Source organism: Mus musculus, chromosome 1 (assembly GCF_000001635.26).
Source record: "Mus musculus strain C57BL/6J chromosome 1, GRCm38.p6 C57BL/6J".
In the NCBI taxonomy this organism is placed as follows: Eukaryota; Metazoa; Chordata; class Mammalia; order Rodentia; family Muridae; genus Mus; species Mus musculus.
The window spans coordinates 182533835-182678013 of record NC_000067.6 but is presented as its reverse complement, the minus strand read 5'-3'; the positions used below and the strand labels follow the sequence as shown (position 1 = coordinate 182678013).

General features: G+C 47.1%; 1 protein-coding gene, 1 long non-coding RNA gene and 2 pseudogenes across 9 annotated transcripts; 1 reads left to right on the top strand and 3 right to left on the bottom strand.

Moving 5' to 3' along the window:
• Positions 1–43557: 43557 nt before the first annotated feature.
• Capn8 (calpain 8) lies at positions 43558–113265 on the bottom strand. Of its 6 annotated transcripts, none has more exons than XM_006496686.2 (21): positions 112717–113263; positions 106012–106081; positions 80949–81067; positions 80306–80439; positions 79184–79352; positions 78389–78472; positions 75900–75985; positions 74293–74367; positions 73414–73574; positions 70245–70420; positions 66914–66925; positions 64477–64688; positions 63189–63225; positions 57796–57864; positions 55496–55553; positions 54031–54095; positions 50410–50478; positions 49958–50036; positions 49373–49415; positions 47854–47912; positions 43558–45930 (listed from the first exon to the last, which is right to left on the bottom strand). In XM_006496686.2, the coding sequence occupies exons 1-20, from the start codon at positions 113011–113013 to the stop codon at positions 47891–47893; spliced, it is 2037 nt and encodes a 678-aa protein (XP_006496749.1). In that variant the 5' UTR covers positions 113014–113263; the 3' UTR covers positions 43558–45930; positions 47854–47890. The 6 variants fall into 6 exon arrangements, 5 of the variants coding, with proteins under 5 accessions (XP_006496749.1, NP_570960.2, XP_017174541.1 ...); NM_130890.2 differs by having other exon boundaries at positions 45662–45930; positions 49299–49415; positions 112717–113007; XR_373596.3 differs by lacking the exon at positions 43558–45930 and having other exon boundaries at positions 47883–47912; positions 49373–49527; positions 112717–113265.
• Positions 113266–113532: 267 nt separating this feature from the next.
• Gm46248 lies at positions 113533–117088 on the bottom strand. Of its 3 annotated transcripts, none has more exons than XR_001779884.1 (4): positions 116549–117088; positions 115994–116227; positions 113961–114090; positions 113533–113866 (listed from the first exon to the last, which is right to left on the bottom strand). It is a non-coding gene; the product is annotated as a predicted gene, 46248 (long non-coding RNA). The 3 variants fall into 3 exon arrangements; XR_001779882.1 differs by having other exon boundaries at positions 113533–113768; XR_001779883.1 differs by lacking the exons at positions 115994–116227; positions 116549–117088 and adding an exon at positions 115052–115123 and having other exon boundaries at positions 113533–113768.
• An 8269-nt stretch (positions 117089–125357) lies between these two features.
• Gm46081 lies at positions 125358–131727 on the top strand (annotated as a pseudogene).
• Positions 130862–131802, bottom strand: Gm8197 (predicted gene 8197; annotated as a pseudogene).

Sequence of the window (144179 nt, the reverse complement as noted above, 5' to 3'; positions counted from 1 at the left end):
ATGCTTCCTGTCTAGGGACTTCCATCTGTGCACATTTCCACAGCCCTCAAGGACTGCTGGGGCAAAGTCCTACCTGAGACCCAGATGGGTGGCCAGTCTCCAGCTTCGGTCATTATGATGGTCATTCCCATAGAGGGGAAATTTCTCAGCCAACAAGTATTGTAGGTCAGGCCCCGGGGTGGCAGGCTTAGTGAAGAGGAGAAGTAACTGTTGCTTACTAGCAAGAGGGTTGCTGCACAGTGTTTTTGGACCCATCGCTGGCATGGGTCAGGAAAGAGCTTAGAGTAGGGTAGAGGGAGTGGCTGAGCTGTAACTGAGTCTCGGGGAAGAGACAGTTACAGAGCTCTGGGAAGTTGAAGGGCACCACCAGCTGGCAGCAGCTCCTTCTGACAAGGCCTCCCATGGACTGGAGGAGACCCTCCCACATGATGGAAAGGTATCCACCCATCCTGCATCTCTATGGTGGAATACCCAAGGTAGGGTAAGTTCGTAAAGAAGGGGGAAAGGAGCAGGTTTGACTCAGAGTTTGGAAGGTGCCAAGAGAATTGAAAAGAGGCCACCTAGCCACAGCAGCTGAAGGCTCCCACTAAAATCTATCCTAGGAGAATGAAGGTAGCCCAGACCAAAGTGTCATCAAACAAAGAAACGGGTGCCCTGGTCACAGTAAATATAACAGGAGAGAAGAAATAAATGCTTATTTTAGCATGTCCCAGCTTATACCTGGGTGACAGAGACCACTGTCATGGCCTGAGACCCTGGCAGGGTTTCACAAAAGGATAGATTCGACCTGTCTTTATTTTTATTTATTATTATTTTATTTTTAATTGGATATTTTCTTTATTTATATTTCAAATGTTTTCCCCTTTCCAGGTCTCCCCTTTGGAAACCCCCTATCCCACTGCCCCTCCTCCTGCCTCTGTGAGGGTGCTCACCCACCCACTGACTCCTGTCTTCCCTCCCTGACATTCCCCCTACACTGGGGCATCAAATACCCCCAGGTCCTAGGGCCTCTCCTCCCACTGATGTCCAACAAGGCCATCCTCTGCCACATATGTGACCAGTGCCATGGTTTCCTCCATGTGTATTCTTTGGTTGCTGTACTGGCTAATTTTGTGTCAACTTGACACAGGCTGGAGTTATCACAGAGAAAGGAGCTTCAGTTGGGGAAATGCCTCCACGGCGTCCAGCTGTAAGGCATTTTCTCAATTAGTGAACAAGGGGGGAGGTCCCCTTGTGGGTGGTGCCATCCCTGGGCTGGTAGTCTTGGTTCTGTAAGACAGCAGGCTGAGCAAGCCAGAGCAAGCAAGCCAGTAAGGAACATCCCTCCATGGCCTCTGCATCAGCTCCTGCTTCCTGACCTGCTTGAGTTCCAGTCCTGACTTCCTTTGGTGATGAACAGCAGTATGGAAGTGTAAGCCAAATAAACCCTTTCCTCCCCAACTTGCTTCTTGGTCATGATGTTTTGTCCAGGAATAGAAACCCTGACTAAGACAGTTGGTGATCCAGTCCCTGTGAGCTCCAGGAGGTCTGGCCTGTTGACACTGTTGCTCCCTCCATGGGGCTGCAAACCCCCTCAGCTCCTTCAGTCCTTTCTCCAACTCCTCCATTGGAGACTCCCACACTCAGTCCAATGGTTGGCTGTGAGCTTCCACCTCTGTAACTGGGATTTGACCCTTCTTGTCTTGCCTAAGCACTTGCCCTAGCTGGGCCTCAGCAGACACACTGGCTTTTCAATGGGTGTGTGAGTGAGTGTAGTGAGTGTAGCGAGGCCTGAGAAGCAGCAGCGAATTTGAAAACGATTATCGGCAGGAAAGACTCTATTTTCTGGACCCTGGTTCAATAGCTGCAGCTATGTGGCACACTGTTGTTGTCCTATCTCCCTCAGTCTTGGCCTGACCCTGAGAGAGGCAGGGACATGCTTGGAAGTTATCAGAGCATCTGCCTGCGCACACCTCCACAGTCAGGATTCTGAAATACCATAGCAGGAATGGAGGGCAAAGTTGGGTTTTAAAAAGAGCTTCCTATACAGTTCTGTTGAGAACTTGCCCCCTCAGTGTTCAGTGCTCTCTTTCCTCCGAGAAGGCAAAGAGACCCAAAGGCCTAGCAATTTCTATCACATTTAACCGTATCTAAGACTGCACCCAGAGAGTACATTAAGCCTTCCTGAGCAGTAAATGTCACACCAGGCACGTGCTTGCCTCTCCATGTGACACTGTGTCCATTCCTCACACACAGTCTCCTGTTCAGAGGCAGGCAGTCCATGCAGAGTTAACCTTGGCTAGAGAAACCTGTGGTGCAGAAAATGCTTCTAAAGGTCCTTTCCAGCCCCATGAGTTAATAAAGTTCTTCTTCCCCAAAGCTGTTCCGCACAGTGAGAGCAGTTTCAGGTAGGAGGTAAAGAGACTCCCTGGAAGCCATTAACCTTTCTGGATTGTGTGGGGCGTGAAGGAAGCAGCTTGGAAAGAGGCCAACGTCGAATCGGGAGCCCAGCGTGCTCTGGGTGAGCTGGGAGCTCACATTCCAAGACAGTTTACCTTCACTGAATGCAAGGCTGTGTCCAGCACTTTTCTCTGTGTAACAAGTGCCTCACGAAAGTAAATTAAGAAAGGGAGGGTTTGCTTTGGCTTACAGCTTAAGGATACAGTCCAACGTTGCCAGGAAGATAGGGTGCCAGGGCCACGAGGCAGCTGGTCATAGTCAGGAAGCAGAGAGATGGATGCTGGTGCTCAGCTCGATGTCTCCATCCTGTCAGTCCAGGCTCCTGCCTTTACAATGCAGTTTCCCTGTTAGGGTGGGTCTTCCCACCTCAAATGTAGTATAGAAAAATCCTTCACTGATACGCCCAGAGTGTCATCTCCTGGGTAATTCTAAATCCTGTCGCGTTGGCAGTCAGTATCAGCTACAACAAAGGCCATCCCTGGTACCTCGTATGGGGTTGAAAGCATGGTAGGGAAGACAGGAAGAGAAAGAGTGGCTGACACGCTAAACCACATCTAACCTCATCACCATGGTAGGAAACAGTCTCCCATTATACAGAGGAGGAAGCTAAAGATTAGAGGGGACAGGTTGTTGAGGTTGACTCCTAGCAAGTATCAGGGCTTACCCCTGTCAGTCAGTCAGGCCCATGTTATGCACTCAGAGAAAAGGCTGACTGGGGAGCGTTGTGGGGGAGGGGTGTGGGAGATGTGGTTCTGGGGATAAAACTTTAGTCACACAAGCTGTGTAAGTTGCTGTGGTGGTTTGAATACGTTTGGCCCATGGAAAGTGGGCACTCTTAGGAGGTGTGGCCTCACTGGAGGAGGTGTAGCCTTGTTAGAGGAAGTATGTCACTGTTAGTGTGGGTTTTGAGGTCTCCTCCTATGCTCAAGCTCCACCAAGTTGAAAGAGAGTCTCCTCTCTCCTTCAGAGTCTCCTTCAGGTCAAGATGTAGAACTCTCTGCTCCTCCTGCACACTGCCATGCTATCCGCCATGATGATAATGCACTAAACCTCTGAACCTGTAAGCCAGCCCCACGTAAATGTTTTCCTTAAAAGAGTTGCCTTGGTCATGGTGTCCCTTCAGCAACGAAACCCTAACTAAGACAGTTGCAGAGGTCTGCGGTGCCAGGTACCATCTACTCTTGACAGTAAGCTGTCTGTGCTCAATGTGTTGAGAAAGCCAGTTTCATGTGAAGTGTTCTTAACACACATGGAAAGGAAACCACAGAGAGACTTGAAGGTGCTGTGTGTACAGAAACTCGATCATGGTAATAACACGAGTCATCTGATTGCACACACACATTGTAGGTGATCTTTTGTATATCAATTATGCTTCCACATGAGACATTCAGAGTCCAGCCAATGTCACATGGAGAGAGTTGGGTTGATGGTGCCTGGCATCCAGATACCAGGCAGCCCTGTGGGTAATCCCTTGGGAGGTCCCACCTTGGAAAAGCCATAAGTGCTAAGTATGCAGGCAACGACTAGCAGAATCTATGGAGGGGCCTCTACAGAGAACAGCTGAGTGTGTTTAGCTCAGGGGAGCCAGGAGAACTAAGCAAACACCACTGAAGCTGGTGACACTGGAGACAAAACTTACCCTGAAGCAAGTGCTTCCCCAGGGAGTGACACCGCTGCTCAGACACTAGGTCCAAGAGTGATTTGTTATCACTGGTTACCAACAGATAACCAGGATGCTGGTTGAGTTACACAATACATTTCTGTGCATTTCACTGTGTGCACATTTTATCTTAATGAAAATAAGATTCTAAGGCAATGTTTTGAATTGGGTTTAAGGGTGTCTAACAGAAAACAAAATGTCACAAACAAACCCAGAAAAGCCTTCTATCAAGCCGAAGGACCAGCTGATCGACCGAGCAGACATTGCTGGGACAGGCCTTTGCTTGAGCCGTGGTGCATGCTGGGTCAGTGACATCACAAGTTCCAATAGGGAAGAAAAGACACATCTTCCCAGTAGGTAACTCTTCACATCAGACCAGACTTCCATTGAGTGGTAAATCCTCAGCAGGCCATCCCATCGTGGGTGGTCCAGTCTCCTCCCCTCTGGTGTGTTACACCCACTCACTTTCTTCCCCCAGTCCTGCTTTGCTAAGAATCCAGGAGTTAGATGATTCCTTGTGAGCACTTGGATGTCGGGGCTCTTCGGGTCTTCTGACCTGCTGTGTGAGGATAGCCAGGCCCTGCCATTCCTCCACTTACTGGCCTGCTTGAGGTAGGCAGCTTCTTTCCCCAACCATTTATGTTTCTTATAATAGCTGGCATTCCTGGGTGTTTACTCTTGTTGTTTTAAGACCTTTATTCCTTAAATATTTGCTTAATGTTTTTTTTTTTCTGTAGCCCAGAGGAAGAAACTCCATGGATCTATGCAAACAGACACTTCCCAAAGCGAGGAATAGTACAACTCAAGGGACTGTAAAGACGGAAAGTTTGCATCCCTAGGGCCTGGGATGAGCCTAGCATGGTTCTCTCTATAGTCAGAAACCACTAGTTCATGAACTGACAAGATGCTATGGCCCACAGAGTCCATAGGGCACTAGAGGGAAGATGGTGTCACCTCCTATCCATAAAGATCTTGTGAGACTAACCTGCAGCAGCAGTAACCAAATCATACACCTCTCGGTGAGGCCCCCACAGCTTACAAGGAGAGCACGGAGGACAGAGCTGATGGCTCAGAAGTTGCTCTGGTCTCTGGTTAGCTGAGCGGCTCCCTTATCCTTGAATTAATTCTCTCTGTTGGTAGATACCTACGATTTTCAAACACTCACACAGATCTCCTCTGATCTTCACATTTCTCTGGCAGCAGAAGGCAGGTGGCATCTTGCAGGGGAGCAAACAAAAAGCCCCAAAACTTTGTGCCTTACCTAAAAGCAGTTACTTAGCTAAAGGGAACCCCTGAGAGTGGAAGTCAGACCTGTCAGAGCACACAGGTAGCTTCCCAAAGCACTGTACACACCCAGAATCTAGGACCGTGCTTCTCTCTACAGAGGGCCCTATTCTCCAGCTTCCATCAGCCCAGAGCCCCATAGGACACTGACTCGAGCCCTAGGCAGCCGTCACTCTCACATAAGCAAAAGAGAGGATCCTATTGTGCCAGTTCTTGTAGATTTTAAGATATAAATATTCAGCATAGGAAGGTGGAGCCAGGCAGACAGAAGGATGCACACTCCCGGCCTCAAGGAAGAACTGGCCTTCAGCTCCCTCAGCCAGCACTTTGTGGAGGTGAGTGCTTCTTCATAGGCCTGAAGGAGCCAAAGCCTCCCCTAAAAAAGATGGCTCTGATGTCAATCACTCTGCTTCTGGGATGGGAAGTGTTCCCGTGAAACCCCAGCTACCTCATCTCTGCTCAGCCTCCTGCCCTGTCTTTCCCCAAGTCTCTAGGTGATGCTAAGGCTCCTGTTGGCTGCACCCCCTTAAGTTCCCTTAGCAGAACTGCCGACTCAAGTTTGCTTCACCTGAGATGCTGGTAAGACAGTCTCTGTCATAGTTTAGGCGTGCAGTTAATGCAAGCCAGACTGGTCACCATTCCTACAAGAGCCAGTACCTTACTGGACCTGCGGTAGATGTGCCAACTGGTCACACGGTCACTCATCACAGCCTGGTCCCAAGTGGTCCACTCAAGCAGGAAAGCCCACTGGTTAAAGCAGTCTATGAGACCTCCCCCACGATAGCTCTGCTATGGTTCTAAGGCACTAGAGTTTGTTTATGGTAAATGCTTGGCAAGAAGGAAAATAAAGGCCTGAAAGTGTGTGTCTGCAAACAAAATTGACTACATGAGTGAACAACCAAATATGACTGGGAGTGGGGGACCGGGGGGCCTCCCAAACTATCAACTCTCTCAACCCACAGTCTGCCTCCAATCTCTGTGAGAGTCCAGTCCGACGGGCAGGCCTGAACTCTGCTTTTGTTTCTACCACGCAGACCGGGAGAAGCATCTGTGGGTGGTTTGTTGCACCAAAGCAGAGGATAAGTCAGCAGTGGGAGCCTTGGGGTGCCCTGCTTTGCTTTCTGTTGCCTCTGCTGCCACCGAGATAGGTCACTTGGAGCACCTTGAAAAGGAAACAGAGTGTTTTGTTTACAGGTTACAGCCCCTAATCAGGGGAAGCCCGGACAGGGACCTGGAGGCAGGAAATGGAGCAGAGGCTGCAGAGGAGTGATTCTTACTGGTTTGCTCACCATGGCTTACTCAGATGGCTTCTCTTATGCAACCCAGGATCACCTACTCAGGGTTGGCATTGCCCACAGTAGACTAGACCCTCTCACATCCCTCCATGAATCAAGAAAACACTGCACAGACTCAAGAACAGGGGAAATAGATAGAGGCTTTTTTTTCAAGTGAAGTTCCGTTTTTTGTTTTGTTTTGTTTTGTTTTCCCAACCGACCCCAGTTTTTGGCAAGCTGACAAGAAAGCAGCCAGCAAGGAGTGGTACAAAGGTTCTGTGTGTACCCTGAGCTTGGCTCACATTGCACTTCGTGCCATTGAGATGATTAGCTGTAGACTCATAAAGACAGAAAGCAGGATGCTGGTGGTCGGGGGATGGTGTGTGTGTCTGGACAGACATGGTGATAATGGCTGGGCAGTAAGGAAAGCATCTTAATTTCGTGTCACTGTGTCCTTTCAAAGGGTTAACAGCCAATAAAAAGAGAGAAAGAAACAATAATAAGCCAAAGGCGAGTTGCTTTGATGTCATAGGACTGGCCAAGGGGTCAGACCTCCCCCCAGCATCCTGTTGCAGCAGCATTCCACAGCAGGGAAGGGGGGCTGTGGTGGGAAGGACCCACACCCCACATTCCAGAGGAAATGAAACTTCCCAAAGGAAGCAGTGTGGAGACGGAAAGGGAAAACTCTAGGGCTCAACTTCCTGCGTTCTCCTGCGAGCTTGGCCTGGATCTGCAGGCAGATGGCAAGCAGGCATTCGTACATGCCCAGCAGGTCCTAGGGATACAACGAGCCTTGCCCTGGATCCTAGCAGGAAGAATGACTGGAGATGTAGGGATGGGGTGGGGATTGTTGGAGGTGGGGTGGCAGAGTGTCCAGGGAAGGCTGCCTGAAGGAGGCAGCCTCCACTGAGTGTCCTGGCCGGAGTTGGAATGCATGGTGAGCAGGTTAGAAAGCAATGGGTGTTCGGGACATCAGGGAGTCTGCAAAAGCCCTCTCAGAGTCTGTTAAAAACTTCCCTTTCCCTCACTTTGCAGGAGTCCTGCTGACAGCTGGATATATTAGACCCACCCACTTGAGAATTAACCAACTCGGTGATTATAAGACTGACAGAGAAAATAAACCTTCTCCCGTGGGAGAACCAAGTCACCTATGAGGAGAACAAGGCGTTCTTGGCTCCCACCGTGAGTGGAGCCACTGAAGCAGGAACACACGGTGGCCATGAATGACAGCGGGTGCCATGAACGACGGCAGGCATCTTTGTTCCTCAGGCAAGTTGTTTCTGGGGAGACCAGAGTGTGCTGACTTCAGTAAATAGACCACCCATGTGTGTTCCGCCACAGACACCGCAACTCCAGGCAGTCACCACTGTTACACCCACAAGGGACACAAGTAGTACTGTTGCCAAGTCAACCAGGGTGTGGCCAGAGGGAGAGCTGTGTTCTAGGCCTGAAGCTGGCTTCTTGATGGAGGAGCTTGGGCAAGGAGGCCCACGCTGTCCACTCCTGCTCGTGGCAGCTCCCGCTCGTGGCTTTGTTTTGGTAATCCAGGAGCGGGCTTCACGGCCAGAAAGTTACCAACTCATAAAGGAACAGCTCAAAGGACACAGCCCCAAAAGTCAAACAAGAGAGTTCCAGAAATAGACTGAGGTATGCAGAGCAGACAGACAGACAGACACTCAGGGGCAAGGAGGGGGAACTGAGCAAAGGACAGGTGGTGCCAGACAGAGCTTCCCTCAGCAGTAATTAACAGGGAGATCCATAAGTTCCTTTCTTTTACATAGGAAGTCTACTGTGTGTGTGTCTGTGTGTGTGTCTGTGTGTATCTGGGTATGTGTATGTATCTCTCTCTCTGTGTCTCTGTGTGTGTATATCTCTGTGAGTGTGTGTGTGTGTCTCTGTGTGTGTATGTCTCTCTGTGTGTGTCTGTGTGTGTGTGTGTGTGTCTATGTGTGTGTGTGTGTGTGTGTGTGTATGTGTGTGTATGTCTTTCTGTGTGTGTGTGTGTGTGTGTGTGTGTGTGTGTGTGTTTGGTGGGAAGCCAGTTTCCCCCTCCTAGGGATCTCAGAGTGCTTACAAGATATCAGACCTGACAAGACGCTGTGGAATAAATAATCAACAAGACTTAGCCTCCTCCTCTCCTGTTCTCAGAAGAGGCAACCATCATGTCTGGCCTCCCAGCATCAAGGGCTGGGGAAGGCCTGATACACTGAGCAGAATGATAATGGTTCTAGTCGCCCTTGACTCAGGACCACATGAAAGGACTCTGCCCCGGGCTGGGGCTTCCTTGTTGACAGTGTAGCGGTCCTGATGCCTTCTGGAAAAGTCAAGTTGACAACAGAGGCAGAAACGACCTGTAAATTGAAGGACACACCCTAGACTGGGAGGATTTTAATCTTGATCTTGGCTGATGCGGGGCCTTGTCTGTGTGTAGAATGGAGAAGAGAATTCTACGGCTGCGTCATCGTCTGTCCTTTGTTCGGCGGGTAGACCCAGCGATAGGCGTCACCCTGCTTCCAGTCTGCCCTGACTGCAGGGCAGGTGCCTTGTCTTACATTTGTGTCCCTGAGATTTGCACACACATCTAATAAACTATTCTTACTGCTAGGCAGATGCTTCGCCTTAGGTGTCTCAGTTAGATTGTCCCAGAGCACTTGGGTGCTCCTCTACGGCTGACGGCTGAGGGAGAGCAGGTTCAATAAAGATGTATGGCACCGATCTCAGCCAGGCTGACTCTCACAGAGCACTGATTTGGAGCCAGGCACTGGCTAAGTGGTATAAATACACCTTCCCACTTAACCCCAGGATAACCCTAGGAGGTAGGATTGGTAGGACTCCCATTTTAAAGATGAGCAGATTGAGAAAGAGCTAAGCAATGCACCAGCTCAGCCCAGGGAGCAAATGAATGATAAAAAAGAACATTGAAGTCACTGGACGTGGGAAGTGGCTGGAGAGCCACCTTTGTGCGCTGATCCCTACAGCAGGGGACAATGGACAGGGTGGGCTCCCACCTTTCCTCCTGTCTCCTCCAAAGGGATTCCTGATTGTGTCCCATGCCGTGTCCCCTGCCTCAGGCACAGCCACCCTCCCAGGAAGAGCTGCAGCTCTCTAGATGATGAAGAGCTCCAGGAAGGAGGAGAATTAATTAGTTCCCAGCAAATAGAGCAGGGGCCTGATTACTCCCACGGCAGGGAGCTGGTGGCTTGTGGCAGAGACTATGCTGGCCCCAGAAAGTTCTATCCTCCATATCTACACAGACAGGGATCATGGGGGTCCCTCAAAGCTGCTTCTGGCCAACCCTATCCTCCAAGTCGCTGGATTACAAGGTGACCCATGCCTACTCATGAAGTTTCTGGGTTCACAGCTGCTAGAGTGTAGAGGGCAGAGGCCAGGTTATCAGCCAAGGGGCTGGGCTTCTCAGACCTGTTTCATTGACTCCACACCCAGAAAGATTTGTCTGGCATTTCTTGGGCTCAGGACCTGCTGTCAAGTTCAAGTTCAAATCTCTCTTTTTGTTTGACAACTGTGTGTGACCTTGACTGCACTTCTTAACCTCTCTAAGCACCTGTTTTCTTTCTTTTTAAAATTATTTATTTATTTATTTATTTATTTATTTATTTATTTATTTTCATCTATGTGTGCATTTGTATATGTGGGGGCAGGGGGCTGCACTATATGCCATAGTGTGCGCTCGAAATCATAGGACATTTGTGGGAGTTGTTTCTCTGTCATGTGGGTCCCACAATTGAACCCAAGGCAGGCTCCAGATGGTAGCATGATATGGGATCATGTAGACCTATGACAGACCCCTGGGTATGAAGACAGGGCCATGCTTAGAGCTATTGACAGGATAGGGGCTGGGAAGAAGGCCAGTTTCCAAGCACAAAGAGGAACCCAGGGCAGACTGCTGCCAATACAGCTCCCACAGTGTCTCTCAGACAGCCTGCACTACGACCTTGGGCAAAGGCATCCATCCATCCATCCCTGTGCCATCTCCTCATTAGAAAGCCTGAGAAAAATAGTAATTATCTGCTTCAGTCTCAGAAAGCCTTTAAATAATTAACATTTATAGGACAGCTTTGAATTCCTCAGATATGAGCCCTGGTAAAAATATTATTATTGTTTTTAAAAATAATATGTCTCTGATCCCAGGCTGCTGTGGAACGGTCTGTTATCTTCTCCCTGGGGGTGGCTGTTTGCGAGTTGATTAATTAAAACTTGGTTTTTCTGACTTTTTAATTTAGATGTTAATAAATTCAATAATTTGATCCATTTGTTGTTCTAGATAAGGTGCTTTGGGGCCAGCCTCCCATTTGTGACAGTGACCTGCTGAGGGATCTCTTAAACTGTATTATAAACGCTTCAGACACAAACTAGTGAGCATGACAGTATGGTGGCCCAAGGCACTCACAGGTCCCCAAGGATCCAGACCTTACCCAGCCCAAACGTCACCAGTGAGACGACGCCAGACTCCCATAAGGAATGCGATGCGTGTTTCGTCTGACTTCTCTGTTTAATTTCTCAACCCAACCATTCATATCTAATTGACTTTGCTTCAATCTATTCAAAGGAATGGAGATGCAGGAGGAAGCCACTTTAGTTCTGTCTGGTCCCCTTTCTCTGGGCTAGCTCTGCTTTCAGGAGCTATGAACCAGGAGGGGCCTGGGTATCAACACAGGCGACAGTCAAGTGTGACCGTTGCTTGCAGAGTGATGCCTGGGCACCAGGAGTGGACAGAGCCTTGGGGAAGGGGTGGGTTTCTGCTGTTGCTAGGATACCTATCTCTAGCTTCCAACATAACATCCATCTGAAGACTGGCTTAGTCTTGGGACTAGCCAGTAACTCAGGTCTCCACTGAACATTTATTATTGGACATAATTTTTCTCAAAGTCTTAAATGTCTAAGACCTTCAGAGAGGGCTCCAGCTCTCCTCTAGATGTGTCTTTGCAACAGTTTTTATCTTAAAATCTCCCCCAAAGTCCTTGTATCCCCTGCTTGGTGTTAATGGAAGGCTATTGAACCTTTAAGAGGCCCCAGTGGGAGGTCTTTCAATCACTGCACTTGTAGATGAATGGTGTCTTGTTCTTTCTCTGGTCTCAGCAGTGAGATAACTGGCTTAGTTCTCACCATAAAGGAACAGGCTGCTAATCTATAGGTCCAAAGTGTTGATGGTCCACAGGTAGCTCCCAAAATGAGGACCAAAATAAACCATCCTGTCCCCAGGTTGTTTACCTCAGGTGTCTGTCAGACTGGAGAGATCCCCAGTCAGCACAACTGCTCTCCTTCAGAACCTGTCAGGAAAACAGGAAGAGCTGTAGCTGCTCCCTCAGAGGACCCGAGTTAGAGCCCCAGCTCCCACATGGTGCTCACAGTCATCTGAAACTCCAGCTTCAAGGGACCTGGTGCCTTCTTCTAGCCTCTGAGGGCACCAGGCATGAATGTGGTGTGTAGATAAACATGCAGGAAAAACACCTATTCACATGTAAATTAATAATAACAATATTGATGATAATGATGATGATGAACCCTCTGTAGAGCACCTTGGTCTAGACCTTCATCCTCATGATTTAGTCTTCCTTCTTCCACACCAGCCTGCTCTTCCCATCTTCTTGCCACAACTTGGGTCTCTTTTTGTCCTTTAGCTCTCGCTAACCCGCCAGCTCTCCTCAACCCATCTACCTTCACATTTCTAGAAACCATGATTGCCTAACCAATACTCTGGGTTTGGTCTAGCTCCTTGCTACCTGCATAGAGATGCCAACAACTCATGATCTCCACCTTCAAAGGATGCTTCTGATGCCACACTACTAAAATGAGTGTCAATCTGCGATCACAGGGCGCCAGCCCGCATGAGATGGGCTGGGGACACACACTCCAGGCCCTCTGTCACGTGGCCCAGCACAGGTGGTCACAGAGCCTGCTCTCGCCGTTTGGACTTTCCCCCAGCTCTGGGTCTACAGGGCAGATTCAAACAGCATACCGAGAAAATCGGAACCTGGGTGAGTAGAGAGATTTGCCTTTGAAAATGAGCAGTATTGTCAGACAGTCTACTGAGGACAGAGGCGAGAGAGGCCCCTAAGAACTTGGCTCAAAAAGGACAGAACTGAGTTTTGAACAGCAGCTTCCCTCTGGCTGTATGTGCAGATCTGCCTGCTGAGGTAACAAAATGACCCTGACCTCTGAGTCCCTGCATCACCCGCACCTCAGGCTCCTCTTGACACCTCCGGGCCCCCTACTGCCACAGGATCACCTACCTCCTGTCTCTGGAGAGCCAGCTGTGCAAGGATGAGAGGATTGAGTTTCACTGGATACAATGTAAACTCTGTAACCAGGCAGGTGGGAGGTCTTCCCTGCTCTTGTCTTACTTAAGGCTTGCCAGAGATCCCCAGGAGCTGACTAGACGTCAGCTGAACATTCTCTAGGCCCTTCTTTCTGCTTGCTCTCCATGGCTAATTCCCATGGCTCTGGCCTTTCCCCTTCCCTGCCGTGGTCTCTCCAGGGCTCCCTAAAGCCCTGCATAGACCACTTTGTAGTTCTAAAGCTCTTCTTCTCTGTCTTGGCAACTCAGGTAAGAGGTGGAAAGAACACATGCTTGAATGCTTAGGCTCTAGAAACAGATGGCCCGGGTTCAAGGGCTGGCTCTATTGCCTTACAGCCACACAACTGTGGACAAGTTTCCCTCAGTCCTCCTCTCTCTTAAATGGGGCTAAAAACAGTTCCTACTATATGAATTAAAAGAACCTACCTATCTACCTACACACACACACACACACACACACACACACATGCATATCAATGAACATAAATATACATTACATGCACATATGTGTTGTATGCATAGATGTGTTGCTTAGAACAGCATCTGGTACACTGCTGATGCCATGCATGCATTTGCTATCAATGTCAACAGTACGTGCAATCCCTGCAAGCACTCCACATCCCCACATTGCCACAGGGCATCAGAACGAATCATCTCATTAGAAAGGTTTAGGAGGAAACAACGATGGACTCAAATCTGGTCTGTGTGATCAAGGATGAATTAACAATAAACTAACAATGAAGATCGGCCCTATTATCTAAAACTTTGACCCGAGGTTTGGAATATCTTCTTAGGGGTAAGGGATTTGCTTATAAAGTTCTCATCTGTGTAGTGTCCAGCCTCTGATAGACACTGGGCAAGCGACAGCTGCAACTTCATTGTTATTGATGAACAAGTGATCTGTGAGCAGTAGACCCTCCAGAGCTGGGATGGCATTGGTAAATCTTCAGGAAATTCACACAAACTTCAGGGCCCAGGGCAAGGAGAATGTGTGAATCCACAGCAGAGACTCATCCTCAGTTTCAGGACAGCAACAGTAGGCGGCTCCTGCACGCACCCGCACTCCTTGGCACACAGGTTCCTCCTGTGGGAAGTCACCGGGGCTGGTTCCAGACAGTAGTTCCCAGCCCGAGAATTCCAGTGCTTTGTCTCACTTTTCTTCTGGGTCACCGTGCAGAGCAAGAGCTCAGAACTCCTGCTGCCAAGTCTGGTGTCCCTGGCAACCACCAGTCCCCGAGACAGCCTGTACTTGCTCACTCTTGCTCTACCGAGAACACACACACAGGGAACAACTTGAGCCGTGTTTATCCTCCAGTTTTGTTGAGAACGGGCAAAAGAAACTTATTCTAAGCACTACCGTTTCATTTTCAGAATCCAGTTAATCATAGGGAGAAACTAAATTCAAGGTCCTAGATTCTAGAGGAGCTGGGGACTTCCATATAGCTTCTGTGGTGAACAGTTGTCTGAGTCCAGACATCTCACCGGCAACTTCTCCTTGGCAGGGTTAAACAAGTCCATGTTCCCAGGCCTAAGAACATCTCCAAATGTTTTCTTACTTGTCTGTTAACCAGTAAAGAATATAAAAGTTGCTGCTATCTAAACAAAGGTGCATAAGTTACAAAAATATATCACCAATTGCCTGATATGCCCTAACTAACTGCATGCAGCTGACCTCCTTTGTCCCCTCAGCTCTGGACCTAATGTCTAGGAGACTGCATTAAGGACCTTGAAGCTAGGTGTCCTGGATACATACAGCCCAGTCTCCAGCAGGCACTCTCTTCTTAACTCAGAAAGTCAAAATACAATTAGGTAACACTGCAGCCCCCCCAAGCGCCCCCTTGCTTCGTGTCCCCATTCATTTAGAAATGTTGCACAATCTCCCTTCAGTGATGGGATTCAGAGCCCTCACTGGCCCCTCCCTGAGTGCTCAGGAAAAAGAACTTCTGTATTTGAAGTGAGTTTTCCCAGCTTCCACCCTAAACCCAACATTTTGACTAAAGAGTACTGTGGTACCTGTAGTTGCCTGAACTCTCGGTCTCCTTTCTTCCTGTTCACTTTCACTGTTAGATTCCCCACCCTGGACTCTGACAGTGTTTACAGTACTTGTTTGGCAGGAGGAAATGCTTAGGTTTGCCCTCTTGGGTGCTTGCCTCTTGTCATAAGAGGAGCATGTCTTCTGTGCCCAGGATCTAAAGGAAGATGAGAGATGTGTGGGACAGAGATAGATGCCCCCAACAGCTGCAGTCACACGCAGCCTAAGTCAGCCAAGTTCTGCAGAACTCAGACTGGATGGAAATGCTACTACTTCTCAAGTCATTTGTCAAGGAGAATACCGTGACAGAAGCTGACTAGTGAAATATCTTGAACACACCCTTCACCGAGTGTATTACTTACTGAATGGCTACCCTAAATCAGACAGCTTTGAAACACAGGGTACACAGCTCCCCCCCCCCTTACACACACACACACACACATCTTTATTTTTGAGGCTCACAGTTCTTCTGGTCACTCTGGAGCAACACACTCAGTGCTGTGGGACTCACAGTCACAATCATGGTGTAGCACTGGAAATGCCAGCCTCAGGCTGAAACCAGATTCTATCTTGGCCCAAACCAGAGGCTTCTCTTTGCTACCCCCAGACCAGGCCTGCAGGGGCAAGAAGGCAGGATAGGAGTCCTGCAAGGAGGAGAAGCGTCCCCTCCATCACCCCTCAGATGATTTACATCCACTTCCTCTGGACTTAGGGGTACTGCTGTCTTGTAGACATTCTCACGGCTGCTCTAGGGACACCCCGAACCACAGGCTCCAGTGTCACTAGCTTCCTTGTGTACGAACCTCTCCATTTGGTTACACTTTCTCTTCCTGGCCTCCAGGTCATCAGTGGCTCCTTTCACTCCCATAAGCTGAGGTCAGTGTCCCAGCTAGATGGATTCCTTGACAGGATCCATACTGAGCTTCTACCACGCGTAGCCAGCGGGAGTTCATAGAACTCAGTTGCCTCGAAGCCTCTTGTCCCGGAAGACCCCAGGGTCACAGGCTATGATGATTACTCTTGGCTGCCAGCTTGACGACATCTGGAATAAACTAAAACTCAAAATTGGCTGGGCGTACCTGTGAGGAACATTTTCTTAATTAAATAATTTGGAGTGGGAAGATCTAGTTCTAATCCAACTCTTTGAGGTGGGAAGACCCACCTTTAGTCTGTCATACCTTCTGCTGGAAGCCTCTATAAAAGGCATGGGAGAAGAAAGTTGCTCTCAAAGAGCCTACTTCTCTGAGATTCTAGTGTATATGAAAGACCAGCTGAGACATCCAGCCTCGCGGACTGAACAGCTACTGGATTCTTGGGCCTTATGTTTACAGGCAACCATTGTTGGGTTAGCTGGACCACAGCCGGTAAGTCATTCTAATAAATCATATATATATATATATATATATATATATATATATATATATATATATTCACACACACACACACATATATATATGATATGTATGTAATAAATCATGTATATATGTGATATATATGACTATATGAGATATTTCATATATATTTCCATATATATAATCCCATATATATATAATCTCTATAAAGAGATTCCGATTCATTCTACAAGTTCTGTCACTCTAGAGACCTGACTAATCAGTTTGTCAGAACCTATGTTTCAGGACCTTGTCTGGTGTGCCCCACTGCCTTTAGTACATGGTGCCATATGACCTTTGATTATGGTCTATTTCACACCTTCTGTCTGGAAGTGGGATGGCAGAGGATCAACCTCCTTGCTCTGTATCGGGTACGGTTCAAACAGGAAACCAGAAGTCTTTGTTATTTTAATCAGAAAAGATAATGGAAGGAATGCTTTTGGCCAGCCCTGTGCGTATTACCACACCGATGCCAGAAAACATCTGTGTCCTGAGCTTGGGTGAGGAGACCGGAGCTCCATGCTATAATTCCCGGACTGATTTTAATCTGTTTCCACAGTAAATCACAGCCGTGACCGTAATAGCTATCAGTGCAAGGCCTTCTAGAAGCTTCTAGAACCCAACAACTGGGATTCTGAGACCTTTCTAAACCCCCAGCTAAAGCTGGAGAGAGGATATCAGAGCCTCTGTCCCTGTAGGTTTGCAGTTGACATGCTCACTTAGGCAACAGATGCTGGACCGATTCTTAGACAGGCCAGAGGATAATAGTCCAGTCTGACAGCCCTTGCCTACCCCAGAGGTTCATGCTTATTTCATAGTAATGGTATCAAAGATCACAGAGCCCTGCCACTGCCTCACCATAGGCAGTTGTAAGCCTTCGTGTCCTGAGCTTGGGTTGCCCAGAGATGACACTGGCCAGAGAACAGAATTCTGTGGAAAACTCCATGTTAGCCAGAGCTTCCCTGCTGTTACCACGATGAGGGGAAAAGAAGGAGTTAATCTGCACTGTGGCTTCCAAACTTAGTTCCAGGATATCTTATCGCCAGGGGTGAACCATAGTAGTCAGAGCTCTGTAAACAAGAGGGTCAGAAGCAGATTCTACGCTTCCTGAGAAGAGAGAACAGATGTCATGCGCCAATCCACAGATGCACCGTGAGGGTCAGTTCTCAAAATTCCACTTTCTAATCTTCAACTACCACATGCCTACTAGAGAGGAGGGTTTGGGACGTGAGGCTAGGTTTGGAGGCACTGTGTGGTAAATTCTGCACATGGTCCTTTTCCTCAGAGTAGCACAAACTTCTATATGAGTTTCAGCCTGGGGTGGTCTGAATGAGAACTGTTATTCCCTAGGCTTCAGTATTTGAACTCTTGGTTAGCCCTGTTTGGGAAGCTTTGGGTGGGTGGCATTGCCAGCGGAAGTACATCACTGGGAGTGATCTTTAGGTCCTCAGATTCCTGCTGTGACTGCCATATCTACTGTTTGCTGCCATGCCTTCCCCCATGATGGTCCTTAGTCCTCTGGAACCATAATCCAAAATAAATTCTTTCTCCCGTGAGTCCCCTTGGTCACAACATTTTATCACAACCGAAAAATACTAACGCAAGCCCCAAATACCTGTTTATATTGCATTAGATCTATGATAACCAGGGCAACAGCAAATACCTGGGATGACGAAGGGATGAGAGAATCCGAGTTCTGCCCCCAAGTTTGTCTTTGAGAATAATAGAGGTGATTGAAGACCCTGATATTCAGGCAGGACCACAGGCAAAAGGATTCAAAAGTCCTATTTACCGGGCTGGTGAGATGGCTCAGTGGGTAAGAGCACCCGACTGCTCTTCCGAAGGTCCAGAGTTCAAATCCCAGCAACCACATGGTGTCTCACAACCATCTGTAACGAGATCTGATGCCCTCTTCTGGAGTGTCTGAATATAGCTACAGTGTACTTACATGTAATAAATAAATAAATCTTTAAAAAAAAAGTTCTATTTACCAAATCTTAAATTACTAGAACAATCCAATGAATAGATAAATATTCATGTGGTTAAAAGATACCTGGCTCACACACTAAGTTAATGGTAGAAATCTCTAGATATTTACCACTTACCACTTGTCAAAACAGAAATTCCAACGTGTTAGGAACAATCGTTAGTTGAACACCAGTTATGAATGCCAGGAGACTACCTCAGAAATATTTGAGGAAAGCTCCAGAGAACTGTAATTTGCCTTACACACTGTTCTATGGGAGTCTCTTCTTGTACAATAAGACTGAGCTGTAAATCACAGGTATGCTGTTGCTTGGTGAATTCTCTTCAGGGCCTGACAGGAGCATTTCCTGTCTTCTTCGGATGCTAATCTCCCTGAAAGAGTCTGCTACCTGCATGCATTCCTTTTCTCTTAGTATGCGATATCCCAACTGAGTAGCCTTGAACAATAGAGATATTGATCCCCTGTCTCATCGAGAAGTCTGCAGACTGGAAGCGCTCAGCTTGCTTAATTCCATGTGATGAAGTCACCAAGGGCCAGTTGCTTTCTGCTCCTTGCTATCTGCAGTGTCAGCCTGGATCCCACAGAGTGGAAGATGGGTTCCAACCCCTAGGCCCGTCATAATCCTGTCAGAAGGAAAGACAACTCGTCTTGCCAGACAATCTTTCCCTGAAGGTCCATAGAAGGCTCTCCTTGTTCGTTCGTTATTCAAGACTGGATCACAAGTGCATTCAGTTGCAAGGAAGTCTGCTGCTGTGTTAGGCTACCACACACACACACACACACACACACACACACACACACACACACACACACACTCAACCAAACTGGAAGGAGATTGAGAGAGAATCTAGATTCAGCGGTATGTCTCCCATCACAGGCAACTGCTCCTTCCAGCAGCCTGCTCTGTACACAGTGGGGATTTAGCAAATGAAAAGCTAAGAAATAAGGCATCCGAGTACCAGCAGGGGCTGGTGCTGATTCGGCCTTGCCTCAGTTTCCTGTGGAGTGTGTCTGACTTTAGTGTGGAAGTCTTAGACCAAGAACCAGCCCGGATAGCTGGTGATGCTGAACCAGGAGAATTTCCAGGTCTGCCATGCTCTTGTTCTCAAGCCATTCAAGGACTGACTAGCCCAGGCAGGAGAAGCTCAGAAATCTGCAGAAGAGCTGTGGACACATCAAAGTTGACCCTGCAGAGATGGGAGCCTTGACCACAGATCTGGAAATAGAAGGGCTTTGGTGGCATTGCTGGGACATGGCGGGGAACACTCCGAAGTTAAAACACGTGCTTCACACAGGCCCTTCCTTCAGAAAAGCAAAATCCAAATGGCTTTCAAGAGAAGAGGACAGTAGTTCAGAGGCAAAGTCAGAGGGCCTTCTCCCCCACAGAGACACAAAGACAAGGGACATTGCCTTGCCGCTCAGGATGTCAGTAGGGGCTCACTAAAACAGCTCAGTCTCTCCAACTTGCAGTGGTTAAAAATCTGATTTAACTGAGGGGCCTCATGGCCTTTGGCAAACATTCTTCCCGTGTACTTCCACCATCTTCCAAGAAGCCAGAGAGAAGTTGAGACTTCACCAGGGACTTCATCAAACAAGGAGATCAAAAAGGAATTCTTGCCCTGCAGACTCCGGGGTAAATGCCCGAGGAAGAGTCACCCCTAGAGGGCAGCAGACCATTTGAGCTGAAGGGATTAAAATGATAGTTGCTTTAAACCCACAGAAACCAAAGCGGCAGAGAGACATGCACAGTCTGTGGCTCATTGGAGATGCGAATGAGCCGGGTTTTCACTCCTAATTAGCTACATAATCTTAGGCAGGTTGGTAAGCATTGGAATGCCAGCCTCTTCACCTGTAAAATGGAATTAATCTTGCTGACTGCACAGGGCTGCTGTGAGCATCAGATGAGAAGAGGTGTGTGGTACTTCCTGGAACAGGAAGTCTCTGTGTCTGCCCCACTTACATATGTTCCTGGGGCAGCAAGGAACTGGGAATGCCTGCTCTCTTTTCTTTCCCTAATATAAATGCAGCTCAGGATGAAGAGCTAGGCAGGGGTGGCCAGCAATGAATCCTGACCTTCAGAGAATGCCATTGGCCAAGGTCTGGAATATGGGGTATGGTGTTGTATGGAGCCCTTTGGAGACCCACAGCTGTTCCATTCCACCCAGTTTCTCCAACCTTCTCTCTTGGAACTATCCATTCTTTGACCCCACAAAGAGGCCCTGGCTTGAGAAGATGGTAGTAACTACAGCCAAGTCTGGGACTCTTCTTTCTAATCACACACTGGGCCTGGCCTGAAGAGGCTGTGTGACTGCTTCCAGGTTCCATCATTATGTGATCAGTTCTGGACTTGGAGGACAACGGCTGCCATCTCTACCTCCCTAAGAAGTATCTGAACAAGCCACACCATAACTCCAAAGACACTGTTCAATTTCTCTTTAGTTCCAAGTAGAACAGCGAGTGGGGCTCAGTGGTAAAGCACACTCCCAGCATATGTGAGAGCCTGGGTTTAATTCATAGCACTTCCAAAGACAAAAGGTAGGTGAATAAGGAACACAGTAACCCACACAGACCCTTCTGAAAGACTGTCCTTGGGAAATTCATTGTCCATAGGGAAGAATCCTTCCGTCCAGGACTCTTGAGTCCCCTCCGTGTACTGGTACCTCTATGGTCATTCTGCAAAATTTATGAAAATCTTCTCTTTGAATTGGAAATGTGTCCTGCAAAGGAAGCAAACTTCAAGCACAAATAGAGATATCCAGAGCCTGTGGGCAGCCCTGGGGTGGCAGCTTGAATTCCTTCTTGTCCCGTGGGACCTCGGTGAGCAGTATTTTGCCTCCGTATCCTCGGAGTTTGATGTGAAGATGATGTCATCCCCTCAGCAGTCATTTGGCATTTGGGAAGCACTACACAAATAACCCCACACATAAGAGAATGGCATGTATGTGAATGGCAGGGGCAAAGTCCATCGCTACACACGTCTCGTCTCCCTGCCGGGAAACAAAAGCCCTTGAGAATGGGATGCCTGCCTCAGGCTGAGAATTAAAAGTCAGCCAAGACTCTGCTGCTCCTCATTTTCTGCCATCACCAGATGCAGATAGCAAGAGATGGATGGATGTGTTCTGAAAGCCACCAGCAGTCAAATCCACCTAGAATACTCAAACAACCCTCCTGTGGAGCATCTACGGTGACTTCGATTCTCTTGGCAGCTACCTTTAAACACTGTGAAAGTGAGGAGGCGAAACTTATCTTGGGTTGTTAAGCCCTCAACATCGATGACCTACTGTCTTAGTTTGGGCTTTACTGCTGTGAAGAGATACCATGACCAAGACAACTCTTATAAAGGCAAACATTTAATTGGGGCTGGCTTACAGTTTCAGAGGTTCATTATCATCATGGTGGGAAACATGGCAGCATGCAGGCAAACATGATGCTGGAGGAGCTGAGAGTTCTACATCTTCATCTACAGGCAGCAGGAGACTATATCCTGCAGACAGCCAGAAGGATGCTCTGTCACAGTGGTCAAACTTGAGCATATATATGAGACCCCCAAAGCCCCACCTCCACAGTGACACACTTCTATCAAGGCCACACCTCCTCCAGTAAGGCCACACCTCCAAATAGTACCACCTCTCATGGGCCAAGCATATGCAAACCTGGAGAGACTTCTAAAGGAGGAACCTGCCTTTGCCTTACATGTCAGTGTTGAAGTTAACTAGATGTTATTTGCATCCAGGCATGAGGTACACACTTATATTTCCAGCACTTGAGAGGCCAAGGCAGGAGGATCTCTAGTTGAAGGCCAGCCTGGGTTATACAGTCAAAACAATCAAAAACTTCAAACAAACAAACAAAGAAAATCACACAAAGCAAAACAAAAAGAGGTCATTTATAAAGATGCTCAAAGCAGCCCCAACACACACACACACACACATACACTCGTGCGCGTGTGTGCCTTCCATTTTGATAGAATGGTCTTGAGACAGCTTTAGTCTAGATGGGGAAAATTCAGTAGAATATATGATTGTATAAAACCACACAGTCTTTTAGTGTGACAAGTTAAATGTACGACCTCTGAGCTGAAAGCAGGGCCACCATAAAGTGCCATTCTGGTGACCAGCCAAGCCTGTCCCAACATGGGACAGATGGAGAATACAGACAGGCCAAACCTTTGAAACCAGAGCACAATTTGGCAAAGGAAAAGTATAAATAAAATATAAGGGGAATGAAACCCAATAGAACTTCACATAAGTGTCATAAGAAGATAAATGGACAATTTTGTACCAATAAAGTAAAAACTTAGATGAATTAAATAATTTTCTACATGATTTAATTCACTCCCAGAAACAAAAAGTAGGCTGCTGGGTTAAGGCAGCACATGGGTAAGGCATATCTACTATTCTTCCTTCCATAACCATCATTAAAACTACCATCAACAATATTTTTAAATTTAAAAAAAAAAGAAGAAGAAAAGCTGGAAGTCAGATCTACTGGTCCCTATGTCACATCCACCAGGCATAGTTCTTTCCTGTCCTGTTTCCCAGATACCCTCCCTTTGGGGACCACTGCTGAAAGGCATTGAGGGTAGCAACTCCCTGTGCTCTTGGCCAGTTGGGCCTGTCATGCCGCAAGAGGAAGCTGGCCATCCACCCACCCTGTCTGCAGTGATCGCCACACGTAGAACCCCATACAGGCAAGAGTGGCAGCAGCATACATGTCCATTCTTACCAAGCCTCTGACCAGGAAGCCTTCTACTTCTCTCATTCCCCGTGACACTGGCACACTGTCCCCTTTTCTGGAAGAATGGGGTCAAAGTGGGTCACATGTGATTCTAGTACCTACCATCTTACCTTCGGTATAGCAGTGTCAAGCCTAGTGCCTCCTGTTCCTTTCTTCCTTGGCTAGTTTTGGGGAAATCTTGGGCAAACTGATGCTTGAAGCACCTACACATCTCTAACATCTCCCAACACACACACACACACACACACACACACACACACACACACAAAGATACACAAACACACTCTAATACACACAAACATACATATACACAAACACATAAGCACTAAAACACACATAAATACACACACACACACACACACACACACACACACACACCAGATTAAACCTCCCACTTGGTGCTTCAGATTCTACTGCTGGCCCTTGCTGTTCAGGCAAGTCCTGACTTTTAAATTTTCTTTAAAAACACACACACACACACACACACACACAAAAATACTCACAAAAAAATATCTAATTTGTTTGCATTTACAGTGATCACAATCAATAGCTTCAACATAAGTGTCTCCCTCCTCACACAACTTTTAAAAGTCTAACCGAACCTGCTCCAAACCTTTTCCATTTTATCTCAAGCAGAGCACTCAGCCACCGAATCCCCTAGCAGCCTAACACCGGCTGCTGCCACTGGGCTGTGAGAAAGGGAGCAAAAGGCCAAGCAGAAGTCACCTGCATTTACCTCAACAAAGAACATTGTCATCGTTGTGGTCTAGAATAAGTGCCTTCTGATGTCAAGAAGGCAGAGAGAGAATGTGGCTTTAGAGGATGAACACATTTCCAGACTCTCTGTGTACGAGTTTTACCTGTAATACCGAGAAGGGATATACTGACAGTACGTGTTCTGTGTCTATCCTGAACCCTGGACTGAATATTCACATATTCCTCCATCCAGTTCACAGAAACGCAAGCCAGCAGACACCAATGGTACCCATTTTACAGATGACAAAAATCCTTTCTGTTACCTAATATTTCATTTTCATCAGGCTTGAGAGAGCTAGACTTCTGCTTCTCCTGAGAAAGAGTTTTCTGTCCCTTCCCCTACACCTCCTCTTCATCCCTGGGCTCAGGATGCAGACTTCCAGAAGGTAGGTCCTCCGCCAACATGAGCCAGAATCCCAGGGACTGAGGCTCACTGCCCAAGGCTATCAGAACCAAAGAGCTAGTGGTACTCTGGCCACGTCAGCCACACCTTCCTGTCAAGCATATGCTAACATTACTGGTTTGGTTAAGGATACTGAAAAGAGCTTGCTGAACTTGATTGTGCTGATCCCTGAACTCTGAAAAAAGAGAGGCCACCACTCACCTACAGGGTATGGATTACCCTTTGTGATGGTTTGTATTTGCTTGGCCCAGGGAGTGGCACTATTTGGAAGTGTGGACTTGTTGGACTAGGCGTGACCTTGTTGGAAGGTATGTTACTGTCTTAACGAGTGGGCCTTAAGGCCTTCATCCTAGCTGCCTGGAAGCCAGTATTCTGCTAGCAGCCTTCAAATGAAGATGTAGAACTCTCAGCTCCTTCTGTACTGTTCCTGCCTGGATGCTGCCATGGTCTCGCCTCGATGATAATGGACTGAACCTCTGAACCTGTAAACCAGCCCTAATTAAATGCCCTTTTAAGAGTTGCCTTGGTCATGATGTCTGTTCACAGCACATGACCCTGACTAAGATACCCTTCTAGGTTTTGGTTATTAACTCAACCATGCCAAGACAGCCTTTTCTGATCCTTTTTGGGGTATGCAGCAACCTCTTAGATGTCTGTGTGCCATAGTTACAAATTCAGTCACAACTGACTCACTGACCTCTTTAGGGTACCCACATGCTCCATAAAAAGATATCTACACCATTAGTTCTACAGCTCAAGACCTGCTATAGGTTGTGTCTTACCCACATCTACCCATCTCATCCCTGAACTCACCAGCTCTAACCTGTATGCCAGGGCTCTGCTCTTTCTATCTGACTCCGCAGTGCCCTGCTTCTTGGGCCAGCTACCCTCTTCAACCCTTGACTGTTTCCTTTTTGATCATTGGCTATCATTCCTTTACCTCTCACATTATATTCCCCTACAGTTTCTCAGCCCTCCCTATGGACCTCCCAAACTGATAATGGGAAGAGGGCATGGTCTTCTAGGACCGAGAAAGGGAGGGAACATTAAAGGGTAGATATTTGGCAAGTGCCGGTCTTCACAACATGTGACTTATTAATCCCACATTTTATCCCAGGAATAGATTAAAGATCCCTATGAGACTGCATAATAACCAACTTACCATGAGTGAGGAGTAGAAGCTAAAAGAAGTAGATGTAACAAGACACAGAATCTAAAATTCAAGGGCAAAGTGTGCCATGTAAACTCTTCATTCGGTGTAGCCTGTCATGGCATCTCTAATGTCCCCTGTACACGGTAAGGAAGTAGAGTCTTGGGGCTTATAGGAGGCTACCACCACTGCCATTTTCAGCCCGGGGTAGGAAAATGACCAGAAATTGACCAGTTCATCCAAAGTACTGCTAAGAGGTGGCAGGAAAGAGTTGAAATTCAATGTTTCTTATTTAGACTCTTTGAACTCCCTCCAGTGTCAACTAGGGCCACAACCTCTTCCTGAATTCCTGGTCCATCAGTATCCATCAGTTGTCATGGTCACCGAGGCCAAATGGAAAGGACAGAGCTCTGTATTAAAACATAGGGTTGGTGAGTTTATGGTCAGTGGGTGCTTGTGGGTAAATGGATACAGCTGCAGCAGCTCTTGAGCTGAAGAGCTGACAATAACGTTGGCTTTTTATAGGGTGTGGGGGTGCTTTAAAGAGAAGTGATCTCACCCAAATGAAGCATGAAGAGAACAGCTGGCCGGTGTGGTCCTGTCTCTCCTGAGACTGAGGAACACACCTTCTAGCTGTCATTCTGTGGTAGAGGCAGAGACCAGTCCACCTCCCACCCAAGACAGAACCAACTGGCTGAGGAAGAGAAGCCCTCTAATATGCCTGTCCCCTGCTTCACCTCAAAGGCGGCATATACAACTAACAGGCTCATCATCTGGGGAGATAACATTAGCCTCACCGTCACTTCTTACTAAATAAGTCATTTTAAACTAATGACCATGCACGCTAGAAAGAATTAGCTCTGGTTGGCTCTTCTGTTCCTGCTGATTATCCAGTTGGCAGAATTCATTAGTCCTGTAGATAAACCAGTGGGTTTCTAAGCACTGAGTAGAGACGAGCTCTCGCTCCCTTTCGCTGTGGGTTGCTATGGGAAGCCTAAGTACACAGGAGCAAGCACATCTGGGAAAGCTCCAGTCTGCAGTTAGTATGACTGGGGAACCTGGCTGATCTCACACACCAGGTCCTCCTCAGCATGAGTGCTCCAGCAAGGGCAGATAGCCTCCTAGTTGCCTCTCTAGTGATCCCAGAGGAAACCTGTCCCTCTGGGCCCAAAAGTATTAAAGGACAATGGAAAGGATTCTCCTAGCAGAGGGGCATTACTCTCAAAGTGAGACCTGTATAGGGCAACAAGCCAAACAGTGCTGGGCCAGAGCAGTGGATGGGAGGATAACAACTGTGTGGACAGCCACTGCCTAAGGTCTACTCTCTCCCTAACTCACCGAGCCTTGGTACCTTAATAACTAAATTCCAGAGATTATTTGCTGTCTTCTGGACACTGATCTGAACACAGGAGACATTGGAATAATCCTGACCACCCAACTCTATGAACTCTCTGCAGTTCCCACTTTCAGACAAGAAAACACAGGGACAGTGTGCTGGTTTAAAGGAATTGTCCCCCACAGGAGCAGAGAGTGTGGCATTATTTGATTAGGAAGTGTGGCCTTGTTGTCAGAGGTATGTCACTCACTGGCAGTGGGCTTTGAGGTTTCAGATCTTCAATCTAGTTCCAATGCCTCACTTTCTTTCTGTGCCTGTCTATCCAGATGTATAACTCTCAGCTCCTTCTCCAGTACCATGTCTGCCATGCTTCCTGCCAAGACAATAATGGACTAAACCTCTGAACTGTAAGCCAGCTCCAATTAAATGCTTGTTTTGTTTTGTTTTGTTTTGTTTGTTTTTAAGAGTTGCTGTGGTCATTCTGTCTCTTCACAGCAATAGAACACTGACTAAAACAGAAGTTGGTACCAAGAGTGGGGTATTACTGTGATAAACCTGACTATGCTTCTGTTTGGAGGAATGTGTATTTTGGAACTTGGGATTAGGAAAGCAGTAGAATGCTTTAATGGGCCATACTAGTAAGAGCATGGAAGAGAGTGGTGCTGAGGGAGATTTGAATTGGGGGACCTGGGTTCAAGAGATTTCAGAGAAGAAGGTTAGTATGTGGCCTGAGGGCTGATCTTGTAATATTTTGTTGAAGAATGTGGCTGATTTCTACCCTTGTCAAAAAAAAAAAAAAAAAAAAAAAAGTCTGCCTGAAGCTAAATTGAAGACTTATGAATTAATAGCTTTGGCTTTCAGAACAGCCTAATATTGACTATGCCCTGTGGCTATTAGTAGTCACCCTTATATAAATCTATCATGTAAAGAAGCAAGCTGACCAAGAAGAAATACCAAATGTACGGTTTGAGGAGAAGGGGCACATGAGAAAGTTTAATGGAACTAAGTTCTGGGTTCAAGAAGATAAACAGATTAAAGAAAAGCCTGATGCGAAATAGAATAAAGGTAGTGGTGACCTTGGGGGAAGATCCCGCCTAGCTAGGCTTGTGCAAAGGAATCAAAGAAAATCTTACAGCCAGGCTTGGTGTCACACGCCTTTAATCCCAGCACTAGGAAGGCAGACTCTGAATTCAAGACCAGCCTGGTCTACAGAGCAAATTCCAGGGCAGCTAAACTTAGGTAGTAAAGAAAACCATTGAAAATAGAAAGCTGCCAGGCAGTGGTGGCACGCACCTTTAATCCCGGGCAGAGGCAGGCAGATTTCTGAGATCAAGGCCAGCCTGGTTTACAAAGTGAGATTCAGGACAGCCAGGGCAATACAGAGAAACTCTGTCTCGAGGCCCCCCCGACCCCCCCCCCCCAAAAAGAAAATAGAAAGCTGATGAAGAGGTAATTGAACAAGAGGGGCCATATCCCAGCCCCAGCAAGGAACAGAACTTGGTAGCTTTGGTCACATGATTCTGGCTTTAAAGCCAATTATACAAGAAAGGGTTTATGGAATGTCCCTCCATGGCTCAGGAAAGGTGCTGAGAATGGGTGCATGGCAGGGATGTCCCTGCATGGAGGCCCAGAGAGGCCATTTTGTAAAGGTGTGAAGGCGAATTCTGAATTTCGTTAGAACCCCTGAGATATTGAAGATGACCTGCCGAGGAGCGCTGCTGACAGGGAGGGAAGCCAGCTCAAAAGGAAGAAGTTTGCTGCAGTCAACAATGCTGAAAGGAGTTGGAGATCTGAGGAGCACTTTGACATCGGACGAGGAGATGCAGTTTGGAGTTTGCCCAGCTGGTTTTCAGTCTTGGTTTGCCCAGTCTTTCCTCACCGTGTTCCCTTCCCTCCCTTTTAGAACAGTAATGAATATCCTGTGCCACTGTACGTTGGAAGTATGTGACCTGCTTCTTGGCTTTGGTTTAAAAGGGATTAGAGTTAAGAGGTTGCCATGAGTCTCAGAAGAGACTTTGAACTTAGGACTTTTAAACAATGCTGAGGAGACACTTGTAGACTTTTGAAGTTGGACCGAATACATTTTGCATTGTGATATGGCTACAAGCTCATAGGAGGTCAGGGAGTAGAATGTGGTGGTTTGAATGAAAATGGCCCCGGTAGGGAGTGTGACATTATTTGAAAGGATTAGGACCTGTCACTCTTCACAGCAATAAGACACTGACTAAGTCAGACAGAAAGGCCAAACAACCAGCTGACACAGACCATCCAGTAGTGAGTGCCAGGGACCGGCTCTGCAGCTAGATGGTCGATCACCTCAGCGACCTTTGCTCTTCACTTGTGTCTCTCGGATTAGATAGAAGGATGCCTAAACTTTTGTGTAGAGGCCGTGGTCCTTAGAAAAGATTCAGCCACAGTCAGCAGCTCCCGTTCTGGTTGATGATGCAGATTGCCAGGATGGGAAGGCTCACTGAGAGGAAAACTGGTCAGATGGGACCCTGCCTTCCAGGTTCCTCACTTTCTGAGCCTTCTGTGCTGCCCACCACCTCCCTGCCGAAAGCAGCCATGGCCGTGAACTCCACTTCAGAAGCTGCACTTTCCATAGTCATTTATGATTTCCCAAATGCAGAGTGTTTTGGAGTGCTATTTACCTATGCAGCCCAAGTCTTTCACACTACAGATGAAGAAACTGAGGCCTGCAAAAGTCATCGAGTCAATGAGAACAGAGCCTAGCAGAGAGGCTGTCTCCCAGACACTTCATGAATTTCCCTTCTGACCAAACTCCGTGTCCCATGCTCTTGCTTGCAATGCCAGGGATCAAACCCAAGGACACATCTCCAGCACAATGCTTGCACAATGCTCACACTGCATGCTGCAATCCACACATTTGCAAGTTAGTCTCTAACGATTCCACAAGCAAAACAAAACAAAACAATGTATAGATACCAAATTCTAACTGAATAACCAATACCCCCAAAATGCACAGGAGAGTCCCAGGCTGCAGGAAGGGGTGCAAGAGCCCAGGAAAGGGAGGCAGGATGAGGTAGGTCTTTCATAAAGAGAACCCAGGGACCATGAGTCCGTAAGCCGCTGGTCCCAAGGGCAGAGAGCACTGGAGCTACATAAACACATTTTTCGTAGTCTGTGGGGCATACTCCAAGGCCAGGAATTCTCTAATCCTAGTCTGATTGGAAGAAAATCAGGGGAATCCACAGAAAGTGGATGAATATCCAAAGGCAGTGATACCAGGACTGGGAGCCCAGAAAGACCCCACTCTCTCCCCCAAAACTCAAACAGGATCAGGGACAAGAGAAAACTGAGCTCAGGACAGCTACACCTGGTCCCACTGGTGAATGCAGGGAGTCTTGAGAAATGCAGTAAAGACAGAGTAGTCTGGGGATGCCGAGGCACACAGAACTCACTGGAAAGTAAGACTGCCGAGGACACACCCCTACAGCCCACAGAGTTGGCTTCCAGAAACCTACAGGAGGCTTCTGGCTGCTTCTGTGAAAGATCTTGCGCTATTTCAGACTTCGGGAAAGCCAGCTTTGTCCAGGCCAGGAGAAACAGAGTGATAGTTATAGCTAAAGGAAGGAAAGGGAAGTTAGAAGCAAGGAGAAAGAGGTGGACAAGACTCGGTAATGGGCTAGCCCTGAGGGCGAGGAAGAGAAATAAAGATAGCTACATGTTGTGCCCAAGTGGCAGGATGGTAGCATTAAGTGGCATTGAGATGAGGGGACAAAAAGAGGAATATTGTAGCCGCCAGCAGCCACGGGTTCCTGAAAGGAAAGCTGGGGGTGGATGGAAAGGACGGTGAGAGAAATAAAGAGTGAGCCAAGACAAAGTTCTCTGATCAAATCTCAACGTTTTAATTCTAGGGTCTGAATTTAAAGAGGGGAGACCCATCCCCCACTTTGCCAGGATCTCCTCAGGAAAACAAGCTCAGCTGCTCAGCGAGATTTACTTATGCTCCATGGTCCTGCCTGGGAATTATGGTGGCTGGCAGCTGTGTCTGGCTTAGATCTGAATGTCTATACTCTTTCTGACCCATCCTGGAGAACACACTTTATCTGCTGGCTATCCATTCTTAATTCCGTCTCAGTTTGCACAACAGAGACTGATTTAAGTTGCCCCTGCTCCCTTAGCTAGGAGTCAAGCACAGCAGGGGAGGCCCTGCTGAAAAGCTGCTTTAAAAAGGGGCCAGCAGCTTCTTAGTTCTAAAGCAAACAAGGTCTGATCCAGCCTGCTCAAGATTTGGGGAGGGCACAAAATAGGTTCAGCTAGGAACATGGGGAAATCCAGTCCTACAGACCCTTTCTCTCTGGTTAAGCCTCTCTGTCTTCCAGGCTGAGGAACAACCTCCGGGGACTTCAAAGATAGATTAAAAGTCAAGAACCCAGGCAGGAAATGATGTGGTGGTGGGCGTGCACCAAGGAGCCTGAGAAAAGAAGCCTGAGGTCTATTTGTTACTTCTACCCGTGCTGCGACCTACAAAAGTGACATGGAAGGGGAAGGATTTATTCAGGCTCATGGGTTGCAGGCATAGAGTCCATAATGACAAGAAGGGAGATGGGGACGGGGAGCAAGATCCCATCAGGCCTTTGGGTTGAAATGGGAAGTTGCTCTGGTTGGCATGACAGTGTCCTTCCTGTCAGAACTCCTGTGGAAGTCTAACACCCTCTGGGGTGCTGTTTAGCTGAGGACCCCTGGGAGAGTGGCGAAGCTCAGGGGTGGGGTGCCCTTGTGAATGGATTTGTGCCTTTCCTGGATTTCTCTGCCTCAGTAAGAAGTTTCTGTTCTCTGCCTCGGTGAGAAGTTTCTATTATAAATTACTTTGTTTCATGTGCTTTGCTACAACATCAACAGGCAAGGGCAGAAGTCTTTAGAACACTCAGGCTAGAAAGACAAAGCTCCCCTTGTCCTTTATCAGTGCCTGCTACCTGGTGACTCAGAAACAAGTGGAGGAGCAGCAGAGACACAGCCTAGGTGGGAGAGGACAGTGATATGGGACAATCTAGACCTATGGAGGTAAGGTCAATCTCAGACGTGCTTATAAAGAACTGAGCAAGGTCTCCTGCGGCACTGAATAGAAAGGAATAATAGGACTGCAAAGATCTCGGCTGCCCTAGCTGAAGGATGGACCTGTTATTAACTGAGAACTTACCTGACTTTAATATTTTAGTAATCTGTGATCATAAAATGATGATAAAGACCTTCTTTTAGTTCGTTAGAAGTGAGCTAATGTGGAGAATGCAGGCATATGTTTTAATAACTCAAAATATTTGCATTTTTTTTAGTACTCCTGAAGGGACAGAAATCCTTATTCTCATACAGTCCATGGAGCTGAAGGAACCTCGTGTGCTCTGGGGAGGCATTCCAGGAATCTCAGATGCTTGGTGAACGGGTTCTTATCTGGAGAAAGGAACCTGAACCTGTAACCTAACATTCTGCAGGTAGAGAGTGTGGAGGTTTCAAGGGAGGGAGGGAGGAAGGGAGGGAGGGAGGGAGGGAGGGAGGGAGAGAGAGAGAGAGAGAGAGAGAGAGAGAGAGAGAGAGAGAGAGAGAGAGAGAGAGAAAACACCCAGAGCCCCTGCTTTAATCACCACCATACAGATTGGGGCTTGCAGATGTGAAGACACGCAGGTCCCCGGCGAGTCTTCCCTCCTCCTAATGCCGGGCTATAATTATGTTTGCATTGAGTCTCCATGTTATTATTTACATTTCTGTGCTGGTGTTTGCACAGTTGGCACAATTCCCAAGGAAGCCTTTCCTATCTGAGCCCAGAGGCTGATGCACAGCTCCCAGAAGGGCTGCTGAGGTCCTCAGAGAGGGGCCTTGCCCCAGGGCTAGAAGGCTTGTATCAGCCTGGGATCTTTCCCCAGCTCCATCTGTTTGTCTCCTCTCCTACCCTGGCCTTTCTTCTACCCCTCCCCCGAATCCAGGCAGCATCTATTAGAATCACTTGCGCAATAGATAAGGACCTGGTATAGCTGCTCATGCTTCTCCCTGTGTAATTAGGAAGTGCATTGTTGTGTAATTCAGAAATTAATTAGCAGTAAACGTTTCAGGGATGCAGGTAGAAGTGGGGACCCCACTGTGCTCCATCAGCCATGCAGCTGGATTGCCTTCTAGCTCCTGGGGACCCTTTCTAGTGCATTTTCTGCAATGGAGCACAACTTGGGCCACTAGGTTAGTGAGGGTCCGCACTTCCTTACACTTGGTGGGCGGGAAGGACATAACTGTAAACACCACAAGCTGGCCACGCATCAAGGGGCTTCAGCCATGGCTGGATAACAACTGTAAAAGGTATTTCTCAGCTGCTTGGGAAGCTCCTGGGGTCCCAGCCAAGATAATGGAGAGACAGACATTACCAAGGAACCTAAAGCTTAGAGAGTCCTAAAGTAGCGTGCAATAACTTTCCTCTGGTAGAGGGAGGAAACACATGTAGCTTACCATAGGTTAGCTGGTAAACAAGGACAGGAGTAAGAAAGCAGTTGCTTTCTGGTACAGGCTGCTCAGCTGGACTACCGTGGCAAGCCTGGGGATATTGTGAATTGTTGGGAGCTATTAAGACAACTCTATTGTCTTGATCTCCGAATTGGGCCTCTCCCCCCCTAGAAGAAAAAGGGGTCAAAAGCGAGCCACCCATGCACCGTTCCGAGAACAACCACAGAATGTTCCAGCCCTAAGTCAGCACCAGATGTCCTGATCACACCCTGATACCACCAAGTTCCTGCTTCCCCGCATAGCTGCCAAAAGAAAAATTTCCGCTGCCCCATCCCTCCTGCTGAGAAGTACTTCCTCTTTTGCTTGTGCATTTCCGCTGCCCCATCCCTCCTGCTGAGAAGTACTTCCCCTTTTGCTTGTGCATTTAAGCCTTGAGCCTTGCTGAATACAGTGACACCTTGATGCTACTCAGAATGCTTCCGTGCTGTTCCTGCACCTGGTGTCCGTCTCTCCCTCCCCCCATTTGGTTCTTAGGAGAAGGTCCCCTCGAGACCCTCGAATAACTGGACCTGGTGGACGGGTCAGTGAATCCTCTGGAAACACAAGAATCTCCGAGTAGATGTGTCTTCCTGGTCCCTTACCTTCTTCTCTCTGCTGTTCCCTCTTTCCCTCTCAGTGTCTAAACACACCCAGAACCGTGTGCTATGTGAGGTTACTGAATGAATAAAACCCATCTATCAATTTCCTACCCATGTGTGGGACCAGGGAGCCGTGGAGCTGTGAGGAGCAGGCCTGGAGCAAGAGTGGGCACAAGGCATGTCCAAACCTGGAAATCTCATCCTGAGATTGGCAGAAGGATTGCACTTCCCCTCTGTGGAGGGCCTGCATGTCCTGGCACACAGAGCCTTACAACCCTGCCTCTGGTTCCCTTCAGGTAGTCATGTAGCCTGTTTCAGGTTAAACTGCCTCTCTCCTTATAAGGCCATGTCCAGCCAGCATCTCCCTGTCTACTTGGCTGTCCTTTTCTGTACCTCCTTACCCCCTGTAGGTCATTGCTGGTTTTAATGACTGGGGATTCTGCACCAGTGTCTCCTCATTGGATAGTGGCCATACTCACCTGGTGCATTCCACTGGCAACTCCCTGGGCCAAGGCTTAGCCTGACTTGTGGCCTGCTTAAGAAGTATGTATTGACTGAATGATTGATGTGGTTGGTGAGTGGCTCCTATTCCAGGCGACCAGAAGGAGATGGGAACAGGGAGTGAGAGGTAGGGTGTGAGAGTCCACGGTGCAGACCCATATTAGCATTCATGATGTCCTGGAAGAGACGCTCCATTAATCCTCTCCAGTGCTAAGGGGGAGTCTTTTGACTACAGGATGGTTTGGGCTGGAATCTCAACAGCCGATTATGGCTCTCACCTCACTCCATTCAACAAGACTGAGATGAGGTGCATCTGGCCTGAAGCACCCTGGGAAGATCCTTGGAACATTCCCTCCTGCTTTCCCAGTGAACTGCCACGCCCTTCCTTCCTGAGCACTCAGAAACTACTGAGCCTCAGCAGTACCCCTCGGAGCCTGGAATTTTCAGAGCCTCAGAAGACTGGAGGTGCACCGGTGTGTGTGTGTGTGTGTGTGTGTGTGTGTGTGTGTGTGTGTGTCAGGGACAGCTGTGTTCATGCTGCTCAAAGGAGCATTTGATGAAACAACTCTAAGAAGCCTGCTAAACCTCAGACTCCTCAGGCTTGAAATTAATTCATGGAAGGCAGGCAAGCCTCCAAATCAGCAGGAGACTGAAACTCTGCCACTAACCAGCAGCAACCTCTGAGCTCAAGGCTGGCCTCTTAGAACCTGGACTTCCCACCTGTATCCACAATGACCCTCCCAATGACCCGGAAAGCATGTGTTTGCTATCAGCCTATTTTACAGACAAAGGCACAAACTGATGGCAAGCTATTCCCATCTGCTTGGATATGTTTGAGTAAATGAAGGGATTACTCACAGGGAATTTCTGCCCGGAAAACCCTTCCTCTGACCCTCTTGGGCATGAGGAAGAATTAACGGGACTTTAAATCTAGTGTGCTTTTCTCTCTCTCTCTCTCTCTCTCTCTCTCTCTCTCTCTCTCTCTCTCTTTCTTTCTTTTTTTAATTATATCCTTTCCCATGTGTCTAAGGACAGCTAGCCTCGTGCTCGGTGGCCTTGAGTGAGGTGCCTGTAGCATGCGCTCAGCTGGAGGAGCACGGCTTCTGGGTGTTCCCTTTCGTTTGTCCTGCTGGAGAAGGGTCTCTGACCCCGAGTGCTAGGTACACCACTCCACCCCTGAACTCTACCCAGCTCAGGCTGGAACTGTCTGAAAGCTTGGGGGTGGGGGTAAGAAAGGAGTGGGAAAGAAAGAGGAGTTTTTAGAAGCCAGGAAGGGCATGCTCCTCGCAAGACCTGTTTCCCATCCCGGGGAGTAGCTCTGAGAAAGAGAAAGACTAAGAAAGACTGCGACTGCGCACGGGCGCTGGACTAGCTGTGGGCGCTAGGCAGAGGCTTTTAGTCCACACAGTCCCGCAGGTATCAGGCCCAGGAGACAGAGACCTCCTCCAGGGATAGGCGGCCTTGGAAAGCCTCCCTGTCGGAGTGAAAATGAGAGAAGCTTTCCCACTCTGCTGTGCCCTGTAAGGCACACTGTGTAAGGGGGTGGGGGGCAGATAGAATGGGAACCCTGCCTGAGATTTAATTAGACTGAGAAACACCAGCGTTCTTTTAAAACTCCAGTTATTCCTTGCTCACTCAATGGCACGAGAAAAAGAAGAGGGTTTTTTTTTGCTTTTTTCTGTAGATTAAAAAGTATACGATGAGGAAGGATTTGAATTTCCACCCGAATGAGCCAACTATAAAAAAGAAATCGATGTTAACGTCAATCAATGACATTTGAATGGAGATTGGATACTAAAGGTGATTAAAGAGTTATTAATTTTGCTGCTTTGACTAGGGGCTGCAGCTGTATAGTAAAGTCTCTTTTCACAGGGAAGCATACAATAAAGTAAAATGTCAGATAGCTGACATTTTACTCTAGCAAAAATTTTGTCTTCAGCACACACACAAAAAACCCAACAGATATGGAAAACATTAAAAACTGTTCAGTGTAATTGTATATAGAGCTTTGGTATATGCTTCAATTTTATTTATATTATACTTGTATAAATATATAAATGATGGCATTTTATAAGTTAGTCACTATAGAAAATAATGTATAGGGAACTGTACATGGTGCTATACATGTATAATAATGTATAGCTGTACATGATGATACACCTCTATGATAATGTATAGGGAGCTGTACATGGTAGTACACAAGTATGATAATGTATAGTGGCAGTACATGGTGATACACATGTATGATAGTGTATAGGAGCTGTACATGGTGATACACATGTATAATAATGTATAGGGAACTGTACACGGTGATATACATGTATAGTAATGTATAGGGAGCTGTATATGGTGGTACATATGTGTAATAATGTATAGGGAGCTGTACATGGTGGTACACGTGCATAACCCTGGCACTTGGGATATGTGCACAGGACAATAACTGAAGTTGCAACCACGTCAGGAGACTTGTCTCATCCCTAGAAATGGGTAGGGATGCAAGCAAGTAGAGCATCTGCCTGGCATGAGGAGCCATCCCAAAGAAGAGGGAAGGAGGCCGGGGAGGGGAAAGAGAGGGGGAAGGAAGCCATGAAGGAGAAGAGAGGAGAAGGGGGAGAGAAGGGAGATGGGCTGGTGGCACAGCAGAGTAATAGAGAATGTACTTGCTAAGAATGAGGCTTTGGACTCTAGGCAGTGGTGGCACACGCCTTTAATCCCAACACTTGGGAGGCAGAGGCAGGCAGATTTCTGAGTTTGAGGCCGACCTGGTCTACAGAGTGAGTTCCAGGACAGCCAGGGCTACACAGAGAAACCCTGTCTCGAAAAAAAAATGAGGCTTTTGGCCCCAAGTTCGATTCCTGGTATCATCATGAAAGTATTGAATTTACGAAGAGTAAGTTACACATAAAGAGTTAAGTGTATACACACACACACACACACACACACACACTTACACAGTGTTCAGTAACTCCAGAGCTTTGCACATCTTAGCGTGCTACAACTAAGCTGTGTCCCAACACTTCCTTTACTCTTCATTTTAGCTGCCCAGGCAGGCCTAGAACTTGTGATCCTCCTCTTCATCCTCCTGAGTCGGGTGGCATTACAGGCCTGCACCAGCCATCTTGGCAGAATTGTCTTAAGTACCTGTAGTTGGCAGTTTAATTACAGCTTTTCCCACGTGCTTGTAGTCCCCACATCTGCTTTGTGGGTGACAGAAAGAGGAGATACATCAGCAGCTTTAAATAGATAGCCCCGTGGAGGGGACAGTGCCTCTGCCTTGTTTCCACTCCCCCAAGTGGCCCTCCTTCAGCAACTAATGAACCAAGACAGGCCTCCCCAAGTTTCGAGGAGCCAACATCTGTCTCTACAAGATACAAACTCCTCATTATCACCTTGTCCCCAACTGGTGAGCCCTCCTCCTCCGTTCAGCTGCCACCAGTGACTGTAATGTGTCCCTTCCCAAAGACAAATGGCACAGGTAGGAAACTCATGCTGGCCCACCAGACACTTCCCTGTATCCTTGTTCTGTTAGTCTGTCCACATTCAATGTTGCAGGATACACAGCTCAGTAACAGCAGACATCCCTCACAGACTTAGAGTCTAGGAAGTCCTCGGTGCTGGTGCTGGTGCTGGAAGATTTGATGTCTGGTGAGAACGTAGTTCCTGATATAAAGGTCTGACTTTCTATTCTCCTCACATGGTGGTAGAACCAAGTAGCTCTCTGGGATCCCTTTATATAAACACTAACTTATGTATGTTCCACGGCCATGCTATAATTAGTTCTAATAACACTACATCTAATTAATGAGTTTTGGGGAGGGCACACAAACTCTATAGCACCTGCTATGCATTAGATGGGCTTACAGTCACACGGGAGCTAAAAAATAGAGTACCAATGACAGATAAGTCCCCTTAAATGAGCCCTGCGCTGACATTACCTTTTCTGATATCAATGAGGTCATGAATAAGCAGACTTGGTCCCTCCCTGACTGTTTCACAAGCCATAAAGTCACCCACATGTGTGACTCAGAGGACATGATTAAGGCACAGAAGGGAGGCAGGGCCATCTCCGTCTTGGGGCTTTTGTGGGAGAACAGACAGGCAATGGTGCAGAAGAATGGTGGACAGCGGTGTCCTGGGGCGGGACTGTAAGTGGATAGGACTCATGAGATGTGCAGCATGTAAAAATGAAGAGGTGATGGACATCTGAGGACCCGGGCAGGTTGAACTGGACAGAAGGAAGTCAAGCAATGAGGCCTGGCTAAGTAGAAAATGCACAGCGGACAGGAGGAAGAAGGCTTTGTCCCGGAGACACACTGAAGAGCAACTACATTGGAGGGAAGCCAGGAGGCAGGGAGGGACCACCCAAGCGGAAACCAGGTGGGTTGGACCTAGGTGCAACCCTGCAGAGCAAGCTTGGAAGGCCCTCCCATGGTCTGTGGATGGACTGTGCGTCAGATTCTCCCCAGCCTTGTTTCAAGCTGCTTCTGTGATTATCCATAATTGCAATAAGCCCTGCCTGGGCAGGAGGATGTGAGGAGAAAGCTAATTCACAAGGCTGTCTCCACGCGATGCTCTTGCTGCTATAAAGTTGCACAGAATACTAGGTGCACTCAGAATGCCTCCCACCTAAATGCCAGCCTCGCAGTTCCTGGGGGGCTCCAATGTGTCTGGAGTTTGTGTGTGGTCTTTGTTCCTTCCTGTTGACTAGTGAGCAGTAAAGGGTGCCTTTAAAAAGTGAAATGAATGGCTGAGTGACAAGGGGGGAATTCCTTACAATTAAGTGATGAGGAGCCCTGCCCCTCCACCCCTGGATGTCCCTCTTAGCTGAGTTAAGCACCCCACTAAACTCCTTTATTCTCTTTGTGGGAATTGGGATGCTTCGGGAGCTCTCCAAGAATGAGTGCACATATCAAAGACCTGATGGTTTGAGGGCCAGCCCACAGGGCCCCAGCTTCCTCTGCGCTGGCATGGGGCTGGGGTTGGGGGTGGCAACAGAAGCACTCAGCAGGGAGCCTGAAGGTGTCACACTTTTCTAAGAGAAGCACACCCTTCACACTGCATAGAGTCCTGGTTTCTGCACATCTGCATGTCAACTGTACCAAGGCTGGGCTCCTGATGCTGTAAACTCCTGTGTCCTCTGTATGTGACCAGTGAAAACCCATCTGATCTCCCTGGAAACCCAGTGAAATCCGTGATGGTCAGAGTCTCCCTTGGCAATGATGTTATCTCACTGATTATCTTCTTTGTGCCAGGCACTGCACTAGGCTGGGGAAGCGGGGAGACCAGGAGAACATGATTCCTGCATCCACTATCCAGTGGAAACATGGAAGGCCAGCTAGTCAACATGCTTATTTGGTAGTGTGGCATGGGCTTCGATGGGGACATGTGAGATGCTATGGAGACACTGTCTCCTGAGATGCAGCTGCATCTAAGGGAGGCTTTTGTGTGGATATGGGCATAGCCTAGGCCTGCATCTTAAGACTTGGTTCCCTAGTGTGAGTGCCCAACTTGCCAGCAAGGAAGACGCCTCAACAGGATCCTTCTGCACACGTTTATTGGGAGAGCTTGATTGCAGAGGCAAAAAGACCCTGAGCTCAGAACTGGTGCTGCTTATATAGGCCTAGGAGAGGAATGTCTCACACCCGGATTGGTTATGCATTTACTACCTCATTTACATGTCTACATCCGATTGGTTATGCTCTCAGTACCTCACAGAACCTCATTAACATGCCCGGGCCAGGCAGTGACTTGGCAAAAAACTTTACTGCATATGTACACATTGGTTGTTTACCCAAATTTATGTGTGGTGGCCAGCAGTAGCCAGCGCCACCTTGTAATGGCATATGTGGCTTCCCACACCCTAGATGGTGCTGTTGAGTGATGGTAGAATCTGTACAAGGTAAGGTCTTAGGAGAGACCTTAAGGTTGTGTATTCAAAGGGGACTTGGGACTCCACCAGTGTTCTCATGGCACATGATGTAACTTCTTCACTTCCCTGCTTGCTCCTGCTACAACATACCACTGTTCCTGGGGGACTGAAGGTATGAGATGGCCTGATTTGGGATAAGAACCTCCAAACTACAAAGAAAATAAACATTTCTCTTTATAAATATATCACCTCGGTATTTCATTACAGTGACTGGATGCCAGCTAAAGCAGGGAGCAAGGAGAGGCCATGCCTCAAAGCAACATTTCTAATGCCTTCATCTGGGAGGAGAGCAGAGAAAGAAGCCTGAAGCGAACTCTCAAGAGTTACAGTGCGGGGATCCTCAGCCCGCCCCATGGTGGAATGTAAGATATCAAAGCAAATGCCACTTTTGTAATGAGCCGGTTTTATTACCAATCCATTCCCTAAAGTAAGTGAAGCCCGCAGGCTTAAGACAAAATACTTGCAGGTTGATTATAACACAGCTACATAAAACTATGCCACATTTTCCGAACACTCTACATACCCAATAGGTTCCATACATTGAAACTCAGACTTTGTATCTATTTCCAAGCTAGAGATAGGAGGATGTGGCTGTCTCTCACAGCATTAGGCAGTGACAGCAAGCCACAGCTCTGGATCAGGGAGGGACTTGTTCCCACGGAGGATTTGAGAAGATGCTTCGGGGTATTGTTGGCAGGGCTTCTGGACACAGGCATTTAGAAAATACCAACATGTCGTCTTGGTCTGCTTTCTATGACTTTGGTGAACACCAAGAACAAAAGCAGCTTGGGGAGGAAAGGGTTCCTCCTTTACAGCTTCCAGTTCCTCATGAAAGGAACTCAGGACAGGGACTCAAAACAGAAACCGAGGCAGAGGCCATAGGGGAGCATTACTTACTGGCTTGCTCTCTAGGACTCACTCAGCCTGATTGCTTATACACCCCGGGACCACCTGCCCAGGGTGGCACTGTGCACAGTGGCTGGAACTTCCCATGTCAAACATTAATGAAGAAAATATCCACAGATGTCCCCATAGGCCAGTCTGATGAAGTCAATATCTTGATTGAGGTTCCTTCTTCCAAGTGACTCTAGTTTGTGTGTAATTGGCACTGGTCAGCACAACTGAGCCCTAATCAGTTTGACATTCAAACGCATCAGTCTCAAACCATAACCTTTTCTTACTTGCTTATCCCCAGTATTCCCAGTTGCTATCCCAATATAAAATACAATCCAACTTTAAAAGTTCCACAATCTTCAAAAAGTGGAAATACTTTAAAAGGTCAGTCTCTTTATAACATCCCCAAATCTCTTCATTGTGAGCTCCCTCACAATCCAAAATAAGTCACATAGTTTTTTATTCCAAGAAGGAAGAACAGACGGATCAAGGCAAAACCAAGCTCAGTGATACAAGACTCTTATCAGCTGAATTTTCAGCTTCAGAGAGCTAGCGTTGATTGTCCTGCTGCAGAAACGGTTTCACTTCACTGTGGCTGGTCTCTTATGAATCATAGCTGATCCTTCAGTCCCAGCTTTCCAGCAACCACAGACTCTTAATTAAAAATATCATACAAACGACCCTGATCGGATTTTTGCTTCATGCTAAAACTTCACAAACCAGGCCTCTGCTGTCTGCATTCCATCAAGTGCTCTCTTCCAAGCTCACACAGAACATCCATCAAGCTCTGAGGGCGAATGACTTTTCTAGCCCAGGTTGCAAGCATGTCCCTAGTCCTCCCTCAAAATGGCATGATCAGGTCTCCTGCAAGAGCCCACTCGCCAGGACTAGTTTATGTCCTGCTTTGCTTTCTATTGCTGAGACAAACACGACGCCCAAAAGCAACCTAAGAGGGAATAGACTTACTTCAGCTTACAGTTTAGAGTGGATCCCAAAGGGAAGTCAGAGCAGGAATGCAAGCATGAGCTATAGAGGGACATTGCTGACTGCCTTGTCTTCCATGGCTTGCTTAGCCAGGTATAAATAACCCAGCACAGGGGTAGCACCTTCGCTTATCCTGACGATGGTCTGCAACCTGCAAGCTGAAATAACACCCTCTCTCCCCAGGTTGCTTTTGGTAATGATGTTTATCAAAGCCACAGACAGCAAAACAGATGTGTGTTTGGAGCACAGGTTCATGTTTGGACATTCAGCCACACCTCATGCTCTTCCCCTTCCCCTTCCTTTCAGGGCTAGGGATTGAATCCAGGCCTTCCCTACATGCTAAGCAGCACGAGCCATCATCTCAGGGGCCTTCTGACTTTTTGAGATTGTCACATTAAGTTTTCCAGGCTGGCCTTGAACTCATTCTGTAGCCCACATAGGCCTTGAGCTCTCCGTTTGCCTGCCTCATCACCTGAGTAGTGGGGATTTCAGGCCTGTACCATCAAATCTGTAACACTGTTTTGAGAGCCGTGGAACCTTTAGGATGTGGGTCCCGGCTAGGCTAAAGGGACACTTTGGGCAAACCTTTGAAGGCTATGTGCTTCTGGGTCCAGCCATTTTGTCCTGTTTCTTGTCTGAGACTGATGTGAAGAACCAAGGCCATACATTCTCATCTCTGTAAACTCTGCAATGTCTTACTCACAAGGATGGAATGGAAGTCCTGGGATCATAAGCCAAAATAGACCTTTTCTCTTTAAGTTATTGTTAGAGTCTGGGGCTGGCCACTGCTGTGATAAGTTTGACCATGTGATTCTCAGGCTGTTGGAACTGGTTTGCAGGAGGCATTTGAAAGATTTTAGAACTGCAGGCTAGAGAGTAACTAGGATAGTGTGAATTCTGCCCAATGGTAGGTTCTGGTGGGAGGGCAGAAGATCAGAATGGTAATAGGACCATGGACAGTAAGGGCTGTGCTTGTAATGCTCCTGACAGATATGAAGACCTTATTTGGAAGCAGGACTCAAGGTCGTTCATGGTACACCCTGACCAAGAACCTGCATTGATTTCACTCAGGTCTTTAAGGACTAGTTCATCTGGTAGAGGAAATTTCAAGACAGTATGACACCCAGGCTGTGGCATGGTTATCACTGGCTGTTTTTAACCAAATTTACAGTGTGGAGCCACCGAAAGCAAAGACTTGAGTAGAAGAGTGTGTAAATCATTCAGAAAATGAGTCTGACTATTGTTAACGTAGTGAACCATGTGAGTGAACATTACAGGCAAAGTCACAGTAGTTGTTAAAGTCAAATTGAGTGCTTTGCCATAGTTGAAGAGATGAGGAGGGGGTGTGTGGCAGACAGGCCTCTAGGCAAAGAGCCCACCTATTGAAGACTGCAGGGTATAAACTCATTTGAAAGACCTTTATTTAAAATGAGAGTTCCTATAAAGGAGTGCCTAAAGGGGTACTCAGGAATTACTTCCCCAGGCTAAGCCTTTTGGGTATGCAGAAGCCACCGCAGCCATGGTCATTAGAATCCTGGCTATATCCTGAGTTGGAAGCAGAAATCAGTGTCATCTGCGTCTGCATGGCGCTGAGTTTTCAAGCACAAAAAGTATAATCTTAGCGATGGAATGCTTTGCTATGAGATGCCAGAGAAAAGCCTAAGACCAGGAAACGGGTAGCAGCGTTGGGCTCCCCACAGGACCTCCTGACGAGGCTGTTGAGGTGGGGCCCAAGTTTCAGTGCCGACTTCAGGATACTGAAAACACCAAGAGCAGGTGACATCTGCTGATAAAAGCTATAGGCAGTAATTGGAGGTGGCCCTCAATTTTCTCACCAGCAGCACACAGCCCGGTGTTCACTTGTAAGTAAAACTCACCTGACCCACATTAGCTCTCTTAGCTGCTTATCAGCTAAGAGCATTCCTAGTCTCTAAGGAAGGAAGTTCTGGTCTCCCATACGCCATGAGTACTCAGGCAGCAGGGACGGAAGAGGAGGGGCCACCCCAGTCCCTTGAAGCTCAGATGATGTCATCATAAGCCCCATTTGCTAGACACGGACCTATGTAATTTACTGTTTCCATGCTTGGCTTTGGTCTAATCTCTCCTTACTGGCGTCTCATCCCTCCCTCTGTACCACTCTGTACGGAAAGTATCTAACCTGTTTATTTTTGTAGATGCTCACAGTTAAGAGTTTGCCTCAAGTCTCAGAAGAAATGTTAAACTTTCCGACAGGGTTGGGACTGTTGCAACTATGGGAACTTTTGAAACTGGACTGAACGTCTTTTGTGTCCTGAGATGGCCTGTGCTTCACGGAGCAGGGGCAGAATATTTTTACTTGAAGGTAAAATGTCCCCAAAAGGTCATGGTTTGAATGTCCAGGCTGCAGCTTGTGGAAGTATTGTGAGGAAGGCTATGGGACTTTTCTGAGGTGGATGAGCTTGTGGATGCGAGACAGTAGGGATGGTCCACCCACTTCGGGTACTGGCTGGCGTGCTGGGCTCCTTGTCTACCGCTGTATGGAGCTAAGTCCTCTGCTCCCACTGTCATGGACTCTCTATGCCCTCACTCCTGGGGGTCTAAAACTTCGGAAAAGGGTGAGCCAGAATAAACGGTCCTCGCTTGAGTTGCCTCCATCCCGTCACATTGTATCATTTTGTCACAGTGAGAAGCAACTAGCGCTGCTGCTCCCCCTACTGAATCTAGGAGATCTGAAGTCAGTTGAAAGCCTTCTGGTGAATCACCATGCTTTCTGGTCAAACTCCTACAAACAACACTCATCAGACTCTTCTGCTAAAACAGAAAACTAGTCCTCAGTCAGGCTAATACAGGAGTCAGGGTACCAGCTCCCTTATACTTTGTTTTGAAGGTGGTATTGAGACACAGTGCTCTCCTGTGGTGGCCACTTGAATGAGATGCTCTCAGTAGTCGCAGGCATTTGAATACTTAGTCCCTGGTGGGTTAGGGGGGTATGGCCTTTCTGGAGAAAGTATGTCCCTGGGGGTGGGCTTCCAGAACTTAAACTGCTTGTGGTTCAAGATGAAAACCCTCGGCTTCCTGCTTCTGACAGCATCACTTCACTCTCTGCTCTGGAGCCATGAACCCAGATAAGCTCATTGTTCTCTAAGTTACCCTGCTCAAGGTGTTTTGTCACAGCAATAGCTAATGAATCTGTGTACACGCAGAGATGCTACAGCTGTGGTCTCAATTTTCTCACCAGCAGCAGAAAGCCCTGTGTTCACAAGTAGGCAAAACTCACCTGAACTGCATCAGTCCTCCAGCTGCTTATCAGCTGACTACATTCCCTGTCTCTAAGGAGGGCAGTTCTCATCTCCCCTACTCCTGGCCTGTGCCCTTTCTCCACGTTACTGAAACTCTGCCCTTCTCCCAAGAGCCCTCAGAAGCAGTCTTGCTTCCAGCAGGAGCTTCAAGCCAAGTCTTTTCCCATAGCATTGAAGCCCAGGTTGTCTTCACATGGTATATCTCCAGAGGAAGGCAGAAACCATCCTGGCCCACAACTTTAATTGATTGCTTTCCTTCTGCTGGGCCCTGGGATCAGCTCAAATAGCTCGTAGCTCGGTGCTACTGAGGATATGGGGCTCCCCAGCCTGCTCTATCGGGAAAAGCCAGTGTCTCGGGATCAGTGATTGGCTGGACAATACAACAGTCAGTAAATGACACTTGAGGATACACGTTCATAAGATTGCAAAGAGACAGGTTGGAAGCAGGGAAGTTGTTGATGTCCAGAGGGTCAGACCAGTGCACAGCACAGCCACTGCAAAAGAAGAGACACACTTAGTGCACGGGTTCTAGGGAGTGTGTGGGCTTTGGCCACAGAAGCCCTCCTGCCTCATAGGTCACCACTTGTCACAGAAAATGCCACTTAGAAAAGACTCTGCGCCCAAAGGGGCCTCCGAAAGTAGGTGTGTCGATGAATAGTGGACCACAAGTTACACACCTGTGATTTAACCAAGGGCGGATTAAAAGTCTCCAGAAAAAGAACTACACCCGTGTTGAATATGAACAAATTTCTTGCCTTGTCATTCACTCCCTAAATAATGCAGAGAGACAGTTCTTTACCCAGGCTCGGCGTCTTAGGCATTCTGTTTATTGTATTAGGCATCACCAATAAATCCTCCAGAGAGGATTTAGAGTGTGCAAGCAAATAGTATGCCATTTTATACAAAGGTCTGATGCAACCAGATGCCGTAGGAAGGTTCTGGAACTAAAGCCTCATAAAGGACAACTATATTCACACACACACACACATATACATATATATGTATATATATATATATTTTTTTACAGACATCTTCTATACTACGTCTCTATATTTTTACATATGAGAATATATTCCTAAATTTATACCTATATTATATATATGTATATGCATTCCATATGTGTGTATATATTCCTGCATGTATATCTGTATTTCACATATATACATATATATTCTTATATGTATGTATGTATACTCCTGCATGTACACTTCATTTGTGTCCTACACTAATTCCCAGGTATCCACAGGAATCCACAGATATGTTTTAAGGAAAGCTTTCTTTTGATCTTAGGAAGTAATCATTAGCATTCCCATTAACAAGAAAATAAAAAGCAGTGGACTCAGAACATGTCAGGAGGGTAAGTAACCGAGCCCTCAAACACGGCAGGGAGGGTGATAACTCAGTCCTCTCACACGGCAGGGAGGGTGATAACCCAGTCCTCTAACATAGCAGGGACAGTACTAACCCAGTCCTCTAACATAGCAGGGAGGGTAATAACCCAGTCCTCTAACATGGCAGGAAGGTAATAACCCAGTCCTCTTACTTAGCAGGGGCAGTGATAACCCAGTCCTCTAACATAGCAAGGACAGTACTAACCCAGTCCTCTAACTTGGTAGAGACAGTGATAACGCAGTCCTCTAGCTCCACTGCCTCAGAAGCCTTGAGCCACGTCTGCACTTCCTGCTCCCCTTACCTCTTCCCTAGCAGCCAGCAACAGACTCTGTTACCCAGGGTTTGCCCCCTTACAGGCACTGACTGGCACTTTCTGCATTAAGCACACTGTGATGTATGCACAATAAGAACACTCATTTACTTCATACCTTCATTCTCCCTCATTGGAGACTCAGTTTGGACTTCAGGTGCCCCCTATATGTTAATTCAGAAGTCCCAGAAATCAGGCATTTTATAATATGTCTACATCCCCTACCAGACACCAAATGAACCTACAAGTCCATCCCAATTAACAAGAGTTTGCATCTTTGAAATGATTTTAGATAGAGCTAACTATAGATTCACCTTTAAGATAAAAGGATGAAAGAGGTGGGGTAGTGGTGGTGCATGCCTTTAATCCCAACACTTGGGAGACAGAGGCAGGCGGATTTCTGAGTTTGAGACCAGCCTGGTCTACAGAGTGAGTTCCAGGACAGCCAGAGCTACACAGAGAACCCCCTCCCCCCAAAAAAAAGGATGAAAGAGGTAAGAGGGGACCCTTGATTAAATTATTTAATAAATCAATTAAATGTTTGACTAACTTCCTAAAACACTACCCATCCCTTCTCCTAGTGTCCACCACAGAACATTCCAGGGATATGCATGGCATTGGCTGGTTCAGAGGGGTAACCATGGCAGAGAACCTATTCTGTCCAGGGGTTTCAAAGTCTGTCTATGAGAAGTTCCTCGAGCCTTGGGTCATTTACCTCAGCCAGGGAGAGCTGTACAATGCCATTCTGGTCCTTATCCAAGAGTCTGAACAATTCTGAAACACCGGAGAAGCATGAAAATTAGCTCCAGGGTTTTGGAAGATCAGAGAACTGCCTCTGACCAACTCATGCCAAGCTACAACCCTCCACACCACTCTTCCCTTCTACACCCTGTCCTCTAGATCTGACCCCTGGGACAAGCAGTGAGGTTGAGTTTTGGTGGCAGTAGACGTCTCACAGACAGAATGGGAACCCTAACCCTAACCCTAACCCTAACCCTAACCCTAACCCTAACCCTAACCCTAACCCCATCCCTAACCCTAGCCCTAACCCTAACCCCAACCCCATCCCAAACCCTAATCCTAACCCCACCACCATCACTAACCCTAACCCCAACCCCATCCCTAACCCTAGCCCTAACCCTAACCCTAACCCCAACCCCATCACGACCCTGACTCTAATCCTAACCCTAACCCCACCCTTAACCCTGACCCTGACCCCAACCCCAACCCCAACCCCATCCCTGACCCTGACCCTAACCCTAATCCCAACCCCATCCCTGACCCTGACCCTGACCCTAACCCCAACCCCATCCCTAACCCTGACTGTGACCCTGATCCTGACCCTGACCCCGACCCCAACCCTGTCCCTGACCCTGACCCTAACCCTAATCCCAACCCCATCCTTGACTCTGACCCTAACCCCAACCCCATCCCTAACCCTGACTGTGACCCTGACCCTGATCCTGACCCTGACCCCGACCCCAACCCTGACCCCGTCTCTGACCCTGACTCTGACCCTAGCCCTAACATTGCGAGCAGGATGTCCCTCTGGACCCCCCTCTTCAGAGGTGGTTTCTTTGGTGAGTGGGTTGAGGATGGTCCAGTCTCTGCTCTATCTCTAGCCAACTAATATTTCACCCCTAAGACTTTCCACCTTGCACTCACCCTGTGTGGGGAAGGTCCCAACCTTAAAAAGATATCCCACTGATGACAAGATAACAGCACCCTAACACCCAATGTGGAAGAAGTACAGTTACTGCCCCCTTGACAGAACCTTCCTTCTTCCTGGAAGGTGGCTCAGCCTCTCAAACGACCCTCGTGGTGGCATACAGGTGAATCAACACTAGAGGCTCATAAGACGGGACCCTTGAAAGACTCAGTACCTTGGTCTAATGTCTTTGCATAGCTCAGTAATCAGGATAGCAGAGCTCCAGGTCTCCAAGGAAAGATAGCCTTGGCTCTTAGATATGACCAGCTCAGACATCCGTAGCCCCTAAAGTGTCTATCGTCCCATCCTCATGAATATCAGTTATACAAATCTCATCTATACTTTTAATCCCTAGGCTCCAAAAGCACCGTCAGGCTTGACCTCCTGGCCCAAACCCCCACAATGCTCTGTGTCTCTGAAGAAAAGAAGAGGGGCAATGAAAACAGGCTTACTGAACAGGATCTCCAGGCGGATCATACAAGCCACAAAGCCGTCAAAGTCAACACCAAGCTTGCTGCATGCATACCTCGTGGCAATGGTCTGCTGCACCTGGTTGTTGAGGGTGAAACCTGATGCCCAAGAGAGACTGTGTCGTTCATGGGTGGTGCGAAGGTCTTCGCATTTTCCTGATAGACTTCAAGGGGATGGCACCACAGGGGCCATCCATGATTCTGTGGAAACCTATAAAGCAGGACTCCTCTGCCTCCCCCAGGAAATCCCAGCGGAGGCCCTGCCAACAAGTCCCTCCCGTTTCAGAGAAGTTTCATCAGTCCCTTCCCTACAGCAGCCCAGCCCTGGGGTAGCCATAGCTACATACCCACAGTATGTGAACATAGAAACGGTGGGTGAGGGTTTTTGTATCAGTAGACCCCTGCAGAGCCCCACACCTTGTAAATGCTACCATGGCCTCAGCAACAGGCAGAAGGCAGAGCCCTGAGCATCCCTCCTCCATGAATAGGATGGATCTTCAGCAAGACTTTGTTGTCACGCTGGCACTCAGAGTAAGAAAGCTCATGGGAAAGACGTTTAGGCCTCCCCACCATGAGAACATGTGCTATTTCTGGTGAGTGCATCTGGGCCCTAAGACCTCTTCTACAGGATGGCTCATCACCTGCTTTCTTGAGAGCTGTCCTCATCTCGTGAGCATCAATGGTCCCTGCACGGCTGTGGTCCATTTCTTGGTAGATCTCCTGAAGCCAGAGAGAAAGTTCACATGAAAACAGCATTGACAGTTCCGTCCCCATCGACTCCTCTCTTGAGAGACCAAGGATGCACTCTAGAGAGGCTGTATTGCCATCTCCAAAGAAACTCTGGAACACATAGAAATGGGGCTAATGTCAGTGGCGTGCTTTGTCTTCTGCACGAGGCTCTCATTAAAGAGGTCAGCATCAGTGTCTGCCTTTGCCTTTGCCTCCTGGCTCCTTTCTGAACAGTGTACCTAGGTGTGGTTTTGACCAGAGTACAGAATCTAGAACACCCCAGGAATAAGTATTACAGAGGGTCAGGAGGAAGGGAAGGGGCCTGGGCCCAGAGAGATGCCCTTCTCTCCCCAGAGGTAGTTACCAGATACTTGCAGATCTTCAGCCAGAGAGTCTTGAACTCCACCGGTCGCAGGCTTCCTGTCCCATCACCCTAAGTTTGTTAAAGGTTAATATGGACAAGCTCTGAGTCATTACTGAGTTCCTCTCTCTTGTGAGCCGGCATCGGTGCCTTGAACCCTTGGTAAACCTTCCATGTTTGCAGCAAGCCATGCGATGGGGTGATGGTGGGAAGCAAACTCAAGTTTAAGATTAAAAGGTTCAGTACTCACTACAGGGGCCAGGTGCAGAGGTAGGAACAAAGACCCACATGAGCTTAAAGCCTCCTACAACAGCACTGATTGGCCACACCCTCGCTATCCTAAGTGACAGCAGTTGCAGCTGTGTGTTAATATCAGACTCAGATTTCTGCGATTGGGGCAACTGCTCATTCAAATCATTATAGTATTGTCAGAATATCAACAAGAACAACAAAACAAAACAAAACAACAACAGAAACCCAGATATTACAAACACAAGTCCTCAAAGGCTCTAATAAAACCATAAGAGGGATGTGTGCTGGGGGCAGGAGGCCGTGTGGAATTTCCCATATCCAACTTATCTCCCTTCGTGAGTACTCACTGAGTGCCGAGCTACGCATGGGGCTTTGGTTGTCCACTGTCCTTACCCTCGTGAATTTCACTCTTTTTTCTCACCAATCACAATAAATCTACAAACACCACTGTGTTTTGGAACAGAAACTCCTCCCCATATACTTTAGATAGCCAAATGGAAGTCTACTTTGCACCCAAGACTGTAAAGTTCCTGGCTCGTGTCTGGTACTGTGGTCCCTGCCAAAGGCCCACATGGCAAAGCATGGCCTGGGGAGGTGGTGGAACTTGGACAAGATAGGTCATTGGACCCTGAAAATTATGTTGGAACCTGCCCCTTTCTCTCTGTCTCTCTCTCTGTGTCTCTCTCTGTCTCTGTCTCTCTGTCTCTGTCTGTCTGTCTCTCTCTCTCTCTCTTTCTCTCCCCAGACGCTATGAGGAAAGTTCTTCTCATTCCCATAACTGTGTGTTGCCTTATCATAGGTCAAAGCAGCCAAAATCATGAGCCCCCAAAAATACCTTTCCACTACTAGTGCATCCTCTCAGGTATTCAGTTAACATCATGGGAGGCTGACCAACATCCTCATCCTTTCAGAGCATCCAGTCTCAGGCTGTATCTCTGATTAGTGCTGGATGCTGGCCAGATCACAGCTCAGTCCCTTCCTGTAACAAAGCCAGTCTCCTCAGAGTGCTAAATGCTGACTGGAGCACAGCTCACTCCCTTACTACCACCCAGACAACCAGTCTCTGAAGAGTGCTGGGCTCAGGGGGATTCCACCCTGAGTGTCTTTCTACTCTTGCATCTCATATTACCTCCACAATGGCCGCACAAACTAGACATTCTTACCCCGTTCTCTAGGGAAAGACCCTGACAGTCCAAGCACTTAGTCACTTCTCTTAATTTACATACCTGAGAAGTAATAAATACAGGATGTGAACCTTTGCTTGTTCCAAAGTCCAGGTAAACCTGATTGAGTCAGGGTCTCCAGCACTGAAGTGTAAGCACTGGGACTTTCCGGTTCCCATGGGTGAGGGGATGCTCTAATATGTAAACATCACTCTAATGGCAGCACCACTTAGTGTGGGGTTGATTCCACAGATACAGATGTCCACAGTGGGCAGATTCACATAGGTAGACAATATGGCCTCGGCTGCCATGGAATTGGGGGGTCAGGAGAATAAAGAGTGACTGCTAGTATAAGGGCAGGATCTAGGGTGCATGAGAAAAACGTTCTTGGCCATGTGGAAATGGCTACCCAGCTCCAAACCTAACAGAAGCCATGGAATGAACTGTACATCCCGACTAAGCATATTTTTGACATATGAACTACATCTTAATAGCCTTGACATTTTTCTAAATCTGCAAGGGCATTTTCACTGCGCAGGGAGATTTAAGCACTACCTCACACTGGAGCAAAGAGTCCAAAAGAAGGCAGAGTCATCAAGTTGGCATCCTTCGCAGCCGCAGGAGACCCGGCATCACTAGGACAAATGGTGGGTAACTACGACAAAATCTGAGGCTGAACTGAAATCAATAGAGAGCTTTGATGAGAGTGACTCTGGAACCAAAGCTCTAGCCTCAGCAGAGTGGAGCCAAGTTAGTCGTCTGTGACCACAGGTTGAACTGCTAACCGCACAGCCGTGGAAAGACACAAGGGCAGAAAGGTTCCAGCACGATGCAACTAGTGGGCACTTGGAGCCCTGGGATCACTAGACAGCCCCACCTATCCATCACTGATAACTTGTGCAGAGACTGACACACTCCACACACACTCACTACCACAACTCTCTGCACAAGCCCTGCCGTGTGCAAAAGACGGTCACACTTACTGACTTTCTTGGAGCTGATGAAGGGGTCCTGCAGTAAGGTTGCCAGATCCCATAGTGAATGAGGCCTCCCTAGCCTAAAGGATTCACTTTCACCACCAGTATATGGAGAATGGTTACCTGGATGTATCCCTTAAGTGTCACTTTTTTTTCTTCTGCTTTAAAGACTCCTGTACCTTTTTCCAGGAAGGAGGGAGCACAAGGGAGGAAATGAGAAAGGAGGCATATTTCCTGTTTCCTTTCTGTCCCAGCAAAGCTGGAGGAAGTGCTGATGGGCCATCAGTACCCTGCACCTTCTGTAGAATGTCTGTGACATGGAGACTGCCCTTGCCACTCATCAGAAAACCCCCCACCTGTGTATAATAGATTGAGTGTTTGTGTCTCCCAAATCTGAGTGTTGAAATCTAGCTCCAGTATGAGGGAATCAGGAAATGGGGGTCACAAAGAGGGCCCCTGTGTAAATGCAGCTGTGCTGTTATAAAAGGGAATCCCAGGGAAATCCCCCCAAACCCCCCCTCACCTTGTGCAGTTACAGCCAAAACCCGGAGACGAGAGCCCTTACCGAACTTGTCTGTACACCTTAGTCCAAGGCTTCCCAGCACCTGAACTGTAAGAAATGTCTGCTATCTATAAGCTACACAGTTTAAGGTCTTGTGTAACACTATTCTGGCAGACTCTGAAAAGACTGTTCTTTAAAAGGAGATGAGAGTTAAATCAGATCAGAGAGAACAAATAGGTTTTATCTTGTATCATAATCCTAAGCTATCGGTAGTGGATATCCAAGGACCATACTAAGTGTCTGAACGAAAACCATACAGTGATGGGGGGAGCTGAGGAAGGGCTGGATGCAGATGGGGAGTAGAATGGATTTAGCAGGCTGAGACACACAACATAGTGTGGAGGACGAAGGAGGGCACAGTCCCACTTGCTATCTCCAAGTTCCATAATTTTAGACCAGGCACTCAAGTGTAGAATAACTTGTGGTTGTTGTTGTTGTTGTTTGTGGTGGTGGTGGATAAATGGGAGATAGTCCCAGGTGTGGCAAAGACAACCACAGAACACACAAGGGTGCATTTTAACTTAAAAACTCAAACAGGGTTCCTGACGTATGCTCAGTAAATGAGTTTCCTTTCTCATTTCCTCCCCTGTGCTTCCCCCCTCCTTCCTGGAAAAAGGTAGAGGAGCCTTTAAGACAGGGAAAAAAAAAAGATGTGACATTTAAAGGATACATCCAGCAGGCTGATCATTTCTCTGCAAGTGTTGATGTTGAATCCGTCAAATTTCATGTCTGTTCCTAAATATTTAAAAAGAAAAGAAGGTGGGAGTCAGGAGTGTTTAAAGACCAGGAAAGTAAGTAACCTAGGCAGTAGGAGAGCATCAGAGAGTACAGTTTCCATGGAAAGGGTGAGAGCATCGTGGGTGGCAGGGGACAGATACCCCCAGCCTCCTGGTACCCCGGGATACACTACTGACCAGCCCTGGCATTGTGCTTCAAGCTGTGGGCCTCAGATTTGGAACCCACAGATTTATGTTTGTAAGCTTTGGTTTCCTGCATCATATAATGATGCTACTTGCCACCAAGAACTGGTGAGCATCGCAGTAAGGTAAGCGAAGCTTTGTTACCAGGATGGTGTAAGCCAATCCGCCACTCCATCCTGCCCTCCATCCTCCCCACAGCCCCTGTGGGCTCTCCCCATCACGATATGGTCTACTCTTGAGAGTAATTCCACTTGGCAGATGTTAACATCATCATCTTCATTTATGACGCCCAGAGAGCTTATACAGTTTGCTCAAAACCATTGACCCATAAGGGAACATAGCTGGGATTTAAAGACAGGCTTGCTGGCTCCAAGGTCACGGCACACAGTGGCTCAATGAAGTAGCCATTGTTAACTCACAGGCACCTCTCTGGGGCTCCAGACATCTCTCCTCTCCACTTTCACCTGTTAGAGACCTCTTCTCTGTTCTGAGCCACAGAAGGAGCAAGAGCAGAGAAGAGTGTGGAGAGCTCTCCTAAGCTATGGCAGAGCTCTGAGCCCCAGGACACTGCTCGGGCCCCTCCCTGTCTCTGGGCTAGCATGGGAGCCCATCACCCAACCAACTGAAGGAGTTATCCCTGGATGTGCCTGCACCAGAACAGAAGGTGGCTGACTCCATACTGGTTCCAGTGGCTCAAACTCAGGGAATGGCAGTGTAACTGCCCTCCTTGGGAGACAGTTTGACACTTGGGCAGTCCCCAAGGCTCGCAAAAGCCTGAAGCTTTGAACAACAGATAATTGGCAAGAATAGTCAGAATCACCCTCTTACCTGTATCCCCAAACAAGCATGGGAGGGGATCTTCGTGTAATATTAATTTTTTTGGAAAAGTGTCACATAAATCAAATTCGGACCAGCTTTCTTTCTTTCAGGGCTTACAAATAATTGCATTTGATGTCAAGATTCTTGGTCCTTCAGGGTCTGGTTACTTACCAGTGTGGGTCTCATCTCTCCCAATGCCACCTCCTCCCCAGCTTCTCCTACCTGCCACAGGCCACCTCATTGTACAGAGTGGGGATCTCTAAAGGTCAGAGGCAACCTGAATCCCTCCCCTCAACCTGGGGTATTTCTGGCCAATCTCTGGCCCTCTCTCAGCCCCACCTGGCACCTCTCTTGGATGCCCATGAACTTTCTAATAGGCCCCAGGGAAGAACTCACGTTTAGAAAGCAATCCATTCAGGACCCTCTTGAGCTGGTGAGCACTGATTTCAGAATCCTAGAAAGAGCCCAAATGTGAAACGTGTCAGATCCAACAAGCTGTTTCATGGCATCCAATTAGGCCCCCCTCCCTAGCCAGACTCTAGGTCCACCAGTCTTGTGATTCTTCAAAGTATGCGATGTCTTTAGAAACTCAACGTCTCCATTTCCTCTGAAGTCCGCCATCCTGGCAGGGCACAGGAGAATTAGTCGGGCAGAGGAGACATGGATGGTACATGCTTGGCACCTAACTCCACAGAAGGCTGCCAGCCCAGCCTCACCTGTGTTCCACAGGCTTGCTTGCATGTCAAGTAGTGACAGTGGAAATTCACACTGATGTCCCACACACCCTACCTGTGCGCTATTAAATCTTTAACAAAGCTGCATCCACACTACAGTTATGGAGCTGTGACTATAGAAATTGCCAGTCACCACACACACACACACACACACACACACACGCACACGCACACGCACACGCACATGCACACGCACACACATGCACTGTCATGTATCTTTGCGTGGGCTATAATGGCTTGGGGTTCACAGACACCAAGTGCCGGATTTCCCACATATGTGGGCTGCCATTCCATGCAGGAACACATTTTAGGCTGGGGCTCAGACTCATGGACTGAAGCAGCCCATGTGTGTTGGATGTGAACTCTGAAGCAGAGAGAGGAGGCACGATTTACCTCCCAGATGGAAGATGGGCCTCAGGAAGGGAGAGGAACAAGGGGGCATGGTAGAAGCAATGGGCTGTGAACTCAGTTCCAGTCTGGTCTCTGCCCATTGTCCTCACTGTGACCTCCTATACTCCCCTGGACAGGCTCTAGCATTGGAAAGGTGAGACTAAACCTCACAAAGCTGTGTCTCCGGGTGACCTCCCCAGGGCAGAGGGTGGTCGGGTTTAGTGTCACACTGGAGACCTCTCTGAAAAGCTTCAGACTCAGCCATCTACCAGGAAAGAAAAGGAAGGCTCAGAGTCCATACGGGACCTTGGCTGTAACCTTCATGAGGCCTTGTGACCTTGGACCAGCTCCCAAACCCTCTGTCACTCTTCCAGCAAGGAGGTGGATGGCGACTTGTGTGCAGGCCCTTTCCCCATCGCAAGAGAGAATAGACAAGCTTGGGAAGAGATCTACCTCAAAATCACTGTTTCTTCTCCGGGGTTTTGAATGTACTAAATAAAACATGCCCCTTCGGCAGCCGAGGAGACAAGCCTCTGTTGGGAAAAATACTGGTCTGAGCAACTGGGGAAGCGAATTGATGTATTCTGTGCTTGTAGGTTTGCTTTGCTTTGGTACAAAGGGTTCTTTTCTGATATAATTTATGTTTTTCCATCCTTCTCCAACCCCCCTCTCTCTGACAGAGAAGTCACCATATATTCCAGCCCGTCCTCGAACTCCCAGATCATGCAATCTTCCAGCCTCAGCCCCCCAATTACGTGGGGTGGCAGACCACTGTGCTAGGCTTCCGTTCCATTCTTAAGTCTAGAAAGCCTGTTGGTGCTTCCATGGGGTAGGGCGTGCCGGGGAGACAGAAAGTAATTCTTGGGCTTTTTTTTTTTTTTTTTTTTTTTTTTTTAGCACTTTATAACCCATCAAGGGTCCTCAGTCACTATGGGACCAGTGGGCACAGACTGAATTTTGGATGGGCTCAGACTTATGACCTCTAAAAGAGACAGGGGCAAAGTGAGCTTTGGACAGCTGAGCAGAGGGAGAAGAAATGGGAGACAGCTGTGCATACGCTGACCACAGTCACAGTCATACACACACCCAAATCAGGCTCAGATTCCACAGGGCGAGCACTGCTGGTCTCCCAAGTCATCGGGCTTTGTCTGTAATCCCAGGGCAGGTTAACTGAGTGACCTCCCGCTGCTGCTGGCCAATTCCCCCTCTAAAGACTATTGATTTAGAGAGGTCACACTGCCCTGGCTTTCCACTCAGAGGCCCTGTCTGAAGGGACCAATTTACAAACTGAAAGGCTTTGGGCAAGACCCAGAGATTGGGCTCTTCCATTTTCTCAAGTCAGTCAACGCAGGAAGAAAAGTGGCCTCTGGACAATAGTTATTCTCTCTCTCCCAGAAACACAGGAAAAGCCTGCTGGCTTCCATCAGGATGAAATGACAAGTGACAGACACAGGCTGGAGACCCAGAGTATGCGGCTTTGCCCTCCTGTACTCCTGTAGACCCGAGGGAGTGCAGACAAACATGACCCGAGCCTTTCACTGCCCAGCTGAGAGGCAGCCGCCCTCCACTCACCTTGTCCGCAAACTCCTCAGACAGGCTCCAGAAGTGCTCATCTTCTCCATCCATGTCACGGGGATGTGGCTGGAAGGGAGGGTACCGATGATGGAATTGTGGCGTGAACTATGGAGAATCCCATTTGTAACTGTGGAGAGTCTGTACTGGGCCAGGCTTTGGGCTAAGTGGCAACATATGGGGTCATGAAAAATGTCCCACATAGTCTGAGGTACTTGAACTCTTGTTTCCTAGTTGGTGGCACTGTCTGGGGTGGCTTAGGAGGTGTGGCCTTAATGGAGAGAGTATGTCATTGGAGGTAGACTTTGATATTAAAACCCTCATTCCCTGTGTGCGTCGTTCTCTCTGCTTTGATGTGCATTTAAAGTCCTGAGCTCTCAGCTTCCTGCTCCTGCTGCCATGCCTGCTCTTTGATGCAATGCCTCCCTACCATGATGGACTGTATCCTCTGGAACCGTGAGCCAAAATAAATCACCTGCAAGTTGCCTTGGTTGCAGTGTTTTATTATAGCAGCAGAAAAGTAACCAATACAGACAGCAAGGAAGGAGCCACACAGAGGGCTGGCAGTCCTGCAGGGTGCCATTCTCTATGCACAGCTCCTCTCTGAGTTCTACAACCCCAACTTCTACTTTTAAGACTTATTTTAATGTTACCTATCTATATGTGTGGGGAGGGGTGTATGCATATGAGTGTAGGTGCCCATAGAGACCAGAGGTATTGGATCCCCAGGAGTTGGAATTCCAGGCAGTTGTGAGCTACCCTACCCAGGTCCTAGGAGCCACCCTTGGGTCCTCTGCAAGAGCCGTATACACTCTCAGGTGATAAACCATCATTTCTTCGGGCCCCTGAGCCTTGAGTGTTTGATTTCAACCCAGAATCACTTTCAGAGAACAAGACACATACAGGGAAATCTCAGAGTGAGTATGGAGAATGTCCAAGGACTTTGCCAGCAACCTCATAGGAATCTGAACTCCAGAAATCATATAAAAATATGCAGATGTTTATATGTGATTTCTTAGCTTTCCAGAGATGGGGGGAATAAGGGGAATTGGGAGTGTTAAGGGGGCAGAGCCTAGTAGACAGGACTGGAACTGAACTACAGATGGGCTGCTTACTGGAGCCTGTCTCTGCACTCTGAGCATCCACTCTCTAATGCTAATATTAAACTACCTAGGGTTGTTTCATGGGTCATTTTGAAATCAGATGAGAGCTAATGCATGCCAGTCCTTCAAAAATTACAAACCATTCAATGAACGCCTTTGACCAAATACATTCAAATCATCTCGCGCTATCATTGAAAGAAGGAATGAAAAAGAGAAAGATTCTCAGCTAGCCTGAAGAATTACCAGGAATCAAAGCCGTTGCTAGGATGAGTACACAAAGCCCAGGATAGCCTAATGATGCTGTAATTGTAAGTTACCGTTGTCGTAGGAATGGTATTCTCCTTACTTACTGCCTGTGAGGCACATTAAATGAATTATCTCACTTAGTGGGACCATGCTGTGAGGTCGGCTAATTACTATTAGACGCTAGATCGCTATTCACAGATGGAGAAACAGGAAATTAAGTAACACCACAGAAAGATGGGACGAGAGAGAGAGAGAGAGAGAGAGAGAGAGAGAGCCAGAGGTGAGGTGGATTGCCGCAAAGTGGTGTCTTCTAGACACAAGAAGACTGGTACATCCATGAACTCACGGTACCTATACTGTGGTTGCCTATACAAACCTGCACAAGACGGAGCCTGTCAGCTTGCCAGTGAGTGTAGATGAGAGGCACGTGAGCTCCTTCCCTGACTGCGGAGCTTTGGGTGATGGCTGCTGAGTGGGGGAGGGGTCGGTTTTCTTCATCTGTGCAGCCATGCTAGATTGTTCACGCTCTAATGAATGGCCCTGCTCCCTTCTTGTATGGGCAGCACTGATTGTATTCAGTGGGTTATGAAGGAGGGGGAGGAGGTGGAGAAAGAAATGAAGTTGGGGGAGGCTGGAGAGGAGGAATAGCTGTGGGTATAAACTAAAATATTGCTAAAAAATACAGAATTCACACACACACACACACACACACACACAAAGAGTGGCTGGCCACGCCCACACAGCTAATAAGTGATGGAGTCAAGAATCAAACCCCTCTCTGCCCTTCTCTGCCATCCTATGTGTGACAAGCAGAGATTGCTGAAAGAGTGAACAGCCCACGACTTGGAGACTCGCACACCCATCTTGGAAGGCATGAGACTTCCTGTCACCTACATCCTATTCTCTCAGCCTCCAGGGCTGTTTACCCATCTCTTCCAGGAGGCTACTGATGCATATCATCATCATACACAAATGACACAAATCTAAAACCACACATGTGATTTTTTTTTCTTTAGAAGAAAAAATAAATGATACTTATCACACACATGATTTAAAGTTTTGTTTTGTTTTGTTTTGTTTCAGAAGAGAAAAACGTTCTATTGTTCACATGATATACTGTGAAACCTAGTGGCGAGCCCACAGATTCTAGACAGGGAATAACATTCTGTTATTCCAAGGAGAAAAGGTATGAAATTGCATTTTAAACGGCGGAGCCAAATGACCCGGTACCCTCTTAAGTCCCAGTCCCTGTGAGGCAAAGGCCAGAGGAACAAGAGATCAAAGGCCACCTGTGCTACATAGCAAGACTATGTCTCAGACACACACACAACAATCCAGGATGTGCATCGGGACAAATGCTGTCTGTAGCAGGCAGTCTGCCAATGGGGAGGAGACACACCACTGGATGTGGGAACTTTGGTACGCAAGAAATGGGAAGGATGCGTTTCTATAATGACAAAGTACCTCAAATCTGTTCATTCTCTCACCTGGTGCAAACTGGAGACTGCCCTGGGTCTATCAATAAATATAGTGGTGAACAAGAACCGCCTTTCTCTCAAACAATGAGTTGCTGGAGGAGTGTCTACAGCCCCAGTAGAATGTATATGGAAACATTTGACAATAAGGTGGCAGCTGGACAAAGGCAAGGATGGAGTCTCCTGTTACTAAATTGGGTGCTGATATTATCTTAGCAGCCCTGCTCACAGGCACACATCTGAGTCCTGAGCGTTCCTGGTTCACTGCGCACCTCCCTCACTCCAAGGAAGACAGTCAAGCCCTTTGAATATCTAGTTGCCCATGACTTGGAGGTAAAGATGCAGGAATTCTGGAAGGCCAAAGCTGTATCTTCCTATCTCCTGTAAAGTCCTAAGTTTGACAAGATATTACCACTGTAATGTTTATGCTGTGCACACATATGGGTATTGTGTGTGTGCATGTGCTGTGTGTGTGAGAGACATGTACAAATGCATATGAGTAGTGTGTGTGGCATAAGTCTGGTTTATGTGTGTATTATACATGCAGGGTATGTGTAGTGTTGTGGTAGAGTGTACAGCACACATACATGGTATGTGTATGGAAATGTGTAGTCCGTATTGTAGGTATGTGTGAGTATATATGTGTGATATGTTTTATGATAGGCATATGGTAAATAGTATGCATTTTATGATATGTGTGGGATATGTATATAGTATGCATTATGGTGAATATATCTGCTGGTTATGCAGTGTGTGCAGTATACAGTAAGCATGTGTAATATATGTGGTGTGTTTTATGGTGGTATGGTATGCATGTGTGGTATGTTTTATGGTGAGGACATGGTGAAGTATGGTAAGTGTGTATGTGTGTGTGTGTGTGTGTGTGTGTGTGTGTGATATGTATATAAAGTTTGGTGTGTATGGTTTATGGTATGTATATGTTGGAACAGAAGTAGCCACAGTGAGAAAGAAAGTCAGAGCATTTGTGAACGAGAATATTCTGAAGTCCCAGGCCTTAGAATCCCAGACTCCCTCTGATGGATCCATTACCATGCTCTGGAGATGGCAGAAGACTCTCTGCCTGAAGGCTTGCACGTTACATGGCTATAGGCCAAACGCAGGAGCCTGTGAACCGTAGTCAAGGAAGGAGCATACAATCTGATCACAGAATCTGGCCAAGGCAGTCCCATGGCCAGGAGAGACTCCATGTTACTCCGGGGTTTTGGGAGAACACGGGAGATGGAGACAGGGAGCCCCCGTGATGACCAGCTTGGTTCAGTAGGCATATGGGCCTAGTTTTAAGTCATTTAGCAGAAATCATAATAGACTTGTAACTCTGTACAGTCTACACCAACACACTCTAGCTCCTCTAGCGTCCCAGTGCCCCACAGTGAGAATGGTAAGACTCTTGGGAGTGATGAGGCTGAGCCACCATCTGCAATGAGAGCTCAGTCACCAAGAGCCCAGCGCAGGACAGGCTGATGCTGCGGGGAGGTGGTTAACAGGAGGGCTACAGGCCCTGGGGGCAGTCACACTGAATAGAGACTAACTAGTAAGATTAAACAGATGACAGGCATTTCCTGCCAGTCAAACGCAGCCCCAGCCCCAGGCATATGGATCCTCTGTTGCCTTGTTCCTATTCAACTGTAGAAATATGAACTTACACATTTGATTATTGCCAATAACAGAGCATGTCTATCCCAGGGCTGTTCACCAGCATGGCAAGTTTGGTCACTAGAGGGCACTTTGAGTAGCAGCTGCATGTAGGTACTCAGTCCATTTGGGTGAAATTGAAGCTGAGCTTGTGTCATGTGAAGACATTCTCCACCCCTGGGTCCTGCCCCATGGAACAGAAAGACCACACACACACACAAACACCACATACACACACACACACACACACACACACCACATACATACACACATACCATACACACACACACACACACACACACACCACATACATACACACATACCATATACACACACACACACACACACCACATACATACACACATACCATACACACACACACACCATATAAACACACCACATATACACACACACATGCTCACACTCACACACACCACATATACACACACACATGCTCACACACACATATCACATACACACACACACCACATATACACACACACAAACACCACACACACACACACATACAACAAACAGCACATACACACACACACTCGTGTGTGCATGCACACACTCGCACCCATCATGTGGGAAGGACAAGAAATTGAACTCATACTTCAAGCCCTGAACATTTCTCTGTATGTATTCATACACACTGTGTATGTTCATGTGTATGAGTGCATATGGAGGGTACATGTATACATGTGTGATTGTGTGTGTGTGTGTGTGTGTGTGTGTGTGTGTGTGTGTAGACTAGTGGACAGCCTATGGTATCATTCCTTAGACACTATAGTATTATGCTCCAGAGAAATAAAATGTTACCATTTTTAATATATAAAGAACTCTGTCAAATCAACAAGACACTTGGATGCCTGCTGTGCAGTAGTGCGAGAGCTTGGCACATAGGACTGCATACCTCATGTGGGTCTCCAGCAACAGCGTCCCCAATTTCTCTGAAATCCAGACAGAAATGAATTAAACATCAAAAAGCAAGTTCAGATAATGGCTGGGCCCTTTCAGGGAGAATTTCCTCTTATGGGAATTTCACACTCAGGATTTTCAGTTCCTGTTTTTAAAGAAACTGTATAGCTGAATCCCTAAAAGAAATGCTTCCCCTTCACTGCCCCAGCCCACCACCCAGCCTGAAGTTTCATAAGATAAGGGGCTCCTGGGTCTCCTGTGGATTCTAGAATACTGAACATTCTGAGACGCGTCCCTGTTTACCTCAGTGATGGCTACTCTTCTTTCTCCTGAAAAGTTCACTGCTGAAGGCTCTGCTGGCCTTGTGGAGAGCCTGAAGTCTGAGAAATGGCTATAGGGCATGGGATATGCCCTATGTGTGTGCCATGTGCTCAGGATCTATGGCATGGGATGTGTGGATGGTGCACATGGTATGTGGTACTTATGCATATAGTTTCTATGAATCTATGTGAATATTCTGTGTGTGCTCTGTAGTGAATAAACATAGTATATTTGAGTTATGCATTAGTGGTATGTGTACATAGTGTGGTATGTGGTACTTGAAATGTATAGTGTGTTGTGTATCTAATGTATGGCATATGTGCATGTCATATGTTGCATGTATATGATATGGTATATATAATATGTATGTGTGGTTTGTATGTTGCATGTTTGTGTTATGTATTTGATGCATTGCTGTGTGTGTACATAATAGACATGGTATGCACACTGTGCGTATGTATATGTTTGTCTGTAGTGTGTACATAGTACATATACGTATATAATGTGGGATGTATAGATAGTACACAATTAGTACATGTGTCATATATATGTCTAGTGTATATGACAGATATATATAGTAAGTAGGTTGTGCGTAGTGTACATAATTGATGTACATGGTATGTATACAAAGTATGTGTGTACTGTGTGCACAGCCCTATCCCAGATCCCATCAGCCTCTGCCAGATGGTAGAACAGTTGGTCAATAGTCTGTTGTTGGCGCCCTTTCTCCCCAGCCTTCACTTTCTGGATGAGGAAATTCCCAGTCCTATAGAGAAAAGTGGAGGCAGCAGGAGGCACACCCAGGGAGATGTCATGCTTTCCAAACTTCCTTTAGAAGCACCCACTACGCTCCTGGGGCAGGCAGGTCATTTAGCAATGAGTTCCTCCAGATCCTGCACCTCCATCTGGGGCCTAACTCAGAAAACCACCCCCTCCAGCCACGATTGACCAAGTAGACGCACAGAGCCTGGGCCTTCTTCTCCGAGAACACCCTCAGGCAGAAGTCACCGTCCTTGAAGGGCTCAAAGGTGGATGGCACCACCAGGTACTGTCCTGGGGGGAGTTGGACCCTGCTGGACACCTCTCGAAGGTTCATGTAGGTGCTGGAGCAGGTGGAGGGCTGGCGGCCCTGGAAGAAATCCCGGCCCAGGTGCTCATCGGTGTGATTCTCCAGCTGCACAAAGCAATGGCAGAGTCAGTTCCTCCTTGGAGTTCAGCCCCACCCTGTTGAGTTAGGGATTGTTTGCTGTACCTAATATGTAGAATCAGAAGACTTCTGGTTCAGTCATGAGCTAGTTCACTGTGCCTCAACCATTCAACGGATTTGGGGTGTCTGCTGGCTGCCAAGCCCGACGAGTCTGTGGCCTTAGCTGTGTGACTTTAGCCAGCCTTTCTATCCTCTAGGCCTCCCTTTAACTGAAGAGTGAAGCTGTGTGTGTCTAGTGTGGGCTTTGCATATTTCTCCTCCTGATTCCAGCAGCAAGCATCTGCAGCTGCCTCTACAAGAACAGCATGGAATCTCATAGTCCAGCTGGTCCTCAAACAAAGGGCTCTGTGAGGTGACTAAAGTGACCAGGCTTTGACGAGGACAGATGGAGGAGGCAGCTCTCCAGGCCTGAGTCTGGGTCCCTCCTGGCCCCCTGGGGGTCAGGACTCTTCCACAGACATGATAAGATACTCCCATGGATTTTGCTGTGAGGAGCAGGGAGGCTGCTTTTGTGTTACACAGGCTAATTACTGACTGTAGAGTGCTCTAAAACACAGGTGCCAGTGTTGTTAGCACTGTAATCACCCTCCCCAGGGCCCTCTGTCCTTACAATCAATCTTTATATGATGTTCGTGACAGAGGCAGGTGCAGGCAAGCTGCAAGAGCTGAACCACCCACCCTGAAGTGGTCAGTGTCTACACATGCTCACCAGACCCTCCCCAGATCTCAGTTCTGCTGACCAGGGGAGGAAAGTAGGCCCACCTGTCCCTCTGTCATTGTCCTGGCTGGGATACCTCAGGGATCCTCCCAGGTGGCAACTAGGCCAGCCACAATGCTGGGATTCCCTATGAAAATGTTTACACCCTGGATACAAGAGTGCTGGGCAGGCCAGCAGAGCCACAGCCAACATCTAATGGAACAAGCTCAATGCCATTCTTGCTGTCCCTGATGGAGGTGAGGGAGGAAAGAGCAGAGAGAGAGAAGGCGCTGTCAGTGCAGATGGGGAGCTGACTATAGCCTGGGCTTGGCTGGGGAAAGGCAATTGGAGTTTCTGGAAGAATCTAAGGATGGAACCAATCAGAGTCCCTGTTTAGGAGGCCAGAGTGGGACCTGGAGCCGCTGAAGCAAGAACCTGGTTTCTTCTGTGCTACTAGAGACTCCATCTAGTTAGGTGTCAAGGGTCTCCGGCCTTCACATCGCCCCTTGACGTGACTCAGCCAGCAATGGCAGTAGGGGTGTCAAGCAGGTTCAACTGAGGGTGACTCTGGAAGTGTGAGACTAAGGTCAGCAGGCGAATCCTGCAGGGTGGGGCGTGTGCAACTCGTTAGGCCCACCCTGGACCTAGAGGCAGATGTGATAGATGTGAAGCCAGATGGTCCGTGCTTTATAAATCCTTCCAGGGACTCTGAGATAAGTTCAAGTTTTATCTGAAGACTCCCGGACACCTGCAGATCACACCAAGGGCCCTGTTGCTGTCCACAGGGAAAGTTCTATGCACAGACATAAGACCCCACACTCATATTGATGGAGCCAATCTGATGGGAGCCATGGTTTAGCCCATTTAACTCGGGCTTGGTTTCCATTATTTTCTAGTATTAAAATGGTGCACCAGACCACCCACCCCGGTTGTCCCCTCCAGGATAATCAGCATGCATCTCTGATCCAAGGGCAATCTGGGGACGTAGCCTGGGCCCAAGCCTATGACTCTGGGCCTTGTAGGTCTGCCTACACTCCCGGTCACACTGAGAAGAGGAGAGAGGCTGCAGCAGGGCACACACTGGAGCATAATTAGTGCAACTGACCCAGATCAAAGCCCAGTCATGGGAGTCAAGGGACTGTTTCTAAACCTACAATGCCTGTACTCTCCTGACCCCAAGATGCTGATATGACTTGCTGGGATGAAGGCATTTGTCTCTGTTGGCCAGACAAGAAGGATCCTACAGTATGCTGTAGTCACCTTATCCAGACCAAGCCACCATGCACATAGGGACAAGAATCACCCCCTGCTCTCTTCCAAAAGGGCCTGGCAGGTGGGACTTCGGCTTGTTTTCACTGGCTTTCAGGGCTACCAGCTCAGCAGACCCTAAGAGTATCCACAGAGAGCCCTGTTTCCACAGCAGGAAGGAGCCAAAGGCAGGCATGCCCTTTCTTACCGAATGAAGACCACCTCTGTCCAGGCAATACTCACGTACCTCCTTGGGAATCTGCATGGCAAAAACAAAAACAAACAAACAAACAAACAAAAAACAAGAGCAGGTCACCTGAGAGATCAAGCCCCTCGCCTTGTGTGTCTCCCCTTATACCTTTCAGACAGGGAGTTCCTGCTGAAATGAGAGGTGGCAGGCATTGCTGAACTGGGAAGTGATGGGGGATTCGAAGCCCTATGCAGCCTGCTGAGTTCTGGAACCCTGGGGCTGGGTTGTTACCTTTTTCTCTGTTCAGTAATTGTGTGATCTACCAGGATCTCCCAGATGCTTCCAAATCAATAACATTTGAGCTTAAATCAGATTCAAGGTCTTCCAAGAGACCTCCTACCCTAGCCTGCCAGATGGAGGAGTTGGCTGGAAAGAAAATTCCACTCAACTTGAAGTCATAATTGATCCTGTCTTTGGCCACAGTGACCCAAACTGGCCCTATAGGATTTTTAAATTGAAATTAAGGAAAGGGACCCCTTCCTTCATGTTAGTGACATTAAGCTATGTAGAAAGCTAGACAGGAGAATGGTACTGGTGATAGAGAGAGAGATGTGGAGAGAAAGCATCCCCACAGCCTCTGACTCCCTCTTCCCAAGCATTCTCTCTGCCCTTTGCTTTGCCTACATGAGAGGGCGAGTTCTTTCTCACTAGCTCAGCTGCAGCTCTCTCAAGGAAACTGAAGGCATCAACTACAGAGATGGGCTCTCAGAGAGGGAGCCCTGATGTGCGCAGCATTCCTGTGCCAGGCTAGAAAAGAGGACCCCAATCCTCCTGTCTCCTCCTCCTCCTCCTCCTCCTCTTCCTCCTCCTCCTCCTCCTCCTCCTCCTCCTCCTCCTCCTGTTGCTGCTGCTGCTGCTGCTGCTGCTACACAGGCTGTTTGAACCAAAAGAGCACACTGGTGCCTTGGGCCCATTATGCAATTGCCTTCCACTCTGAGGGGAAGTAAGAACTGGCTGGCATCCTCTCGGCAGAACTCCAGTGGTCAAGGGACACCGGCACTCCTCTAGTCTAAAAGTTCAAAACACAATCAGCCACACCGAGGCCTCATCACCCCTGCCAGGAACCTTCCTAATTACCTTGGCCAGTTTTCCCTCAACAACCTGGATGCTTCTGGCAATATGCTTTGAGTCCACCTGGCCCTGAGTCTCCTGGGCTAGATAGGAACAGCCACTTCCCACCCAGAGACTAGAAGGGCAGCCATCTGTGAAATGCAAGTTTCTGAGTGGGTGGCAGGAGAAGGGCTCTTTAGCCTTCAGGGCTGCCTGGCAGCTTCTCAATTGGCCACAGGTTTTCAACCTCAGGCTAGAGTCCAGTTTCAGGCAGTCATAGCCAGAGAAGGGTAACATCGGGTGATAATATGATATCCCTAACTAGCCAAGCTACTCTGCACATCCTAGCTGCTCTCTGAAGCCCAGCTACTCCCTACACTCCAGATGCTCCCCTCACCTAGGCTGCTTCCCTCACCACAGCTGCTCCCTACATCCGTCTCCTCAATTTGACTTGAAAGCCAATCTGCTCACAGACTCTAAGCTCTAAATTATATGCCTCCAGTGACAAGAAGTGAGACTACATATCACATACCCTGGTGTATTTTATAAACAGCTATAATTTGATACAGGAAACCGGCATGCTGTGTGTATTATTTATTGGTGCAAACACCACACAGCTATTGAGAAAGATTGCTTTGTTGCTCTGGCACAATGAGAGGGCCCTGAAGGATGAAGCACTGGCCACTGTCCCTGAGTGGCTCACCCTGTAACTGCTCCTGCCAGCTGCCAGCTCTCTAGAACTGTCACTAAGTTTTAAGCTATCAGGGAGCACATGGTGTCCCTTCAGGCTAGAATGTTCTCTCTTCTCCACCTCTGAGATCCGGGACATCTTCTGAAGACCTGAGGCAAGTCTTCTCCAGCACGGGGCTGAGGAGCCCAGACTGCTGTGGTAGAGCCACCATCACACCATCACAGATCCCTCCTGCTTGTCGTCGGCTGAGTGCGTTGGGTTTCCCATTCCTGATTGTGAGCACTCTGAGGACAGGAACTGTGTGTGTGCTGTTCCTCAGGGTCCCCAGCTTCTAGCTCGGCACATGGCACATAGTAGGTGCTCAGGCAAGTTTGGCGTATTGGGATACATGCATGATACGATGGATGTGGATTGGGCTGCTATCTCTATAAGCACTGAGGATGGGTTTGCTGTATTTATGTCCAGACAGGGCTGGAAGAGCTAAGTCTGCGTGAAAAGGAGCTTAGTTACTTTCAGTTCTTTTCTCTTGCAATTAAGTAGCAATTCTTTTCCAACCCCCATTCTTCCAATTACACATTCTCTCTCTCTCTCTCTCTCTCTCTCTCTCTCTCTCTCTCTCTCTCTCTCTCTCTCTCCTGAAACCCTTAGCTTAAGAACATGATCAATGGAGTTGGAGGCTGATGGTATAAGCTCGGCAACTGAATTTTTCCTTGTTACAAATTTTATTACAATACTTCATATTACAATGCTTATTTTATGTGCATTAATTTATACTAAGACATTGAGCCCCCTGGCTGCTCTGGGGCTTCTAATTAGAACTATATTTTTACCAAGAAATTCATTTATAATAAAACCATACCAAACAAACAAACAAACAAACAAACAAACAAACAAAATCTGAGTCCCCATGGGCTGCATTGTATGGAGTCTTTGCCTGGGTGAAGGGTATACTACAGCATGGTCATAGCTGGACTGTCAGGACCTGAAGACTTGATTTACTGTATCAGGGAGACAAAGTCCACAGAGGGGTAGTCGCTGGAGAAGCCTGGGATACTGAGGCAGAGTCTGAAGCCTGAGACAAGAACCAGCTGTGTTTCTCAATCCAGAGACCCGGGAACCAAAAGGGCTGTGTGGGTCTCTTACCCAAGCTAATGGCTACGAGTTCCAAGTGACTTCCTATGGTAGAAAGAAGGGACTGTATATATTTGGCTTCTGCATCTAGCCATCTTCTTCTAACCTGGAATGGATTTTATTACTCAAATGTCTCTTGTCTTCATGTTCTGGGCTCCTGTGCCCTGAGACACCTCTTCTTGGATAAGAGTCTAACCTGTACGTTTACACTGAGTTCTCACTGATCGGCACCCGTGTGGTGAGCCGCATATCTCAGTGTTGACAGATGAAATTATAGCCACGGGAATGAATAACTATAAAACCCAAGTCTCAGTGAGAGTTTTAGATATAAGGAAGCAAAGACAACATCATAGTAAGAGAATTTGAACAATAGGAAAGATGCTCTCCAGTTGTTGACCAGAACATCCTCATAAAGACAGCAGTATACTGAGACAGAGGAGCCTGGGCTAGCGATACCTGGTAGACAGCATAGCCTATGCTGAGCATGCCCTGGCCGATCCTCCTCTGACGTCTGCGATTCTTCTGCATCAGACCCAGCAGCACTGTACAGCAGGGTTCACTGGTGCCCTCCTCCTGGTCCTCATCCACCTCGTCCAAATGGATTTTAAACTGGGGGTTGGTCCAGTAAGTGGCTGGAAGTCGTGAAGTGATGGTGGTCCAACAGGGTGAGAAAAAAAAAAAAAGAGGCAAGAACTTCCATCATCCCCAGAAAGAATAACACTGGCCAGACTGCCTGACATAGCCGAACCTCCCTGACCCATCCCACAGGTAGACACTTAGAACTGAGTATCTTATCAGCTGAATCAACCAGTAGCCCAGAACTGTCTGAGTAGCTAGCATCTCGGGCTGCTCTGGACTGTACCAGGAAGCAATATCTTGCCTTCCCGGAAGTCCTTCATTTCTTCCTGCTCTTAGCTAAAGACTCCACCTGGAAGGAGCTGGTGGATAAGGACAGAGTACCAGATGAATCATAGAAGTGCCGGGCAGTGGTGGCGCACGCCTTTAATCCCAGCACTTGGGAGGCAGAGGCAGGCGAATTTCTGAGTTCAGGGCCAGCCTGGTCTACAGAGTGAGTTCCAGGACAGCCAGGGCTACACAGAGAAACCCTGTCTCAAAAAAAAAAAAAAAAAAAAAAAGGTGTCTGCCTGATAGTTTGAAAGCCTTCTGACTGCCGTGGGCTCCACCAAGCCCTGGAGAAGCTCCTGCTTTGGATTTTAATTCCACAAGGCCCTGAGACCCACCACCCTCTGCCCCTTAGCCCAAGAAGCCTCCCAGGATGCTCCCAGGCTTACAGCCTACTGATGAGACACATGCCCTTCCAGACACGCCATTTAATAATGTAAGAGAAACCACGGTGCACTAAACTTTCCTGACTCACCACCTATGGATACTTAAAAAGATGCCTTCTAGAGGTGGGGACATGGCTCAGTGGGTAAGGGGGCTTGCTGGGTGAACAAGAGGACCTGAGTTCAGATCCTAGCACCATGACAAACGTCATGGCTGTGACTGTGACTGTGCTGTTGGGGGATAGAAACAGGGATTGCTGGCCCTGCTGGCATAGCTCCAGGTTCAGTGTGCGACCCTGTGTCAAAGGCATGAGGGACAAAGGGTGATAGAGCTGGGTGGAGATCGATCTGGGAAGACACCTGACATCTTCTGCAAGTGTGCACACACCCGGGGACACAAACCAACACCCCATGCACACACATGATGCCTTTTATTCAAAGACAGTTTTTGAAAAGATCTCTCAACTTAGTATCTACTCAAGCGAGGCGCAGAGAAATCTAAGAGATCAGACGTAGACACACAACAGTTCTATGGGTGGAGTTGAATTTAGAGTACAATTGAAGGAGACAGAGCTGGCAGATTTCACTGTGTTAAGTGTTCAACTGCAACAACGAGTTGGGGAGGAATATTTGTTTGAGAGTGAGGAGGGACTGCAAGTGTTTTCACCATCTCTATACAGTGGTACAACACTAAAAACCAGCATAGCCGTCGCATACGGCCAACACACGTCCTTTATTTTTTCCCCTAACAGCGAGAGTATTTATTCAGTCTCTCCTTCCCGGAACCTCCATTTCTAAGGATTTTTTTTTTCACTCAAGGCTCAGGTGCATATAGATTTTACGATCAGGTGTCTGTGGATTCCAGGGGAGACAGAAAATTCAGTAATCGTCTGTACTTACTGCATTACCACGAGGCAAGAACAATCCATTTCTCCCTGACAGCTGGCTGCCAGCACAGATGGGATTAGGATTTGGTAGGCGCGTATACCTTGGGAACCCCCTATGGTTCTGAGTTTCCAGAATGAGGCAGGCGAATTTCCTATGTCTTCTCTAAGAGCTTGTTAATGGTGAGCATATTTTAATTTCTCCCAAATGTAGCATTACCGCAATCCCTACATTTTTTGTTTACTCCTTAACAGTACTATAGGAAGAGAATGGGCCATAAAAATAATACATCCCATTTGTATAACGCCGCGCAGTTTACAAAGCGCTTCCCCGTGCACTCTGCGTTACAATGCTCACTGGGCCACAGCTAGTTGGAAGGTAAGAATTATGAACCATGGTGAGGACTGAGAAACTGACGATCCAGGAAAGGAATGGCCCCCAGGTCTCACAATTGTTAAGCTGACTGATGGGGGCAGGCCATCAGCTCCCTCTTCAGGCCTGACAGCAGCTGCTCTTTGCAGCCAGATGGAGACAGATGGCAGTGGAGGAAGGACCTGTATTCACATGGGGTTTTACAATGTTGCCGTTTCTACAGCATGCAGTGCCCTGGCTGGGAAGAAAGTAGCTGCTCTTCGCCCTTGCAGAGATACCTAGTCAATCAACACAAATCAACAGAGCAACAGCAAGCCCAAGGAGAGTGAAGGTGGGGAGCTAGCAAGCCCGGTGTGTGGTTTTCTTTTCGTTGTTTCTCCAGAGAGCTGTAGGGTTGTTTCTCGGTTGTTTCATCAGCTTTGGCTGCAGTGGACTTGATCTAGAAGGAGCCTACACAAGTACATGTTAGTCATCGAGTAGGAACCAGGGAAGTCACTGTCACCTTTGGCAAGATGAGGAACCAGAGTTAAGTCAGAGGTAGAAGTTGGGCCAGGACATCCCCACTAGGGATAGATCCCTGGTGACCCCCACAGGATGGAACATGACCCATATATAGCCCATGTATGTCCATTCCTGGCCCCACAGCCTTACCCCTTCCATTCTAACTCAGGTAGCAAAGCAGAATGACGACCCTCCTGAGAACAGCCCAGAAGAGCAGTAGATTGCTGTCTGACAGCATTAGCCACTCTGCCCCAAAGCTCAGTGGCGGTGGTGTTAGCCAGCTGGACCAGGTAGGGAAGGGAGGAGTCCAAGAGACGAGCCGGAGGCCTTAGCAATTGTCCAGGAGCGGTGACCAAAAAGCAGCAAGCTGGGAGAGCAGAGGGGCTGAAGCACAAATGATTTAAACACAGAGGAGCTGAGGTGAGGCCTCAGACAGGCAGCTGCAAAGCCACTATCCACCCTTGCCGGCCTCCGAGCCAGAGAGAAACAGGACCCCAGACCCACGAGCATTAATTATCCACAGATCCATGTTAAAAGTCACGCAGCCTCCACAGGAAAAGCCAGAGGGCCCTCGGCCTCACCTGGGTAGTTCTGGCAGCCCCCGGCTGTAGAACCCCGTGTCCAGCGGCCGTTGAAGAGTACCAGGTTCCATTTGTGTATCTCCTCACTGCTCAGAGAGTCTGGGGACAGGTTGCATATCTCTAGTCGGGAGAACTGCTTCAAGAAATCCGAAAAGGACATCCTGAAGAACAAAGTAACCAGAAGGGAGTGAGTGAAGCAGGCTGGACTGGAAGAGAGATTAAAGGCCCAGCAAAGAGCTCTGTCTTCCAGAAACTGTGGGCTGCCTGAGTTTCCTTCTATAGCCCAGTCACACAAACAAGCAGAGCTACCATCCAGATTTGTTGTTGTGGTCAGAGTCTCAATTCCTAGAGAATCTCCCCCTCCAGCCACACAGAATCGGAACCATGAACCAGAGGAACCCTCCCTCCTCCTGGAAGCGGGGATGTGAACATAGCCCTCACCTCTAGGCTGGATCACAGCTAAGCCCGACAAAGGCTCATTTCTGAGGAATTCTCCATGATATACAGTGTGGAGATTTCCTCTAAGACATTCCATCTTCCAAGGGATCCCCACCCCTTAGTCCCCTACCCAAGGAGAGGAAAGAATCCTGTTTTGACTAGATGCTAGGCCTTAGAATTGGTGGGGTGGGGGATTTGTTTTAGGCTCGCAACAGGCAGACAGGCTGCAGGCCAAGCCATGTTGTGGGCAGAGAGCTGAGTTCCAATGCTTTAGAGTTGAGAATGGAGGTAGAATTATACCAGAGGAAGGGGAAGGGGGAAACCAAAGCCCCTGTGCTCGGGACATTGTCACATTCCTGCAAGTCCTAGAGACTGTGCCCCCCCCCCCCCCCGTATACTTTGGAACAGACCGGCCACAGGGCCCTCGGCGCAGCTTCTTACCAGAACTCCCCATCTTCTGCTCTCTTGTCCAGTTCTCCCTTCTTCTGTGGATCTATGTAATTCCACTCAGGTGCACTGTGGAGGGGGGAAATGAGCCAGAGGTAATCATTTCTGAGATGCAAGCTGTTTACTGCAGCTAAATGTCTCCAAAGGATCACAAATGGAGTCCCATCAAGGGGAGAGGACAGACTGGACCTGGTGTGAGGTGCTATACCATGGTGGGAACAGGTGAAGCCAGGGATGGGGCCTCCTGCATGGCCTGGGCACACAGCTGAACGGTGATGGCTTTGTCTAATTTTCACTTTCTGTGTAAGCTTTATATTCCAATTAAGACTCACGGACTTCTGACCGTGAGAATAAGGAGGTCCTGTCACACAAAGGGCATGCACTCCTCTATCCATTAGTGACCCGTCAGTCTCGTCTCCTATCAGATTGGGGCCAACCAGCTCTGGGTACATAGACACTGTCCACATCCTAAGTCTACAGCTTTGATCATCAGGCCCAGTTTTTTAGAAAGTTCCCTCAAGTGTCCCACTGGTGGCCTTTCTGTGGTGATATCCACGTTCTTTATTCAAATGTCATCTACAGCTGCCTGACCTTCACAGTGGGTTTTCCTGAGATACACGTGCAATATCTAGATAAGGGAACAGGGTTAATACTGATCCTAAAAACAAACAAAGGCTCTTCCCTGAGCACATGCAGAAACCAACCATCCCTCCCCAGCTGACTTCTAAGCCAGCTTCTCCCTCCAGCTGGTTTCTAAGCACTTGGGTTCTGGGACTTCTTAAAGTCATCGAAACATCCATTCAATCAGTACTGAGTCCCACAGTGTGCTTGTTAAAAAAAAAAAAAAAAAAGGTTAGGGATCCGGTAGAGAACTCTAGATCTAATCTAAATCTACCGGTTAGCTTGACTTTGTTACTGTCGTTGTTGGGGTTTCCAAACATGGACACCACAGCCAGATGCTGGCTGAGTTTAGACATGTCATCTCGGACCTTCAGTGGCCTTCTCCAATGGCCCAAGCAGTTCCTGGCTGGTAGGGGACATGAAAGACATGGGTGCCAGAGTAAAGCCATCCCAGGACCTCACCTCCCCTGGCTGACTCCCCTTCTCCCTGGATAGGCAGACCAAAGACTGTCCTTCCAGCCAGGGATCAACACCCATCCAGTCCTGAACTCACGGAGCAATGCTTCCACTCATTACTGCCCCAGTGGGTCATAGCTCCCGGGATCAAGGTTCTCCTGACATCTTAGTTTTCTGTTGGTACTGAGAGAGCAGTGTTTGCCATGTGGAAAGATCAGATTTGAGAGCTATCGATTTGACCTTGGACAGGCAATAAGTAAGCCTTCAGCAGTCGGCAAATTTCCATGGAGATGCCAAAGCTTCAAGTGCCAAAACAGAAATCCATAATCAAAAATGTCAGCAGAGTGGTTGCAACTCTGCTTTTGCCATCCTAGAAACTATTTCCACAGCAGGCTGTATAATCTACAGGAGGTAAGACCCGCAGAACCCACGGAACAATGGGTGTCATCGTGTATATAGTGTGTGTTATAGGACACCTTTGCCCCGGGATAGCTGAGCACTGAGAAAGGGGAAAGGGAACAGACCTATCACTCCAGGCTCCCGTCCACTCCACTTCACCCCACGGGTTCCTCAACCTGATCAGCTTCTCTGGGAGGCCACGGAAATCCACCTGCAAGATCCACACACCACACGGGCGAGTCACCACGACGGCTGCCTGCAGTGTGTGTCTGCACCCAGGACGGTCAGCGTTCCAAATGTTGCTGAAACACCACACGTTCATTTCCTTCCCGTGCTTGCATTTAAGCCTTGGTCAAATGTTCTTTTCTTTTCACAAATTATTAGAACAAGTGAAGAGTGAATCTACGGCAAAAACAACTAGGTATCTACTTAAACTTAGGTTTAAATTTTGCAGTTGACTAAGATGGACCTCATTCTCGGTATTAAAGACAGCAACCTAATAAATATCCCATAATCAAAGTCAATACCATGAAAGATATAGATGATATAGATATAGATATAGATATAGATATAGATATAGATATAGATATAGATATAGATATAGATATAGATATAGATATAGATATAGAAAATGGTTTTCTAAGATAGGATTTCTCTATGTAGCCTCGGTTGTCCTGGAACTCACTCTGTATACCAGGCTAGCCTTGAACTCATAGAAATCTCCCTGTCTCTGCCTCCCAAGTGCTGGGATTAAGGGCATGTGCCAGCACCACCACTCGGTCCAACTTATATTTATTGCTTAATACTGGGTTAGGTACAATGCTAAGCATTTCAAATACACAATCACTGCATTTAAGCTTCACAGTTTGATGTAAAAAATATGAGACTCTGAGAATGTCAGTTATTCGACAAAATCGCTTAGCTGTGTAACTATCACCTCCTGAAGAAAATGCATAAGACTTGGGGAGTAAAGGAAACATGGAGGTCCAGGAAGTTCCTGAAAGTGACAAGATTCACAAAGCCCCTCCCTGAGGTTATAAAAGTAGAGAACAGTTGCAGGGCAAACAGAGGTTCTTCAATGAGTGCTGCCTCCAGATCACACAAGCAGCTGCAGGGATATCCATGCAGGGATATCACCACTAGCCATGGTGGCTTTCTGGTGATGCAGCTGGGCTTGAGACGTACGGGCTCTAGGAAGTAACCCCGATATAACCACTGGTTCACTGAGGTAGATCTGGGTGGGACTGTTTCTCTGTCTGTCACTGGTGCTGTATCCAGGTGAGCAGATATTTGCTCACACCTCTACACAGAAAGGGCAGGAAGCCCAGCAGAGAATCCCCATAGTCTAAGTGTATAAATGCCTTTAGACAGCTGTGGTAAGTTTTTATCACTGCTGTCATGAGATTTGCAGGTGGAGCTTTCAAGAGATTAAAACACGAAATGGAATTAATGTCCGTCGTAAGAGCCTGAGTTCATTCTTGTGGCGTGAGTTCTCATTCTTTCAGGACTGGATTAGATGCAAAGAGTGATAGAAAGCAAACCCAGCCTGCCTAGCTTGTCTGTCTTCTGTGCCACTCATCGTTCCAATTGATGCTGTTAGGAAGCAGTGTGAAGCTACCCCATATTGGACTTCCCAGCCTCTAAATGCATGGAAAAAAAAGCGCCTCTCTTTTTAAAAAATAAATCATCCAGACTCACGGATTATGTTATAGTAACAGAAAATGGACTAAGACACTCCCTCACCCTACTATTTAGTGAACATTCGAGTGTGGTCCTCATGCACCCTGCACACATACACTCATAAAGATGCCAGTCTATCAGTCTTTATCCTCATAATTTCCATGAAACGCTAGCCCAAAGTTCCCTCATACATACTCAATTCATGTTTATAGAGCTGACTTGAATTTACAATACCACACACAACAGAGAGCTATGTAGTAAATGTTGTCATCGTTGCAACAAACAGCAAGCTGGAGAACTGGTGTGTGGCTCTCTCTGCATTGACCACTGGAAAACCTAAAGTAAATTCACTTCTCAGTTGTAGTGCCATTTAGATGGATGCATTTTACCTTTGTCTGATGGTACACTTATGTCTATGATTTCAACCATAAAACAAATTATGCAAATCCTATTTGGACATAGATAAATCATATAAAATAAAAATTATGTATAGTACCTGGCAATGCTTGGGCCCGAAAATGAGAAATATGTGCCTTTTCATTACTAAATAGCACCCTGAACCCTGCAGTAGAAGTTGTTACTTCTTTTAGGGACTCCAACGGGTTTATACTGATTTGCCTACATGAATATTTGTTTACAATATTTGTATACAGAATCTAACTGACAGTCCCTATAACTTTTCTGACCACACCTCATAAAAGAGTTGAATTTAATTAAAACCAGAGAGCTGGAGGCCAGAGTGGCTCAGATACTGTCCTCTGAGAAGCAAACAGGAGTTAACTGCACATGTGTCCGGGGCTCCAAATCCAGAGAGAAACTTGCCCTGGGCAAGCAGGAAAGCTCAAAGGGAACTCGAAATTTCTCAGTGTCACCTCCTACATCCTTCTTGGGATGCACCAGACTTTGGCTGTCATTCATATTAACCCCTTCCTACCTCTTCGACTCCAGTCACAGAGTATGCGTGGCCCTTAACCAGCTTTTGCCTGGTGGTGGCTTCTGCTTCGGCTGCGTTTGAGACCTGTGTCAAGAAGAAAGTTCAAGCAGTAAGGCTGACCCTGACCTCTTTGGGGTCAGCACTACAATGCTTTCTAACAGTATAGAACACAGCTAAGGACCTCTCCGGTGGGAATAGTGTAAGGTTGGCCATGACCCATGAGCAGAGGGACCCATTTCTAGAAAACCCATTTTAATAAGCCAGTCAAGCACTGAGGGGCTGCTGAGGTTGTGGTGTGAAAGATCATAGTTATGCTGCCTACAAACAAACAAACAAACAAACAAACAAACCTACCCATGATGACACCCACACAGGAAAAGAGAGCACATGACCAGAGAGAAAACAACCAGCCCTCAGGTTAGTGGCTTCCAGATCTGATTTCTAAGACCACATTGGCATTCCAAAGAGCCAACCTTCCTGTCAGAGCTGGATCTTCTACTTCCATTCAGGGGTCTCCAAGTTCATCAAATATTGTCAACTGCCATGTTTGTTTTCCCAAAGACTGAGATGGCTTAGCAAAAAGACTGTAAGTAGATGGGGCCTAGGATCCAGGGGTCTGGGCTGTGCTCCTGTGATGAGTCTAGCCATGCTAAAGCAGCTCCAACAGTGACCAGCCAATGATAATCTTAAAATGTGACCAACCCTAGTTCCCACCCACTCACCAGGATTCACCATTTCCTGTACATTGTAAACCAATATGTCATCAGAGAAAAGAGACAAAGAGTTGAGGCTTACATCAATGGAGCAGCCCAGCAGAGAGCCTTTGCGCAGGGCCTTCTGGATGGTGTAGTACAGATTGCCCGGAGGCTTCCTCAAGTCATAAAACTCAGAGATGCCACCCGTGAAATCCTCAAACCCCTCAATTGTGGAGCCTCCAGCAAGAGCCTCATACGAACCATTGAGCCTGTTGAAAACGAAAGAAAATATGCATCATCCACACCCATGAGCAACCCCAATAAAGGGACCATGGGCTGTGGGAAAGGGACAATGCCAAGATATAGACTAAAGAACCAGGGAAAGACGCTGGCCAACTGTGAAGAGGAGCCCAGAACACACACAGGCTTCCATTTCAGACAGACACCTCAGAACATGCACAGACCACTGTTTTAAACAGATACCCCAGGATTTTACTAGAAACAGATCCTTAGGCAGCCCCTCCAGGCCTCCCAACTTCAAAACCAAGTGTAACCCTTCCAGAATTTGCCCTGACTGCTTGGGTCCCTGGGGTGCCCAGGCACAGACAGGAATGGAGAATCCTTACTTGTGTCTGGGAGGTATCTGCTAAGGAGTGCCCTAACACAGCCAGAAAGTTCCTGGGGTTTTAGAACAGAGTGACTGCAAACCAGACTAATCCAAAGAAACCCAAAGAAGTCATTAAACTTGGAATGTCAATCAAAAAAAAAAAAGTCACTCAAGGAATGAACAGAAACTTTGTTGAGTTTGGTAGTTCAAAACATTTCTTTTCATCATCATTTAAACATCTATGCTGCCCTAAGGTCTTACCTTGGGTCTTAAGAGAGAATAAGATAATGGCTAGAGAGATATTCTTATGAGACAGAACTAGAGTCTTTAAAAAAACATAATTTTTTTTTTTACTTATTTAAGTTCATGGTATTGGGGATTGAACCAGGGCTTTGTATGCGTGCTAGGCATGCACTCTATTGCTGAGCTACATCCCCAGGCCCAGAGATGAGATCTAGAATTCCTAGCCCAAATTTCCATTTCTCTTCAGAGTGGTGCTTTCTGTATAGCCTACGGATGTCTGGATGCTGGGGAGAAACTTGGCCATGGCTCCCCGAGTAGGAGAGCGGGAGAGAACCTTCAGGGAGGCTCCGGGGTCTTTACCTTCCCACTTACTTGGCATAGGCTTTCTCCAGCAGAGCACTCCAGAACTCATTGCCTTCTTCGGAGTGTAGGAAGAGCAGCTGTCCATTCTTGGTGGGGAGCCGGTCATCAATGACCACCTCCACCCACTCTCCATACTGCCAGAACTAGGGGTGGGAAACAGAACACGGATCACATGTAGAAGCAGAGCCGGTCCTTCAGTGGCATCCTTGGATGCGGTTTCTGCAGTCAGTGAGCAAGACTCCAACCTTCATGAGCCTTAAATGCCCCGAGAGAAGGCTTTATGCCCCATCTGCACACAGGATATACCACAGACACCAAGAAGCACTTAGCCTTTCTTGGAGTCTGTGGAGAAGAGAGCTTGCTCAAACATCACCCAGGGAGCCAGAGTGGGTAACTCAGACACCCATCTCCTGGTCCTTAGTCCACAGTGATTCTCTTGGCCCATGGCCTGGAGGGAAAAGGAGACAGAATGAAGATGATTGGATAGATGTATAAAGGAATGGTTCTCAAACTGGAGTGTGTATCCAAATCACCCAGAGGGATAATCTCACGTAGTAACTTGGCTGCGCTTCCAGAGTTTCTGATGCCACAGATCTGGAGTAATATCTATGATACAAAAGTAGTGACAAAGGTCACAAGCAAGGACTCACACCTGGAAATGAAAAATGCCAGCATAGTTCTTCTGGAAGCTCTGGTCTCTAGGAACCACTCGATAAAGCAGCTTTTCATTCAAGGTGAGGGAGGCAATGGCTGCCAGAAGCCAACAGTCTCCTGCAAGGAATCAGAAGAGGCAATGACTGATCAGGCCAGGCCCTCGCTGTCCCCGTCGCTCCAGAGAATCTGTGTCTGCTGAAGACTACACTTCAGCTGTAACAGAATTCCTGCGACAGGGTTATGTATAAACAACAGAAATGTATGTGTTCAAGAAGCTGACGATGAATTGGTATTGGTGACAGCCACTCTCTCTGCTTGATGCCTGGCAGAAACATGAATGGGCAAAAGGACCTGGCTAACTCTCCCGCCCTATTATAGGATGCCTAAAGCCCACCCCTTAGCATAATCACACCGGACTTGGGGGCTGCCATTGAATCTTGGGAGGACACATAGTCGACCAAAGGTACCACAGCACTCTCCTAAGTCACACAGGTAGGTCCTCCCCTCCTGGCTGAAGTGCACACACATTCAGCTTAGGCCTCGGTGGGAGGGGTTTTACTCAGGCATGGAAACTCTCTGCTCATCTTTATTACTGTGCCTCCCTTGTACAATGAGCGCTTCACAGTTCCTAGGCTGTCACACAGTGGAATGGAAATAGGAAGAGAGAAAGAAATCCCTCCATTTGCTCCATTTGTTATCAACAAATACATTTGGTTGTGAAAAACAGTGAAATTATTCAGCTAGGATATAAGATATGCAAGGGAAGGAGAGAGGGAGGGAGGGAGGGAGAAAGGGAGGGAGGGAGGAAGGAAGGGAGAGAGGGAGGGAGGGAGGGAGGGAGGGAGGGAGAAAAGTAATCGCTGACTGAGTGATCGATCCTTTCCCATTATAGCCTTGGGTAATGGCAGTTGCTTTTGTATGATCTGTGTGGAGGATAATGGTCCTTTTGTGTTTCAGAGTTCACCGTGAGAGCCTTGGTTATAATACCCTTGAGGTATTGATTAGCATGAAATCATCATAATTTGAAGCAGATGAAATAAAAGTCAAGAGAGGTTAAGCATCCCAGGGCTTGGTGTTGGCCACTTTGAATGTCTGAGTATATTTAAAAGCAAATAGAAAACCCCCTTCTGTGTGAGATGGACCTCCTAGGCCCCTGAAAGCCACATCCGAGACAGCGAGACAGTGCCACTGACTCCTGACGACAACGTCAACTGATGAATCACAGGCCCTGGGCACTCCATGCTTACCTTAATCTCCTGAGTGGGAGGGTCCAGCTATGTAATGGTGCTCACACCTGTGTAGATGCTTGCAGCTCTGCAGAGTATGAGGGCAACATGCCCTTAGTGTCCCTCACACTGTATAAAGCAATATGGCACCATGCTGCCCAATCTCGCCTCTTTTCAGCTTTACCGTGGATTCCATAGTCTAGGGTTTAGTGAAGCAGCCCCTTGCTTTTCTCACGCGTGTGGTTCTTCTTGCTCTAACACCTCCTTGTGCCCTCCAGGTAGATCGCAGCCTTAGCCATAGAAGGCCCCTTTCTGCGTTGGCACCAGCACAGACTCAACAGGTCAAAGACCTGAGGCTAAGTGACCGTTGAATATTCAGTTCTTAGTAGGACATCTATATCCATCCTTCCTCCAGCAAGGCTCAGAACACACTGTGAGAGACGGAGCCAAAAGAACATAGTAGCCAGAGGTAGACCACTATGAAATGCTGTCTTCTAGACAGGGCATGGCCACTGCACTGGTTCCTGCAGGACTTGGACAAAGTCAAGCCAACAAGATCCTCAGCCACTCAGCTGGCAGCACCAGCTAGACTCGGAGGATTAGAGTTGTTTAAGAAAGGAAGGGAAGAAGGAAGGAAGGAAGGAAGGAAGGAAGGAAGGAAGGAAGGAAGGAAGGAAGGAAAGGAGGGAGGGAGGGAGGGAGGGAGGGAGGGAGGGAGGGAAGGAAGGAAAGGAAGGAAGGAAGGGAGGGAGGGAGGGAGGAAGGGAGGGAGGGAGGAAGGAAAGGAAGGAAGGAAGGAAGGAAGGAAGGAAGGAAGGAAGGAAGGAAGGAGAAAGAAAAAAGGAAGATGTTGGCAAGATGGCTCAGCAGTTAAGAACACTCCCTGTTCTTGCAGAGGACCTACGTTTGGTTTGCAGCAGCCACATGGTGGCTTACAATACTTCTTAACTTCAGTTCTAGGGATTCTATGCCCTCTTCTGACCTCCACAGGCATTACACACACACACACACACACACACACACACTCACACACACACGGGGGTGGGGGTAGAGAACAAATACACATGCAGGCAAAACACCCATGTACATAAAATAAACTAAATCTAAAAGGAAAAGGCCGGACATGGAGGTAGGAGGGGAGGTGCTGGTCGGTGTCTGGGGAGAGTAGAAGCCCCAGCCCCACACTCTTGGAATAGTGGATGGGGGGTGGCTTTGGTGTGGCTATGATCAAGAGACATATACATATATGAAATTATCAAACAATAGATAAAAGATGCTCAAATAAATAAATAAATACTCAACCTCTCCTATGTACTTTCAGACTAAAAGCCTGGCAATATTTTAAATGTTTTCCAGGCCCTTCCCTAATTTTATGTTCTCATCTTAATAGCAGGTCTAAATAAAGTTGCTTCCACGGTCCAGGAGTGAACACACTTGGTATTTTACACTCAGACTGCTTGAGCATGTAGTTAGTAAACTATGACCCAGGGCCATTGTCTGAAGGTCTGTCACCACCAGCAGGAGCTCTGTCACAATTTCACCCCTAGCCTTCCCCCCCCAAAAAAAAACAGAGGCTCAAGACTACATTCCAAACTATTCTCTCCCCTTCTCTCTCTCTCTCTCTCTCTCTCTCTCTCTCTCTCTCTCTCTCTCTCTCTCTCTCTGTATGTCTCTCTCTGTCTCTGTCTCTCTCTCACACACACATAGTTACTTTTTGAGTAATTTTTCTGACATTTGAGGTGGCATGGTCTCTACCTCCCTCGCAGCAAATGCTACCTCGCAGATGATCACAGGGATTCAAGGAGAAGTTCAAGGTGAGACTGGAGATGGTTTCTGCATGAGCACTGCACTATGTTGCTCCTTACATAGGAGACTGCAGCAGGGTGGTAAGTCATTAAACAAGCAACTTCCTAAGAGTGGAAACAACAGATTTCCCTTCCCGCACTGGGCTCCCCTCAGCTCTGCTGCTTCTTGTAAGCTCTCCTAGGAACTCATGTTACAATGTCATTGCTCTTCCTTTCTTTGCTTAGAAACAAAATAAAAACCTTTCCCAGAGCGACTCCACCCTACCTGCCTGGTTCCTTGCCCATTGTGAGGTTAGCCTGGGAAAGCACAAGTGAACCCTGATCACTTTTCCTGCCTGATCTCTTTTATTATTTGTTCTGTCTGTCTGTATTTCTGTCTGTCTGTCTGTCTGTCTGTCTGTGTCTCTCTGGTGCTTCCTGCAACTTGATCAGTTGAGTCTTCACCCCCCCCCCCCCACTAACTTGGGGTCCACTCGGAAGGCACTTCTTTTGTCCTTTGTATGTTTTGGAGACCTTCCTTATCCCTCTCAGCTGATCATAGCGCACAAGCTGGGCCCCCAAGTCCACTCACAGGGAGGCTCCACCGTGGCATGTTCCTTGTGATCTCTAATTAACCCTACATTCCCAAGCCCTCCCTCCACAGAGCTCCTAGCCCCTACCAAGGCTGCCTGATATGGGTCTCTCATCCCTGATATCTGATCTCCTCCTGCCGAGAAGGAACATGGAGTCTCTCCCAGTAGCATCCCAGTAGCTGACAGAGATGACCCAGTGAATTTTTGACAAAGAAAAACATGTCAGCAAATGACCAAAGGAGTTCATGGGTCACGTTCTGACCCTTGGAGAGTGAATAAGCCTGCCTAACGTGTGTTCTCACCTGACGACCCAAGGTCTGGGCTGAAGTGAACGGGGCCATGCATTAAACCTCATGACTCTCATACATGACACCCGCATCACACCAAGAGGCTTGGCTACTCAAAGCTCCGTGACAGGTGAGATGGGCACAGTCCCCAGGAAAGGGGCAGAATGACTGCTCTGCAGTGTCTCTGAAGCAGGTGACTTCTCAGGGAAACCAGAGATGCTTGCTGCTCAGCCATTATGGCAGGTATGACCATGACTCCCTTCTGATGTGAACATTCTCACAGTCTTTAAGCTGCTGCAACACCACACCCTGAGTGCTTCCTGGACATTACACGAAGACATGCCAGAAGGCATCCCTCAGTGGCTAACATCCACTTGCCCAGCCAAGGATGAGTTTAATGTTTCTTTCTCTCTTTCGTTCCTGACATTTTTCAGGGCCCACTCAGCTGCTGCAGTAAGCACAATGGGATCCAAAGAAAGCCATAGGTATAGACATTTGGATCCCTGCCAAATACTACATGACGTTCGAGTGACTCCTCCTGACAAGGAGGCTTTTTCTGAAGTGCCCAAACAAATGTGCTTCCTTTCAAAAGCTTTCTTGGAATGACAGGCATTTACTCTTCTGCTTAAAACACCTTGGACACTTGTTTGAGGGGCCTACCTCAAAGCCGAGGCACCTAGATCTCTGAGGATAGTCCTGATTTCCAAAAGCAGTCACAAAGCTTTGGAATTTACCCTGGCAAATCTGTTGGTAAGTGAGGTAGACAAGAAAGCCTCAGAAAGTGTCCACAGACAGGTCTCTTCTCTTCAGCCACCTCCTGGCTAGTGACCTCAGGTTAGCATTCCTAAGAGCTTAAGTTTGAAGTGGGAATTTGATAGTAGCGCCTGCTTTCCTAATGAAGCATGGCAGATTTTCTGCCTACTGCTCTTCCCCTGTCTCCTTACCTAGGAAGTCTGACTTATGCCTGGAGATCCATAGGCATCTCAGAAACCCAGGGCTACAGAGTGGGATGGAAGTCTAGACACTCGGGAAAACAGAGCAGGAGCCCAGTGTGTGTCTGGATTTCTAAGAACTAGCCCAGGGCCACCCACCTCCAGACTCCTGTCACAACGAACTATGAGTTCCTCATCTCCTCTTGTTTAGGCAGAGGTTAATGGTTCTTTCAGCCAACGTTTTCCTGAGATAATAACAAAGTGATTAGAATGCCACTGTAAAATGGTTCTAAAAGAAACTCTACTAAAGGAGCTCTTTAAAATATCAGAAGTAGGGATACTTGAAATACACACATTATTCTATATGCTGATTGAACTGGCTGTGCGCTGGGGACACTGGCTGGGTTGTCTGTCTGACCTCCACAGAGAATCATGGAGTATGGAATTACAGAGATTAGCATTTGCATATGAATCTCTCGATCAACTGACACACAGAAGAGGAGCGTGCTGAGAAAGCCCAAGCACTCCTCAGCACCAGCAAGCATAGATGTGCTTCCAGAGACAGGAGGGATCGCTCTTGTGAGGGCCATCTGCTTGGCCACGTGACACAGTCTAGAATCGCCTGGAAAGAGAGTCTCAGTGAGGAGCTGTCTAGATTTGGTTGGTCTTTAGGCCTGCCTTTCCCACTAGCGTCTCTGTTTGGTAAGAGAGTGGGCATCTGAAGAAGCTTGGGAGGGAGTGGGTCTTACCAGAAGCACAGAGGGATAGGGATATGAAAACACTTACGGGGCAAGCCCATCCGCGAGTGGGAGCCAGACTTTGGACTCAAACAGCCTTGTTCTCATCATGGATTAGGAATAACTTGTCTTTAAGATAAAGTTCTCCTGGCTGCAGAGATGGCTCAAAGGCTTGGAGTACTCACTGTTCTTCCAGAGGATGAGATCGGTTCCTAGCACCCACCCAGTGCCTCACAGCCATCTATAACCCTAGTACCAGTGAATCCGATGCCTTCGTTTGGCCTCAGTGGGCTCCTGCACCCATGTGATGCACATAAATCCATGCAAGCACACACACACAAAAACATTTTTTAAGACAAACTTCTCATGTTCAAAACACGATACCTACCCAAGTACGATGCTTTTCAAGGGAGACTGACTGAAGATAATGAGTCAACAGAGAGGGATACTGGTTGTTGGCGGCTCTGCATCTCATGAAGAGTGTGAAATGCTACTCAAGGCTGGGGCTGCATCTTTGAAAACGCCAGAGGGAAAGAGGTTCCCATAGCCTTTACAGGTTGACTTTAGTGAGGGGGTACAGTTCCCTTAGTGGGAATATAGCATAAAATGTAGGTATGACTCCTGTCTCTGCTATTTACTAGCTGTGTGGACCCAAGAAGAGGCAGCACCTTCCCGAGCCTCGGCTCATCATCTAGGCACTGGCAGTGTTACAGAGTGATCCCCCACTGGAATGGGTACTAACTGATCACATGGGATCTGTAACAGCTAGAACACAGAATGTGGCCATTAAATTACAGCTCAGCAAATTACAGTTCCTCGTGGGAAAGAAAGACTGAGAAGTAACTGCTAGGGCCAGGGCAAGAGGCAAAACTATCCCAGTGTGGCATCCAGGCAACCAAAAGAAGGGGGGCATGAAGTAGACAGGTTAGTAGCAGGGCAGATATCGCACACGGATTTGAGATGATAATGACTGAACCCTGACCACTGCGTTTAGCAATGTGGAGACAGTAGCAGCAACACCTGCCGTTTTATTCCTGTTCTGTATATCCAGCTGCTCGGGAGGTTGAGGCAAAAGGATCAGTAGCTGGAGACTAACTTGGACAATAGAGCAAGAGCCTGACTCAAAACACAAAGAAGCAAGTGATAAATGAAAAAAAAAAAAAAAAAAACCTTCAGCCTGCAGATGTCAAGAGCCATTGCTACAAGAACTCGGGCTTCGGGGAATTTCTCAAGCACTAGGTAGAAAGAGATGCTTCCGGACTGCAGGGAGATGAGAAGGGGGAGAAGGCAAACTCTGGAAGCCAGCAGGAGGGCCTTCCTCACCTTGGGAAGTGCAACGACTGGAGGAGAGACAACTTTAGAAGCCCAGACACTCTGAACAGGAGGCCGGCCCAGGCAGTCCTCATGCCCATCTGCCAGCTCAGAAATCTAGAGGCAGAAAAATGATAATGCGGAGTGCTGAGGCACAGAGACCAGGAGAAGATGGCATCATGGTGCCCAAGCCAAAGGGGAAAGAAGGCCAGGCCCAACCCCCTGCAGAGGCTATGGAGTGGTCTCAGGGCTTAGACACCAGATGAAGAACTGATGTCTCATGTGCTCCTGGGTGCTCAGAGGGAGCTGACTCAGGTCTGTTGGGCCCTAATAAACCAGGAAAGAAGACCACACAAGAGAACATAGTCTCTTCAGGAGGCAGTCGGCACCAGGCTGTACAAAAACCATCCTGTCCCCCTTCCGTTGAGAAGCCATTTTGGCTTTCATTGTATTGAGCTACCATCTTGGGGAGCAACAAGACTTTAAGAAGAGAAACACCTTCATCCATTTGTGATGCTGAGATAAAACACTACCTACTAGGTGGTTTGTGAACACCGCCAATCTGTTTCTCCCAGTTCTGCAAGCCGGAAGCCCAAGATCAAGGTGTTGGCAGACTTGGTATCTTTTGAGAGCCCTCTTCCTGGTTTATAGATGAGGGATGTCTTACCACATCCTGACATAGTGGAAGGGAGAAGAAAGCTCACCAGAGGCTCTTTTAATCCCATTCATAAGGGTGGAGCCCTTAAGATTTAACCACCTCCTTACATCCTCTACTCCGAATAGTACATGTTGGGATTTTCGTGAATTTCAAAGGGACAAAGAAACCATTCCCCCGTACAATAACTCTCACAAAGGACAACCAAAGGAGGACTACGTGTTCCAAAGAGACAAGAACCTAGAACAGGGAGAGTCATTATACCTTTGATTGGCTAGTTTCTACTTCCCTCCCTCCCATTCACTCTCACTAGAAATGAAGGCACCCTAGCAAGCTGAAAATAGCCAAGAGAAACAGTCTCCCTGATTACACATTCAGACACAATCCAAAGATTTTGACCCCACTAACAAATGCTTGTTTAAAAAAAAAAAAAAAAGCATCTTCAGTATTTTATCACAGTTAAGGCACCCTTCACCCGCTCTTCCTCCATAAGACTGCTCAAATGTTTTTACACACAGGGCACTAATTTAGCTTGGCACCTCACTGCCCGGCCATCTCCGAAGCATCCTTCCTCCCTCCTATTGGTGATCATGCCTCTTCAAGCCTGCTGCATTTCATTCATGTCAATTTGACTGTGTTAGAACACATATGCTTCTGGCTGCTTCCGCTTTGGTTGGTTAGGCTCTGCCTCATCTGGATGCTGGTGTCAAGTGGATAGTGGACTCCACCCAGATCTCAGCACACAATCCGTCGTACCACCTCAGGATGGCGCTGTCAGAAGTGATTTGAACACAAGTCCTACAGGTCACGTACTTGGACCATCAAAGGAAAGTCCTACAGTTCAGCCTATGTTGCAGGCTTCTCCAACAGAGAAACTCAAAACGGTATGTGTCGATACTGTGTGAGATAAGAACCAGGCTTAGATCAGAGCTGCTCTTGGTAAGCAATGCTCTTATGATAGAAGTGTCATGAACTAGCATAGAGAGCTCGGCTACAACATGGCTGGCATTATGGAATGAGTATTTTTTATGGTTGGGGCCGTCCTGAATGTTGAGCAGTGTACCTGACCTGTAGCTGATGGGTGCAGCTTCCCTCCCCTGTGTGATGAGCAAAATTTGATGTAGATATTGCCAAACGTCCAAAGGAAGGGGAATCAAACATGCATGTGTGTGCGCGCACACACACACACACACACACAGAGAGAGGGGGAGGGTCTGAGGAAAGCTTCCCCACACTGGTAGGAGGACAGAGAGAATGACTTCTCTCCTCAGTTCTATACAACTGCTTAATATTGTAAAAGTCACTAATGGTAACTCTCCTGCTATGTCTCTGCCCGATACCATTAGAGTTTTCTGAGACCTACTTTCTGCTTCCCCTTGCTTTTTCTCATGCCTGCCTTCTCTGATTAAAGAAAATTTTCTCAGCTCCAGGAAGTCCCTACCTTGCCTCTACCTCTGGCAGCTACACCAACAGCTTCTGATACGCCTTTCTCTGAGTATTCTTAGTACGCAGTAGTCTCTCGGGTCAACCAGGATTTGGGTGGCTGGCCTCTTGACCTCCAGTAGACCCGTCAAGCCACACAATGATGTAATTCATGGCTCTACTCAAACAACAGAGTTGCTATCTCTCACTCCTGTGAACAGAGATAAGCTAGACAGTCCAGAACCCCTGCAGCCTGGGCTCTCCTCTAAGGTCACCCTTCACCTTTGCCCTCTCCCCAGGTCAGCCTGGTAGCTCAGCTCTGTCCTTTGGTGTCTCCATGACATGTGTCAACTCTAAGATTATTGTCACCTGCTTCCTAAAACATATCACCTCCTGGTAGCATATCCATGCAGGTTGGCCAGAAGTAGTTACTCGATTCCTGTGAACCTCAGAGTTTTCATCTATAAAATAGGTCTGTATCCCACAGCTTTTGTAAAGGGTAAATATCTTGATACTAAGTATCAAATATCTTGATATTAAGTATATAGTATCTTGGTACTAATATACATATGTGTGTATATAAATTCGTTATAAAATACATAAAATGACATACTCTTTTTCAGGCATAAAACATATATGCTTTCCATATTTTTTATATCTGTAAATATAGAATTTATGAAATTTATATGAAAATTATATTATACATCTTACATGTTTTATAACAGATATAAAAACATATATTGTTTTTCAAGTGCCACAGACTACATATGTGATGGGGACCCCGAAGATTATAAGGGAACTGAAAAATTCTCTCATCTAGTGACACTGAAGCCATTATAGCCCTAATGCAACCCACTAGGCCTGTTTGCGGAGGCCGGCTGGTCCTATAAAAGGCTAGCACGGGTAATTATACACAAAACACAATACTTGATAAGGATAACAAATGACTATGTTAGAGTTTGTTATTTACTATACTGTAATTGTTTTTATCATGAGAGTGAACTCCTACTTGTAGAATTTACTGTAAACCTTATCCCCTTTTACCCTGGCATTAGCTTTGTACATTTGCATGCAACATCTTCTAATGACATCAAGGGATTGCCTATACCAGTGGTTTGTAAGTAGGCAAAACTGGCATATCAGCCAATGTCTCAAAATCTGCCTCTGTCATTAGGTGGTGTATGACTAAATATCTCTCATTGAATAGCAAGGACATGTATGAAGATGACATAGAATGTGAGCATGAGCTGTACAAACCAGAAAGCATGGTGCTTGTGGAGCCCAAGTGAGCACCTTGATTAGCCTTCCCCTATGGGTGACCAGCATCTTTCTCCTTGACCCCATCTGCTGATGCAGCTCAAGAGAAGCAGGAAGAAAGAGGGAGGTGAGGTTTCCAAACTCCCAGATCAGAGACAAAGCAGCTGGCTGTGGCAAAGTGTGCGGAGGACCCAGGGCCCCTTTGCCTCTGCCCCAGGTGGCTCTCAGAGAAAACAACATGGAAAGGACGAACTCTGCCTGGACCTGGGCAACTCCTGGGTTAGAACAGGATCGAGTCACAAGCAGACAGGAACTCCTAGCTGGCTCTGCAGAACCATCTCAGCTTCTGTGGCCTCAGAAGAAAAGGGACAGGAGAGTACTGCTCAATGCAAGCAAGGAACACAAGCAAAAGGCTCCCACGGAGTCACCCAGGCCATTCAGACCCACAAACTCTACACCATCTGGAAAGAGAAGGGCAGAGGGGCACTCACCCCCAAAGGGACCGAGTTATGCTGGAAATATGGTTTCAGGTATTGAATTGGACAGAATTATAAACCAGATGAGAGTAAATTTAGTTTCCCAGGTCTCTGGCCAGGGTTCTTACAGGAGATCAAAGCAGTTTGAGATGTCAGACATATCCTCGTGCCCAATCTAGGAACTAAGGAGTTTACTAAGGAGTCAACTTGCTACGCACTTAGGTACTTTAGTGAAGTCTCAGTCAACAACTTCTCTGCTCAAAATGGAAACTCCGTCGACCTCTATGAATCCAGGGCAAACAGTATCTTCAATGTGTCCTGAATCATGGGGGACTGGGGAATGCCTGCCAGCGTCTGAGGGTAACTTTGCCTTCCCTGAAGGAGCAATATGGAGACAAAGATAAGCTCCTGTGAGCCCCTCACTGGGGCTCTGCTCTAAGTGGGTCACCCTGTCACCACACACCTGCTGAATCACCTTTAAAATGCCCTTACCCTACATGTATGTCAGCCTGCAAAAAGCAAACAAACAACAAAATCCTTAGGGATTAATGCACCTTGCATATCTGAGAGTCTCCTGCACCCCATAAATCCTGCTGAAGTACATTCTGAATGGGGGGTAGCCAAAGGTTCCCCAACAATTTCTACAAAATAAAGATGAGGAAATCTCATTCTAGCTCAGCCCTTCCCCCCTCCAGTAGGTCCCGCACTCTCAGGCCACGCCCCCTCACTGCCGGCGCGCACAAGGACGGACAGGATGACACTTTCCTGTCCTCTCCGGGCACATAGACAGGTAGATTGCAGCTTGGATACCCATTTGCAGATGAGTAAAGCTGAGGCCCTGACGGGCCAAGTGATCCCCGAGGTCAGCCAACCAGTGTGCAGCTGAGGGAGGAGCTTGCTGCCTCTCACTGGAGGGTCGGAGGCTGGAACCAGCACCACCATGACCATTTGAAATAGGTGCCTTAATCTCTGCACGAAGGGAACCAGAGACTTCGGGGCTGGCCCCTCCCCTGCACCTGCCACAGGCTTCTCCTCCACCTCTTTCCTCTTTCCCCCTCCTCTCTCCACCTGCTGCCAGAACACACCCTGTCCCCGGTAAGACTGAGCTCACCCAGCGCCTACTTCACATAATAGCATCTACTTACAGGGCCGGCGCATGAAACAGTCACTACCCCTTAGGGCTACTAGGGAGATAAGAATGAGGTAAGATGTGCAGAGCTTGATGCCTGACACCTGCGAACCCCTCAATAAGCACCCCCATTATTCTCTATTATCATCCAACAATTAACCCAAACATGGGGAGTCCCAAAGTGTGAATCAGCAGACATTTATGGAGTATCTGCTACCTGTAAGTAAACAAAACTTATAATGACAGTAGTTAGTTGCTGGGGTCTCCCTGAGTCACCCCGGTTTGTACAGAAAGAGAACCATAGTCTGACTCCCATCTGCCAGTGCCTGCCCCCACTCAGTCTTCCCGACCCCCGTAATCAACACTGCCACCACAGTTGTATCCAGCCTTGGAGCAGCTCTGCTCTTCCCTCCACCTCCTCACATCCAACTGCTGGCCGAAAGCTTTTGATTTTTGCCCTAGAGGCCTCTGGAATCCCATTTCCCCAGCAATCTGCACTTACTGCAACGCTAAGGGACCCTTTCTCTAGATGTTCACTACCGAGGTGTAGTTAGGAAATTGCAAAGGCTATCATAACACAAAAATACAGTCAAGCACCACTTAACGCTACTACCTCTCCTAACTACCAACCAAGCCAGCAAGCACATCTGCAAATCCAAGGCCAATGGGTAGCAAAGTGACCGCCATGGTCTGAAGGTCTGTGTCTCCTTCAGGATTCACATGGCACGTACCCCCATCTTGGAGCTCGTTCACAGGAAACCAAACCTTGAGAGGCCGGACCTCACAGTGGGTAATCCCAAGAGTTGGCAGGGCTCGCCACATTTTTGCCTTGCTGCCTGTTACTGTGTAAGGACATGGTGTTCACAGCAACAGAACTTTGCTCTGGAGGCAATGTCATCATCAAGTCTGTAGCATTTTGATCTGGACTGCTCAGCCACGTGCATTTCTGTGATTGGTGGGTTGCCCAGCCTGTGGTATTTTGTTACAGTAGCACAGGTAGAATGATATAGTGGCAATGAATGGCTTGCTACATTTGCAGGACTGGGAGAGGCTGGTGAAGTGACTGTGCTGTTGGCCACAGACCGGAGCTCCAGCTAAGGAAGAGAAACTTCTGCAGCTGCAGGCAGGACAGGCACCTGAGATGGGGTAGTTTGAGTGCTAAGGGGTGAAGGGAGATCTTGGAAGAACCCAGAGTTGCCAGAGCTTCCAAGATCTTGCTTTGACAGTACAAATGAGGCACCGAGAGCGCTGTGCCCTTGCCTTGTGTGCAGTTATTTCCTGAGTATGGTGAGCTATGAGAAAATGTTTTATAATCTCTTATATCATTTATCAAAATAGTGTGCTAATCGCATCTTTTTAAAGAAATGGTTTGCTATGAAATGAGAGCTTCCGGTTTACGCTATGGAACCATGGTTATCTGCAGGCAGTGAGGGTCTCTCATATTGCAGCTGTGTCCTGCCTGGAATTCCCATCCCCCCCCCACCCCCAATCCACATCTGCCCACACACATCTCTGCTTACAGACCATGTGGCTCCCCATTATCCTTAGGAATAACCAGAATTTTCAAATTCTCCACACATGATCAGGGCTCGGCATGATCTGGCCCCTGTGTGGTCTCTGTGCTCCTTACTTCCTGTTTGCCCTCCTCTACTTCATCTTAGCGCCCTAACCATGTTCTTCTAGGTGAAGGGGCTTCTTTAGATCGCAGCTGCTCAGAATCTTCCCCCAGCTGCCTGCAGGCTGGAGGAGAAGAGACAAGGACTTTCTCATTGTGTGTTTCCTACCATGAGAAAGAAACCTATGACTCAGCCAAATGAATGAAAGGCCATGACTTCCTGACTCTGACTAGTGAGTATGTAGGGTAAATCACTTGTCTCCTACCCCTTAGAAGCATCTCCCACCAACCTGGACCCACCGCCATCAAACAACCTCTTCAGTTGCAACTGCAAATGAAGGGTCTATCTAGCACGGCTTTCTGGAGTATCATGTAAATCCCAGAGCTTCATTACAGAAGGCTATCATTGATCTAGAAGTAAGAAAAGAGTCAATTCTACATTTTGTACATGTCCAGAAATCCTCAAGGGCCCAGTGCCATGTTCTCTATGGGACATGGAATACTATGGTCACCTTGAGAGGACAGCTACTTTCAAAAATCAGTCTTGAGTCCCCATGGTGTTTTCCTGGGTGACAGGAGCCTATTCCCTCAGAGAAGCAATAATTTTTATGTCCTCAAAATAATTCTTTCCGGCTGTACTACATATAATAATAACATGCACTAAATAATCCACTGCTGCTGCCCCACAGGTCGCCTCACACCTCCACTCCTGGTTCCCATGGTGACTCAGGAAAGGCTTCTGAGGCCTGACAGCAGATCCACAGTTGTATGAGGCATCTCAGCGTGGAGGGCAGCTACAATGAGTAACAGCATTTGCCCAAGGACAGTTCTGAGCCAGGGAGTGGAGGAAGGGGCTCTGCTTCTAGGAGCTGTAGAGCACCCCAGGCTTAATGTCACAAAAAAGTGGGGAAGGAAAACAGAAAGGGGTAGTAGGCCCTGTGTGAATGCAAGACCATCATGCTTTGTTTTCTATCATATCACTGGGGAGAAAAAGAAAGAGTGAGAGAAGAGAGAATGCCTGGAATTGCGTGGGAAGCCCTGTAGACCAACTCTCATCTAATTTGAGCTATTGTTGAAGAAATCAGACTCTCTGGCATAAAACAATTTAGGGAGTTCCTCCCCACCACCATACCACCATCACCACCACAAATCAGACCTTTAACTTTATTGAGAGGGAAAGAATGTCTTAGTAGATTATAAAAATGAAACTGACTCACCAGAGCAGGAACATCATTAGGTATATACATTCGGCGTTTATGTAAATACATCACACAGTGCCTAGCTTGCTCACTGTGTTTAATGATAATGCCTTTTGGAATAACAAGAATACAGGAAAATGTTGTAAGACAGGTATGATAGGGAAACATTGAAGGCTAAGAGGACCATGGAAGAAAATGATGTTCAGATCAGCAAGTTTGCTCCAGCCACTGTTAAAGCCAGGGACAGCTCTGCTTAAAGCCCCCTCCAAAGCTGGCTAGAAAGTGGATGATGCTGTGAAGCCAGTGGGAGATCTGAGAGCCTCAAGGGGGCGTGTGGGTTCTTAAAGTACAGCGCATGTCAAACACAGGGTAGCTCAGGGTCTCCCTGGAAAGTGACGATGGCTTTCCAACCGCAAGCAACTCTGACATCAAAATCCAGGAGAGTGTTAGAGGTCAGAACGAGGCATTTTTAGGCTGGGTAGATATCCTGAGCACAGCTCACAAGAGCAGAAAGGGTGAAGGGAAGGAGAGAGGACAAAAGCCAAGTCCTGAACAGGGAGGCAGGGGACCCTGCAGAGGAAGGGTTGTCACCTGAAAGCTACTAAAGACTTCCTGTACAAACTCATGTCACAAGTGGTCGCTGAGTAGCTACACTGGAACAAGTGTGACTCCTGGCCCTAAGTGTTTGTGTCAAAGATAATCTTTGACATCTTGCATGAGACATTTTAGTGAGGAAAACCATTAATAAACAACGTGCCTGGTAGTGGTAAATGCCATAAAGAAAATAAAGCCGGGTGGTGGGAGGGAGATAGATGGAGGTGGGGGCTGGGGTAATGCTCCAGGGATTTCAGTCAAGAGGTGACAGGAAGGGATGGGGCAGAAGAAAGCATCCAAAAACGCATGATGCATTGAAGAGCTTGTGGAATTGTGTCTGCTTCCTTGTGTCAGATTGGCAGCCTTGTGGAACTGTGTTATCTCCTGTGAACAGGTACCACGGATTCCATGAAGGATGAAAGGCTCTTGTGGACCCTGCTTCTGGTCCTTGGACAGTGAGAGCTGGTTTCTCAAGGACTGACAGTACACATCTCTGAGCGACAGTCCCAGATGTAATTGCCAGGCCTTCCAAGAAAGCCCCAAAGCTCCCTGAATGTAAAGGACCTGAGTTTGTACTGAGGCTTCACCCTCGCTTGCCCCGCCCCCAGCCTGCATCCACATCTCCTGTTCATCAGCATCCCCAGTTTCTAAGGACTGAGACATCGCATTGCCAGTACTCGGTGCTCCATCAGTGGGTCCTCATGTGGTCCAGAGCCTCTGTACCTGTGTCCTCAACCAGCCATGTGCCTTGCCCTCGTGTCTGAGATAGGGGTTCCTGAAGCACCCGGGAGAACACAGAAACCTAACCATCTTGGTTGGCCAATGATGAAAAGTTCCTCTCTAGGTTTCTAAAGGACTCCCTCAAAATTCAAGCCACAAGAAGGAAGCAAGCAGCCGTGCTTCCAGTGGGGTACAAATGGTGGGATCTGTGGAATATACTAAAGCAACACAGACGGATTTCAGCCTGAGCCCTCTGCATGGGAATCTGCCACACTGCAGGAGATAGCTTGCACATCCAAACTCAGGCTGCTCAGACAAGATTGAGCCTAGAGAGAGAAGCCCGTAACCTGAGCCCATACATCATTTCCTCCTGGGATGAAAAGATTGTCTCCCTGGAGACTCAGAGACTCACCTGTACTTTTTCTGGCTGAGAACTATATTTCCTTCTTGAAGGATGGAAAAGTGCCACACTAAGCTATATTCTATATAAGCACATAAAACCAGAATATACTAAATTTAAAAACCATCCTGACAAGTCTTCACCTGGAGAAGTGGACTGATGTATTGTAAATGACCTTCACCTTGCTTGTGACATGACCCCAGTGGCAGCTCAGTGAAGCCATAAGGTTGATCTCAGAATAGTGTTTTTAAAACCGGTAACAATGTTCAAGTTCAACTCTGTTGAGAATTATCAATTTTGTTTCGAAATTACAATGTTTGTGCTTCGTTCATGTCTTAAAAGATAAGGGGGAGTGCCTAAGGAAGGTGATAGGGACAAAGAGTCAGGCAAAGTGACCTTTTGTGTATTTGTAGCAAGTGGTCTATGGTCTGAAATTGCTAAGTGGCTGGGGTGCCAGCCTTACAGGAAGGAAACAGGTATGTGAGGGTGAATGGAACTGAGCGTATAGCGTAGAATTCTTTCATGTTCTGGAATAGTAGCCAATATGAATATCGTTTAGTAACTCAGCATGTCAAACTCCTAGCAAATGTTAACGCTTGTCCCCAGCACCTTTGCTCAGAAGAGAAAGGTGAAGGGTCACAGTGGATCAGAACATGAGGTCATTGGAGACAGAAGCAGAAAGAGGCAACAGCAAAAGGAAAGAGGAGACCCCATCAGAACCTCACTCATCAGTGTCCCACTTACTCCCACTGGGTAGCGTGAGCCTGGCCCTGCAGCTTCTTCTACCCCCTGGAGGCCTGGCCCTGTGCTCTCCAGCATCAGCGAGCAGACTCGGTCCTTTGTGCTTGCAGAAGCATCCCCAGTTACTCATTAAAAGTAAGCATGCGGACCTGGCGAATTGATCTACTTCACCCCAGTCCTGGGAGGATGTTACAGATCAGAAGATGTCTTAAGGTGGCTGACACTGCTCTCAATTACTGTCGAGCGCATATGCCCATCTCTGCCCCAGGAATCCAGGCCCTGCCCATGGGGGAAAGCACTGGCTCACAGAAGAAAATCAATGCCAGGGCTCCATCTGAGAGGGTGATGAGGTTATGTCATCGCTATTGGGCTTTCGATTATCTTTAGAGACATGAAATGTCTCACTCAGTCTCTTTTGGAAACATGAATACAGAATATAAAACTCTATTCAATAAAAGCAACAGAGATGACTACGATATCAATTCCAGAGAGGGGAAGAGAAGATGCAGGTCAATAGAGGAAAGGGGTGAGGGGAAGTGACCACACAGAGATGCGAGCACACCAGGCACATGACAGCGAAATATAAAAGGAAGAGCCATTGTGTCAATGGAGGAGCATTTATGTGCTGAGGATGGGGGGAGCTAGGGGGTTGGGTAATTTCTCCAACCCAAAAGAAAAGGCAAGGAAGAAGGAAGGGGGAGTGACAAAGAAAGAGGGAAGGAGGGAGGCAGGCTGTGAGGGAGAGAGGGAAGGAGGGAGGTAAGGAAGGAGGGAGGGAGGGAGGGAGGGAGGGAGGGAGGGAGGGAGGGAGGGAGAGAGGGAGGGAGGGAGGGAGGGAGGAAGGGAGGGAGAGAGAAAAGAGAAGGAAAGAAAAATAATCCAATAGATTTAAATTTTGGATAAACATTACAATATGTTATTCAGAAAGCTTGCTGACTTCTTTCTACATTCTGCAAGTCTCTGGTCCGTATTTGTTAAAAAGAACAAAATGTTCTTCTTCTGAAGGCACTGATGTTAATGTTTTCCTCCTGTTGTATGAACAGAGGCAAAGACCGGATGGAGCTGAAGGAGACAGAAGAGTTAGTCATGGCCACTGAGCTTACTAGAGACAGCCATCTCAGGAAATCCTAACTGGGTACAGTAGCAGTGAGCGGAGGTGTCTTTGTGTACCTTTCTCCACAGTTACTATCAAGGAGCCATTTATGAACTGTTTCTAGAACATTCTTCTACTGTTGACGATCAGCAAGCTCCTTCAGACACCTCTACATTTCTTAATGTCACTTCCCATCCATGTCAGAAAGTTGATCTTCACAAAGGACTACCTGATTTCCACAAAACTTTAAGCCTTTGAAAATGAAGACGCATAGGCAACTTCAGGATAAAACCTTTGTTCTATGCCTGATCCAATCTGGTTGTTGATGAGACTGGGAAGCCAGGAAGAAAGCCACAAGAAGTCTTGGGCTTTAGTTATATCAGTTTTCAAGTACTTTAATAATAACACAAGGATGGAGGGCTTAGGTCAAAGGTCAAAGTGCTGCAAACCCTCTCTGGATGCGGCTTCACACCATGCCCTGCAGAAGAGAGTTGTGATGCCCAGGGCTGTTAGCCACCATTTCTCTCCATGGTAGTGACCCCTTCCAGGGTGATAAGGAAACAAGTGTTAGTTCCCTAACCACATTTACCTGGGTGGTTTAACTATAACTGTGAGAATGGTAGAGAGGACGCTTGTCAGCCAACCATGAAGACCCAGATCTGCACAGATGCACTGAAAGAGTCTTGGCTAATTACTAATCCAAAGAGAGAACAGGAGCCCCCCCCCCCAGGGAAGGAATAGGGATGGGGGTGCCAGGGTGATAGATTGGACGAGGAAGGAAGCCAGGGCCCTGGGCTCAGAGGACAGACGTGGCTTAGCAGTGGAAAAGCCCAAACTGTGTCACACCCCTCTCCCTACCCCATACATATACATTTAAATGTCCCACTGTTCTTTTTTATACTGTCTACCAAGAGCCACTGCCCATTTCTTTTGAAAAGTCTTCTCTGCAGTTTGCAGAGTGCTCACCATCCTAACAGTGAGTCCAGGCCCCAGATTGGGGTGGCTATAAGGAAGTTTACCCTTCTGTCCGCAGCAACTGGTTCAGTGTGTGGGTGACCATCCCAACCATCATATCAGAAGCATCCCAGGACATCGATAAAGCCAAAGCTACTGGGGAGGATGGGAGACCAGTGGGGGTCAGATTCCCCATCGCATGGATCTTCTCTTCCATGCAAGGGATAACAGCCAACTCATACAAACTAGCAGAGATGGAAGATGGTCAGAAGGTATGCCAGGAACATTTAGATCCGCGGATACCAGCTCCACCAATGCCAACAGAGCAATCTCCTATCTGTGAGCCAGTATATTCCCCATTTTCCTTAGGGTAGTTGGGTAGAACATCTAAAGCCAGGCACCAAGTGAGTTATGATACATAAATGTACCTTCTAGTGTGACAGCCACTTAGCTCAATGCCACAGAGACATCAGAAACTCTGGGACATGCACTGATTAAAATGCAAGGACAGAGGAGGAAATGCCATGGCAAGTAGAAGACTATGATAGGGACAAAGGAGCATTGAGGTATGACAGTGGACTACTGTGATGGCTTAAATGGGTACAATCATGGGACCATGGAGCACTGGGATGGAACCATGGAGCATGGTGATGAGGTAGTAGAGCACTGTGATTAGGTAGTGGAGCACTGTGGTGGAACCATGGAGCACTGTGATGAGATAGTGGAGCACTGTGATTAGGTAGTGGAGTGCTGTGATGAGGTAGTGGAGCACTGTTGTGAGGTAGTGAAACACTGTTGTGAGGTAGTGGAGCGCTGTGATGAAGTAGTGGAGCACTGTTGTGAGGTAGTGGAGCACTGTTGTGAGGTAATAGAGCACTGTTGTGAGGTAGTGGAGCACTGTTGTGAGGTAGTGGAACACTGTGATGAGACAATGGAGTACTGTGATGGGACCATGGAGCACTATGATGAGGTAGTGGAGCACTATGATGGAATGGTAGATCACTATGATGGAATATTATACAGGGAAGGTATAACAGTGTGGTAGAATTTTAAAACATTGTGAGAGTTCTTTCATAGGAAGCACTGTGCTTTGAGAGTGTTGTTTGGAACAATGGAGCACTGATATAAGACAGAGGTACTGTGGTGGACAATAGAGCATCATGATGGGACATGGAACACTCAGATGGGACAGTGGAGTATTACAAAGAGGAAATACAGCACTGCAATGGGACGGTGTGGCACTGTGAAAGATAGAACACTGGGGTGATTGATATAAGGGACGGATGTGTCAAGACAGTGCAGCATTGCAGTCATGTTTGATGCATGGTGGAACTTCCTGATAGTACAGGGAAGAATTTTGATTGGATGGTGAAGCATTGTGATGGGACATGGGGCACTTTGATGGGACATCAGAGCACCACCATCAAACAGTAGAGCACCATCATGGGATAGTGGGACATTATAATGGGACTGAACATTGTGATGAAACAGATGCACATCGGGATTCGTAAATGAATCATTGAGATAATACTACTATGATGAAACACTGGATCACTATAATGGGAAAATGGAGCACCGTGGTGGGACAGTAGAGAATTGCAATGGGACAGAGAACTGGGATGAGACAGGTCTACACTGGGATAGAAGGACAACTGTGATGAAACAATGGGGTATTATGATGGGACAATGGAACATTGATAGCACAATGTTGCACAGGGATAGGACCATGAAGCACTATCGTGGGATAGTGGAACACTATGATGAAGCAATGGACAGAACATTGTGATGAGGTGAACACACTTTGTGGTAGAACATTGGAGCACTGTGATAATTTGGTGGAGCATTATGGTGAGTCAGGAAAGCAGAGCATTATGATGGGACACTGGAGCACTGTCGTGGGTCACTGGAGCACTGTGATGGCACAGTAGAACAATGGGATGAGACAACGGGAAACTGTGATAAGAAAGTTAAGGATTATAAGGAACAATGGAGTATGGTGATGGAGCAGTGGAGCATGATGATGAGATGTGGAGCACTGCGACAGGACAGTGGAGCACTGAACCGACACAATAGAACAATAGGATGGGACAATAGAGCATTGGGATAAGAAAGTCAAAGATTATGATGAAACAATGGAACATGGTGATGGGCCAGTAAATAATTATGATGAAATGGTGGAGCACTGGGATGGGATGGTGGAACACTGGGATGAGATGGTGGAGCACTGGGATGGGATGGTAGAGCACTAGAATGGGAAGGATGGTAGAGCCCTGGGATGAGATGGTGTGGAGCACTGGAATGGGATGGTGGAGCACTGGGGTGAGAAGGTGGAGCACTGGGATGGGATGGTGGAGCACTGGAATGGGATGGATAGCAGAGCCCTGGGATGAGATGGTGTGGAGCACTGGTATGGGATGGTGGAACACTGGAATGGGATAAACACTATGATGGGTCAGTAGAACACCATTATGGGATGGTAGAGTATTCTGATGAAACGATGGCACACTCTAGTTGGGTCTTTGAAGCACTGTGAAGAAAATGGGCATTTTATAGCAGAATGGAGGACTGTAATGGGTATTAGTGGAGGAGTGTTGCAACTCTCAAGTATTGTTTAGAGATACTACTACAATTTGTTTTTTAAATGTGCTTCTCAAAAATTATCATAAGAATTCTATGAAAAAGAAGTTGTTTTCAGCTCGGCGTTTTGGTGCACAAGTGTAATCCTAGCACTCAGCGAAATCTGAGGCAGAAGGAGCAGGAGAACATGGCCCACCCAGCTTATAGAGTGAGTTTAAGGCCTGTCTGTGCAACTTAGAATTTTAAAAGAATTTAAAAGAATTTTAGAATTTTAAAAGGAGGGAGGGCTCTGGTATTGCATAGTGGTACTACTCCTGTCTGGTGGGCCCAATAGCCCTGGGTTCAATCTCCAGTACAATAGAAATAAACAAATGACCTCTCTTTTGTATATAAATTAAGTATTTTAAATTTCTAATTAAAGAAAAATATGACACCCAAGTGCCAGTGTTGGACTCTGGAATGCAAACAAGGCATTAAGCAAGCATTACCTTCTGCCACGCCCAAATTGGCAAGTGCTTTGTCAAGCTTCTTAGGCTCTTGGGAAGGTGAGCTATATCCAGTGAGGAACCTTTCCTCATTGTTCAGGACCGACCCTGACTCGGACCTCACAGGCCACGAGAGCTGCAGTTGTTTGGCCACTGGTTTCAGCCTTGGCTATGAAACACCTTCTCTTCTGCATACTAAATACAGTCTTGACAAACAGGGACCCGGGCACCTGCTCTCCTCAGGTGCTCAGTGACCCCTTCTCTAGCTCTCTTCATTAAGATCCACCACCACAGCGGCAGCTCCAGTTGTTTTGATGTGAGCAGGAATCAGAGAGCCAGGCAGGTTCATTTCCTGTGCTTCCAGCCTGGGTCTCCATCCACCACACACATTCTCCATGGAAACGCTCCAGCCCCTTCTGGAAGCTCTCAAATCTCCCTGCTTAACAGTAATCAAAGGACAATCCCACCAAGTCAATCAATGAAAAAGCTCTCATTAACAGCCTTTCCCAAAGTTAAAAGGTCTCTAACAAGGAGCCATTAAAGGCAGACATTCAAAGTTGTGTTTCTCTGGGCTGTGCGCTAAATTAGACTAACTGTTTAGCTTGAAGGAAAAGGGCAGCTTGTCCTCACCCGGAGCACGCAAAAGGTCAGCACATTCACCCCCTCTGGGAGGCTCACACCAGGGCCAGGGAGACGCAGGGTATGCATTTCTGGGAGTGGGACACTCCTGTGTGGCACCCCATTTGTTTCCTGCTTTGTAGTCACACTGCCTGAGTTCTCCCTGAGCTATTTGCTGTACTCATTGAGGGACAGAACGTTGAAAGCATTTCAAATCAACTGCCCTGCAATCTTCCAAGTCATGATGGTCTCCCACAGGCTGAGGAGAAAAAGGTTTTCCAGGCTGGCACAAGGAGGGAGGGAAAGAGGGGGAGGGGGAGGGGGAGGGGGAGAGGAGGAGGGGAAGGAGAAGAGAGGGGAAGAGAAGGGAGAATTGGCTAAGAAACAAAGGGGCTGGTGTAGAAGGCGGGTGTTGCTTATTTTCATCAAGTAGCCTCTCTCTCTCTCTCTCTCTCTCTCTCTCTCTCTCTCTCTCTCTCTCTCACACACACACACACACACACACACACACACACACACACACACACATCTCTAATCTGTGTTTTGTAGTTCTCCACTGACTAGGTAGCAAAGCAATGTGGAAGATTAGCAAGTTTAATTTAGGATCCCATTGTGCCATAAAACCTATTAAATTTTGTTCAGTTCTGTGTAGAAACTGCCATCGGGGAGGCTGTGGGGTTAGGTTAGGAGGGCTGAGGTCATCAGAGCTAACCCATTACCAAGGACAGCCTTTGCTTCTTCCTCTTTTATAAGATATATACACTTTAAACATTGGAAATGTTTATATAATGGGCCGGAGGAGTCATGCGGTGTGGAGAGGGCTGTTTGTTGTTTGTTTTCTGATAGAGATGGGGATTAAACCTAGGGCCTCCTGCATGCTAAGCAGGCGCTCTACCTCTGAGCCCCAGCCCTGAGAACAGGACTTCTGAATGCTCTCTCCATATTAAGAAAAGGTAGTCACACAAGCTCCCAGTCACGCGATTCCTACAAGCCAATCATTGTTTTTCTTTAAAAGAAGTAAGACAACAGTTGTACCTCTTTGTTTTCAAAGTTAAGAACTGGTTCAAACTTGATACACTTTCAAGTAAATTTTGTTCCCTAATAATATTCTGATATATATATATTTTTTAAAAGTTCTTTTCCGGATGTTCTTCAGTGGATAGATGGCTGGCCTACTACACCAAAAGCCATGAGTTTGATCCCTAGCACCGCCTGTAAAATGGGCAGTGGGCTCGACACACAGGCCTGTAATCTCAGATACTCTAGAGATGGAGGGTAGTGGGTGACTTCATGCTTATTCTCTGCCTCTGCCAGCCCAGGGCCACTCAAGATAAAATTCACCCCCAGCCCAAAAAAAATGCCCTAAGTATGTCTCTATGCATATCCTCGGCATATTTAAACTCTGATGAGAAGATATGAACAGTTAGTGGTTAGGAACTGCCTTGAATGATTCTCTTTTGAAATAAGACACAAACTTTTGTAATCAACAAAGTAAATTGTTACTGTTTTGTCAAACTCTTCTGATGGGTAAACTTTGTTTATTATTTGTGGTGCTGAGGAGTGACCAGGAGGCCTCTTGTATTCCAGCATGACCTCAGGGGATGAGGTGCACCTCTGAGAGCATAGAACATACAAAACAGATATAAAAATATTTTCTAAATTGAGTTGCTTCTGGCTTGTAAAGACTGTGAGTCTTGGGAAATGGTGGGTTTTCTGAGCCAGGTGGGTATTTGTTTGTGTCCTTATTCATTTGTCTGGAGGACTGAGCCCACGACCTCATCCCAGTGGGTACCCATTCTTCCATGACTCCTTAGCCCCCTAAAAGGAGGCTCTTGTTTCTAGGATCCCCACCTGTGAAAGAATGTTTGGCTATGAAAGATAGGATCATGTTTTCTTACTCACGACCAAGGTATCTCCTCTGCTGTAATTACACAGAGAGGGCCATTCCACAGCAAGCTTTGCCTGCTTAAGGCCCTTTCGGAAAACGTCCCTGGGTTTCTATCATAGGTATGTAATCCTGGCTCTTCACTCTAGCGTGAAAGGAGTTCAATGAGCTGGCAGAAAATGGCCAGCTAAGGGAAGCCAAAAGTTAGTCACAGCACTGAGACCCACCATGAAGCACGCAGCCGCAGAAAACAGAAGCCCATATGTGCGTAATTGGGTTGGCCATGTCTTAACAACTTAATCTGATGTTGCTCATTCTGCAACCTCTCCCGCCCTCGCCCTACATAAATAGGACTCAACCCAGTTACTCACCAAGACCCCCCTGGCGGATGTCTGTGCGTGTGGCTCCACCAACGATAAACTGAGGGTTGGAACACAATTCCTGAAAGTAGTTTAGGAGAAAACACAAGTCAGGAGATGCTGTTTAAGGGTGGAGGCAGCACAGGCTAAAACAGCACAGAACTCAGACCTAGACGAAGCTAGCAGGTTGTCTACCACTACACATGCATGGCTCTACTCCTCTGCAGATCTTGAAGACCAGAGAAGGGAAGACACCAGAGACACACAGCTACCAATCCACAGGACAAAAACTGAAGCCTAAAGCCCCTATAATGAGCAGGATTTTGATTACTCTGCAGGCTGGGTGTGTGGGTGTGTGTCGTGTGAGTGTGACAAGGCTGAAGGTTGTGTTGTGACAGGAGAAAGGCAAAGGCTGAGATACTAATACACTGAGATTCGACCCTGCCCATTGGACAACAGCCCTCTTTACACAGAGGCCCAATTAGAGGGCTGTTTGCCAAAAAGCAATGCCCACTGCAGACACCCCTTAAACAACTGACTAGGAAGCAAGGATCTTGTAGCTGATGGGATCGTGACGGTGTTGGGAAGGAAGTCAGGATGAGCTGTCAGGGAGTACCACTTCCAGACAGGAGAACTCGGATATGATAAGGTCATTCCCCAGCCTCCACTTGGCATCTGTTCACTGGTGATGTCACCTAGACTAGGGGAGAGGGACCAGGAAGCTTGCTCTCAGCATTTTTTAATTTGTTTATCCAGGAAGGACTTACTGGGCCCCATTCTGGATATTATGGTATCAGCAGGCAGGGGAGAGGGAAGGATGGTGGACTGAAGAGAACAAAGGTAAGACACTGGCCTGCAAGTGCTTTTGGTTTGTGCAGGTAAATCAAGCTGACGTTATTGGGAAACATTAAAAAAATTAGCGCATATTAAAAGTCCATCGGGAATTTTGGCTAACCAGCTGGCCACATGTAGGCAATGGTGGTCTACTAAAACGGTGGACTCTAGTACAGTCTGCAGAGCGGTGCCAAAGAAGAAAGTCAGAGAGGACACAAGACAAATTGTTAAAGGGAATGGGTGGGACCTCAAGGGACCAAAGGGAACTTGGACTACACTTACTGAGAGACATTAAATCGATGGGCTGCACCACAGAGGGGCTGGTTAGGGCTACAGAGCAAGAAGCATTGCTTACCCCAGAGATGTGAAGAAATGATATGTCCTACCTGACAAGGAGGCAAGAGAGTGGGGCCTAGGTGGAGCTGTGAACAGGGGTTCTGAGATCTTACAGTAGAAGACAGAACTTTCTGGAAGGCAGTCCTACAGTTTTATATCAACCTGTCAGCTCCTGCCTTCTTGGCCAGAAACAGCCCCCTCTCCTAACACCTCATTCTCCCACCCAAGTGTTACTTTTTATTTACATTTTTTTACTGAGAAAGTAACTGTTACTGATGGACAAAATTCCAACAAGACGTAATAAAACGCCTTACGATTTCTAACACATCCTTCCAAAAACTGTCTTTAATATAATAGCACATTTTCATGTGTGTCTGTGTATGTCTTAGTCAACTTTTCTATTACTATAACGATATAGCCGGGGTAATCAACTTACAAAGAAGAAAGTTGTCAGGCAAGTCTCAGCACTTGGAAGAATGAAGCAAGACCATTATTTTGTGGCTTTATTAAAGACTCTATTTAGAGGAGAGGGATAGGAAAGAGAGGGGAGAAGGAAAGAGCAGGTAGGAAGAGGAGAAGGTAGAGGAGGAGAAAGAGGAAGGAAAATCTCCTTTGGGCTCACATCTTTGGAGGTTCAGTCCATGATCCTTTCGATTGCCTGGGGTTCTGTGGTGAGGCAGATGGCATGAATAAGACTGTGTGGTAAACAAGGCCTGATCACCTCATGACTTCAAGGAGGAGAAAAAGAGGGAGAGAGAAGAGCCAGGGTCCTAACTGCCCCTTCAGAGAAACACTCTCAATGATTGTGAGACACACTGTCTAACTGTCCTACGGCATGTCCCCATCATTCTAAGATAGGCCCTCTGGAAAGACAAGTGCAAACTATAGCACTAGCACTCACCCCCCACTGTGTGTGTGTGTGTGCTCTCGAGTGCATTTGAGTCTGTGTGATCACAGGCACCTTTACATCTTTTATTAGAACAAAGAGAATTTTACAGTTGCATTAAAAGTACCATGAATCACTCAGCCAGCCTTCCAGTGAGGGAGATTTAATTTCTGCTCTATTTTGTTTCAATCTTTGGCAGTCTCTGGTGGCAAATGAAAGAAGGGTGTGATGGGTCAGAGAGATGGCTCAGCGGGTACAGGTAACTGCCACCAAGCCTGACAGACAACCTGAGTTTAATTCCTGAGGACTCATTTGGGGGAAGAGGAGAACCTCCCTCTGTTTTCACACATGATAGTACATTGGTACACACACACACACACACACACACACACACACACACCCCACATACATACATACAATACACACACCACACACTATACAACATAATACATATACAACATACATATACACCACATATACACAACACACAGCATGTGTGGACATTGGTACACACACACACATACACCCCACATACATACAATACATACACAACTATACAACATAATACACATACAACAGAACACACACATATACCCACCACATACAGCACATACATATAACACACATACACACACCACACCACACACAAAACACATCACAACACACATACAACACATACCACAACACACAGCACATACCACAACACGCACATACACATATGCATACTATACACAGAACACACACATACATACACACCACATACAGTACATACATATAACACACACCACAACATACATAATACATAGCACAACACACACTACCTACCACAGCACACACACATATACTTACACACACCACACACAGCATGCTCATACACACCACACCACACACATACCACACTCATTCATACACAGCACACACACACAACACATACACAACACACACACACACACACACACACACACACACTCCATTAAATATAAAAGCCATAGCTACAGTGCTGCTCTCAGGTGCTCATGAGCTCCCATCCTCTGGACCATTATTTCCTGACAACTAAAAGGTGGGGGAGTTTGAAAAGGCTAGCTAAAAAGTAGCAGATTGGAAAATTTTTTAATTTAAATGTCGCTTGTATAAAGAAGGAAGTAACTTCGAGACAGAAGGAAGAAAGCACATTGAATGGGGTTTTGAACGAGTCTCCTTCCTTAAACAATTCTGTTTTTTAAAAATCCCCCCCTACTGTTATTCTGCTAAATGGACATAGTACCAAACTGCTCTAAATGTGTATGTCTGTACCACCAATCTTACAGCAAGTGGTGGTTCAGAATGCAGAAACTGAGTGTCACTCAAGTGCTCAGCCACAAATGGAACAACCGTGTCCCACGTCCTCCCCTCAAGACTCTGGGGCCATCTCAGAAGAGGGGTCAGAGGACTGTATGAGCCAGAGGTTGGGATGAACAGAGCAAAGCAATGTCTTCTAGACAGGGTCAGACCCTCAGGGACTCATGAAGTAGGGACAGGGTGGGAAGGTGGAGGGGTGGGGTCTGGAAGAAGTTGGAAGGGTTGGGGTGAATATGATCAACAGCCATTCAAGCATATCTAAAAATCTTTAATAATTAATAAAAATATTTTAATTCATTCATCCATCAGTCCCATGAAATCTACCTTCTTCACAACTCCTTAAAACTGATCTCCTATGTCACCAGTAGCCCCAGACTGAGCATCTTCTAACCCATCTCACTGGGGGCTCCTTAACATTTGCTGCCGTTGGCTTGCTCTCCCTCAAAAAGCCTTCCTCTGTGGTGTGTGTCTTCTTAGCTCTTGAGTTTCATGTCTCTCAATACGCTGTCTCGGTCTCCCCTGCAGACTCATGTTTTCTCACTCTAGGAACCCAGGGACCCTGGGCTTGGTCCTCAACCTCTGTTCTGGTTCCATTTCATACATCATTTCACGTCCCTTGTATCCTCATGAGCAAGGTATTGGGGAAATCAATCAAACTCAACTAATAACCATAGATGATGCTGTTGCTTCCAAAGTGGCTCTCTGCCCTGTCTGCTCAATTCCATCACACCGTTCACGTGACAGAAGCTAAAGACACTCATATTCAATGTCTACTAAGCTCTGCTACAATCTTAGGTTTGAGTAAGAAGAGAGAATGCTGGCAAAACCATTCAGGAAAAAAAAAAAAGCCATGACCCGGATGTTACATGGACCCTACAAGAGTCACAGAAAGTCCCCAGTCCCACAACCCACAGGGAGATAAGACCTGGTCCACTGAATGCTTCTAGGCTTCGCCTGTTGCCCACCATGTCTTATCTGCTCTAAGGACCCTGGACCACTGCCCTCTCTGAACATCTTGCTTGCACGCCCTTCCATAGCCCAGCACCTTCGCTCTCACCCATGCCCTCTTTCTCCACCAATTCTGACTCAGCTCTCTTCCCTAATTTTCCTGTCTAATTGCACAGTGGAGCTTCAGTGATTCCTCGCTGAGCTCCCGTGCATTTTATCCATTTAATGGGTACTCTCTGGACATTCTGTCATGGAATGCCAGCTAGAGACAACTCGTTTTCTTAGGTTATACATATTCTTTCATCCAGACTCACTTGGAGCCCAAGGAAGTGGGTAAGACTGCGATTCTCACTTCATGGATGAGGAAACCGGTTCTCAGAGAGAGTTGGTAACCTACCCGCAGTCACTCGGCTAGTGGATGATAGATGAGGGACCAGAACCCTGACCACTGTGAAACATCCAAGCCCACGTTCTTCTCCACCACAGTATCACTCAGCGTCTGCCTATTCTTTGTCCCCTCCTTAACTAGCTAAAGCTCCCCAAGACACCTCCCTGCACAGGAGAATCATGGCTGAATTGGAAACCCTAAGGCTACTAATCCAAGAGGTAGCAGTTAGAGAAAGAATGGATGCTCCAAACTGAGCCTACTGCATTCCATTCAGTAACTTTCCAACAATTCGACCCCTCCATGTGTCTCTTAACCGGGGTCCTTATTATGTGCTTGGTGTGGCTTCGCTCTTGACTAAGTATTTCTCCTTAAGATCAATATGCTGCTCAATTGCCAAGTCGAGGGAAAGGATACTTCTGGCAGAAGAAAAAAAATATTGACCAGGCTGCGCTAAGTCCATTTACACGGGGCATTACATACATCACAGGAGCTTGGGATAGATGCTGAGCCCACACGGTGAGACAAGGAGCTAAGAGCACTGGAGATCAGCGCAACCAGCTGCTGTCTCTGGGGTAGAGTTGCCGCATTTCACCCATGTAAACAGAAAAACCCTAAGGGATTTCAACCTCCCAACAGAGCGTTCATCTTGAGAATCCAAGTGTGATCTGGCAACCTTCACGTAGACAAATGTGTCTTCCGTTCCTTGAGACAAGAGCCTAGGTAGACCTTCTACTTAGAAGCATAAGAACAAGCAGAAGCAGTCATACTCCCCCCGGGTGTAGATCCAAAAGAATCACAGTCAGCTACAATAGTGACACTTGTGCACCCATGTTTATTGTAGCTCTACTGACAATAGCCATGGTATGGAGTCAACCGGGTACCTATCCACAGATGAATAAATAAAAAAATATATAGTTATGTGGGGCTATATGTGTGTGTGCAGTATTGTTCACTATAAAGAAGAAAATCATGTCATTTATAGGAAAATGGACAGAAGCAAAAAAAAAAAATCACCATTTTACCTGAAGTGAACCCAATTCACAGAGATAAATATCACATATTTTCTCTTGTATGTGTGTAAAAATAAAGGGCTATCAGGATGCAGAAGAGCAAATGAAGCAAACACCTTAATGTCCAGGATTATTAGATGCAATATATATATATACACACACACACACACACACACACACACATATATATATATATATATATATATATATACACATATATGCTCCCAAAGTAAAGAAAGGGTTATCCTCAAAAGTGCAAAGTCAAACAAAAAAGCAAGCAGAACCATTGAGAAATGAGCAAAGGTTTTAAACAGTTGTCCCTCTAGAGGATGCACCCATGATATAGAAAGCACAGCATCCATTATCATCAGGGACATGTACATCAAGACCACAGTGTGACCACACCCACCAACTTTAGGATGGCCTCCACCTCTCTCTTCTCTCCAGCCTTGGTGGAACCTTCTATGACCTTCAGTAACCCATGTCCCTCAGCAGCGATGCTATCACAGTTTGCCCCTAGCTGACTGTGTCTAACCTTGGTTTGTTCCCCTGTGTGCTGGCCCGGGGGCACTGTGCAGTGCTAAGTACCCTGTGTTCTGTGTCTCTTACACGCAGGACAATTACACCCTGAGATTTATTTCTCATTCTCCTAACCACACTGAAATACAATGGTTCCAGCCGCACTATTTTTAGGGTGGAAAAACTGAAGCTCAGAGAGCTGTCGCTCAAGGCCACATCAGCAGAGCCAAGGCCACATCAGCAGAGCCACTCATGAGGTCTGACTTGTCCAGCTCTAAAGCTTGTGTGTGTTCTTCCTTAGAAATAATGTTAGGAAGTAAGGCGGATATCAGAACTATAGGATCTGAAAACAGAACCCTGCACTGTTACTTACTTCAACTCTTGACCTGATGTGACAACTCTGTACCCTGTGTGACACTCAATTGTGCCTTGCCATGGTCACTTCCCTATTGCCTTACCGTGGGTCGCTTCCATATGATGCCTTGAGTTTCTGCAGAGCCTGGTCCAAGATCCCTGTAGCCCAAAGCTGACGGACATGCCGGGAATTCCGGGTCTTTAAATAGGACCCCTGAGTTCAAGCATTGCTTTCTCAGGGTCTCGAAGTCCTGGCCCAGATACTTCACAGCATTCTGGTTAGAGCCAAGGCCCTGAGCAGCTGCACGTTGCTTGGATATTCCAGCTGCCAGGGCTGCCATGGCCTGCCTGTGCGTCCTGTAGGTGACAGGAAAGCAGGGCTTCTGTGTCCTCTCAGACATCTGCCCTATGGGGATGCTGCCCTTTAAGGCAGCTCCCAAGGAGGTGTGGCCTGTAAACTTTGCACCTGAGGGAGGCCCTGTTCCAAAGGGACATGAGTCATAAACAGAGTCAAATATGTATCCAAGGTGCAGGCAACTCTGCCCCACCTTCTCCTGCTGTTCACTATTTGGACACCACAATGGAGGCTATCAGGAGTCTCCAAGTTGGATAGGCTGGGGTGATTTCTCCTCCAGAGACTCTGTAAGGAGAGGCCCTGCTCATGCCTTGGTTTTAGTCCAGTGGAAATGACTTAGGTCTGTGGGTGCCCAGAACAGAAAGAGACTAACCCTCTGCTCTTTCATTTTTACCGAGCATGGTGCCTTGCCTGCATGTACACCTGTGCACTACATAAGTGATCTGTCCTTGGAGGCCAGAAGAGGGCACCAGAGTCCCCAGAACTGGAGTTCCAGACAACTGTTAGCTTCCATGTGGGTGTTAGGAGTCCAACGCAGATCTTTGCAAGAACAGCCAGTGCTCTCTCAAACCCTAAGCCATTGCTCCATCTCCAACTTCTGCTCTTTTCAGTCACTTGTGTTCGTTTGTTACAGAAGACACAGGCAGCCAGTACAGTGTGACAAGAATTCTCTGAACTACTTACCCACAACACAGTCTCCCTAGTAACCTGCATTAATCGCCACCATCTCAAAGAGTGTTCTGGGGGCTGGCTGTAAGATGCCTCAGTGGATACGAGGGCTTGCCGCACAAGCAGGACAATCTACATTCAGAGGTAGAGACCAGAGAATAAGGAGTCTGAGGTCACTGTGGGCTAAATGGTGAGTTCAAATCCAACCTGGGTTACGTGAGACCCTGTCTCTAAAATGAAATAAAACAGAATATAAAATAATCATGATTCAGCAGTTCTGAGCTAAGTCTCTAGGACCCATATCAGAGTCTTTAGACCATTCACCTGCAGATGATTCTAAAGCGGGTTCACACTGGTCTCTGAACCAGACAGCCTCTGAGGCTGCCGGTCTTCCCGCTGAGGGTCATCCACGTGTTCAGCCCTGAGCTTGGTGCTTCTGAGAGAGCATGTTTACCTGCCAGACATGAAACAGACAAAAGCAGGGTTTCCCGTGATTCACCAGAAATACAAGGTCAGCATGACCTTCCAGGACAGGAGGCAGTTATACGAAAGCTTTGGCTCCTCCGTGCCTCAGGAGCCCCCATTACTCCCTCAACGCCTCTATTTGCGTTAACACTCGCTCAGTGTTGGGCTCACTGAGGGTTCACAGCTAAGTTTCCACCCTGCACAAGGCTGACCTACCCTTCCTCTAAACCAGAACCCCAGCTCCACCCCATCCCCTGACGTTGCCTGGAACACTGAAGATCCTAGAAGCCTTGAAGCCCTAATTTGGGTGGAGGAGGCATTTTTATTCCTGACCCTATTGCCTAGTTAACTGAGATTCGTGCTGAGTCACAGGAACCAGTGGTTGCTCTGAACACAGTTTTCTGGCCATCCCCAGCAAGCTAAGAGGAACGCCGGGCTTCTGCGTGGCTAGTGGGAGCCGGAGCACACCCGTCCTGCTGACTTTGCCACCTGTTCCCGTGTCTCTCCTTCCTCCATGGAGCATTGATTTCTGTTTAGGGGATGTCGTGTTTGTCCCACTTCAGGGCTTTGCAGGCGCTGTTCCTGCCAAACTGCAATACTCTTCTGCTCTGCTCTCTGATCATCCTTCAGACCTGTGCCCCGGAAGTTTTTCCCCAAGGCCACCCCTCAAATTTAGCCCCTCCCTCCTTTCACACTATCAGATGAGTACGCAAAGCCTCGCCCAGCACGGACTCCTGTCCTCAGTGAGTTAAAGCCTCTCGGCCCCATCAGGCTTTGTGTCCCACAAGGACACTTATCGGGACCAGTTTTATTTGCCACTCAGTCCCCGGCTCCTAGGACTCTCCCAGAAACACAGTAAATATTTGTTATATGAAGAAACAACCGCATATCTAGATTTCCAGTAGATAGATTTCCAGTAGATAAATAGATAGACCCAGGATGTTACAGACCTGGTAGCCCCAGACAGGGTCACTGGTTAGTTAATAAAGAACTCATGGGAGCGTTTGTTTTTCCTCTGTGTTTCTTCCCTATGCTTCCCTGAAGCACCGCCCCCCTCTCAGACTGACAAAAAAAAAAAAAAAAAAAAAAAGAGCAAGCCCTTCCTCTTCCAAGCACAGAAGCTGCACAGCTGGTAATTCTACTTCCCCACGAGGGAGCTCCTCTGGGGTTAGCCATCTATCCTTCCTTCCCACCACCCCCCCCACCCCTTCCTAAATTGCCTCATTCCCGATCCAGATGCTATACCAAGAAGCCCTTCCTCATCAGGCAGGCAGGTCTGAGCCGCTGCAAATAGAGCCCTCATTTGCCCAGTCACGAAAAAAAAAAAAAAAAAAAAAAAAGGTAAATGGTTCAGGGAGGCCCGGCACAGCAGCCCCTCTCGAGCCGACATGTCTACCTGTTATCCAGCCAGGCACCAAAGAGGAAGCAACCTGTACCCACAGTCTCTGTCCATCTGGACAGATGTCTTCCCAACTTTAAACCTGAGACAGCTGCAAGAGCCAGAGACAGCTCCCTGCCAGGAAGCCTCGGGATCCATTACAGAGGCAAGGAGTCTGTGCAGACACCTGCCTGGCAGCTCCTACTTAATAAAAGCACCTCTTGGCAAATAGCCGGCCCCTGAGCCTCACCCACAGGCAAACCCTCCTTGGCTACAGGGAGCCAGGCAGTAGTGTCCCCTCAGCAAGAAAGATAGATCACCTTGGTTACACCCAAGGGCCCAAGTATGCCTCTCAGGCAATTAAAATTTGTAAAGCTTGTTGTCTTGCATAGCTATCATGCTGGAAATGGGTGGGTGAAAGTTGGTGGATTTGCCTCCTGAGCCTCCCACGTTTGGAATGCTAAGGGAAGCGAGAGTCGGACTCGGTGCCTAGAGCATCTCGGGGTGCTCTTACGCGGCTGGCAGAAGTGGAAAGCGGTACAGATGTTTTGGGAAACAGTCTGGCAGTTCTGCAAAATGCCAGACCGTGGAGTTTCATGGCAGCTCCCAGCAGCACTCCACCGTTAGAGAATAACAAGTAGAGGTCCATTCACACCATGTGCATGAAGAGTCCCTCGTGACACAGGGGAGAAACAAGCACACACCAATCCATGGGTGAGCAGACCAAATGTAGCACATCCCGGGGAACCTAGAAGGGAATAGCACTTAGTCATAAAAATGAATGCAGCACTTAGGTGTGATGTCATACACCTGGGAACTCAGTACTTGGGAGGCAAAGGCAGGAAGATGGTGAGCTCAAGGCTAGCCCAGAGGACTCAGCAAGAGATGGGGGTAGCTCGCAGTACACCATTCCCCTGACATGAGCAAGGCCCCAAATTCCATCCCCCAAGAGTGGATGCTGAAACTTTACGCAAATTAAATGAAGCTAATCAACAAAGGCATGGCACTCTCCAAGTCACTGTAATGAGACATCTAACAATCAAGTTCCATCCACAGTTTGCATCCTTACCGCAGGGAGGGTGTGACAGAGCGGAGCAGCTCACATCACGGCAGCCCCAGAACACGATTGGCTGACTTCTAGAAGGTCCATCCCATTTTCTGGCCTCCAAGCCTTCTAAATGTGGTGCCATCTATATTCAAGGGAAGTTCCCCCAACACCACCACACTTAGCAGTCTCTGAAAATGCCTTCACACACCCAGAATGCTTTATTCTTCTCTTAGGAACTCCTCAATCCAGTCAAGTTGACATCAAGATTAACCATCATGTCCAGTTAGTTACATGAGACTTTCAAAACTGGCGAAGCTGTAGAGATGGGAAGTGACTGCCAGGAGCTGGGAAGATGGGAGGTTAGGACTGACTGCTTCTAGGTACACAACTTCTTTTTGTAGTGATGGTCTTAGCTAGGGGTGATGGCTGTACAACTAAAACTCACCCTTTAAATGTATGGCTAAAAACAATGATCCTCATGTTGTGTGCACTATTATATCTCAACACAGAATCTAAACGGAGCTGAGTATTGTGACTCATGCCTGGAATGTCAGCACTCAGCAGCCTGAGTTACAGAGTGAATCTGACACCAGACTAGATGGCATAATAATGAGGGTGGAGCTGTGGGGAGGACAGAAGGACAAAGGAGGAGGAGGGAGGGAGGAAGGAAGGGAGGGAGGGAGGGAGGGAGGGAGGGAGGGAAATATGATGTAAGGGAAGACTTGCAGTAATGAGTACAAGGCTGGCTTCCCCAGGACATCAACTGGCTTGTTATGCTACAGAGTACTGGGCTGTGTGCAGAACCTTCTCTAGCTACACGAAAGAAAAGAGAAAGCTGACCAAGTGACAGTATTGGGGTATATTCCTCAGCAAGTCTGTGACATCACTCGTGGAACCTTGGGGTCATACCTCAGGCCCTCATCTCTGGCAAGAAGGGACCAAATCAAGCCAGTTGGGAAGCTGGCTAAGATTGCCCTCCAGTGGCCAATGCAGGTCCAGCTGAACCAGCTTGACTGAAGAGAGGGTGGTTAAACCCCCTCAGTGGAATAAGCTGGATCCACACAGGGCTTTTACATTGAATGGTCAGGGTGACAGCAAGGCCACGGTCAGACTCCTCCAAGGTCACTCCGGTAGCATATTCAAGGTCAAGTCTTCTGATCTGAAATCTTGCTATCTTCTCGCCACTAATACCTACAGTTTCCAAGGCATCTGAATAACAGGACGAGATGGAATGCGCCATCCTGTGGGAAGCCACATGTGCCGTTGCTGAGTGGCACTGACTACTGCTGGCCACCATGCATAAGATTGGACAAACAACCAATGTGTACATATGCAGTAAAGTTTTTTGCAAAAACACTGCCTGGCCCAGGCATGATAATGAGGTTCTGTAAGGTACTGAGAGTATAACCAATCGGATGTGAGACATGCAAATGAGGTATGATAATGAGGCTCAGTGAGGTACTGAGAGAGAGTAGCCAATCAGATGAGGAACATGCAAATGAGGCTTAGTGCATAACCAATCAGGGTATGAGACACGCCTCTCCTAGGCCTATAAAAGCAGCACCAGCTCTGGGCAAAAAGTCTTTTCGCCTCTGCAATCAAGCTCTCCCAATAAACGTGTGCAGAAGGATCCTGTTGCAGCGTCGTTCTTGCTGGTCAAGTCGAGCGCGCGCAAGACCATCCATGGTGGCACCAGGAGGGCAGGGGCCACAGATGAGCAGAGGAGCAAAAGGACAAATGAATACAGCCTGCCCCTGTCAAACCATGGCGAGAAGGGTGGAGATCAAAGCAGAGTGATGGACTACGAGGTCCATGAATACCAAGAGGGATTCAGGGAAGGGGGTTCCAGTTGTGAAAGGGCTTAAGGGCCAGGATTTGGGGGAAAGGTGGTGAGAAGCCAGCACGTGAGATGTGGGAAGCAGGATAGCAATGCCACTGAGGAAGACCCTGCACACAGCATGCAGTGAGGAAGACTATGAACTGGGCACTGAGTGGATCTGCAATGCACTGCAGTGCAGTGGAGGAGGGGCAAGGTGAAGAGATATGGAGGGACCAGGATAGCTCTTACCTGGCAAGGACATTTTCTCATAGTTAGAAGGCAACTTCTGGAACCAGGCAAGAGGAACTAGTCGAGACCTAAATAGGATAGCAGCAGCAGGGTTGGACAAGGGAGAAACTAGTTCCTGAGCTGCCTTCTCTGTAAGGCTATGGGTGATAGCAGATGAATAAAGACAAAGAGGAGATGTGGCCATGGTCCTTTTCCACCCGACCCAGTGTGTGTGTGTGTGTGTGTGTGTGTGTGTGTGTGTGTGTGTGTGATGGTCCTTTTCCACCCCACCCAGTGTGTGTGGTGTGTGTGGGGTGTGTGTGGTGTGTGTGTGTGTGTGTGTGTGTGTGTGTGTGTAGACTTCTCTCTCCTCTCTCTCCTCCTCCCACTTCTCTTTTGGCACAGAGTTCCTAAAACCCCAGGGATTTCCCTAGCAATTAAGAGCAGCAGAAGCATCTTTTATGCTAATAACAAGTCTTTGATGCAAGTTTCTAACACAGAGCTCCTAAATCCCTTGGAATTTCCTGGGTGGAAAACATCTTTGCTTTTAATAAAGTGTCTCTGGGTGGGCTTCTGGATCAGGAGTGGTTACAAAAAAGAAAGAAAGAAAGAAAGAAAGAAAGAAAGAAAGAAAGAAAGAAAGGAAGGAAGGAAGGAAGGAAGGAAGGAAAGAAAAGAAAAGAAAAGAAAAGAAAAGAAAAGAAAAGAAAAGAAAAGAAAAGAAAAGAAAAGAAAAGAAAAGAAAAGAAAAGGAAAGGAAAAAATAAACAAACAAATAAAAATCAAGAAGGCTACTAGGAGCCAGGAGCGTGCTTTAGAGGCCTATTCTCCAGGAAGGAAAGTTCTAGATTGTTACTCTCCATCCTGGTTATATTATGATGTGGTTGGAAAACCTCCAGGCTTCGGGCCATGTGGCATGCTAGAGGAGGTGGTACATCTACAGAGGGCTTGGAAGCTCCACCCCTCCCCACACAGTCAGCCTCCACCCGCTCCCAGCATCCCTTCCAGATGGCCACATAGGAGTTGTATTTTTCGATACTAAACTGGTATTTCAGTAAGTACACCTACTCTGATTCAAATAAGATGAGCTATTCAAATCAGAGAAATGGATGTCTTAGGAACCCTTCCTTGTGACTAAGTGGTACAGGGGACAGCAGCACACTTAATGTAATATAACTCACTGCTTGGGAGACTAAAGCAGAGGACCTAGAGTTTGAATCTAGCCTGTGCTATATAGCAAGACAAGACCTTCTCTCTCAAAAAAAAAATATATATATGTCTTAGATTTGATCAAGTTGAACAGGAGTGGGCACAGTGGATACGCAACATTAGCATTGAGCTCTAATAAGTGGGCAGTCTTGTAGGTCTGAACTTTGACCTCAGAGGGCCTGCAGAAACTGGTCAGTGTGAGGGAGAAGCCCAGATCTGGGGTCAGAAGCAGAGTAGACTGTAAGCAGAGACAAGCAGGGAGTGCTTCCAATGTCTCTCTGCATGATGATCATCCTGACCCCACTAGCCTGACCTCACATCCCACACACTGGGGCAGCTCAGAGGTCACGGTCTAGGGAAAGGGGGAAGATGCAGGCATTTCCTCTGAAAAGAAACTGCTCACTAGGAAAGCAGTGGCACACACTGGGAGCTCTTATAGTTTTAGAAAAGGTCATAGAGACAGAAGCTGGGGTTCTTCACTATCCCAAGCCCTCCACAGACTCCCCATGCAGTCTCAGGCAGAAGACATGGACTTGGAGGTTGTTCTTGCTGGGCACCTCACTGACACACTTCCTTGCTTTTAGTCCCTGATGCCAAGTGGTCACAGACATACCTGAATCATTCCACCACCACCACCACCACCACACCACCACCACCACCACCACACCACCACCACCACCACCTCCTCCTCCTCCTCTTCCTCCTCCACCTCCACCACCATCACCACCCTCATCATCACCACCACCATCACTACCATCACCACCATCACCACCACCACCTCCTCCTCCTCCACCACCACCACCATCACCACCATCATCATCACCACCATCACCACCACCACCACCACCTCTCTATTTAGCTTTATAAAACAGTCTTTACTTTGTTGTCCAGACTGGGCTAATCCAGACTGTGTGGCTAAGGCTGAATTATCAACTTTGAAATGTAGATAATCCTCTAGCCTCGGCCATCCAAGTGCTAGAGTTCCCGATGTGAACCACCACATCTGGCCTCTGCTTTTCTATTCACAATAAAGTTTAATGAAATCAGGGTGTGTATTCACTGTCTCTTGCTCACTGTCCCTCCAGGCAGATTTTTTCAGGGTAAAATCATGGCCAGGACCCCTTGGGCCCCTGATATTACTCATCCAATGGTTGACTCTGAATCCTCCTGGCATTTGACCTGCAAGTAGCAAATTGGATATACAGGTTAGCGACCTTTCCTCCTAAAATGTCTAGGGGAGGTGAGGGGTGGATTCCAGAAGGGAGACCCTAGAAGAAGCCAGTCGAGAATATACCTAGAGCGTAAGGGAGAGGCTGGCCTCTTTCAGGAGTGCAGCAGGCCTCAGGTATGACACAGCAGATCCAGTGGGGAGGGAGGTGGGAGCACAGAGCCTGGGAGCTCCAATTGGTTTGATTTTCTCTTGGAAAATAGGTATTCAGGCCATTAGGAAAGCACGAAAAGGGGGGGGGGGCGGAGCGGGGAGGCTGAGCCTAAGAGAAAGAGCAAGATGCATAATTATAGAAGGCAGCATCTGGGAGCATTTGAGTCGGAGAGCATTAATTTAATATGAGGCCAATCCACATGTGTATGATTTATCTATTACTACTAACCAATTATCCCGAGCTTAATGGTCTAGAACAGCAAACATTTATTACCCCACAGTTTCTGAGAAGAATGAATTTAGGGGTGGCTCTGGCCTGGAGTGACTTTCAGGGGGCTGCAGCTTTGGGAAGATACAGGGGAGAGAAGGGGGCTGAAATCAACAGATGGCATGAAGGGAGTGAAGGGAGCTAGAACCAAGATGGCGCACACGCACACTCGGGTTCCTCAGTAGGACTTCCTATGGGCAGCTTGTTTGTCCTCATGACACAGGGACTGCCATATTTCAGGTCACATGATCCCGAGAAAAGGCAGAGCCTGAAGTGACACAGGATTGCTTATGATTTGTTCTTCGATTAAAACAATGGCTCTGCTCAGCCCGTTCTCATCAGGGAGGGTTTGGCCGCTCCCTTTAAGGAGAGATTCTAAGAGAATAGCTTTGAACTATTGCAGTTTGATTCTGTGCCCTAGGTGAGTCACACCCTGCTATGCAAGTCAACCAGGTTGTGAGAAAATGCTGGATTAAGAAGAGTTAGGCCAGGACTAGAAAGATGGCTCAGCAGTTAAGAGCACCGACTGCTCTTCCAGAGGTCCTGAGTTCAATTCCCAGCAAGCACATGGTGGCTCACAACCATCTGTAATGGGATCTGATGCCCTCTTCTGGTGTGACTGAACACAGCTACAGTGTATACTCATATACATAAAATAAATAAAATAAATCTTAGGCCTAAGAACAGGAAGTCAGGGACCAGAGACTGCATGGAGCTGAGCCTCCAAAACTCAAAGGTTAAACACAGCTTTGGAGACCCAGAAGGCCATGCAGGTCCTGAGTCCACTGTTCCTCTATCAGCGAGCCTTGGCATGGGCCAACCATCTATTTAGTCCTGCGCTCAGCTAGCCTCCTGAGACACTCACTGTCTTTGTTCCAGCACAACTGGAACTCCCCATTGGTCGTCTCACAGCCTTTCTTTTGGATTCCTTTGTTTCTTGGCCTCAATTCCCAAGAAGGGAGATCCGGATTATTCCAGATCTTTCCTCGAACCATGCCACATGGGCCCTAGAGGTCACTGACAGGGCCAGCGATTGGTGGCTGTGGCAGCATTGGATGGCAGCTTTCCAGCCACAGCCTCCAGAGCCCTTTCTGTTTCCACATTCTAGGGACCAGTGTGTGAGCACTCCCAGGAGCCAGCCTTGCTCTACTCTATAGAAGGTAACTGCATAAGAGCAGGCAGTCAAGGCCGCTTTGCCAACCGTCATGGAGGCGATTAGAAGCTCTGTCACTGCCAGCATATGCTCCTGAGTTCTGCCTGACAGTCTGAAAACATAAGTATGGTGAGTCCCCTTTAACTGTCAGCTTTATTTGAAGATTTGTTTTATTGTTGTTTGCTGCTGCTGTTACTGTTGTTGTTGCTGCTGTTGTTACTGTTGTTGTTGCTGTTGCTGTTGTTGCTGTTATTTCTGTTGTTGCTGTTGTTGTTTTCATTGTAAGAGGAATTAAAGTGGTCTGCCATAGTGATGCAGAAGTGGTGCATAATGACGCATTAAGACCAGCCTAGTCTACACATAGCAACTTCTAGGCTAGCCAGTGACACACAGCAAGATCCTATCTTAAGAAAGCAAAACCAGCTGGGCCTTTCCTTGTACCATTTCCTGTTTGTGCATCAGTCCTGTGCAATGCCCAACACCATCAGTCATGTCCTACAGATGGGGAAAGGGGGCTTCATTGCAATGCCCGTTCATACCAGAATCAAACTTTGAACTCATTAGTCTCAGTTAATACCAAGGTACGAAGGTACTCTCAGCACTGCTTAAAACAGTGGTTCTCAACCTTCCTAATGCTGCGACCCTTTAATACAGTTCCTTATGGTGCAGTGACCCCCCCAACCATAACATTATTTTGTTGCTACTTCATAACTAATCTTTGTTACTGTTATGAACCATAATGTAAATATCTGATATGTGCACCCAAAGGGGTCACAACCCACAGGTTGAGAACCACTAGCTTATCGGATGTGGAATCACTTTGCAACATGTTGACCTTTCCCAAAGACTTAAACCACTGAAAGCTGTTATCTTGTCTCAAGAACCCCATGGGGACTGTGAGGTTCCCAATGAGATCACACACACACACACACACACACACACACACACACACACACACACACACACTACCCCAGGAGACATGTAGCAAGAACCCTGAGGTATTCTGTAGAGCTCACAAGGATACAGCATGTTAGATCAGTGGAAATAGGTCACTCAAATCAGTGGTAACAAATGGCGATAAGTAAGGAATGAAGCTGCTCCCACTGCAGCACATGCGCCCACTGCAGCACATGCCCCCACTGCAGCAGATGTTCCCACTGCAGCACATACCCCCACTGCAGCACATGCCCCCACTGCAGCACATGCTCCCACTGCAGCACATGCCCCCACTGCAGCACATGCTGGTCTCTGTTGCCCCCTAGAGCCCAGTTCGCTCCCAGCAAGCCTATGTATGGGCTTGCTTCAAACAGCCTTGGCTTAGCGTCACCTCTGTAGCAACAGCCCTTCTTGTCTCACCGGTGCTTTGGAAAACACCTACCAAACATATCATTTTTAAGTGGCTGGGGATACTGAAAAATGATAAAGGGAAAAGACTCTGCATTTACTCCGTCTTTCCTATGGACTGCATTTCAGGGTAATTAAATAATTGATAAAAGTTGGAGAGATGGCTCAGTGGTTAAGAGGGCTGCTCTTGCAGAGCAGCTGAGTTCAATTCTCAGCACCCACGTGACAGTTCACAACTCTCTGTGACTCCAGTCCTGGGGAATCTAGCGCCCTCTTCTGGCTTCTGTGAACACACATACGGTGCAGAAACATACCCGTAATCAAAACACATCCACATAAATGAAATCAAATCATTGCAAGCATATCGACACACTTCTTTAACTCAGCACTCGGTAGGCAGAGGCAGGCAGGTCTCTGTGAGTTCAAGCTCAACCTGGTCTACATGGTGAATTCTAGGACACCCAGGACTACCTTGTCCCAAACAGATAGGTAGGTAGATAGATAGATAGATAGATAGATAGATATAAAAATTTAATTCAAAATAAGAATAATTGATAATTCCAGCTAGTCAGGTGACAAAAGTTAACACTTTGCAGCCCCTAATGGCATAATGGATGAGAAGCTGACACCAAGGATGCTGGCATGATTAGAGGAAAGGCTAAGAAGAAGCTTCGGGACAGATGGAGCAGGCTGAGATACCCAAGCCTCCTTGTCATTCTGAGCATCTGTGCCCTGGACACCACTGTCTTGTGACACGCTAAAACAAGCTGGCCTGAGCCACCTGAGAGCAACCCTGACTTCTCCAAAACTCCCAGGGTAACTGTCAGTGTGGAGGAATAGGAGATCGAGACGGGTTTCTCAACCTCTGCCTGACTGACATTATGGTCTAGGTGACCATAAAGTATCAGAATAACTAAGTAACCTGCCTAGTGGTGAAATAGAATAATTTGAAAGAGTTGATCAAAGAGAAAACGCATACAGAGAAGGAAAAGAGCATAGAAACAGTAAGGCAAATAAAAAAGGAAGCGTGAGGTTTAGACACCAATAAATCAGCAGTTACGTTGGGTCTCAGTAACTATGCTTTGAAAACAAAACTTTGTTGGGCTGTAGCCCTGTGTACAGCATAGGCTCAAGACCTGTTCTAGTTTCATTCGGCTGCCGCTGTGATAAAGCAGTCTACCCAAAAGCAGCTTGGGGAGGGAGAGGGCTACAGCTTTGCTTCCTTTTACAGTTCCAGGTCACATTCTGACTTTGACGGTACTCAGGAAGGAATTCAAGACAAGAACCAGGGCTGGAGAGATGGCTCAGCGGTTAGGAGCACTGACTGCTCTTCCAGAGGTCCTGAGCTCAATTCCCAGCAACCACATGGTGGCTCACAACCATCTGTAATGGAATCCAATGCCCTCTTCTGGTGTGTCTGAAGACAGTAACAAAATCTTAAAAAAAAAAAAAAAAAAAAAAAAAAAAAAGACAGGAACCAGGCAGCAGGAACCACAGATGGGCATGCTTCCTGGCTTGTTCTCCAGCTTCTTAGACAACGCAGAACCACCTGCCTAGGTAAGATGCTGCCCTCGGTGGGTGGGGCCCTCAGGTATCAATCAAAACAATCTCTCACAGACACTGCTGCAGGCCAGTCTGATGGAAACAGCTCTCACTTGAGTTTCCTCTTCTCATCTGACTCTAGTTTATATCAAACTGACAATAAAAATGAACCAATAAAGCCCTAGGTTCTGGCCCAGAACTAAAAGTCAATTGGTTAATTAATTCTCAGACTAGCTCAAAACAACCAAGTGGTACAGCTTAAAGGTTAAGATGCAAGAACAGGGAAGATGCATAAGATGCTAAGAGAAAACTGGAAGGGCTGAGCTAACATCGCAGAAACCACCTTGAGAGCAAATGATTGCTAGAGGTAAGGCGACCTGTGGACGTGCGTTCGCTGGGAAGATGCACTAATTAGTTTAATTCTGTATACTCAACACAGCCTCAGAATGCATGAAGCAAAATTGTGCAGGTCAGAAGAGGCAAAATACCACATCTGAGGATGAGATTGTAATGCAATACTTTTAGCAACTGATAAAATGAACAGATAAAAAGGCAAAGACACAGGCGGTCTGAACAGTATAATGAACAGAGTCATCCCAGGCCTGTAGCAAGAAACAAGACTTGGAGAGCGATGCTACATGCCTCTGCTTTTCTGTCCGGAGATTTAACTTTATTGTACCCACAGTCCTCCACACCATTGTGGAATCTGCGCACTGCATTGAGTTTTTGTGCTTTCATATGACATACAGTTTTCTATCTTATTATCAAGTGAGCAGTTTCATGGTGTTGGGGGTCAGTATTGTCAACCTGAGACAATCCGTAATCCCCTGGGAGGAGTCTCCTCGAGGGGTTGTCCAGATCAAGCTGGCCTCTGGGTATGCCCGTGAGGGATTGTCTCCTGTTAGCTGAAGTGGGGAGAGCCGTTCCACTGTGGGCAGTGGGTAATAGACTTTATAAGTGCAGAGGAAGGGGTGCTTGGGGTGCTGAGCACTAACAGAATGTACCCGTTCGTTTTCCTCTCTGTTCTCGACCGCTTCACATTCGCCCCTACTTCCAGAAGGACAGTACAACCTGGAACTGTGCTCTAAATGAACGCCTTCTCTTTCCAAGTTGTTTCTGTCAGGCTACTTTATCAAAGCAACAGGAACAAAGCTAGAACCGGGGACACTCGGTGTATCCACACTGTAACGCGCACCTCCACCATCCATCCATCCGTAGAACTATTTCTAATCTTCCCAGAATGAAACTCTAAGCTTAAGGGAAAAAAACAAAAAACATAACACAGTTACTCATCTCTCTGCCCAGCCCCTGGCAGCCATTGTTCTACTCTGGGATTACGTTTGACTCAGTTTCTTCTTGCTGGCTATCGGGATTGCTTGTGTATACACGACAAGAGAAAGCAGGGCTGTGGGAGGAAAGGGGAGTCACAATTCGTGCCCATGGGGCTTAGCTCTGAGCCTCCTCTGAAGCTCAGCAGCCCCACCAAGGATCTACCCAGCTTCTCCTCATCACATGGGCGATTGTGCAAACTGCTCTCACATGCTGGATCCACAGTGCGTTTCCCCAGCCTGGCTGCTCCATGTCCCTAATGAGTCCTCTGTGTAGCTCCTGCACCATCATAGCCTGGCATGGAGCTCCAGATGTTAATCACGTCCTTAGACTTAAGTCATCACCCGGCAGGGCCCAGTCCTAGCCTATATTTTATGTTTGCTTTGGGCTTAGTTTGAGGAGATTTCTGTAACATATACCAAAAAAAAAAAATCGTTGTACACAGTCTGCCGGTAACACTTTAAAATTGTAGACTCCAGATCCATTTTAGGTTTGCAGAAAAATGAAAGAAAAAAAAAGTGGAGTTCCCCCACACCCAGTCACTCTCAGCTACAGTTGCTGTTAATGTCTTGGGCTACAGGGACACATTGTATATATCACTGTTACCACAGTTTATCTTTGGTTCTGTGTATTCTGTGGGCTTGTACAAATGTGTGCCAACGTTTGTCTGCCATTGCTGCATCTGTGAAGTGGTTTCATTGTCCTAAACTGCCTCCATGTGCCACTGTCCCACTTCCCTCTCCACCAAACACAAAGCAACAATCTTTGCCTTATCTGCATGGTTTTGTCTTTTCCAGGTCTTTGATAGCAACTACACAGCATGAGGCCTTGTCAGTCACTTAATATCACGAATTAAAGCTTCCACTGTGCCTTTTCATAACTTGATGGCATCTCCTGGGTCATGACCACCAGAAAACACATATTCCCAATGATCTTAGAGACCCCCAACCATAAATTTGGGGGTTTTTTTGCCACTTCATAACTGTAATCTTGCTACCAAGTGGTGTTGCAGTTTCTAAGACCATCGGAAATACGTGTTTTCTGGTGGTCATAACCCACAGGGTTGAGCACTGCTGCTCTAAAGAAATAAGCTATCTAAGCTTGTAGCTGGTTGGAGAAGTTCCTTCCAACCTGTCCCCTTGATGCACCTTCCGATCGTCTCACTGTCCCTTGTGATCTGAGCCTCTGCCACCTCACATGACTTACCTCACCCTCTAACAGCACTTTATTTTGTCTGATATTAACAGAGATGTGCTGGCTTTCTATGGTTAGTGTCTACATGATGTATTTTTCTTATTACTGCAGTTTTGCCCTTTCTGTATGTGTCCTTAGGCATCCTTCTGTTGATAGAGATCACCCTAATCAATGGTGGCTCCTGCTTCCCTGGTATTAAGCCAGTCCTCTGTTTCAGGAACAGACCTAAACTCTTGGCTGGGATGCATCGTCACATAACCTCCCTATATGCTGTTTGCTATTGCTCTCTTCAGAAGATACCAGTCAAGCTAGATGAGTGAGGTAGCTCTCTACAGTGGGACAAATTCTAAACAGCCTGAATGTAACGTCTGCTAATCAGCCCGACCATGGTGGGTGGGAGGGGTGGGGGTGGGGGTGGTTCTTATCCAACACATGATAAAAGGCAAGTGCAGAGACCCAGACATTTTAGCCTTCTGTAGTAGGTCTGGTAAAATGTGTCTGGATCATGTATGGACGAGTATGCTCCTTGGGAGTAGATAAGGCTCTACCACAACTATGTCACATTTGACTTCTTCCTTCCCTTCTTACCCAGTCCTTGGTAAACACCCTGCAAACCAAACAGCTCTGCAGTTACTTCTGTCCTCTTTACCTTGAACTCAGGATCCTCCCGTCTCAGTCGCCTGAATATGTGAGCCACCACATCTAGTTTATTTTCGTGATGTTAATGGCATTTTAGGGGGCTTGAAGATGGCCACATTTTCATTTTGTACAAAATTGAAAACATTATATTATTAATTAACTATAACCCTGGGGTACTCGTATATTAAGTGGGTTATTTCAAACATGTCCAGAAGAGACGAGGAACCCTTGTCTATTCGCTCTTACATAAACCTTAGCATGAATGGAAATCAGGTAGTTCTAGGAAGGGTTTTTTAATGTGCAAAGCAATGTCCCAGGGAAGGCAGAACACATGATTGAATACCATTAAGAGGGAGGAAGTGATTGGATTGGTACAGAGACCTAAAGACAAGCACCAGATTGTGCCCACTTAGATTCTGTTAAGTTCTATTCCTGGCAGGAATGTAAATCATACAGCTAGCTATTTAACCTGAGAGCAAAGAACACAATCCAGCTATAAAAACTAAAACTTAAGCTACAGTTGATACAAGGCATTAAAAACCCCCTTACCCCAGAAGTATGCTAACACCACACACAACACTGAGGACTCCTGGAGACACCATGCAGCCTCCCGAGTAAAACTGACTCTGGATGGCTCAGCTCTAGAGAACCGGGATTGTTGCTTGTTATCTGGGATCCTCTGGAGAAGCATCGATTTCTCAGAATTCTAAAGAGAAGAATGTAATATGGTGATAATTAAAGTGTGCCAATCCAGTCATTTCCCACAGGGCGTAACCACTAATGTGTCCTTTGGAGAACAGCAAAGGCCAGGCACTCATAATTGTCAGTAAATCCTCAGAACTGACGGAAACACAACTTACTCTTTTTTTTTTTTTTAAGGCCTTGTCTGTATGTGAAAATAACTCCATGGTTAAGAATCTTCTAGCTAACGGTAGGAGAATAAATCAAGACAGCTTTTCCCAAACATAAAGTTAAGATTAGAAGGTACATCTAGGGCCATGCCACGCTGAATTGGTCCAATCTCCACACTATCTCAGAAGCTAAGCAAGTTCAGACCTGGTCAGCACTTGGATGGGAGAAAGAAATTATCAGACAGGGAAGAGGAAAAAAATCAACCAAAGAGACGTTGACCACAGAATGGACAAGCCCCTGGGTGTGATCCCCAGTGCCCTCCCACACTGTGAGCCAGTATTGAACACCACTTAATATTTCTTTTCTTTTCATAATCACATGGGTTAGTAACACTAAAACTACTTTCTATGCATTCTTGGATTAAATAAATAACTAAATCAAGAGGATTAGAAGACACATTTCTTGTTAGAGGGGGGAACTAAAGAGACTGAAAGAAAAGTGAAAATAATTTGTGAGGTGTTCATTTTGAATTATAGACTATTTTAGCTCACATAGTAAAGCGTAATTTTTTTATGACTAAATGGTATTTTATTTACTTACTCTGATAAACATAAAAATGAGCATGGATTTATGTACCTAATTTTTTTGCTTACATTTAATTTTGTTTTTGAATTTTTTAATGCTATACAACACAAATTTTATTTCATTTTGAATTTTGTTTCATTTATTGCACTTACTTCTTTATGACTGTTTGTTGCTGCTTTTATTTTATTTATAGAAAGTGGGTCCAGGTGTGGTGGCGCACGCCTTTAATCCCAACACTCGGGAGGCAGAGGCAGGCGGATCTCTGAGTTTGAGGCCAGCCTGGTCTACAGAGTGAGTTCCAGGACAGCCAGGGCTACACAGAGAAACCCCGTCTCATAAAACCAAAAAGAAAGAAAGAAAGAAAGAAAGAAAGAAAGAAAGAAAGAAAGAAAGAAAGAAAGAAAGAAAGAAGGGAGGGAGGGAGGGAGGGAGGGAGGGAGGGAGGGAGGGAGGGAGGGAAGAGAGAGAGAGAGAGAGAGAAAAGAAAAGAAAAGAAAAGAAAAGAAAAGAAAAGAAAAGAAAAGAAAAGAAAAGAAAAGAAAGTGGGAGGTCACTTTTGTGGCCTATTCTTTTTCTTCCATAGGCTGCCTTAAGTTTACTAAATTTGGAACATCTAAGCAAGCTGAAGGAAAAGCGGGCATTGGAATCACTGTGGGGGTGGAGAGAGAAAAGATTGTACTGTTAATCATGGTGGGTGATCAACTGGTTGTACCATTACATTTCACTCTTAATTAATTATGCTTAAGGCTAAACTAAATGTAGGTGTTCTCTTTTTAGAGCCGCTTACACCAGATGATGTCACGGCAGTCTTTGACGATGCAGAGAACTTCTCAGTGTCCAGTGCGCAGGTAAGGTGCGGGGAACAGTAGTGGTGCCCTTCTCCATAGCAGTGCTGATTATGAGAAACTCATCCCGGATGAAGGAGCTAACCCTGGTCACACACTTTGGTCCTCTCGAGGTTCAGGAGTTGCATCCTCAGGAGGAGTGTGGCGGCTGAACTCTGGAAAGTTGTCCTTAGTCTTTGCTTTCCTAGAGAGGACTTTCTCGGTAAGCGGAAAAGGATCACAGAGACGGAGTGCGTGTTCCTGAAATGCTCTTGAGGAGGTTCAGGGGCTCCTGCAGGCCATGGGGTGATCATTCTCCCTGATGACCATGTTTTAGCTGCTGCTGGCCACCACAAAGATGATGGGTGTCACACCCCCGAAGCAGTGGATTCACATCCGGCGTTCACAGCGAGACCACCCACTTCAAACGCGTGTGAGTTGACTTTGCCCACCTGGAACTTGGTTTCCAAGATTCCAGAGATCAGGATACCGCAGCAAAGCAGGTTTTGATGGCTTGGCGCGTAGTCAGTCTGCTTGATCACATTGACCCTGTTCAGGAAGTACCGGGCTCAGTCAGTTGGTACTCAGAGGAGCTCAGTGCAGGCACGCACTTACGTCATCCTCCCACAGAGCCTTGACATGAGGGGGAAAAGGTCAACGTTCTGCAAGGTCACCGTGCTCAGAACATTGTCTACTCAGAGCTGGTTCAGGTTGGCCAGCTCTGCAGTGGGTACAAGGTTGCCCGTGAAGGCCACAGAGGTGTCAAAAGCCTCCTTCCGTTGATGTCCTGCACTTTGGTGGGACTTCTCGCCATCTTTGTTGAAACCCATTAACATGCTAGATCTTCCTCTGCTTCACAACTGTGCTCTGTCAGACTCTCCAGCAGCAGGCAGGAGGCAGTGTGTGGCGAGAAGCCCCATTAGCCTTCAGCGGCTGCTTCTCCATCTTTTCATTGGCCTCTGGCAGAGTCTTCTCCTTGCTAGCTGGTCCTCTCCAGCCCCTTGCTCCAATGAGAGCAGGAGCAGAGGGGGCTACAGCCGTGGCCTCTCTCATTGTGGAGGAGGTGAGGGGTCCCTGAAGCCATATCCACCCCAGTCGAAATGCACAGTGGGGTCACCTCCTAGCACCACCCGCAGCTTGAGGCCAGCCCTGATGTGAGTGAGGGTAGAGAAGGAGGCCCCATCATAGTGAATATCCCTCTTATGTACCTAATTTTTTATGAATTGCTTAGTGAATGAGAGAACTTTATCCAGATGATGAAGCTGGCTCAAAGAGGCACAAACTGGTCAACACCATGAAGAGTAAGAAAACTAGGAAAATCTGGGAATTTCTAAATTTGTTTTTTTTTTTCTTTTTCCAGGGGTGGGAAGCTTTTGCTTCCATTTTCGTTATTTTTCTTTTTAACCTGTAGAAACTATTTGCATCTGTACTGGTTTTTAAAAAAAAAAATCTCCATGTTAAAGTGCTAGAGATCTAGGGTTCTTCATGAAAGATACCATGGCTCCTCAAGAAACAGTTCATTCCAGAGCAGGCAACTGAACATGTGTGAGAAGAACCTAGAATATACTTTTGTTCACTGTGACAGATGAGGGCGTGACAGGAGGGCAGAGGAGGTGGCTTGAAAGGACAAACCCTGGCAAATTCAGGGTCGAAATAAATAAATTTAATACACTAATATTAATACACTCTACGCCATGAGTAAGGTGAGATTCCACATCTCCTTATTTACATAAGCAGCCAGAAGGAAAGTTCTCTATAACCATGAAAGGCCAACCAGCCAAGGAGGAGGACATCATTGAGAATGTAAAATACTAATTTGTAACAATCATAACAATGGTGGGTTCAGACAAGAAATACTGATAAAGGCTGTGGTTGGCTGTCTTGGTTAGAGCGTCCATTGCTGTGAAGAGACACCATGACCAAGGCAGCTCTTATAATGACAACATTTAATTGGGGCTGGCTTACAGTTTCTGAGGTTCAGTCCGTTATCATCAAGGTGGGAAACAGGGCAGCATCCAGGCAGGCATGGCACTGGAGGAGCTGAGAGTTCTTGTTCCAAAGGCAAACTCAGCATTCTCAGGCAGCTGGAAGAAGAGTCTCAAAGCCCACTCACCCCCCAGTGACACTTCCTCTAACAAGGCCACACCTATTCCAACAAGGCCATACCTATACCTAATAGTGCCACTCCCTGGGCCAAGCATATTCAAACTACCACATTGGTCTTGAGAAGAATACTTGGACATAGGTTTAAACCAAAAGAAAGTGTATTAGCTGACTGGTGACTACACTGGGTGTTGAGCCTTTCTCAGGGTGAGCTTTTGAGCACAAAAACCATGTCCTGGATTAACATACATCAGTCAACAAGAACAAGGACTTCAGAAGAAAAAAAGACAAAGCCAAGAAAGGTTAATATGTTTAGAGATGTCCCATCACTGTGGAGCTTTGATGGATTCGGCCTTTGGTTTTGTTTTGGCAGGTGCTGCTGTCTCTGCTGTGCTGAGCATTACAGCCTGAGCGATGCTTCCACCATGGAGTCAGTTGTGCTCAGGTCTTAGGACCCTGTTACAAAAGCTGGTAGGTGAAAGTTTGAAGAGGGAAAGCATGTGGTGTCAAATATGTCCCAGCCAATACTGATTGATTTCCAAGGGGCAAATAACGTAGTAATGCAGGAAATGACAGTCTCTGCCCTGCCTAGGTGATCAAAATTAATATCACCAGAAATTAAACAAATCAGTGTTGCATGTCTCCTTAAAGCAATGTCCTACAATGGACACACTGCTCCTGTGATGTTATTGTCAAAAAAAAAATCGTATCTCAATTTTGTTTGAAGAGCAGAGAAGCCCCAGCAGAAGGCATTGCACCAAGCATAACCCATGTTCTTTAAAAAAAAAAAACAAAAACAAACAAAAAAACATGCCAAGGTCACAAGAAACAATGTAAGCAGAGACATCACTCTGGCTTAAAGACTAGAGTGATTTATCATCCGAGTGCAGTCCATGTGCCTGTGTTGGGGCATTTGCCAGGGAATTACTACAGCTGTAAAGTAACTAATGAAATGAAAGTATAAACTATGGGTTAGATGATAGCAATATCTCAATGTTAAATATCCTGTCTGTAATAGTGACCAACTCCTTAATGTCTGCAACTGACTCTCAGGTGTTGTAGAAACAAGGACACACAAATGCACACATGTGCAGATAGCAATGATAAGTGTATATGATATGCATATAATAGTAAGTAAATAAATAGACAGTAGAGATGCAGTAGATAGATCTACACAGTAGAACAAAGAAGAAATTTACAAAAAGTGAGCAATTGGAAGGGGGTCTTGGTACTATTTTTCTATAAGTTTGAAATTTATTATGCAAGACCATTTTCATTACTATTAAAAAATACCTGAAGCTAACATTATGGAGGAAAAGCCTGTTCAGGTTCACGGGATAAGGCCTGGAGGACCCACCTTGTATGGCTTCTCTTGAAAGCTCAAGTGTGAAGTGTGTGTGTGTGTGTGTGTGTGTGTGTGTGTGTATACATGTGTATGTGTGTGTGTATGTTAGAGTTCACACATGCACCTCCTCTCTCCTTTTAAAGCCACTGGGCCTCAATCATGGCGTCATTCCCAGCCCTCTCACTTCATCCCAACCACTTCTGTGGTTTTACCTCTAAACACCACAGCGGATGAAGGTCTCGGCTTCTTAATGTCTTGCAGCAGGGATTACGAAGCAGGACTTTCAGCCTGGAAGTCACCCATATCACATGCAAACCACAGCATTTGTCAAGAGAAACGTTCTCCAAGAAAACCCACAAAAAGAGTGAGTCAGCCTTCACTGCTCAGAGCCGAGCAGATGTAAGAGCCCAGGGTGGGTCTTGGACACCCAGGAGCAGCAGTCCACGATTCCCAATCAGGGAACAAGCGCTAGGCTGTTGTACTCCTCTTGGTCACTAGATACAAAGGATCAGAGTGGCAAATAGTTCCCAGCACACAGGGTCCAGCAGTCCATGAGAGAGAGGGCAATGGCCCCAAGTCACAGCACAGCCACCTTCACCCATTAATCCTGGTGGAGAACGATTTGTGTCGTCTGTTCCGACACTCAATTCCAGCATCTGCCTGCCTATGGTGCTGTGAGTCCAGGACTTGAAGAACCAAGAAAAACAGGAACAAGAATCAGAACTTCAGCAGGCAGCCTCAGGTGACCCAGCATGTTCTCATGAAGAAAAGAAAATACTCTCAAAGATTAAACATCGAGGTCAAAACCACAGAGAGTTGGGAGGGAAGGGGACTGTCCTGAGACACACGGAGCATGCTAGAAAGGACTTTAACCTAACGAGGAGACTTCTTATCTTAGTAAGAGGAGTAGCGTTGATGTAAAAGCAGATGCAGCAAACGAATATAATCCCTCTAAGCATAGCTAGAAGTCATGGGAATTTACCTGCATGATGGCAGTACAAAACAGAACACGTGACCACATCACCACAGAGGAGGTCACATTCCTCTTGCAGTTAAGGCTCTGACAGCTGCCTCCTGACCATCACATCCAGAAACAGAAATGGGAATCCCTTGATAAGGGAGTTGTCATCATTGTCATCATTGTCTTTATTCCACCTGGTGGCCATCCCCAGCCTCAGAGGTCATTGATATCTGAGAGGCCCACACAACTGCAAGGTGGAAAAGAACATAATGTCTGAAACCATCCCCCAAAGTATCTTTCCATGCCTGCTGTTGTCTTCTGAGCCCAGCGAGCCAGTCCCAGCGCATTCCAGAGCAAACCCAGTGGTTCAGGAGAAAGAGGTTTCACTCACAAACCCGCTCTCAGCACATTCCAGGGCAAGTTCTGCTTTGCACCAGGAGAGTCACTTGCAGGCTGCTTCTGGGCCTGATCATCTCTCACTGAGGCCTTTTAAAATCCACTCTGAGAAATCTGCTAGGAAAAGATCCGCCTGAGAAACACAGCAGAGGCCTGGAGCCTGGAACCCCAGCCAAAAGGACGCCATAAAAATAAGTGGTAAAGGGCAGAGAGCAGTGTAAGCGCCAGAGGTGGCCAATAGCATCCAGGAGACAGCGCTTTCTAGACACAACAGGGCAGATGTACATAGGAACTTATAACAGGACCCCTAGACCTTAGCACAACTGACTCTATTCGGAAGCACCAACCAGGCTGTAAAACTCAGCACATAGACAGCGCCACCAGCCAAAACTAAAACTAAAGACCCAATCAACCAAAGTCCACAATTCTAGAAAAGTCTTTAAATATGCTAACCTTGCCTTTTGGCTTCTGTAGTTCTGCTTCTGGCTAACGTTTCTCGTTAACTGAAGTGTGTCAGCCCAGGACTTGGTTTTTATGCTTAAAAGCTCACCCTGAGAAATGCTCGGGGCTTCCAAATTACCCAGCTGACTAGCTAATGAAGACTTTCTTTTGTCTTAAACCCATGTCTGAACAGTCTTCTCTGGTGACTACCCCACAACAAACTCAAAACAATTGTGACAATACGCCCGAGACCTGTGCCAGTCCAACCAGAGAAGATCCCAGTGGTGGGGACGGGGGTGGACATAACTCCCTCCCGTAAACTGAGGAGCAATCGCTCTTTGATAGTTTCAGGGAGAGAAAGAGTCAGTCTTTTCTAATGATATGACCCTGGGAGATTGACAACACACCAGGCGAGAACCCCACCCAAGACTAGCTGGGCAACATAGACTGGACTCAATGGAGAAAAAAAGAAAAGTCTCAATGTGGGTGGGAAGGGATGGAGAGGGTAGTAGTGAGAGGAGTTGGGGGAGGGGAGTAAATGTGGTCAATGTGTCAAAGAATTGATAAAATGTTGCTAAAATGTTTTCTTTAAAACAGGTTATAAAAGATTGGGTCTCTAAACCTTCTGTCATGGATGAGGGAGGCCCAACCCTGAGGATCTACAGGCAATCAGTGGTAGTTGAGGGCGAAACACTTCTTCAGTGGTGTAGCCATTGGAGAGATGCCCATGCGCCAATAAGTTATCTTACATCCCTGTTTCTGATAGTAACGTTAATTATAGTGACTGGTTCTCCCCAAAGAGAGGGGAGAGTTGTGAAGGAAGGAGGACTAACTGGGAAGAAGGGGATCTGCAGAGTGAGGGAAGACCAGAGAGGGTAGTCATGGGGTCACACAATCAAAACACATGAACATGCAATAATAAAAGTCTGGTGTATAATTAACATGTGAAAATTGAAACCTTTAAGACAGAAAATAATAAGACATAGAGGGATCCAGAGGCTCCGGAGTGATGATCCTAAACTTGCCAGACATCAGACACTGGACAGACTCATCCATCTTCGGCTATTTGTAGCAGTGGACCCCAAAGGTCACGCCAGCATCCCACAAAGAAATCGTCTTTCCACTCCCTTTGCTGAGAACTTGCTCCACAGCCATGTCCTGAGTGATGTGCCTGAGAACCAATCCCCAAAGCATAGGGAAAGTAGTTACGGTTCGGCCTCCCAGGCTCCATACGGAGTGGCACCCTCCTGCTGCATGACTTTCTTACGGCTGCAGTGACAAATGGAGTGGCTCAAGAGCTGAAGGGTCCCAGTCAACCTCACTAGATTACATCCAGAGCTCCCCTGCATGCAGGAGTTCATGCACTTGCCACCCTCTGTGTTTAGACACTGACTGCATACTGTGGTTTATGGACTGCCTCTGCCTCGCATCGCTTCACTTCCTGGCCTCCTTTTTACCCTACAAAGTACCACAGTGCAGCTTTGGGAAATTAGGGTGTGGTCATCTTCAGGAAGCTGTTACTCAGCCTACCACAGTCCCCAAGCCTCAGCCAGCAGGGACAAACACAAAACGAAGGGTTCTTAGAGGCAGATTCCTGTGTGCATGTTAAAAGTAGAGGTAGACAGATTATAGGTAGATAATAGAGGATAGAAAGAGTGTAAGAGATAACAGATAGATAAATGGTAGATAAATGATAGAGACAGTGAGTGAGAGATGATAGATAAATGATAGATAATAGGTAGATTGTGATAGACTATAGACAGATATAATAGATGATAGATAATGATAGATTATTGATAGGCTATAATTGATTGATAGAGAGATGGTAGATGAATGATAGATAGATAGATAGATAGACAGATAATTAGGTAGATGAGTAGATTGTGATGATAGATGATAGATACATAGATAATGATAGATGATAGAAATATGAATAATAGATTGTAGATAGATGATGATACAAATAGATTATAGATATATAATAGTAAGATTATAGACAGACACATAGATAGATGATAAATTGATTATAGATACATACACATACATACATAGATCGGCTATGATGGACAATTGGTAAATGCATGAATAACAGAGACAGATATTACATACATATTGTGAAGGAGTTGGTATCAGCCAGAGGGCTTTGAAATCTGAATATTGATAAATACACCAGTGCACTTTGCTAATTTTAATTGCTTATGCTGGAAAGGCCTTTTAGGTAGAGATTTCTTTTCTGTACTGCTGACTTAATTTTTTTCTTGAAATAACATTACTATATTTTGCCACACGGTGGAGCCAACGAAACATCAAAGAGGCCTTTGCAGCCGCCATTTTGTCCTTTCTGACTGGTTGTGACATCATCCACCACCGACTGGTCCCTGCACGGTTTGGGTATTTAGAGGATTCATGTTTGCTCAGGCAATCTCAGGGAACTTTGCAGTTGTCTGTACTCAAAGAAACCGTCTGAGCTCCACACAAGAGTAAAGACAGAAGTTCTCTCCTGACAGCTGTCAGTGTGACTGGGATGAGAGCGCTGGGTGCCATTGTGAGGGAATAGGAGGTGGGTGTTGGCGTGGGGAGTGGGGGGTGGGGAAGATGCAGGGTGTCATTGTCATCAAGAAACCCAAGTCCTTCCCAGGTCTGCAGGAGAGGGAGTCAGCTGGGCTGGGGGTGTAGGAGATTGCTTCTGGCCAGAGCTTTGCTCCCAGGGGTGCATCTCCATGCCCTTGGCTCTCCTGTGACAGGGTCTATATTGATCCCTCTCCAACCACACCTATCACACAGGCTCCTTCCCTTTGATACACTGTCACAGGTCACCACATCATACACTCTTTGGCCTCTGTGTACCTGCAAGGTTCGCCTCTGGCCTCCACCAGCACCTACACAAAGATTCTTTGTGTGACCAAACTTTGGTCCGGCTCCTGAACCTCCTGAGTACTTCTGAGTACTTTTTTTTTTAAAAAGATATTTTCTTCATTTACAACTCAAATGCTATCCCAAAAGTCCCTTATACCTCCCCCCAACCCTGCTCTCCAACCCACCCATTCCTGCTTTCTGGCCCAGGTATTCCCCTGTATTGGGGCATATAATTTTTGTAAGACCAAGGGCCTCTCCTCCCAATGATGGCCGATTAGGCCATCTTCTGCTTCATATGCAGCTAGAGACATGAGCTCAGGGGATACTGGTTAGTTCATATTGTTGTTCCTCCTATAGGGTTATAGACCCCTTCAGCTCCTTGGGTACTTTCTCTAGCTCCTCCATTGGGAGCCATGTGTTCCATTCAATAGATGACTGTGAGCATCCACTTCTATATTTGTCAGGCACTGGCATAGCCTCACTAGAGTCAGCTACATCAGGGTCCTGTCGGCAAAACTTGCTGGCATATGCAATAGTGTCTGCGTTTGGTGGTTGATTATGTAACGGATCCCTGAATAGGGCAGTCTCTGCATGGTCCTTCTGCAAGAGCAAAACCCCAACTGTAACAACAAAAATAACAGGAAGCAATAATTACTTTTCTTTAATATCTCTTAATATCAATGGACTCAATTCCCCAATAAAAAGACAGACAAACAGACTGGCTACGTAAACAGGACCCAACATTTTGCTGCATACAGGAAACACATGTCAGAGACAAAGACAGACACTACCTCAGAGTAAAAGGCTGGAAAACAATTTTTCAAGCAAATGGTCCAAAGAAACAAGCTGGAGTAGCCATCCTAATATAGAATAAAATCGACTTCCAACCCAAAGTTATCAAAAAAGACAAGGAGGGGCACTTCATACTCATCAAAGGTAAAATCTTCCAAGATGAACTCTCAATTCTGAGTACTTTTAACAAAGAACTCTATTAAGTCACCTTAATATGCCCATTCTCAGGACAGCCAGAATTTAAGGTGCTTGCTGGCATGCCCGACAACCTCAGCTCCATCCCTGGAACAGTGGTTCTCACCCTTTAGTACAGTTAGCTCCTCGGGTTCCCGTGATCCCAACCGTAAAGTTATTTTCATTGCTCTTCATAGTTGTAATTTTGCAAGCGTTACAAGTTGTAATATAAATGATATGCAGGATATCTGACATGCGACCCCTGTAAAAGCATATTGTGACCCCCCCAAAGGGGTCGTGACCCATAGGTTGAAAACCACTGTCTAGGAACAACATGGTGAAAGGGAACAGACTCCTTCAGATTGTCCTGTGACCTACACACACACACACACACACACACACACACATATGCATGCATGCAATATATGTGCATGATTACCCCCAAACACACACATACACACACATACACCACATACATACACAAATGAGTGAATGAATGAATGAAAGAATGAATGAAAAAATAAAGAATCCCTCCACCCACATTCTGTTTAGCATCAATGTCTAATGAGGTCTCTGTCACCCACTATCTTTGGATGTCTGATCACCTGACTTGGCTTCATCAAAAATGCTGTTAGGTGAGTGTGATGGCTGGTTTTGACTGTCAACTTGATTGAGTTAAGAAACATGTTGGGCAGCAATGAGGCATATCCTAGGGTGTGGCTCACAACACTGCCTCTAGAGTGGTTTAAATGAGGTGTAGGTGACGCTACCTTGTGAGCTAAAGCTTGGGACATGAAAAAGGAAGAAGGAGAAAGGCCACTGAGCACCGACCTCGCCTGTCTCTGCTTGCTGGTGTGCACAGATCCAAAGCGTGCCAGCCACAGTCTCTGCCATGCCTTCCCACAATGATAGACTACTCTGCCCTCTCAAACCACAAGCAAAACAAACCCATCCTCCCAGGGGTTGCTCTTTGCCAGGGACAAGTCTCGGTGATGACTCTGGTAACTGAGTTATAAATAACTGGGTTAATCCAATCCCCATACCCTGAGGCTTCCACCTACTGACCCAGACCTGCTCCTTGACTGTCACTTGACTGTCACTTCCCACTAGCTCCCTGGCTTCCTTGCTCAGAAACCCCATCACCATGGTCTTGTTTTCTATTATGATGGTTCAGAATAGTCTTCTTTATCATACTTAAATATACCACTGAATCATGCATGTTTTCTTCAAAACTCCCATCCCACACTACCACCACCCTAGTCACCGCACCAACATACTATTCTCAAGAGGCTGAGAGATGCCAGACTCTCCCTGGCTTCCATGATTGGATCCCAAAATGCCCTGAGGGAAATAGGGAGGAGCTGAGCCATGTGTGAAAGGGCAGCCTGATCCCAAATGGACTCCCCCAAAGATTTCTTTAACCTGAACCCTCAAACTCTCATATCAGCCAGAACTCACAGTTTAGGGATGGGCTGAGCTACAGAGAGTAAGAAAAGGAGACTACAGGAAGTGCTTGCAGGGTCTGGGTCCCAAGGTCATTCTCCTGTAGAGAAGCCACCTTAGGGGAAGGGGTTCTCCTGTGTCTTAGTTAGGGTTTGACTGTTGTGAACAGACACCATGACCAAGGCAACTCCTATAAGGACATTTAATTGGGGCTGGCTTACAGGTTCAGAGGTTCAGCCCATTATAATCAAGGCAGGAACATGGTAGCATGCCAGGCAGGCATGGTGCCGGCAGAGCTGAGAGTGCTATATCCTCATCTGAAGGCTGCTAGTGGAAGACTGGCTTCCAGGCAGCTAGGATGAGGGTCTTAAAGACCACACCCCCAGTGCCATGCCTACTCCAACAAGGCCACACCTCCAAATAGTGCCTACTCCAGAGCCAAGTATATTCAGACCATGACATCTTGTAAAGGGGGATGATAGGTCATGCCCCATTTTAAATGTAGGATATAAGGCCAACAGCATCCCTGCCCAACCAAAATCAAAGATGCCAACAATCTTTGCCTTGGGAAAGCTCTGTGTCTCTATCAGTCATTCAGCAAACCTTTACAAAAGCACTTTCCAAGTGCCAGGTACTCTGCCAAGACACAGATCCACAAGATCTGTGGTTCATATCTTAGCATATCATACATAATACGATAAAGCTAGAAACCACCGGCAGGAGTAACAGAGAAAATACACAGCAATGTGAGAGCAGGCACACGCTGTCATCAGTGAGCCAGGCACACACTGTTATCAACGAGCTGCTGAAGGATCAATAGGCACATTCTAAAATTCCCTAGGATCAAGTGGAAATTAAAACACAATATGCAAAAACTTTGGATACAGGGGGAAGTAAAACTAATTATCAAAGTCTGTATTAAACCATCAGGGGTGGGTGCCAGGTATGCTGGCAGTCTAGAACCTACCTCTGTGTGGCCTGGCAACAGAGACATGTCAGGATAAGAAAAAAATTAAATAGACTCTATCCCAAAGAGAGACTGAGGGAGGAAAGACTTTGGAAAACCAAGAAAGGACTGATACCACAGTGGGAGAGATTGCCAGGGGCCAACTCCGTGATTCTTCTTTGTTGTTTGGTTCTTCTTGAGGCAAGTAAGGGGAAGAGTGCGGGGTGGGGGTGGGGGCAAGGGAAGACCTGTCTAGGGTTGCTGTGTAATAATAAAACATTTACCTGCCTTAAGCCTACATCACTTAGCTGTGGTAGCTAACCTGCCTGTCTGAATTCCTCTGAGGTGAGAAACTGTTTAGCCCCTCATCATAAAACAGCAGGAGATAGGTGAAAAGATTTATTGCAGGTGCCCCTTTCTCCGGTGAATCAGCCAGCTAAACCAGATAAACTGGTTGACACTTTGTGAAACAGAGAGGAAGTTAAGGAAAAGAATTAAGATGCTATGTACAGGCAAATATGCACAGACACGTATACATCCAATCATTTATACACCCACATTCTGGCCAGGCCTGACTATCTGCCACCATCAACGCCACAAGTGTTCATGCATGCTTACATGCATACACGTATACCTACACAGAAACATATTGACAATGGGGCAGAGCTCCCCAACCCAAACCATTCAACCAACAACTTTAGCTCTTTTTTCTGGTCTTTTTATACCTACTTAGACAAGACATCTTTAGAAAATTACCTCGAAGATAAAATGTCACACAAAATGGGAGTTACAGACGGATGTTGGTATTAAGTTCAAAGAAGTGTGTCATTGTAATATGCTCATTAAAAGCTCAAAGCAAGGGCTTTTACATGGCCTTGCCTTATCAGAGTGCACTCCTGTGACATCATCCTTGGACCGAAACGTGTTTCCTGGAACACAAAATCGTTCCAAGTCTGTTTCTCTCTTTAGTGTAATTACGAAAGCTCATTGCACTTCTTATTATGCAGCCTTTGCTTACTATTCTGAGGAGTGGGCACATTCTATTCTTGACTCTAACTTTATTACATCTTTCTAGCGACTAAAACCATCTCTAAAAACTTTCTTCCTAAAATTATTTGAATCAAATTAGGAATTCTGTTGAATTATTATCTACTTGTCTATATAGCATCACTATAAGAGGGTACATCTTCATAGGTCTGCAAAGGTGTGCTCAAAAGGGTGGACTAACACCTAGTGGTTGTTACATATTTAAGAATAACAGGAAAAGCATATTAATATCAGGAAACCTAAAATGAATATCTCCCGAACCTTGCCTATCAGAGCAAATCTGTCATGGATTTTTAAACCAAGGCAGATTCATCCCAGGAAGATCACCTGCTAGCTATTAGCTTCTCCTATCTATGATGGCTCCTGATAAAGGATAAAGAGAAGTAGAAGATGGGCTGCCAAAAGAAGAAAGCCATTCTGAACACTGTTTCAGCTCTATGGCTGGGGTGAAGAGTGAGGCAGAAGGGAGTCTGGGTAAAACGACTATTCTAGACCATCCTGATAGTCTTATCTTTATGGCTATCCTACCCACAAGACCAGTCCACAGCCCTCACAAGCCTCAACTCCCATTGTGGATCTTGCTGAAGCAGTGGCTGCTGTGGAAAGTGTCAGCCATTGAGGTTGGGGGAGTGGTCCTGGTTTGGAGGACTGTGGCTGGGTGCCATCTCACCTGAAAGGTATCTAGAGTTTATGGATGAACTTGAACAGGAAACAAGTCCCAAGTTTGAGGCTTTAGCTCAAACTGTCACAGTCCCAGGGTGAGAAGGAAGCCCTGAGAGAT

Bases quoted from the DNA above. Each gene is read 5' to 3' on its own strand.
- Capn8 (NM_130890.2), bottom strand. From the start codon at position 112,953: ATGGCAGCCCTGGCAGCTGGAATATCCAAGCAACGTGCAGCTGCTCAG. The intron at 81,068-106,011 runs GTGAGTAACTGG...GATTCCTTGCAG, and splicing joins CATCCGCCAGGGGGGTCTTG to GAGACTGTTGGCTTCTGGCA. The intron at 54,096-55,495 runs GTGAGTTCTTCC...TTAAATATTTAG, and splicing joins GAATGGATTGCTTTCTAAAC to GAACAGACATGAAATTTGAC.